Source organism: Panulirus ornatus, chromosome 39 (assembly GCF_036320965.1).
Source record: "Panulirus ornatus isolate Po-2019 chromosome 39, ASM3632096v1, whole genome shotgun sequence".
NCBI classification, from domain to species: Eukaryota; Metazoa; Arthropoda; class Malacostraca; order Decapoda; family Palinuridae; genus Panulirus; species Panulirus ornatus.
The window spans coordinates 13,559,284-13,703,462 of NC_092262.1; the positions used below are offsets into that span (position 1 = coordinate 13,559,284).

Sequence of the window (144,179 nt, forward strand, 5' to 3'; positions counted from 1 at the left end):
ACGCTGACTGACCTGGGGCTGGGTCACGCTGACTGACCTGGGGCTGGGTCACGTTACAGCAGATAATCATTGTGACCAGTTTGCAGTAAGGGTAATCATTGACCTCACTAGAATGCCTCGTTACCATGTAGTTAAACATGTTAGTTGCATATCGCTCAGTCTTTTTTTTCCTATATTTTTCAAAGTCTACGTATAACCATTAGTCACTATGAAATAGATTATAACAGTTGCATTTCCTTCAGGAATAAACATAGGTGGTGATATAAATCAATAATTGGTAACGGGGATAAGTACTTAACCATATAGTAAATCACTAGATACATTATGATATTTTATCGACAAGGAAACAGATGTCTTCTACTTTTTTCCTGTTTTTTAAGCTAAGAAAGAAACTATAGTTATTGAAAATTTAGTGCCCAGATACGCATTTCTTGGCTTAGCAACTGATCAGAAGCATCCAGGTCTGTGTTGATCGGTTGTATAATAAGATGGTTCGCATTACATATGTTCATAATGTAGATCATTTCATTCATCTTCCTGTGCTAAACAGCCATCTTGCAAGATGCATTGCTAGCGTCTCCCTCTGTGTTCACCACTGACGTAGAAACAGACGTAAAAGGAGGATATTCGTCCCCCTCCCTTCCTTCCTCAACACCTGCACAGAAAGATATGTAAAGCAGAGCCCCTTGTGGTGGTGAAACACCTGCCTTCATACGTCGGGTGTATGCTAGCACACCTGCAGGAACCAGAGGCGTGGGGTGGACGCGTGTGGTGTGGGTCAAGGGCTTTGCCTTGCATTAAGCAGCCAGCCCCACGCCCCACACAGGGGCTTCCCTTGGTGTGAACGTCCCCGTGAGCGTATTAGCTTTTTGTTGGCTACTGTGGCACATGAGCACCTCCCCGTCTTGCCTTCTTCCACACGTCTGGGATGTCATGTCCACGGCCATGGTAGCCTACGTTAAACCTACATTTATTTATCTTTGACCTACATGCACAGGATATCCTTGCGCTCATATGGTGATAACGTAATGTACATTAAACGACGCCTGGTTATCGCTTCGTTGAAAGACCAATTTCGTAATGTGAGATGAAAATGTGGGTAGGTTGGCTATGACGCATGGAAACCTCCGCGTCAAACCATGTTAGAGAGGGAACGAGGACATGACTGGCCAACAACCTTGCAAGTATGATGGGAGGGAGGAAGATGGAGCAACGATTGCTCACTCATCACCACAGTAAACTTCTTGCCACGACCAATAACCCTAACCTAACCTACCTTGACTCACCCTTGAGCTCACAATGCTGTGCCTGGCTTCCATCCTTGAATATGATGGCCTGCCATTTTACCTCTAACTGTAGAGTACGAGTTAAATGTAGGCCAGCATCACCCACCCAGGGTTCATGTTCTTATGATGAGGGCAGCAGCTACTGTAGTATGTGTGTGAGAGAACGCATATTCTCAACATGCAAACTTAGTGACGTAAGACCATGCAATGCCTCCGCAGTCATTATGTAAATCAGAAAACGGAGGATTCTTATAGTATTTATGTTGACTGGCAGAAGACGTGCAGAGCCTGGATGTAGAGGGAAACAACGTAATTTCAAGAGTGGTTAAGGATGTAAGGATGTGTTTGTTCTGCAGAATGTATGAGAAATACGCCGTCAAACAATGATTTTTATGAAGCATCTTTGTACTTGGATCAAGGGATGATGTGTGGAGGGTCATACGAATATATCGTGTTGGAGGAAAGCTAATAGAAGCTAGATAGAATGTTAACCAAAGGAGTAAGGCTAGTAGGAAGAGAGGAGGGTGAGTGGTTCCAGGTGAAGGATAGGTCTGTGTGTCATTGCCACCATGGTGATGTGAGGCGTCAGCCTTGCATGACCATAGTACGGAGGAAGGCGATTATGTTGGAAATGAAATGTTTGACGACAACTATAAATGATAGAGACAGGTGCGGGAATAAGAGGAGTGAGTGCTGAAGTGGAAGGAACAAGAAAAAATGGGGAACTAAGAAGGTGGAAGGGTGGAGTGAAAGACCTTTTTAGTCGGGGCCTAAACATGCAGAAGAGGCTGAAGCATACAAGCGATACATCGAGCTGGGGCAATGTGGTATATGGGGGGCGACAAGCTATCAGTTAGCGGAACCAGGACATATGCAGCTCTTCAATCGCTGAAAGGCCTCTGGATTCTGGTCGTGGATAGGAAGTTTGGTTCCGCTGCGTTATTCGTAAGTGCTGGAGAGTGGGTACAGGAAAATGAAGTAATTTCTTTGTACGTTCCTGGCGACACCTCGCTAATTTGGGGAAAGAATACTTCCCACGTATTCCCTGCGTGTCGTAGAAGGTGACTAAAAGGGGAGGGAGCGGGGGGCTGGAAATCCTCCCCTCTCGTTTTTAATTTTCTAAAAGAAGGAACAGAGAAGGTGGCCAAGTGAGGATATTCTCTCAAAGTCTCAGTCCTCTGTTCTTAACGCTACCTCGCTATCGCGGGAAATGAAGAATATGTATGATATATATATATATATATATATATATATATATATATATATATATATATGTGTGTGTGTGTGTGTGTGTGTGTGTGTGTGTGTGTGTGTATTACCGAGTTTCGACTGTAAGAGGTTACACCATGAGTGAAAAGTCACTTTGACGAAGCTGGTACAGTCAGTCTCGTTATACAACTGTTCACACCCAAAGTGTCCGCTTTCCCTCCTACTGTAAGTAGCGCACCCTAGGAATGCACAAACCTTGAGAGAACTCGTGGGTGACAGGAGGATATATATATATATGTGTGTGTGTGTGTGTGTGTGTGTAGTTTATTATTTATATGTTAGCCTACAGTTTTAAACAATTTAAAACCCTTATCCTCTTCATCATAGTGGATCATAGGGTGGGGAAGGGGGCGAAAATCCTGGGAGCCTTGAGGAATGTGTGAAAGTCGAGAACATTATCTCGGAAAGCAAAAATGGGTATGTTTGAAGGAATAGTGGTTCCAACAATGTTGTATGGTTGCGAGGCGTGGGCTATGGATAGAGTTGTGCGCAGGAGGATGGATGTGCTGGAAATGAGATGTTTGAGGACAATGTGTGGTGTGAGGTGGTTTGATCGAGTAAGTAATGTAAGGGTAAGAGAGATGTGTGGAAATAAAAAGAGCGTGGTTGAGAGAGCAGAAGAGGGTGTTTTGAAATGGTTTGGGCACATGGAGAGAATGAGTGAGGAAAGATTGACCAAGAGGATATATGTGTCGGAGGTGGAGGGAACAAGGAGAAGAGGGAGACCAAATTGGAGGTGGAAAGATGGAGTGAAAAAGATTTTGTGTGATCGGGGCCTGAACATGCAGGAGGGTGAAAGGAGGGCAAGGAATAGAGTGAATTGGAGCGATGTGGTATACCGGGGTTGACGTGCTGTCAGTGGATTGAATCAAGGCATGTGAAGCGTCTGGGGTAAACCATGGAAAGCTGTGTAGGTATGTATATTTGCGTGTGTGGACGTATGTATATATATACGTATGTATGTATATACGTGGGTTGGGCCATTTCTTTCGTCTGTTTCCTTGCGCTACCTCGCAAACGCGGGAGACAGCGACAAAGCAAAAAAAAAAAAAAAAAAAAAAATATATATATATATATATATATATATATATATATATATATATATATATATATATATATATATGTATATATATATATATATATATATATATATATATATATATATATATATATATATATATATATATATATTCCTTGTCTGTTTTCCATTTTTGGAAGCAATTGTCATTATGATCATAGTCATAATTATTAATTATATTTATTACGATAGATAACCTTGAAACAACATCAGATTGATATACTTTCCCCCAGATAATCCACTCGATAAATCAATAAACCTAAGCATATAGTCACAGATATTTCACCTAGAATATCTTAAATATATCACAATCATCTATAAATCGTGGGTGTGAGACTATGTTACGTCTGATAATAACTTGAATGGACTGCCTGGTCTGTGGTAGACACAGCCTTTCTACTCAGATGTTTGACCCCCTTGTTTTTCTTGTGTCTAGATATAAATATTTCTCAATATCTGTGAAATAATGTATGTGAAATAGACATAACGTAAGTATGTGTAGTTTATAGAGACAGAGTGTCTTGGTATTTTCGACTATCATTTATTCATTAATAAGGAATTTAACAGAAACGTTTTGAAATGAGGGAGGATGTCCCGGTGTGGGAATAGCTGCTGAGATCACGTGTACCCGTACGTGACTTCTCTGTTGTACGAAAATCAAGGCATAAAAGCATTGTTTTTGTGGTGATCCAAGTAACTTGTATAGGATAATGATGTTCAGTGATGAGTATACTAAATTTGTGTGCGATTTTGTTTGCATTGCAAAAATTGATCACGTTGGTTGGTGCGTGAATCATGCGCACAGATATATAACTATAGGTGAGTGTACGATAACAAACACCTTGTACGGTTTGGGTTTCTCTGAAGTGAGATGATTTTAAGTTCATTTTTTGTGTGTAATGAAAGTATTATACAACGAATTACTGGTTATTTATCATGTAACAGCCTATAATCGTAAAATCAAACTACATCTCCGTTATTGCTAAAACTTAATTCTTCTATATACTATGTTGTATGCAGTTGAAAATCGGTAGCTGAAATATTTTAAATCCATCAGATAACAAGTCATATAGAAAATGTCTTTATTTTGATATGCATCTGACAAATAAGATACTTTATCTTAACCAATGATCGCTAGGTACTTACCAGTAAATTTGAAAGCAAAATAATGACTTTACAGCAATGTCTTTTCCGTAAAAAACAAATAATTGATATTCATCAGAGTAGTTGAAAGAAAATAAATATTACAAATGTTATTAAGTCATTATAGGCCATAGAACACTGTTGCTTAGGGTGGCGAGTTACGGTACGACAATGGCGAGTGGAAGTACGATGTCTCGGCAGTGAGTCATGAGGTGCCTGCCTCACCTTACCCTGGCAGTGTAGTGAAGGAGCTAAGTGCGCAAGTACTTGATGTGAACATACCTCGGTGTTTGGTGGTGTGACAAAGATTGTAATGGTTTTTTCAAATATTAGAATGAAAGACCGCACATGTATATCCCTGTGAGTTCCGAGTGTCATGACGGTGATAAGTGATCAGGAAAAGGGTTAATATGAGTGTAGTGGTAAGATAAAAGGACAAAATTCCCTGAAGTATGGCGGAGACAGACAGTCATGGTAAGTCTTAATGCCTTTCGTTGTATTGTGTTCATGAACTAATGGTTTGCTAGGAATTAATTCATCATGTAAGTCATTGTGAGTTATTACAAGAGGTGATGATACGCGAGTCATGGCAGGATACATCAGCGCCAAGCCTCTGTGTGTACTGCATGTTCAGGTGATTGTTAAAATACCATTGGGGTCAGGTTAGGTCATATATGTAATGGTTGGAAGTACATGCTGATGACTGCGATGAGAAAAGACGGTAGTGAAGATAAGGTCAGGTCAACCAATGGGCGCTCACATGACCACTGCACTCAAAAACATCATTATGTTCCTGTCATAGTCAGGCTCATATATAAACATATATATATATATATATATATATATATATATATATATATATATATATATTTTTTTTTTTTTATTTTGCTTTGTCGCTGTCTCCCGCGTTTGCGAGGTAGCGCAAGGAAACAGACGAAGGAAATGGCACAACCCACCCCCGTACACAATGTACACACACACACGCCCACACACGCAAATATTCATACCTATACATCTCAATGTACACATATATATACATACTCAGACACATACATATATACCCATGCACACAATTCACACTGCCTGCCCCTATTCATTCCCATCGCCACCTCGCTACACATGGAATACCATCCCCCTCCCCCCTCATGTGTGCGAGGTAGCACTAGGAAAAGACAACAAAGGCCCCATTCGTTCACACTCAGTATCCAGCTGTCACGCAATAATGCCCGAAACCACAGCTCCCTTTCCACATCCAGGCCCCACACAACTTTCCATGGTTTACCCCAGACGCTTCACATGCCCTGATTCAAATCACTGACAGCACGTCAACCCCGGTATACCACATCTATTCAATTCACTCTATTCCTTGCCCGCCTTTCACCCTCCTGCATGTTCAGGCCCCGATCACTCAAAATCTTTTTCACTCCATCTTTCCACCTCCAATTTGGTCTCCCACTTCTCCTCGTTCCCTCCACCTCCGACACATATATCCTCTTGGTCAATCTTTCCTCACTCATTCTCTCCATGTGCCCAAACCATTTCAAAACACCCTCTTCTGCTCTCTCAACCACGCTCTTTTTATTTCCACACATCTCTCTTACCCTTACATTACTTACTCGATCAAACCACCTCACACCACACATCGTCCTCAAACATCTCATTTCCAGCACATCCACCCTCCTGCGCACAACTCTATCCATAGCCCACGCCTCGCAACCATACAACTTTGTTGGAACCACTATTCCTTCAAACATACCCATTTTTGCTTTCCGAGATAATGTTCTCGACTTCCACACATTCTTCAAGGCTCCCAGGATTTTTGCCCCCTCCCCCACCCTATGATTCACTTCCGCTTCCATGGTTCCATCCGCTGCCAGATCCACTCCCAGATATCTAAAACACTTTCCTTCCTCCAGTTTTTCTCCATTCAAACTTACCTCCCAATTGACTTGACCCTCAACCCTACTGTACCTAATAACCTTGCTCTTATTCACATTTACTCTTAACTTTCTTCTTTCACACACTTTACCAAACTCAGTCACCAGCTTATGCAGTTTCTCACATGAATCAGCCACCAGCGCTGTATCATCAGCGAACAACAACTGACTCACTTCCCAAGCTCTCTCATCCACAACAGACTTCATACTTGCCCCTCTTTCCAAAACTCTTGCATTCACCTCCCTAACAACGCCATCCATAAACAAATTAAACAACCATGGAGACATCACACACCCCTGCCGCAAACCTATATTCACTGAGAACTAATCACTTTCATCTCTTCCTACACGTACACATGCCTTACATCCTCGATAAAAACTTTTCACTGCTTCTAACAACTTGCCTCCCACACCATATATTCTTAATACCTTCCACAGAGCATCTTTATCAACTCTATCATATGCCTTCTCCAGATCCATAAATGCTACATACAAATCCATTTGCTTTTCTAAGTATTTCTCACATACATTCTTCAAAGAAAACACCTGATCCACACATCCTCTACCACTTCTGAAACCACACTGCTCTTCCCCAATCTGATGCTCTGTACATGCCTTCACCCTCTCAATCAATACCCTCCCATATAGTTTATCAGGAATACTCAACAAACTTATACCTCTGTAATTTGAGCACTCACTCTTATCCCCTTTGCCTTTGTACAATGGCACTATGCACGCATTCCGCCAATCCTCAGGCACCTCACCATGAATCATACATACATTAAATAACCTTACCAACCAGTCAACAGTACAGTCACCCCCTTTTTTAATAAATTCCACTGCAATACCATCCAAACCTGCTGCCTTGCCGGCTTTCATCTTCCGCAAAGCTTTTACTACCTCTTCTCTGTTTACCAAATCATTTTCCGTAACCCTCTCACTTTGCACACCACCTCAACCAAAACACCCTATATCTGCCACTCTATCATCAAACACATTCAACAAACCTTCAAAACACTCACTCCATCTCCTTCTCACATCACCACTACTTGTTATCACCTCCCCATTTGCGCCCTTCACTGAAGTTCCCATTTGCTCCCTTGTCTTACGCACTTTATTTACCTCCTTCCAGAACATCTTTTTATTCTCCCTAAAATTGAATGATACTCTCTCACCCCAACTCTCATTTGCCCTCTTTTTCACCTCTTGCACCTTTCTCTTGACCTCCTGTCTCTTTCTTTTATACATCTCCCACTCAATTGCATTTTTTTCCTGCAAAAATCGTCCAAATGCCTCTCTCCTCTCTTTCACTAATAATCTTACTTCTTCATCCCACCACTCACTACCCTTTCTAATTAACCCACCTCCCACTCTTCTCATGCCACAAGCATCTTTTGCACAATCCATCACTGATTCCCTAAATACATCCCATTCCTCCCCCACTCCCCTTACTTCTATTGTTCTCACCTTTTTCCATTCTGTACTCAGTCTCTCCAGGTACTTCCTCACACAAGTCTCCTTCCCAAGCTCACTTACTCTCACCACCCTCTTCACCCCAACATTCACTCTTCTTTTCTGAAAACCCATACAAATCTTCACCTTAGCCTCCACAAGATAATGATCAGACATCCCTCCAGTTGCACCTCTCAGCACATTAACATCCAAAAGTCTCTCTTTCGCGCGCCTGTCAATTAACACATAATCCAATAACGCTCTCTGGCCATCTCTCCTACTTACATACGTATACTTATGTATATCTCGCTTTTTAAACCAGGTATTCCCAATCACCAGTCCTTTTTCAGCACATAAATCTACAGGCTCTTCACCATTTCCATTTACAACACTGAACACCCCATGTATACCAATTATTCCCTCAACTGCCACATTATTCACCTTTGCATTCAAATCACCCATCACTATAACCCGGTCTCGTGCATCAAAACCACTAACACACTCATTCAGCTGCTCCCAAAACACTTGCCTCTCATGATCTTTCTTCTTATGCCCAGGTGCATATGCACCAATAATCACCCATCTCTCTCCATCAACTTTCAGTTTTACCCATATTAATCGAGAATTTACTTTCTTACATTCTATCACATACTCCCACAACTCCTGTTTCAGGAGTAGTGCTACTCCTTCCCTTGCTCTTGTCCTCTCACTAACCCCTGACTTTACTCCCAAGACATTCCCAAACCACTCTTCCCCTTTACCCTTGAGCTTCGTTTCACTCAGAGCCAAAACATCCAGGCTCCTTTCCTCAAACATACTACCTATCTCTCCTTTTTTCACATCTTGGTTACATCCACATTTCACATCTTGGTTACATCCATACAAATCCATTTGCTTTTCTAAGTATTTCTCAGTATTTCTAAGTATTTCGAAGTATTACATCCACATTTCACATCTTGGTTACATCCATACAAATCCATTTGCTTTTCTAAGTATTTCTCACATACATTCTTCAAAGAAAACACCTGATCCACACATCCTCTACCACTTCTGAAACCACACTGCTCTTCCCCAATCTGATGCTCTGTACATGCCTTCACCCTCTCAATCAATACCCTCCCATATAGTTTATCAGGAATACTCAACAAACTTATACCTCTGTAATTTGAGCACTCACTCTTATCCCCATTCTGAGCCTTCGAGGAGGATGAGCACTCCCTGCGTGATTCCTTCTTCTGTTTCCCATTTTAGAAAGTTAAAAATACATATATATATAATCAATTACCTGTGGTTACCTGTGGTGAGGGTGGCGCGCAGTGGATGGATAATGACATTAATAAGGTTACCTGTGTCATCAGGTACTCCAGGTGTATTACTGGAGTACCTGTGTACACTCACAAGGTGTATTACTGGAGTACCTGTGTACACTCACCAGGTGTATTACTGGATGTCGTAGGTTGGAATAACTCTATATCTTGCAGTAGTTATGACGTTGTTTGGGTTTGAGGTTGTTAAGGTGTCCGTGTAGTGTTGTAATCACATGATACTTAATGATGTATATTGATATGTCTGATGATGGCTGTGTTGTATATTATCTACTAGATAGATTGGAACCAGTTTCATGCAAGGAATAACTTGAATTTAGGTTCATTGTGATGTCATTTGGGTCATTCCATGTGTAGTTTGTGTAGTACACCTGTATCACCTAACACTTGACCATGATGCAGTCATGGTTTGCACGCACAATTGGACTCCTGGTTGCAGTAGTTGGTTAGCTGTCAGTCCACCTCTTCACTGTAGTTACTGGTTCATCAATTAGGTATGGCTGAGGCCCTTCTACACAGATGTGCATTTTGTAAACATTGATGTGAAGACCTTGCTAAGTCTCTCAGTTCCCTCCGCCATTTCAGCTAACCGAAACATATTATTATATGACAATGTACATAGAGTACTTCTGACACACTGTGTAGTTAGTGTACACCTATATCTTATGACACGGAACTTTTGATAGAGTATTGATATCACCATAAACATTTACACCATTAGGAAAGGATATTTGTATTTGATGGCAGATACTATACAGGGTATCATAGGAGTGCCTCTGTATTATATGATATAGGGAAGTACCACAGTTGAGTGAACCTGTATCATATGAATGATTACCTTAATAGAGTATACATGGATTAGATGACACGTAGGTAGGTATATATCCAGGATTTAGTCAAGGGTTGGGATGGTAGGAATGATGGAATGAAGACTATGATGAAACACTCGAAACAAGAGTGCATGTACACATTGAATCCTAGAGAACTTAATGGTTTTAAATTATTTACATGTTGAATTTAATCATACACAGAAGGCAGATTCCCATAGAATTCAAAACATGTCATCAGGATGTAAATTTGCATCTGGCGGCTAGTTTTCATGAAATAGGTTTGTGGTATAAACAACATAATACACCTGGTAGCAGTAATCACAGTTTTGTTTGATATGTTTAAGCATCAGTACGCTTTTATAGGAATAGAAAAATCATGTTATTATGAACATGTGTCATTGTTTTGGGAAAGTGTTGAATTTGTCAAAAGTGTTCCATATGCCTTTTTTGTAAATTTCTGAAACATTTAAACTTACATATATATATTTATTTATTTCTTTTACAAGGCTACAGTTGGTAGAATAAGGTTAAGAATATATTATTTGTTACTATTAAGTTTAATGTATATTGCTTACTCAAGGGTAAGGAGTGAGTGCTTCCTCCATCATCCATCCCCAGTCCCCTTGGGTATGCTCCTGTATAGAGGCTGCCTATCTATCTATAACTTTTGATGCTCATTCCCCTTGGAACTCTGTCTTGGGGTTGACGAAAGCAAAATAATCTCCATAACTGTTGACCTATAGTGTCGCTTCTTAGCCTTTAGTGCCTCACCCTTAACAGGCCACTGGTAGAAGCTGATTCTAGCACAGTTTTCAGAGGCTTCTATCTAAATGTTCCTACCCATTACTTCTATCCAAATTGTCTACTTAGGTTCCTACCTCATGTTCCAACAAACTTCTGCTTAATGCTACCAGCTGATACTCCTACCATATACTTCTACGTAATGTTTTTACTAAATGCTCATCCTGTCTCATCGAAATGACCACTGCCTGGCTGGTCTGGAGCACTGTTTAGATAGTTATTCAAGGTCTCTTTAGATCTCTACTTTTCAACCCTTAGCGTTTATGATGGTTGCAAGTAGCGTGTCATATAGTCATGGGCCCAAGACCTTTGGCAATAACAGTGATGTGGGGAGCTACTGGTGTTTTTGTAGCTCTTGCTTTTCATGGATGTAAGGCTGATAAGGTAGGTCTCAGGTATCTGGGAGCAGCCATCAGTCACTCCCAGAGATCTCTTGTGAAAGTTTTGTTGAAGGTTTATATTTATAGGGCATATAGGGAGAAGTGACGTGTGTGTGTGTACAATGGTATTGTGATGTGGACAGAGAAGGCTGATGTCTACTTTGTTGTTTAGCAATTTATACTCTCCTTTAACTGAGAAGGGTAAGTTCTGAAGTATGAATAACTGATGAAAATAGGTTCAGTGCATCATGTTGCTTAAGGTAAGGAATTGTGTATGTTTTTTAATGATTGTACCAGGTGAAGGTTGTTTGACATTAATTGTGAAGATGAGTGGGAACAATATGAACATTGTGCCCACATTATGAACCTTGCTGCTACATCTTTTGATATATGGGATCACTTTTATTGAGAATGGATATGGCAAAAAAATTGTGGATTTTTTCATCTTTTTATTATTCTAAAGGTTTTATTTTGAAGTTTCTAGGTGTCCAAGGCTGTCGTTGGTGGAGCCCACACAGTGCTTATAAATGTGCATGTGTAGCATTGTCTTGCGTATATCTGTACTACATTTTAAAATGAGAACTTAGCTGAGGTAAACTTTTCCAACCATAATTCTTTTACAACAGTACAATAAATTCTTAACTGGAAGTATATGTATGTCAGTTTTCTGTTTGAGACATAGCTGGATCTTCTGAATTGCTTTGCTTTGAAAAGCTAGCTTGTGAGATGTATTGCTTTTCCTGTTTATCTTATCATGCTAACTCTAATAAAGCTTAACAAGGATCTAAACTTGTGTGATACCATGGTATCATATCTTTATATCTTTTTTGTGTGTTTCCTCTTATGTCCTTTGTGGGCCATATCTCTGTGTTTCCTTGTCTGTCTTTTGTGTGCCAGTATCTGTTACAGGAGGTCCTTGCATTGGACTTAGCTGCACTTTTTTTTGACTGGCTTATTTTTCTTTAAGCCTGACTAGATTTTGACCTTAAAAGTAAATGTTCTCATTTTCATTTCTTTGAAGAGTATGACATGCTGCTGTCATTTGAGTCAAAGCCTTTTGTTTTATCTTTACTGATGCAATATGGTTCTTTTTTGGTACTTCTTGAAATTGCTTCTTCGTTAACCAGTCTATGATCTGTAGGTGGGTGACTGCTCTCTTGTGATTCATTCTTTTTATAGTTCATAATTGGCATGTAATTGTTTATATATTCCCACTGTACTTTACATATTTGTCATTAGATTTATTTGATTCACTCAAGGGGAAGTTCAGGGTTTACATTGATTATCTATGTAATGAATACCCTGTACCAGTAAGTGAAATGAGGCATTTTATGATATCTAAGTAAAGGTTTAATTGGACTGAATATTAGGGTAAATGGGGAAGCCATTTATTCCTTAGAGTTATTTACATCCTGCTGACTTATACTAGATAGGTTTTGGAAGGGGCACAGTACAGTATTTCCAGAAGACAAAAATTAGATAATACTTAATTCTGCAGTGTAGCATACAAGCTCACATGCAGAGCATATGGTAAGTAGGAATGTGAACTGTAACCTCCAAAAAGCCTGGTGTACTTGAGTGCATATGAATACCCCAGAACCATTGTAAATAATATAAAAGGAAGTTATCCATTTGTCATATCATGTCGTTGGAAGATTTGTCTTTGTGTCTTGCTTTTGATAATTATAAAATGCTTTAGTGTGAGTGAATACTGTACTGATTTGAAAAGATCCAGTTGCATGATTTCCAGTGGCAAGTTCATAAGGTGCCAGGTGCATACATGCCATTTTGCAACTGTGTTTATTATGTCTCTGATGGTTATTACTGTTGCAATTATATTGTCAGTGAACGAAAGGAGTGGCTGTTATCTCATGAAAGAACTTCCTACTCCAAAAGAGTCCCTCATTTCCCTGCTACTGACTGTAGTGCAGCCTTGGAGCTGCTGGAGCCCCATTATTGGGATTCTAAGTCATGCAATTAAACAGGCTTTGCAGGTTGTCAGGATTCGCCTGGTTTATAGTGCCTCACATCAGTGGATGGAGTTTAGGGATTGTTGTAATCCAATTAATTGACTGAGACCCCAAGTTGTGTTTCACCAGCAGTGGATCTCAGAGGTTCATGCTGCAGAGAATGCCACCAATACTTCCTCTGGAACTTATAGCCTCAATATAAACATTGTTTTAGCTGAAAGGGGCTTCTCTGTTGTTATCCTTATTAGACAGAGAAAGCTGGTAGATCGAGTCCTAAAGTTGCATAGAATAATCCATTGCATGCACCACAGACTAACTTGATAATAGAAATGAAGTGATATACACTGGAAAGGACAAATTGCATTGACATCAGGAGTTTTTGAGGTCTTGTACATGAAAGAAGGTGAAAAATTATTCTAAAGAAAAAATAATTAGGTACGTGAAGATGATTTATTGTGCCCTAAAGGTTTGGGAAGTGTATTGAGAAAGAATGCCGGAGAATATATTTAAACAAACAACCAGTAGAAGTTGAAAGATCTAGTATTACAATCAGAATATTCTAGGTTTTGACAGGAATTCAACCATAATGATTTTTAAGTCTGCTGAGGAGAAAAATACTGATGTAATTTGCACACACACGAAGGCCTGGGACTCTGCCTGTTTTTGGTTACACCACAAGTGAAAAGTCACATTTAGTGTGGCTGTATCATCGTCTGTTGATGAAAGGCAGTACAGGTCTCACTGAGGAACTTTTTTACTTTAAAGGAATCCACCATCTCCCCTTTACTTGAAGTAGCACAGCTTTGAAGTTTCAGGAGCCCAGTCAAAGGGGTCGTGGGGTTTCATAATTATTAAGCACTGTGAAGGTCTTTGAGAAAAGATGGCTCTGAATTGATGGTGAATTAGCATATTTGACGTTGTTAGAAGAGCTTGAATCAGAGGCAGGTGGAAGTGCTCGAGTCCATGAAGATGCCTTTAAGATGGGTTTAGTGAAAGGTGTTGATGTTGCAGGTTAGGAGGAAGGTTGAGTACAGCAAGGCTTGGTGTATACCTGACATCATCTTCATAGACAATTTTTGTAAGGAGTCCCAACTTCCTGGTGGTTTTACTTGTTTGCTGTTGTTTCCTTCCCTTATAGAAGCAAAAGCAACTGATCCCATTTTTTTCACTTTTGTTTATGATCGTATTCACTTCTCACAACTTTTGCCCTTTGATTTTATTCTCCTTGTGGAACTGTGATATGTGATCACTGGTAGTCCTGTAAAAGTTTCCCCAACATTTTCCAGGATAGTTCTGACAGTTTTGAAGGTAATACTGTGGGGATTAAGGTGACATAGTTTAATTGTTCTGTAATGCAGGTCTTACCCATGTATCTTGGAAGGAATCTTTGAGGTTTATTTAGTTTAGAGTGAGGGTTTGCAAACTTTTGAATATGTTGACCCCATCACAGACTTATTGAGGTGTCATCGACACCCAATCACATAATGAATGATAATCATATATATATATATATGATTGGGGAAGAGCAGTGTGGTTTCAGAAGTGGTAGAGGATGTGTGGATCAGGTGTTTGCTTTGAAGAGTGTATGTGAGAAATACTTAGAAAAGCAAATGGATTTGTATGTAGCATTTATGGATCTGGAGAAGGCATATGATAGAGTTGATAGAGATGCTCTGTGGAAGGTATTAAGAATATATGGTGTGGGAGGAAAGTTGTTAGAAGCAGTGAAAAGTTTTTATCGAGGATGTAAGGCATGTGTACGTGTAGGAAGAGAGGAAAGTGATTGGTTCTCAGTGAATGTAGGTTTGCGGCAGGGGTGTGTGATGTCTCCATGGTTGTTTAATTTGTTTATGGATGGGGTTGTTAGGGAGGTAAATGCAAGAGTTTTGGAAAGAGGGGCAAGTATGAAGTCTGTTGGGGATGAGAGAGCTTGGGAAGTGAGTCAGTTGTTGTTCGCTGATGATACAGCGCTGGTGGCTGATTCATGTGAGAAACTGCAGAAGCTGGTGACTGAGTTTGGTAAAGTGTGTGGAAGAAGAAAGTTAAGACTAAATGTGAATAAGAGCAAGGTTATTAGGTACAGTAGGGTTGAGGGTCAAGTCAATTGGGAGGTGAGTTTGAATGGAGAAAAACTGGAGGAAGTGAAGTGTTTTAGATATCTGGGAGTGGATCTGGCAGCGGATGGAACCATGGAAGCGGAAGTGGATCATAGGGTGGGGGAGGGGGCGAAAATTCTGGGGGCCTTGAAGAATGTGTGGAAGTCGAGAACATTATCTCGGAAAGCAAAAATGGGTATGTTTGAAGGAATAGTGGTTCCAACAATGTTGTATGGTTGCGAGGCGTGGGCTATGGATAGAGTTGTGCGCAGGAGGATGGAGGTGCTGGAAATGAGATGTTTGAGGACAATGTGTGGTGTGAGGTGGTTTGATCGAGTGAGTAACGTAAGGGTAAGAGAGATGTGTGGAAATAAAAAGAGCGTGGTTGAGAGAGCAGAAGAGGGTGTTTTGAAGTGGTTTGGACACATGGAGAGAATGAGTGAGGAAAGATTGACCAAGAGGATATATGTGTCGGAGGTGGAGGGAACGAGGAGAAGAGGGAGACCAAATTGGAGGTGGAAAGATGGAGTGAAAAAGATTTTGTGTGATCGGGGCCTGAACATGCAGGAGGGTGAAAGGAGGGCAAGGAATAGAGTGAATTGGAGCGATGTGGTATACCGGGGTTGACGTGCTGTCAGTGGATTGAATCAAGGCATGTAAAGCGTCTGGGGTAAACCATGGAAAGCTGTGTAGGTATGTATATTTGCGTGTGTGGACATATGTATATACATGTGTATGGGGGGGGGGGTTGGGCCATTTCTTTCGTCTGTTTCCTTGCGCTACCTCGCAAACGCGGGAGACAGCGACAAAGTATAATAAAAAAAAAATAAAAATATATATATATATATATATATATATATATATATATATATATATATATATATATATATATATATATATATATATGTATCTTTTTCTTTCATACTATTCGCCATTTCCCGCGTTAGCGAGGTAGCGTTAAGAACAAAGGACTGGGCCTTTGAGGGAAAATCCTCACCTGGCCCTCTTCTCTGTTCCTTCTTTTGGAAAATTAAAAAAAAAAAAAAGAGAGGGGAGGATTTCCAGCCACCCGCTCCCTCCCCTTTTAGTCGCCTTCTACGACACGCAGGGAATACGTGGGAAGTATTCTTTCTCCCCTATCCCCAGGGATATATATATATATATATATATATATATATATATATATATATATATATATATATATATATATAGATAGATAGATAGAATAGAGAGAGAGAGAGAGAGAGAGAGAGAGAGAGAGAGAGAGAGAGAGAGAGAGAGAGAGAGTGATTTTGCTGCAGATGGAACCATGGAAACAGAAGTGAGTCACAGGGTGGGGGAGGGGGCGAAAGTCCTGGGAGCATTGAAAAATGTGTGGAAGGCGAGAACATTATCCCGGAAAGCAAAAATGGGTATGTTTGAAGGAATAGTGGTTCCAACAGTGTTATATGGTTGCAAGACTTGGCCTATAGATAGGGTTGTGCGGAAGAGGGTGGATGTGCTGGAAATGAGATGTTTGAGGACAATATGTGGTGTGAGGTGGTTTGATCGAGTAAGTAATGAAAACGTAAGAGAGATGTGTGGTAATGTAAAAAGTGTGGTTGAGAGAGCAGAAGAGGGTGTATTGAAATAGTTTGGTCACATGGAGAGAATGAGTGAGGAAAGATTGACAAATAGGATATATGTCAGAGGTGGAGGGAATGAGGAGAAGTGGGAGACCAAATTGGAGGTGGAAGGATGGAGTGAAAAAGATTTTGAGCAATCAGGGCCTGAACACATAGAAGGGTGAAAGGCGTGCAAGGAATAGAGTGAATTGGAATGATGTGGTATACCGCAGTCGACGTGCTGTTAATGGATTGAACCAGGGCATGTGAAGCGTCTGGGGTAAACCATGGAAAGTTTTGTGGGGCCTGGATGTGGAAAGGGAGCTGTGCTTTCCACATCCAGGCCCCACAAAACTTTCCATGGTTTACCCCAGACGCTTCACATGCCCTGGTTCAATCCATTAACAGCACGTCGACCCTGGTATACCACATCGTTCCAATTCACTCCATTTCTTACACGCCTTTCACCCTCCTGCATGTTTAGGCCCCGATCACTCAAAATCTTTTTCACTCCATCTTTCCACCTCCAATTTGGTCTCCCACTTCTCCTCGTTCCCTCCACCTCTGACACATGTATCCTCTTTGTCAATCTATTTATTAAAAAATTAAATTAAAACTCCAAACAATACAGAAAAAAATAATCTGAATTGTAACAGGATATGCTGGAATCATCAGAGCTTCAAAGTGCAGAGGCCCTAATCCTTCCTTTAAAGATGTTACAGGGACTCATTCTTTCACCTACCATGACCTTTTACATCCCTGCCAGATCCTCCACAAACCACCTATCCCCACCCAGAAGTAAGAAGTACATCCATGCCTCATTTTTCTGTCACCCAGATCCCTCCCTACTGGTAACCCAAACAGTCACCTCAATGCTCTTGGTAGCATGTTCCCTTCCAAGATAAACCATTCAGAATCTGCACTACCTTGAGAGACGTATCATGCTTTCTTGCCTCAGTTTCAATTCGTTTACCCAGCTTGTTCTCATTATCAGTCTGATCTTTTCCACTACCATACGTAGTGGTCATCACTCAGAAATATCAGAACCCATTAACAGTTTCTGGTTCACAAAGCAAACTGATAATACACTGTAACTGCCCATAACTTTCAAAAAGAAAAATCTTACTTGCTTGTACCTTCATCCTCCTCCTCTTAACACACACTCTAACACACAACATTAGAGTTACCAGCCTTAATGTATAACTTTTTATGTTGCTGCTAAATAGCATCATCCCAACATAATGTTCTGTTGTATTTTTTCCCCATAGTTCAGCAGTATAGTTCAGTGTAATTACTCCTAATTGCTAAGAAGTTTGTACATTCCTTTTTACCTATTTACCTTAACACAGTGCTACAGTGATTGCTGTATCTAATAAGTAGGTACATGACTATTTTTCTGTGATGTTATGCAGTGTTTACATTCATCATGCCATCAGTGTTCAGGTTTTCAGCTTTTTAGATTCACTGCAGCTCTTCATTCCACTCCAGACAGTCTACACTCAATATTTATAACAGTATTGAATAATGGTTTCACCCTCAACTTTTATCCTGTCATTACGAGTGACTTTTTTGTTTTTATATATTCCATATACCACTTACAAACTTCATCTTTTGTCATATGTAACCTCTTGTACTGTATTTCTCAGCCATGTTCCAAAACAAGTTGATATTCTCCCAAAGATTTTTCTGAGATCACCATTTGCTTTTACTTTATTCACATGCATCAACTCTTTTGCTTGTCATTATTAGGGATTTTAATTTTCTACAGTTTTTCCCCTGTTAATTGGTGTATTCTGTAAGATCAAGCTTCTCTGTCTTGACAACTGTCCTCCGTACATTTTCATTCCACCATACTGCTACTTTCTTTCCATAAGTTGTTCTTACAGTGCTACACTTTTCTGTGGCAATATCTAGTATAACCTGATGAATATCACATAAAGATCTTTAGAAAATTTGGGTTTGCTCTGGTTAGTTATTGATAGTGTTTAAATTGATTACCATTTAATCAGTTACTGATGTTTCTCAAAATTATCTCTATCCACAGTGGTGACCATGGAAGAGCAAGCCATGGATGATGCTAAGAATCCTGGGCAACAGGAGTCTGCATACGGTTCATTGGAATCCTCTTCTCAAGGTCCATCACAGAAAAGGTAAGGAAATCGGTTCTTGTTGTAAGAGGAGCATTTAGATGTGAGATGGAACTGTATTCTGTTCCTGTTTGTTTTGCAGCTTTGTCTTATGCAGTTCTTGATACCTTGGGTTATGTGCATGTTGTACCAATTCCTCTGCTGCCCAGATGTATTATGAATCCTGTCTTACCTGATAGATATATCACAGTGTATTAGGAGAATTTCTTCATTCTTCACATTGTTGTCGTAACTGATGCATGTATGAAGTCATGAAAAATGAGATATTCAGAACCATTTTTATGACCAAATCACAAGTTTTTTGCTTCTTGCAAAATTCATAAATACTTCCCATCTCTTCTTTCTCCCATTCATTAACCTCTCAATATTTCAGTTAAGGCCCAACTGTGACTTGAGCCTTTAACTCAAAAAGAAAAAAAAGATGAAAATTGATATTTTTAAAGAAGTTGAAATACAGTACCTGACCAGTTAAAGGAAGAAACAAAACATTTGACATTTTTAGTGGCTAAAAAGAGTAATATGAGGTATAACTTTTTTTATGTAGCAGATTGGCAGTACAAGGGTTAAGAGAACTTTCTTGCCAGTTCACTAAGTTCTTATACTTTTGATGTATTGAATGAGATAACTGTCTTACATCCCAGCTCGTGTATTTACCTTTGTTATTTTTTCTTAAGGCTCACTTATGTAATAGGTTGATAAAGTCGTAGTCTGGTCATAACCCTTAAAGTTTAGATGGCTGACAGAATTTTGCTCACCAGGTGGACAGAAAACTAGTTTCATATTTCCTTTTTGTTGTGTTCAATTATGCGATGAAAGAAATACTCATAAAAGTAAAGGAAATGTTCGAGTAAGGAAGATATAAAAAGCCCTACATGGCTACAGTATGGCACTGAAGTTAACATGAAGATTGTGTAAGTTATATTGGGGTGGCAGGAGGAGGGGGTGAGCCACATGATGCAAATTCAGTGAATGAGGCATCATATTTATAGTTACTGTTTACATATTTACGTGTTTATTTACACATATTTACTTATTATTACGGGTCAGTTGGATTGAGGGAAGGTGGTGAGCTTTGTGATGTAAATTTTCTTAATTACTTATCATTGTTTATTGTTACTCTTTATATATTTGCAAATATATTTGGACATATATGCATATATTTACATAAGTGTGTACACTTCAAAGTTGCTTCCAGAGATTGGTAGTCTCTGCAGAAAGTATCTCTAATAACCAAGGCAGCATTTAGCAAGCCATACAGATTTCAGAATATTGATGGTGGATTTAAACAAAGCATGTGCATGTTTGCACTCCTATGATCATTCTTGGATATGATCATCCTCAGGCTCACCTGTATAAGTCTTTGATTTGATGACAATTAGAGTTTAAGGGTTAAAGCACTAACCTTCGTATTGCAGAGAGGCATTTCTTTGCATTCTGTTATGATATGACTGAATATAGTAAGTAATAGGGTATGTCTCTCTCTTTAAGCAGATATGGAGTTGCCCTCTGAGGTTATTCACAGTCTGTATGATATTTTGCCTGACAGGGTTGTATAGATAGAACAACAGAGATGCTCCATTTTCTACTCTTATAAATTTCTCTTCCCTATGTAGTTTGTCACTAGTTATCGTAACCAGTTTTGCTGGATGTATACTGTTTGTAATGGAGGACAGTCAGAGCTATTTAAGTCTCCATATTGATGTGAAGTTACTGCATTGGTAAGGCTATTCATAAGTTGAAAATTATCAGTTTTTTGGAGTATTTCTTTAGTCCAGTAGTGATCCATTGAAACTGGCAAGGATTAAGGAATAGAGCTTGAGCGTTATAGAAATTCATAATTTAGGACGAGTCTTTGTTAAAAGATGGCTGGGTTGGACAGCCCTCGCTAACCTTTTAAAGTATGTTTACAGGTAAAATTTAACTTTACCAACATGCAGACCTTTTTTTTTTTTTATCAAAACCCTAAAAGAAAATTACCTCATAGTTTGGGTGATTTTGGATATATCCTTGTTCATAGTAGTCAGCACAAAGGTGTCTGTTGAATGGAGTGTCCTTTATCCCATATGGTCAAGCAGTTAAGGGCATAGATCTTAACTTTCTCAGGGCATTTTTTTCCTACCCCACATCAAAAACAACAAAACATATTTTTTTTGATATCTTTTGTAACTTTAGGAATCAGGTCTCTGAACATTTATGAAGCTCTGATTAAAATCATTCTTTTCTCATTTGCACCAGCGATGGTTTAGGTTTTTTTCAGTGCCATGTCGATCATTATGAAATGTTTTTCTTTTAAAATAGGATCTGTAGTCACTATTGCCAAGCAGATGTAGATTGAGCTGATAATCACTGTCTTTAAATCTCATAAACACATAAGATCTCATGTTGAATTCTCCTGGTCATCCAACACTCTCCTTATATTTGAAGAGATAAGAATGCTTATATGGGCATGGCTCACCCTGAGACAAATGGGGATGCATCAAACAGTATGGAAATGACTCGGATCTGGCAAGTCCCAAGAGGCTTAACTGACATGACTGTTCACCGTGGTTACTGAAAGGATACTTGGCATCAGTGGCTAGTCAGTAGTTTACAGTGCATTTAGATTTGATTGTTGCAGGATTTTAGATATGTAGTTGCAATAGCAGTAGCTAACCACTTTTTGTCATTTATGTGGAGGATAATGGAAGAGTGAAAAACTGCAGAGGTTGATGACTGAGTTTGGAATGATGTGTGAAAGGAGTACATGTGAATAACAGCAAGTATATTAGGTTCAGCAGGGTAGAGGAACAGAGTAGATGGGATGTGAGTTTGAATGGAAGGAAATTGGAGGAAGTGAGATGTTTTAGGTATATGGGAGTGGACATGGCAGCTGATGGAACCATGGAAGTGGAAGTGAGTCACAGAGTGGATGAGGGGGTGAAGGTTCTAGGAGCATTGAAAGTGTGGAGTGAGATCATTATCAGGGAGGGCAAAAATGACTTTTGTTGAAAGGTATAGTAGTTTCAAAAATTTTATAGGGATGCAAGACATGGGCTGTAGATGCAGATCTATAAGGAGGGTGAATGTATTGGAAATGAAATGTTTGAGAACATGTGGTGTGAGGGTTATTTGATCAAGATGGTAGGAGAGAGAGCATGTGGTAATAAAAAGAACTTGGTTGAAAGAGCTGAAGAGGGTGTGCTTAAGTGGTTTAGACATGCGGAGTGAATGTGTGAGGAGTGGTTGAGAAGATGATTATATGCGTAAGAAGTGGAGGGAACACAGAGAAGGAGACCAAATTGGATATGGAAGGATGAAGCGAAATATATATATATGTATGTTCATGTGCTGAGAGTGTAGGGCAGATGAATAGTAAGTACTCAGTGTTTTCGTTGTGGTAGTTGCATCATGGACATTAAGGGTCTTTGGAATACATCGAAATGGTGTCTGTAGTATTGTAGGGATGGGTCATGTTCGGAGCATAGGTTGGATAGTATGACTCACATTTGTTTGGGGATTGTAACTTCCAAGGTGTAACGTCTGGTGGGATGGGGTTCAATATTGAGTTGGAAATGTGCTTATTTAATGCTTGTTAGGTTATTTCAGTATGTATTTGTTTATTGGTGTTATGGTTTTTGGGGTTAGGGGGATCTGTGAGTAGACTTTTTGTGTAATGTCATAACAGTCTTGAGTTTTTTTTTCAGCAGCAGCATTTTATAGCAGTGTTCATGGCGGTGACAGCTTGTTCTTAAGGTTACCATTTACTTACAGCTTCAATTTAGATTTTTTTTTTACTGATTTTTTTGTGTTTGTGTGTCTGAAATCTCTGAATTTTGTAAACATATATTTAAGGATAATGTTATTTATATTTATGATTTATCTCCGGCAAAGAGACGCACACACTTCTTTTTACAGCTTAATGTTGTAAAGGGTTCCAATATTTTAAACATGCTTTTTATGTGTATTTTTTTTAGATAACCTCATATTCTTTTTGCATATCTTTCTTGCTTTGTTTAGAGCTTTTTCAGTTATCCTCTTTTTTGTCATTTTTTGTACAGGATGTATAGTATATATACCACCACCATTTCTTGCTCCTCTCCTTGCTTCCACTCAAACCTGAGATTGGCAAAACCGTCACTCTGTATAACATTTACGAGGCTGTGAGTGGACTATGGAGAATGAGGAACAAGTTCCCTCCCTGGAATTCTCCTGAGAATATGTTGATATTCGTAAGATCAGCCTACCGAAAAAAAATGCACACCTGCATGACTAGAACAATAGTGAGGTCTCAGGTAACGACAGTACAAAAACAGAATAGCTTACAGGAATCCTATACAGAAGCAGATGGGAACAATGGAATCAGAACTGGTGCTGATGACAAGATAGGCATTTTTGACCATTTTTTATGCTACCCATAAGCCAGTAACCTGTTGGTCACCTGCTGTATGTTGCATGGTGTTATTTGCACACTGCAGGTTGGCTCAGGAGTCTAGAATATGAGCATTATTAGCTTGCATAGTCATGTTCTGGAAGCCACTGTAGAAATGTGTTTCAAATTAATCATTCTTTCAGATATTGGTTACTTTATGTTGTATGAAATACATACATGATGACCTAATTATCATCTTGTGTTTGCGAAACGATCTCTAGTTGTTGAAAGCTTGATATTAACATCATTAGGTATTTCTGTATGAAGAAAATATTAAATGTTTTCAGTTTGATCAGTGTTTATTTTCTTATCTTTATATGGGATGAGGATGAAACCTTTCATTTTGTTAGAGAGCAGCTATTGTTCTTTGCCAATAGATATGTAAGCTGTCTTAGCCCAGTGAACATTGGAAAACATCTTAAAGAGAAATAAAAGAGATACACATGACACAAAAAACAGTATGAATAAGTGTATGGTAAGTAAGCACTCATCATCAAGGAAGATGATCCAAATTATTTATATGTAAAATCTAATCTTACCAAATTATGCATTTTTCTTGTGTCTAGGATACATATCATTAAGATGTGAAGCAGGAACTGCATATAGTTGACTTTTTATATCTAATCAAACATTTGACAGTTATGTCTGGGTTTGAGGTACATCTCAGGTTTGGGGAGAAAGATTGTGCATTATTAATTGCATCATTTGGATAGAATGTGCACTGCTTGGAATGGTGTCATTCTGTCTTTGCTATAACCCATACAAAACCCAGACACTGGCAGGTCCTCAAATGAAAGGTTATAGAGACTTTCAGTTTAGGAAGATATACTTGTGTAAGTTATTTTTATTTTACTTCCCAGTGAGTTGAATTGTATTATAGCATATCATTTAGTGTTCAGAAATACCTGATGATTTGTATTTTCTTGCAGCAGTTACAGTGGTGGTAAAAGTGTGAACAGTTACAGTGGCAGCAAAAGTGTGAACAGTGGCTCTAGTCACAGCAGTGGTTTCGGTGATAATGCAGATTTTAGGTGAGTTAAGTGTTGTGTGTTTGTGTACTTACTTTTTTGTAATTATTTGTGATTGTCTGTTTGGGGAGGTGGGTTTTAAACTCGTGGAGTTTCATCTTGTGAACATTCTCTACTAACTTATAACCTTTCAAATTTATATATGTTTACCACATCCTTGTTTTGTTTATTCCATTTATTCAGCACTCTTATCCTATAAAAGTATTTCTTTAATATCTTTTTAAACAAGTTTCATGCTTAATTTATTAAGTCCTTTGGTTTTCCTGTCCTTACATTTTTCAAAGAACTGTTCACTGTCTACATCATCAGTTTGGTTTAAAGTTACAGATTGCAGTTAGGTCACGTGTTATTCTTAACTCTCATTATGGGTAGATTTAAGGCTTCAGACCTTTCTCTTTAACTCAGCTTTCTTTGGTAATTGCCATCTTTGTTGCCCTCCTTTGGTCCTTTTGTATTAAATCTTTGTGCTTCTTTAGATCTGGTGACCAAACATGTGAGGAATATTCTAGTTTTGGTTGTATGTACAATGTGAAGAACTTGTTGAATGAATCAATGAAAGCTTTTGAAATCTGCGAGGAGACAGTTTTCTCTTCACTATTCCTGTAATGTAGGACTGTGGTGAATGGTGTCATCAGATATCAGCCCCAAGACCCTCTCACGCAAGATTCTTGAAGCTTAAATCCTGTTAGAAAGTGCTTGTAATAAGGCATGCTATCCATGTGCTTCATCCACATTACTTTATATATATACTCAGTTTGAATTTCATCAACCACGTATCAGAAATGACTATGGAGACCATATAGATCCCTTCATACGTTAATGTAATTATCTCAGCTCTTCACTTCCCTACTGATTTTTGCATTATCGGGCATCATATTCAGGTAAGAGTCCATACCCTCTGGCAAGTCATTCATGAAGGTCAAGAGTAATGATCTCAGAACAAACCCACTGGCACTCCATTGCTAACCTCCACCCATTTCAAAAGGGCCAGATTTACTCAACAGACTTGCATCTCTGATTTGAAGATTGACTTTTGTTCCCCCTTCTTATTATACAGTAGCATTTTACAGCCATTTTACCAATCCAAAGGGACTTCATTTTGAGCCATACATTCATTTAAGATCCTAACTAACCTGTCAGTGTCAGTGTGAAATTCAAGTACAATCTCATCCACTCCAGTTGCTTTGCCACACTTCATCTTATGGTGCAAGGTTTTCATCACCTCTTCTTTTTCCAATACATAACTTGTCATGGCTCAATCTCGCTTTGCTTACTTCCATGTCCCAGTACTCACTTCATCTCTTCACCCCATCTGCTTCCATCACTGGTACTCCCAAGTGACCTCTTGTTTTCCTTACATTATTCACCTCCTTCCAAATGTTTTCCTATTTTTCCTGAAGTTTGCCAATTCTCTCAATCCAATGTTCATTTGCCCCCTTTTTTTCTGTCCCTACACTTCCTCTTCACCTGTCAATCCCTCTTGTACATTTTCAAATCACACACACTCCTTTGTAGGTAATGTCCATACAACTGTCTTTTCCTTCTCACTAACAACTTAATTTCCTCATTTTACCACTACACTACCCTTTCTCACATGCTCACATCCCACCTTATGCATATTACACACTTATCTCACACATGGAAACATTGATTTCCTAAATACCTCTCATTTCTCATCCACTCTCCTTAGTTTGTTTACTTTCACCTTTTGCCATTCCTGTCTTGGTATTCCTTTTCACAAAGGGGCCCTGGGGCTATAACCTCAGGAACCCCATCCAGTGACTTTTATTGCATCAAAGTTGCATTATACTCAGTAGTAGGGACAGAATAGACTCCTTTGACATGAGTTCTTTGATGAGACTAATCTTTTTCGTATGATGATGATGATACAGTTTTACTAAAGGTGAATTTTTACTCACTGTATAACCTCAAGCAGGCAGAGTCCATTAACATATATGTATAAACATATTTATCCATGATTGCCACAGTACCTCTTTTGAGGGGATTGATGTGTTACTCAGGATCCCTTTTTCAGAGGCTTTTGCATCTAGATGCCTCTTCTACATTAAGTATAGTATGTATATGATAGCATGGCACTGTTTTGATGTGTAGAAAGTAACTGATAGTAGATATCTTTATATTCTTCTTCTTACAGTAGTGAAAATAGATTAAAGGAGGTAAAACATAAAGACCATAAAAGAAAGAAGCCAAAGGAGAAGACTGATAAACTGCTGCTGAAGGAGAAAGCAGAAAAGTTCAAGGAAGAAATCAAAGATAAAGAGAAGGAGAAGACAAGAACTGAGGAACATGACCCTAGACTGGCTAGTGAGACTGCTAATAGTAAGTTGGAAAAAATGAACATAATGATAATTTGTATAAATGTCGGAGAAAAAGAGTATGTTAGAATGATGTAATCAGAAAGTAAATTATTGATATGAAGTGCCTGAGGAAATTTTTTTATTAAGAAGTGTGTGATAAGAAATTTTTGGTATAAATTGTTTTAGAAAAAATGTTTGGTATAAAGTGTTTTAGAAAAAACGTTTGGCATAAAGTTTTTAATTAACATGAAGAGTTTAAGAGAAAATTGCAGTAGTGTAGTGACTGAGAATTATTTTTTGTATGTGAAGTATTTGATAAGATTAGATATGAGATATCTTGTGAGGGATTCAAAGGAAAGTAAATAGATTTTAAGTGGCAGTGTATTTCTGCCTTAGCTATCTTGTACCCATTTGTTTTAGGTGGTGATAGGAAGGAGAGACTATGCTAGACATATTTATAGAAATGAATTCTTAAGATCTTAGTGTACAGTATATGAATATCAATGTGATAAGTATTTAATTCCTCCCATTTTTCCACTACAGGTATAGTGACTGGAATTGATGAGAGTGCTTCATCGTTCAGTTGCCATACCAATGACAGAGATGATCGGACTGACCAGCCAACCCTTGTTTATACTCAGGCACTTAATTATATCAGAAAGATCAAGGAACGTTCTGCAGAGCAAGGTAATGAACTTGATAATTTTGATATGCTTTCACTCTTTTAAGAGGGTTTTGAGTGAATGAATTTATACATGTTACCAAAACTGTGAATTTACCAAGCTTATACTTAGTTTGCCTAGGATTGTCTGTATGAGTGATAATTGGTAGCAGAATATTCATTTAGATATCTGGAAGGTAGATTTTGGCATCTGTGAGGACTTTAGTTCATAACTGGACCCTTTGTCTCGTGATTTTCTAGAGTAGATAGTTCAGGTTGTAGGTTTCATCTTAAATGTGTATAGCAACTTTATTAGTGTATGTTTGTAGTTTGTTAAAAGCATTATAGTTCTCCTTAAATGGCAGTACTGTGATTCTGTTACCTCGAATTTACATGCCACATAGAAATTCATTAGTCTTAAGATATTTTAGATCATGTTAAAATTTTTACATTCTCTGTTTTGATGATTGGTATTCTGTCGTATATTTTACACTCATGGAAGGTTATAACATAGCACCTGTAGCACTACAGGCTGATGATTTTCTGTGATGCTTTCAATCCAGTTTCATCCCTGAGCCATATAGAATTGTGTGTCATTTTGTAAGTAAAGCTAGATATAGAGACATAAAGCTTTGGCTGATGATGCAAGTTTTGTCTTGTAAGATTTTACTTGCTCACTAATTTTTTTTTCTTTTTTCTCTGGGGATAGCACAGAAATAATACAGCCTATTTAATCTCCTGCTTGGCCTAGAAGGCAGTTAAGAAAGGCAGAATCAAGGGTACTGGAAATTCTTCCTACTTGTATTACTTACCAAAAGAAAGAACAGAAGAAGGAGTCAGGCGAGGATTTTTTCCTCTAGGGTTTAATTGTCTTCATGATGCAACCCATTTATATGGAAAATGTTAAGCATTAAGAGAAATATATATATATATATATATATATATATATATATATATATATATATATATATATATATATATATATATATATATATATATATATATATATATATCTTTCTTTCTTTCTTTCAAACTATTCACCATTTCCCGCGTTAGCGAGGTAGCGTTAAGAACAGAGAACTGGGCCTTTGAGGGAATATCCTCACCTGGCCCCCTTCTCTGTTCCCTCTTTTGGAAAATTAACAAAAAACCGAGAGGGGAGGATTTCCAGCCCCCCGCTCCCTTCCCTTTTAGTCGCCTTCTACGACATGCAGGGAATACGTGGGAAGTATTCTTTCTCCCCTATCCCCAGTGAGGAAGTACCAGGAGAGACTGAGTACAGAATGGAAAAAGGTGAGAACAATGGAAGTAAGGGGAGTGGGGGAGGAATGGGATGTATTTAGGGAATCAGTGATGGATTGCGCAAAAGATGCTTGTGGCATGAGAAGAGTGGGAGGTGGGTTGATTAGAAAGGGTAGTGAGTGGTGGGATGAAGAAGTAAGAGTATTAGTGAAAGAGAGGAGAGAGGCATTTGGACGATTTTTGCAGGGAAAAAATGCAATTGAGTGGGAGATGTATAAAAGAAAGAGACAGGAGGTCAAGAGAAAGGTGCAAGAGGTGAGAAAAAGGGCAAATGAGAGTTGGGGTGAGAGAGTATCATTAAATTTTAGAGAGAATAAAAAGATGTTCTGGAAGGAGGTAAATAAAGTGCGTAAGACAAGGGAGCAAATGGGAACTTCAGTGAAGGGCGCAAATGGGGAGGTGATAACATGTAGTGGTGATGTGAGAAGGAGATGGAGTGAGTATTTTGAAGGTTTGTTGAATGTGTTTGATGATAGAGTGGCAGATATAGGGTGTTTTGGTCGAGGTGGTGTGCAAAGTGAGAGGGTTAGGGAAAATGATTTGGTAAACAGAGAAGAGGTAGTAAAAGCTTTGCGGAAGATGAAAGCCGGCAAGGCAGCAGGTTTGGATGGTATTGCAGTGGAATTTATTAAAAAAAGGGGGTAACTGTATTATTGACTGGTTGGTAAGGTTATTTAATGTATGTATGACTCATGGTGAGGTGCCTGAGGATTGGCGGAATGTGTGCATAGTGCCATTGTACAAAGGCAAAGGGGATAAGAGTGAGTGCTCAAATTACAGAGGTATAAGTTTGTTGAGTATTCCTGGTAAATTATATGGGAGGGTATTGATTGAGAGGGTGAAGGCATGTACAGAGCATCAGATTGGGGAAGAGCAGTGTGGTTTCAGAAGTGGTAGAGGATGTGTGGATCAGGTGTTTGCTTTGAAGAATGTATGTGAGAAATACTTAGAAAAGCAAATGGATTTGTATGTAGCATTTATGGATCTGGAGAAGGCATATGATAGAGTTGATAGAGATGCTCTGTGGAAGGTATTAAGAATATATGGTGTGGGAGGCAAGTTGTTAGAAGCAGTGAAAAGTTTTAATCGAGGATGTAAGGCATGTGTACGTGTAGGAAGAGAGGAAAGTGATTGGTTCTCAGTGAATGTAGGTTTGCGGCAGGGGTATGTGATGTCTCCATGGTTGTTTAATTTGTTTATGGATGGGGTTGTTAGGGAGGTGAATGCAAGAGTTTTGGAAAGAGGGGCAAGTATGAAGTCTGTTGTGGATGAGAGAGCTTGGGAAGTGAGTCAGTTGTTGTTTGCTAATGATACAGCACTGGTGGCTGATTCATGTGAGAAACTGCAGAAGCTGGTGACTGAGTTTGGTAAAGTGTGTGAAAGAAGAAAGTTATGAGTAAATGTGAATAAGAGCGAGGTTATTAGGTACAGTAGGGTTGAGGGTCAAGTCAATTGGGAGGTAAGTTTGAATGGAGAAAAACTTGAGGAAGTAAAGTGTTTTAGATATCTGGGAGTGGATCTGGCAGTGGATGGAACCATGGAAGCGGAAGTGGATCATAGGGTGGGGGAGGGGGCGAAAATTCTGGGAGCCTTGAAGAATGTGTGGAAGTCGAGAACATTATCTCGGAAAGCAAAAATGGGTATGTTTGAAGGAATAGTGGTTCCAACAATGTTGTATGGTTGCGAGGCGTGGGCTATGGATAGAGTTGTGCGCAGGAGGATGGATGTGCTGGAAATGAGATGTTTGAGGACAATATGTGGTGTGAGGTGGTTTGATCGAGTAAGTAACGTAAGGGTAAGAGAGATGTGTGGAAATAAAAAGAGCGTGGTTGAGAGAGCAGAAGAGGGTGTTTTGAAATGGTTTGGGCACATGGAGAGAATGAGTGAGGAAAGATTGACCAAGAGGATATATGTGTCGGAGGTGGAGGGAACGAGGAGAAGAGGGAGACCAAATTGGAGGTGGAAAGATGGAGTGAAAAAGATTTTGTGTGATCGGGGCCTGAACATGCAGGAGGGTGAAAGGAGGGCAAGGAATAGAGTGAATTGGAGCGATGTGGTATACCGGGGTTGACATGCTGTCAGTGGATTGAATCAAGGCATGTGAAGCGACTGGGGTAAACCATGGAAAGCTGTGTAGGTATGTATATTTGCGTGTGTGGACGTATGTATATACATGTGTATGGGGGTGGGTTGGGCCATTTCTTTCGTCTGTTTCCTTGCGCTACCTCGCAAACGCGGGAGACAGCGACAAAGCAAAAAAAAAAAAAAATAACTTTTAGACTACTTTTATGAGGCTTCTGCATTTTCATTTTCATTTATTCCTTTACACATTTTCTTCATTGTTTTTTCCCCTTGCAGGTGTTCCCTTTGCTAGTCCAGATCTAATACAATTGCCACGAGACACTCATGATGTGGCTGCATTCCTCAAGAGCTTCAAGAGTGCTGTAAGTAATGATGCTTTTGTTTTATCTTTCATTTGTGTAAATTTGCATTTTTATTCTGATTGACTTTTTTTCTTTTTAGGGATATTAAGTAGATTAAGTTTTCCATCTGAGCAGCTTTTTAAAGGTAGATATTTATGTGTGGTAATGAAATTTTGAAAATAGGAAAATTTCATTTCAGATACTTGGTTTCAGCATCTGAAAAAACCCACACTTGTTATATTTGGAAGTGATGCTTATTGCATTCCAGAGAAAGAAGCTTTTTATCAAAACAGCTGACATTACATATCTCCTGATTTCACTCGCGGTTTTCTTATTGGATGTGAAAGATTCTTTTGATTAAAAGGTGACAAAGTCAAAGCTACTCTGATATTGAGAAAACTCATTTATGCTTTTGAGTGTTAAAGAATAATGTGTCTTATCCAGCTAATTGGTTACCCAGAGATGTTGCATAGGTCCGATGTAGGAGAGATGTGTTCAGTATGAGAAAGAGTTTGAGTTTCAGAAAGGAATGGAGAAGAAATGAGTTTATGTATTCAGGAAATGTCAGCATAAGGATGAATAGGTTTTGATGTTAAAGAGGAGACAAAGAAGCTTTGATTTAATGGGAAAAAGAATGAAACTTCTTGGTTTAATGTTGTAGTGATGAGGGCTGCTACTCTTGTGGTTGTGGCAGGTTGCCCAAGTGTCGTATGAGATCATTTGTGGAGAGAAGGAGGGTAGGCAAAGGTTAGCTGTGTTAAGTCAGGTAACAAGTTTGACTGTGGAGCTAAAGTGATTTTATGATAATTGTGTAACAATGAAGTTTGGGATAATGTTAACCTGCTCAGGTGGTAAGCCACATAGCATCTTTGCTTTGTGACAGTGCGATACTGATCTAAATAGGTGCTAGTATACATCATAGTTTTGATAGTTTAGGTTGGATATGGTATGAAATAGGGCTATTCTTAGTTTTTAGGACTTCAAAGACTTATCAAGAGGTAAGTAAAATATCTCAATCCTGTGGCCACTTTTTGCAATTATTGATAGTAGGGTCACTTTTGGTTTAGATTAATCATCTCCAAAACTATAAATGTCTTTTGTTTTCAGCGTGGTTTCACAGTGGCGATAAGTGTCCAAGATGGAACAGTGCTCCAAGTCTCTCCAGCCATTACTGATGTCCTCGGTTTCCCTAAAGATATGCTCATTGGGCAGTCTTTTATTGACTTTGTCTACCCAAAGGATTCCATAAACCTATCATCCAAGATTATTCATGGATTGAATATGCCATTTAGAAGTGATTCAATCAAAGGTAAAATGTTGATTTAGTCTATAACATTGCTTTTAGAAATTAGTTATTTTGCCAAAGATTTCATATATATGGATATATACTTTTTCATCTAATCCAGTAGTCAGAACTCTGGAACTTCTATTAACTTGATAGAAACATATGAAAATCTTTTGCTTTTACGTTATTGATATAATGGATTCTGCATATCATTTTGTATAGATTTTTCCTGTAAAATGATATTATATCTATGCCATGATATTGCTCTTGTAACGCATAGAAATTCTGATGTAAGTTTGTATATTTTGGATTTTTGCAACATCTGATTTTGGGAAGGATTTTATTGACACATTAATTTTTAGATTTCATAACCAAAATTACGCACATGGTATGGAAAAAATATATTATTTGTGGTGTCATTGATAAGTAATTAAGCATCCCTGCAACAGTTTAGTTTCAGCAATTTGCCATATATCAAACCCATATCTGTTTACTTCGTATCATTATTAGAATTGTTACCAGTTCCATTGGTAGATCAGATTTGGAGTTATTAGCAGTGAACAGAAAGAAGACGGACTAAGGTAAATTTGGAATATGGCTGGAACCATTAAGTTCCCAGGATGTTAGCCTAATCTATATAGATATACTGATAAATGTAATTTCCTATTTGTACTGTACTGGGAGGGAGTTTTACACTAACTGGGCCCCATCTTCTTGAACATTCTTTTCACTGTCACACAACTTATTAAGTTTGTGTTTGTTCCTTGTATGTTTCCATGTTTCTTGATCAGTCATTACCAAACTTGACAGCGTGATGCAGGAAGTCATGAGGAAGGTGTTCTAATTTTATGGTGTGGGAGGGGTGTTTTGCTTCCTCAGAAAATTTTCCGCACATTTTGATAATCAGCACCAGATTTGACATGTATTTTTCGATCTGTCATCAGCAGACTTAACACATTGAAAGTAGATGACATGAGGGAGATTAATAGGGAGACAGTCACCTGAGAGAGATGAACCCTCCCTATCTAATGGATATCTGTTCTGAATGATTCAATATTTTTTGATCAGTCAGCACTGAGCATTATACAGTGATACAGGAGGCTATGAGGAATTATTGATACAAAAGGATATGAGGAATTTCATGAAGGGTTAGGGTTTTGGATCCTCCATCAAATTTTATAAGAGGGGCTGGTTTCCACCTGTAATCCCTTCCTGATATGTTCTACATTTGTCACCCAGCACCTTACTTAACACAGTGATATGGGATGGCATGAAGAAGGTCAGGGGTTGGAAGTGGACCCCTGAGGTGGGGCTGAATCCCCCATCTAATGTGTATTCATTTCTTATATGTTTCTACATTTCTTGACCGTCATCACCTAATTTGACTCATTGGTATAGGATGACATGAAGAAGAACAAGAGGGGATTGGATCTCCAGATGCGTTTAACCCCCTCACTTAATGTGTATCTCCTCCCAACACATTTCCACATATGCTTATCAATTGGAGTGTCATGTAGGAAGGGTTATGACATGAAAATGGTCATGGGAGTTTAATTTTTTTTAAATTTAAATTTAAATTTACTTGTGCAGTGGACTGTTTGGTAGTTCTTAATGTTCTTGTAAATTGAATAGAATAGGTTTTTAGCCACATTGTAATTGTAGATATTGTATACACTTAACACCCAACAGTCCAAATTTAATGTTTACTATTTTTTCCATATGTTAGTATTTTCAAATATTTTTCCATAATTTGAAGTATACGTGTGCAATTATGTCAGTGCAGAGTTTGATGTAACATTTGCATTGGTAAGGATTGTATGCTTTTCACACACAGGGTTCTTCAGGGTTTTATATTGATTCTCTTGAATTTGATTTAGATTAGTATTTATTCCTGAAAACTTGCAACATAGTCATATTCTTCATGAGTGCTTTTGTTCCAGGTAGATGATTTAAGCTCATAAAACTTTCGTTTTGAGTCACTTTAGTTTTCTTGTACATGTTATCAATAGCAGGACTGAAGTTCGCCTGTTATAGAGACTTATTGCATTGACCACCCCCTTCAGGGAGTTCACAAAAGTAATGAGAGTCTGAGATATAGATTGATAGATGAATAGTTATCAACAGTTCTGATGAAGCTTTTAAGCAAGGTCAGCAATTTAATACCATTACCTCACAGTATATCAGATAATTAGCAATGTAATACATGAAATGTACTTTACATATATATTGTTGTGATAATGTGATTTGAAGAAGATATTTGGTTTTACAGATAATTATGGTAAATCATTTTTTTGTCGGATGAGAGTATACCACGGCCTGAAGACATCAGGGTATGGAGTTCGCAATAAGCGCACTCACTATAAGCCATGCAAGATGAATTTGAAATTCCATGATGCCACATGTACAGATGAGACTGCATCAACTTATGGACCCAACTCCTCTCTTCTGCTAATAGAAGTCATTCCCATAAAGAGCGTTTACACAGGTAAGTCGCCTTAGAATCTGACTTAGAGATTTTTGGACTTTCTAAGCTTGGTTACTGTTCTTTAAGGCCATTGTATTTTTAGCTAACATATTTTTAACCATATCTTTTGATGACTCTGATAATTTATGTTACCACTTACGATTTATTAATAATGCATTGATATATGCCTTATAGTTAGTCCTTCAATTCTTCATGTAAGACAAAATGCAACAGCATGTTAACTAATGCAAGCTGGCAGGTTGTAGGTGAGGATCCCTTTATGCAAGCTGCAAGGTTATAGTTGAGGATCCTTGTTCTTTAAAATTGATTCCCACAAAAGTTGTATTTTTGCATGCATTTGATCCATTATATTATTTGAATGAATATCGTAACTTACCTTCCTGCCCTGGATCCCCATCTTTAGAGCTTTTGCAACACTCAGAAAGCTAGGCCATGTTCATGGGATAAAACCATAGATCAAAATGTATGGTGACATTTAGTTCCTAATTGTGGGGTGAGTGCAGGATACTTGATGATTAAGTGTTTTCTTCAGCATTGAAGTTGCGTCTTGTGCATGAAGGGTTTTATGATGTAATGAGCATGTGTTTGCATTGATTGAGGGATGCATGATGTGTAGAACACAGACAAGAGATATATCTTTTACATAACTGAGAGATGATTGTTTCAAATGTGTGAATGTTTGGTTAAAGATTAGAGTTTAAGAGGGGTTGGAAGGGTGGTTGGTTTATGCTGATTGAATCTTTACTGTGTGTATGTGTTTTGTGGGGAAGTACCAGGAGAGACTGTGTACAGAATGGAAAAAGGTGAGAACAATGGAAGTAAGGGGAGTGGGGGAGGAATGGGATGTATTTAGGGAATCAGTGATGGATTGCGCAAAAGATGCTTGTGGCATGAGAAGAGTGGGAGGTGGGCTGTTTAGAAAGGGTAGTGAGTGGTGGGATGAAGAAGTAAGAGTATTAGTGAAAGAGAAGAGAGAGGCATTTGGACGATTTTTGCAGGGAAAAAATGCAATTGAGTGGGAGAAGTATAAAAGAAAGAGACAGGAGGTCAAGAGAAAGGTGCAAGAGGTGAAAAAAAGGGCAAATGAGAGTTGGGGTGAGAGACTATCAGTAAATTTTAGGGAGAATAAAAAGATGTTCTGGAAGGAGGTAAATAGGGTGCGTAAGACAAGGGAGCAAATGGGAACTTCAGTGAAGGGCGTAAATGGGGAGGTGATAACAAGTAGTGGTGATGTGAGAAGGAGATGGAATGAGTATTTTGAAGGTTTGTTGAATGTGTCTGATGACAGAGTGGCAGATATAGGGTGTTTTGGACGAGGTGGTGTGCAAAGTGAGAGGGTTAGGGAAAATGATTTGGTAAACAGAGAAGAGGTAGTAAAAGCTTTGCGGAAGATGAAAGCCGGCAAGGCAGCAGGTTTGGATGGTATTGCAGTGGAATTTATAAAAAAAGGGGGTGACTGTATTGTTGACTGGTTGGTAAGGTTATTTAATGTATGTATGACTCATGGTGAGGTGCCTGAGGATTGGCGGAATGCGTGCATAGTGCCATTGTACAAAGGCAAAGGGGATAAGAGTGAGTGCTCAAATTACAGGGGTATAAGTTTGTTGAGTATTCCTGGTAAATTATATGGGAGGGTATTGATTGAGAGGGTGAAGGCATGTACAGAGCATCAGATTGGGGAAGAGCAGTGCGGTTTCAGAAGTGGTAGAGGATGTGTGGATCAGGTGTTTGCCTTGAAGAATGTATGTGAGAAATACTTAGAAAAGCAAATGGATTTGTATGTAGCATTTATGGATCTGGAGAAGGCATATGATAGAGTTGATAGAGATGCTCTGTGGAAGGTATTAAGAATATATGGTGTGGGAGGCAAGTTGTTAGAAGCAGTGAAAAGTTTTTATCGAGGATGTAAGGCATGTGTACGTGTAGGAAGAGAGGAAAGTGATTGGTTCTCAGTGAATGTAGGTTTGCGGCAGGGGTGTGTGATGTCTCCATGGTTGTTTAATTTGTTTATGGATGGGGTTGTTAGGGAGGTAAATGCAAAAGAGTCCTGGAAAGAGGGGCAAGTATGAAGTCTGTTGGGGATGAGAGAGCTTGGGAAGTGAGTCAGTTGTTGTTCGCTGATGATACAGCGCTGGTGTCTGATTCATGTGAGAAACTGCAGAAGCTGGTGACTGAGTTTGGTAAAGTGTGTGGAAGAAGAAAGTTAAGAGTAAATGTGAATAAGAGCAAGGTTATTAGGTACAGTAGGGTTGAGGGTCAAGTCAATTGGGAGGTGAGTTTGAATGGAGAAAAACTGGAGGAAGTGAAGTGTTTTAGATATCTGGGAGTGGATCTGTCAGCGGATGGAACCATGGAAGCGGAAGTGGATCATAGGGTGGGGGAGGGGGCGAAAATTTTGGGAGCCTTGAAAAATGTGTGGAAGTCGAGAACATTATCTCGGAAAGCAAAAATGGGTATGTTTGAAGGAATAGTGGTTCCAACAATGTTGTATGGTTGCGAGGCGTGGGCTATGGATAGAGTTGTGCGCAGGAGGATGGATGTGCTGGAAATGAGATGTTTGAGGACAATGTGTGGTGTGAGGTGGTTTGATCGAGTAAGTAACGTAAGGGTAAGAGAGATGTGTGGAAATAAAAAGAGCGTGGTTGAGAGAGCAGAAGAGGGTGTTTTGAAATGGTTTGGGCACATGGAGAGAATGAGTGAGGAAAGATTGACCAAGAGGATATATGTGTCGGAGGTGGAGGGAACGAGGAGAAGAGGGAGACCAAATTGGAGGTGGAAAGATGGAGTGAAAAAGATTTTGTGTGATCGGGGCCTGAACATGCAGGAGGGTGAAAGGAGGGCAAGGAATAGAGTGAATTGGAGCGATGTGGTATACAGGGGTTGACGTGCTGTCAGTGGATTGAATCAAGGCATGTGAAGCGTCTGGGGTAAACCATGGAAAGCTGTGTAGGTATGTATATTTGCGTGTGTGGACGTGTGTATGTACATGTGTATGGGGGGGGGGTTGGGCCATTTCTTTCGTCTGTTTCCTTGCGCTACCTCGCAAACGCGGGAGACAGCGACAAAGTATAAAAAAAAAAAAAAAAAAAAAAAAAAAAAAAAAAAAAAAAAAATGTGTTTTGTCAGTCATTTTAACACACCGTGATTTTATAGCATACAATTTACTTTGAATTATTGTGTTGACTTTCTGGATGATTTATTTAGAGTGAATTATTGTGTTGACTTCCTGGATGATTTATTTAGAAAGGCATTGGTGACATTTTCGTAATGTAACAAAACATAGATAGTTAGTCACTTATGCAACCTCAGAACCTTTTTGGGAGCTCTTACTGCTTCAGGGCTCCACCCTATTTGGGAGCAGGGTGAGATGGGCTCCTTTGAGATATAAGGGCCATACTCCTTTCTGTCCTATGATGGCAATACTGCCTTGTTGAAGGTGACTAATGATGCTACCACTTGCAAGTGGAGTCTAGGAACACTCAGGGTATGGATATATGTCCATAAGTAGGGAGCCAGTTATTGGTTTCACATTGTACAGATGTCAAAAAAAGAAAAAGATATGTAGTGGTTAGTTGCTGCGGATGGAAATGTGAATGGGAAGCCACCCATCGAAAAAAATCCTTGTTGTCCTAGGTGTGGTTTGGGTGACATAAGTTGTGAGGGCTACTGAATTTGTTAAAAGTATCATAATTTTCTGAGATGCTGAATTTTATCAATTTCACAGTAATTTGAAAAGACTGATTTTTTTTTCATCAAAATCAGTTGCCATAGTTTATTCAGGGTTGAAATTGATTGCACGGAGTTCCTTGTTTCTTGTAGATTTGTGTCATAAAACTATAATTGAACAACTTTAACTTGGATAATTCTTTACTTGCCAGTACCTGAAGAGACACCAGCAATGGGTAGCTTTAGCATTCGACACTCTGCATCATGCAACTTCTCAGAGTATGATCCTGAGGCCATCCCCTACCTGGGTCATTTACCACAGGACCTCACAGGAAATTCTGTCTTTGAATGTTACCACCCAGAGGACCTACCACTTCTGAAATCTGTTTATGAAGAGGGTAATTATACATTTGTTATTTTGGAATGTGATATTTACTTTCTTTTTCCTTTCATACTATTCGCCATTTCCCGCGTCAGTGAGGTAGCATTAAGAACAAAGGACTGGGCCTTTGAGGGAATATCCTCATCTGGCCCCCTTCTCTGTTCCTTCTTTTGGAAAATCAAAAAAAAAAGAGAGTTAGATCAAATAATTTTCCTTTTGCACTCTGAAGTTGATTTGCTGGTACACAAAATGGTTCCCTATTTAAAAAAAAAAACCAAAATATGTTATATCCCAATTTTCTTCCCTTTATTCTCATATTTTTTAAATGGTTTTTGTATATTTGGGTTACCTCATTTCATGAATCATTATTTTCATTATTTCAAAAATTAGTAATTCAATGATTGATGTACTGTTTTTACTTGTGAGTAGTTTTGTCCATGTAGAACATCCTTGAAGCATCTCAGTCATCGAAATTTCTTTATGTACTTATTCAACTGGTCCCTTGTGAAGTATTTCACTCTGATCATCCATCACATATTTATTTGGTGCTGACTTTATCAATTTTCTCTTCATTCATTCACATATTCTTCTGTCCTTTTCTCCAGTATGCCACATGAGTGTAGTGTCCTTTACTTTATATACTTAGGCAACCTTGAGGGACATAAACTAGGCTTGATTGTGTATTGGAGATGACAGGTTAATCAGAGTTTTTGTCTTTCATGGAAGGACCTTGCCCATAGAATACCAGTAAAATTTCTTCTTAGTTAGATTTGAGGATTTTTTGTTTATTTGTTGGGACATTTATGAATTACTTCTGTTTGTAACCAAAATTTAACTTGAGTACATTTAAAGCACCAGAGAATTTTATGTGTCTTTAGCTGGTTTTGAGTCATTTGAAATCATTTGTCTCTGGACAAGGATTGAGTAATGTATTTGGTTGATGCTTGTGAGTACTTCCTATTCCAAGGTGAATGGGCTTTTTGAATATCTTCATAAAACTTAAAGTTTAAAAAGAAAAAAAGATGAACCCTTGTTTTTATATAATGTTGGGCTTACATAATCATGTTATATTGTTTTGTAATCACACCATCTAGTTGCTTTGATTTTTTGTGGATTTTCTTTGATATCTTGAATGAATGAGTTAAATAACTTAATCCTGTTATTTGGTGATAGTTCATTTAATATTTAATGCTCATTTTGAGACTATGTGGGAGAACTTTTGTAATTAGGACTTGATTAAAGGTAGTGGCAACCCTCCTGTGATGGATACTTTTACCATTTGATATCAGCAATTGTCTTAGCTTCTTGTTAGGGAGAGAATTTTGTTTACGTTTTGTTTAGCTTTAATAGAGCTGTCAAGTTTTCATATCTTATTTCAGTTAACTGAAGCCCATCATAAAGAATGTAGTCACCAGAACATTTTATCTCCATTCCAATTTTCCTGGAGATTGGTTAGATGCATTTTCAACCAACAGTCTCTCTCATGCTCAAATGCCTGTAGCTTGTTTCCTGCTAGATTATGTTTGCTTTCAGATTTCTTTTTCACTGTCCCGCATTGATGAGTTTGCCTTTAATTGAATTGGGTTTCATATATCAGACCAATTTTGGAACGTGTCCAAGCTTTTATTTAAGTTGGTGCAATTCTGATCATCCTTTACTTCTTGGAACCTGTACATCATCCACAAACAGATTCAGTTATGAGACCAGTCCTTTTGGCAGGTCATTCATGTGTGTAGGTAACGAAGAGTAGTGTCCTCAAAGTAAAGGGAAGTATGCATAATCTTATATATTTATTTATTTTTTATTTCTGACATTGACATTCTTTGGGTTACCCATGAGAAATTTTAGCTGAAAATCATTTATTGACCAGTTTAATCTCCAAATGTGTAATCAGTTACAGAAATTGATTAGTTGTGTGGGGGACTTTTTCATTTATTTAAATGATTTCTGTAATGTGTGGAGGTAAAGTTGCTAGTGAACTTAATGAACTTAATATTTTTTTCTATATAATACTTTGGTTGACATCAAATCTAAGAGCAGTGAGTGGAATTATGTAGGCTTAAAATGCCTTCATGTGGAGGGTCGGAGTAAATTCTAATAATTTTACATGGCACGTGGAAATCTGTTTAGTTATTTTTTAATATTCTGCGCCTGAATTGAGAAGTCCTAGTAACCAGTAAGTCAGGGAATGATGATCTCTTTTGTTTAGATTTTATGTAATGGTCGTTTATGTAAGAATAATGACAGGTTTGCTAATGTCATAATATATTAGCGAAGACCTTAATTAAGAATACAAATGACTTACATATTTTATAGTATTGATTATTTTCATGAGTGTTACAAAACTTGTTTTCACATAACGATTACATTATGAAAGGATCAGAATTTCAGCATAAAGAAATCCATCCTAGACCCTTTAAGCAGGCTGCATCATTTATGTAACAATCCTGTATAAGTAGATTTTATACCATTAACTAGGGTGATTTTTTCATTTGGTGATGAATATTTAGTCAGTAATCAATTAGATTGCAAAATTTATTTATGAATATATGTTATAGCACAGTTTTTGTTTGATTTTGATTTTTGACAGAGTGTTGTCTATTTCAGTTGTGAGGGAACAGGGAAAACCTCACAGGAGTAAACCTTATAGATTTCGTACCTTCAATGGCAGTTATGTTACTCTACAGACAGAATGGTTATGTTTTGTCAATCCATGGACAAAAAGAGTTGATTCCATTATTGGCCAACATAGAGTGTTAAAGGTGAGTTAATAGTAGCTTATTTCATATTTATTATAAAGTAATTATTGCTGGCTATCACTTTGAGATTTAGGATATAATTTGTATATACTGGAGAAAATGTTTTCATTCTCCTAGTAGATTTTAATGAAAGATACAGTTTTATTTAAGTGAATTGAATGCAGATAATGGTTTTAGAAGAGACTTTGTTTAGAGTGAAGAGATCTTCATGTCTCAAGATACATATACTTTTGGGTTTTTGACATATGTAATGATTTCTCATGCTCAGTCCAATTAAAAAATTTTTTTATTACAGGGTCCCAGTGACATTGCAATATTCTTAGATCCAGCTGATAAGGTTGTTCCTCCATTTTCAGAAGAAGTCTTAAAGGAAGCACAGAAAGTGCAAAATGAAATAATAGAATTATTGGCTGAGGTAAGATAGATTGTATGGTTAATTGAAAATTATTTAATGTCAATAGCAACCTTATAAGTTTTTTAGATATTTTAAACTTAAAAACTTTTTAACCTGAATGGGAACTGGTAATTATGTACATGTGTTGTGTATATCTAAAGCCAGCATTAACTTTCCATTTTTCTTTTGGTATTAGCCATGTTTTTATTTATGCTTCCTATTTCTGGTTGGTTCTAGCTTCATGTTCTTTCTTTACAGCCAGTTGCCATATACAAGGATCCAAGTAAAGAGCCTCAAGAAATGAGGAGGAGAACACTGGCTCATATGATGAGCTCTATTGTAGACCAACTAGACAGCATGGAAAAGAATGAGAACGGTCCTGCAGTGCGAACAGCATCACAGCAGAAAATGAGAAGCCATCATCCTGTTAATGTGTTGTTAGGACCCACTCATCCCAACTCTGTAAGTATATTAAGTGTTACTAAAAGAGTGTTGTTATTAAGGTTTAATTTTTTGTTTTTTCATACCTGTTCACTTTTGCATGGCAGTAGTGTCAGGAACAGATGATTGAGAGTTGAGAGGAAAAATCTTTTCTTGGCACTTTCCTCTATTTCTCCTCTTGTAAATTGAGAATACTGAACAGATGGGGAGGATTTGCTGCACCTTGTCCCTCCCCTGTAGTCATTTTCCAAGTAGAATATATGTTAGCAATTATCTTCTCTGTCCCCAGGGATTTTGCTTTAAAGAATAGGTGTAAGAAATATTTGGAGAAAAGGGTGATTGTTTGTGTAAATTATGAATCCGTAGAAGCATATGACAGGGTTGACAGAGACACCAAGTTGAATTTATATGAATATGTTATGTAAATAGGAAGTTATTGAATGCAGTGAGGAATTTTTACTTTGACAGTAAGGCATGTGTCCGACTATGAAGGGAGGAGGATGAATATTTCTTTGTAAAATTGGGCCTTTGTCAAGGATGTGTGATGTCATCATGGTGACGTGAGAGGTGAATGCAAGTGTCTTAGAGTGAGGGGCAAGTCCTCAGCATACTTGGGTTAAGGTCATGAGAGTTTAATCACTTGTTTACAGGTGTAGTGGCTTTGATGGCAGACTCAAGGGAGAAATTCCAGATGTGGGTGACAAAGTTAAGTGGAATTAGTGAAAGTTTAGAGTGAATGCAAACAAAAGTTAGGTAATTTAGTGTTGCCAGATGAGACAGGATGGTATAAAAGTGAGCCTAAATGGTCAAGACTTGTAGGAAGTGGAGAGTTTTAAATATCTGGGTATGCATTTAGTATTGCATTGAACCATGGAGCTGTAATAAGCCATAGGGCAGGAAGTTGGCTAAGATCCTGATTGCAGTGAAGAATGTGTGGATGAAGTGGTTAAAGTATAGTAGGTATAGTTGCCCCGGCAGTGTTGTATGAATGCAAGTCTTAGGTTATGAAAGCAAAAGAAGAGAAGAGGGTGGATACAGAGAGTGATGGGTAGAAGTGTATTATGTTTGAGAGAGCTAATATGGATATTCTGGAGTGGTGTGGCAAGGATGAGCGATGACTTTGAATTGGAGGGAGAAAGAGGGAGGGAAAGACTGAGGAGATGGGAGGTTGAAATGAAAGAGGCTTTAGGGTATTGGGGTTTGGACATTCAAGAGGATAAGATATATGAATTAGATAGAATTCATTAGACTGATGTGGTATACAAGGGGTGACATGCTGTTAGTGGGTTGAGCCAGGGCATATGAAGTGGTTAGGGGAAACCGTGGATTGGGCCGTGGAGCTTGGTTGTGTATGTTGGGCTATGATTTCAATACATTCTACGTAACAGGTAGAGAGTGGATGCAAGTAAGTGAGGCCATTGTATTTGTCTGTTTTTGGCATAGCATCATTACAGTGAGAAATGGTAAACAGGTATGGAAAAGAATTGTCCCTTAGGATTGGGGAGAAAGAATTCTAACTATGTATCTCCTGGATGTTGCACAAGGTAACTAAGAGAGGTAGGAGTAGAGAATTGGAAGTCCAGCTCCCCAGTATTTATAATCTCCAAAAGAATGAATAAAGGAAGGGGCTAAGTGTTTTTTTTCATACAGCTCAGTTATCTTTCCTCTGCACTACCTTACTAAGATGGGAAATGGCAAACAAGTTTAAAGGAAATATTATTGATACAAGAGAGAGTGTCAGCAAGTTAAGGAAAGTACAAGAACAGAAGAAAAAGGCAATTAAGAGATGGGGTGAGATATTATTGATGAACTCAAGAGAGAATAAGAAAACGCTTTTGAAGAAGGTAAATATAGTGAGGAGAATAAGAGAACAAATGGGAGCAACAATATGGGGAGCAAATGGGGATTTGGTAGCAAAGAAAGAAATGAAAAAGGGATGGAGTAAGTATTTTGAGGGTCAGTAATATGGTAGATGATATGATGGAAGAATGATTTGTTTAAGGGTCAGTAATATGTTAGATGATATGGTGGAAGAATTATTTGTTTGGGTCATGGTGACTTACAAAGTGAGAGAGTTCTAGCAAATGGTATGGCCAAAAGAAAGTAATGAAAACCATGCATAAGATGAATTATGGCAGGAGTGGTTGGGGTTGTTGCTAAGTTTCTCAGAAAGAGGTTGATGTTATTGGTTAGTTAGTCAGGCTCATGAATGTTTGTATTGTTCAAGGTTAGGTGGCTAAGAAGAGGCAGAATTCATTAATAGTGCCCTAATACGAATGTCTGAATTACAAAGGAATAAGACTGATGAGTATTCCTGGGAAGGTATATGGATGAGTGGTGATTGAGAGGATGGTGATATGTAAACAAAATTTAATTAAGGAGGAGCATTGTGACTTTAGGAGTGGATGTGAAGATCAGCTTGTTGTCATGAAGAATATATGAGAAGACTACTAAGAGAAAGAGAATGAATTATGTGTGCACATATGGAGGGTGTGAGGGATGTAGGGGATAGAGCACATTGAAGCAATGCAGTGTATGATTGATGGTGTAGTAGAGGATGAAAGACTGGCAGAGAGAAGACAAATGATTAATTATATAAGTTTAATTAGGTGCCCGAACAGTGAACTTCAGTCACTTTATGAAAGGAAAATTTTATATCAAGGATGGAAAACAGGTATTTGAAGGTGTAAAATACAAATCCTGGTGTATTAGATACCAGAACCACCCAGTTTGACATGTACTGCATTGTAATTCTCTGCAATTTTGAGTTGCCTGCATAGCAATGCAGACACTTAAAAGACTGCTTTGTCCATTGCCATCATTATTTTTCCATTGGTCACCTTTCATACTGTCATCCATCATTTGCCCATATTTCATCTTTCAGTCCGTCATCCATTATCTAGCCATTAGTGATCTGTCTGTGCCTCTGTTATTGGGAGTTGCATTCTGTTTTGGTGAAGATTCATGAAACCTAACCCAGAAGGATCGGGTCAGACACATCACGCTGTATTTTTAATTTTTAAGTAATTGTTTTCCAGTATTTCAAGTTATAAGACCCATAACTATAGCTTTGATTTTTTTGTGAGTTATGTCCCATATGAAACTTTACAAGGCTTATAACTTGAATGAATTTCCACCTTTGGCTCTGGAACTAAGTAGAGATGTTTTTGATATTTTCTTGAAAATTTATATAACTTATTTGACTCCCAGTAACAATGCTGCACTGCAGGCAATTGCATGGAACACTTTTCTAGTGTTCCAATCTGTTGCAGTTGTAAGGCAAAATTTTGATTTTTTTTGTGCTATACAGTCACTAAAGTGGGTAATCAAAATTTGACAATATTTACTGTAACATATTTATAGTTTATATTTTCTTTCAGTGAGAAATACCCTTGTTTCTCACAGTACTGCTCCACAAACAAACTTGCAAAGCCTCATATCAGTACTCATAACATATGTCAAAGAGTTCTCCATATTGAATTTGTTCTCTCATAAGTGGAGTAGTTGATGAGTGCTTGCATTGCATGAAGGATGAAAGCAAAAAATATTGAAGTTCTCAGCTTGGGAAGCATCCAGTAATTGTTTGAAAAAGTATGAAGTCAAAGAAAAGGAATGGAAAACAAAAAAGAATGAGTTGTTGTCTGAATTTAAGGAAAACAATCTTCACTTTGAGGAGTAAGGATGCAGAGACATATCATTGTTACTAATCTTTTTACTTCTCTTACTCTGTGTTTTGTGTGGTTGATATCATTTAATATGTGACACACTATTCCAACTTTAGTATTTTGTTATGTGCCAGGTAGAAATCTCTTCACCTTGTTGTTGTTGCAGCATTACAGTTTGATATTTGATTTATCATTTGGCCTGATTTTATGCATTTATTTGATTGTTTATATTTGTCTAGGAACTGCTGTAATTTTTGGCTGCTGTTTTTATGTCAAGTGCCAAACTGAAGAAATTTGATTGAAAAAGGTTTACACGTGTCATGTGAAACAAATTGATTTGATAAGGTAGACTTTTCTTACAGTTCATCAGAAAGAATAAGAGTGCAGTAAATGATGCTGCAATAATATTAGTTGTGTTGTATTGTAGCGTGTCACAGAAGCAAAATGTGGATGAATTTGTTATTCATTGTTCTTTATTATGGTAAACAGTGATCACTTTTTGTCCGTATTATCTGTAGGCACATACTGGTAGAACTCCAGTTTTTTATTTTTTTTTCAAGGATCATATATTACATATAAGAAATATATCACTTTAGTGTATGACCAGAAATGTCATATAATGTATTTTTTGTTACGTTTGCATTGGACTAGTTTATGAAAGTTATGGGTACTGTTTGAGTTTATTGATAATTTAGTAGAATTCATCATAAATTGTTGATGATTGCTCTTAAATAGATTTTAAGGTTAGGAATATATCATGGGTTTTCATTAAGATGTGGAAACTTGCAGATTCATCAAACACAATGAGTTTTAGATTATAACTTGAGCCCAAAATAACTTAATGCTCTTACCTACAAAATATGCATTTGTGGCACGTAACAGATTAACTTAGTTTGATGATTTGTTATTAGTGTTTATATCTGGGCTGACACAAGCCTGGTATAATGAAGTTACTATTTAAGCTTTGTGTTAGAAGCTATCAAATTGCTGGGCTTAAATAGTGGGATATTTTAGAGATATCTGACGTGGCCATAGTTTCCCACCAATCAGGACCAAGGCTCAGTCGTTATGGGAGAGATTTCCCCTCATCAGGATGACCGTTGCTATGAATCCAACCCCTCCACTTCCACTCCATCCAGCTACAGCAAGCTGAACTACAATGAAACCATGCAGAGGTACTGTGACAGTATAAAGGGGCTGGGAAGGGATCACTCATAGATTTTGCACCAGACAGATTTGTTCTAAAGAATTTTACCTACTGCATTTGGAGGAAAATTTCTAAATGCTCCAAGATTGCAACTAAATGCATCAATGCGTGAACCCTTCCTGTGACTAGTGTGAAGTCTTCTCTTTAAATACCAAGCATGTTAAGTAGGTTTATAGTGGCCTTGACTCTTTTAGGTCCAGAAAGGTCAAGAGAGTGTCAAATCTTCCCCTGAGGCCCCATCCACTTATGGCCAACTCAACTACTCAGAAACGCTTCATAGGTAAGGATCATCACAGTCTTAGCTCTGGCTCATGGATGACACACCCAATATGCCTTTGTTCTTTCATTAGATAAGAAGTTCAGTTATTCATGATTTTTAATACTTTAATGCATCAATATGATGCAGTGTTCAAATGTTTTTCATAGAGTAAAATGTACAGTTGTCTATAAGGATATGATGTATTAGATTGAATTCTGAGTGGACTAAACTAAATGTTGACCTTATTAATAGTATGACGGTTTCTTATAAAAGAGAATTAGTTTCCAAAATAATGAAAAGTGATTTAGGTAAAGTATGTAATTACACTAGCAATAGAAGAATATTTTGAAAGTGAAATGGAATAAGTGTCTTCGAAATTAATATGTGCTAGACAAAAATCATTTTGTACTGAATTAATTCTCAAATATCAGGAATGATACAATATACAAAAGTTTTTATGAAAGAAACTGAGTTATCAGACAAATTCAGTGAATAGAAACTGATTTTATGAAGTATTCCATAATGCTATTGACAGTTGAAAGATGCATTCTTAGTATCTTTAAGAATTTTTAGAGGGAAAACTTGATTTTCTTAATAAATTTCACTTAGTTTTTGCAATTGATATACATTACAAAAAGCTTTTTTTTTTTTTTCAAATTTGCTTGTAATTCTTGTATTCATTTGCAAAAATACTTTCTGTTTTTGATATTATTTATGGTAAAAAGGTTTTATGTGATAAGTTCTCAGCAGGAAACATTTCTGCAAGTATTAACTTGAGTTTTGAAAAATTTATTATTTATTTTATTTTGCTTTGTCGCTGTCTCCCGCGTTAGCGAGGTAGCGCAAGGAAACAGACGAAAGAATGGCCCAACCCGCCCACGTACACATGTATATACATATATGTCCACACACGCACAATATACATACCTATACATCTCAATGTATGTGAGAAATACTTAGAAAAGCAAATGGATTTGTATGTAGCATTTATGGATCTGGAGAAGGCATATGATAGAGTTGATAGAGATGCTCTGTGGAAGGTATTAAGAATATATGGTGTGGGAGGCAAGTTGTTAGAAGCAGTGAAAAGTTTTTATCGAGGATGTAAGGCATGTGTACGTGTAGGAAGAGAGGAAAGTGATTGGTTCTCAGTGAATGTAGGTTTGCGGCAGGGGTGTGTGATGTCTCCATGGTTGTTTAATTTGTTTATGGATGGGGTTGTTAGGGAGGTAAATGCAAGAGTCCTGGAAAGAGGGGCAAGTATGAAGTCTGTTGGGGATGAGAGAGCTTGGGAAGTGAGTCAGTTGTTGTTCGCTGATGATACAGCGCTGGTGGCTGATTCATGTGAGAAACTGCAGAAGCTGGTGACTGAGTTTGGTAAAGTGTGTGGAAGAAGAAAGTTAAGAGTAAATGTGAATAAGAGCAAGGTTATTAGGTACAGTAGGGTTGAGGGTCAAGTCAATTGGGAGGTGAGTTTGAATGGAGAAAAACTGGAGGAAGTGAAGTGTTTTAGATATCTGGGAGTGGATCTGTCAGCGGATGGAACCATGGAAGCGGAAGTGGATCATAGGGTGGGGGAGGGGGCGAAAATTTTGGGAGCCTTGAAAAATGTGTGGAAGTCGAGAACATTATCTCGGAAAGCAAAAATGGGTATGTTTGAAGGAATAGTGGTTCCAACAATGTTGTATGGTTGCGAGGCGTGGGCTATGGATAGAGTTGTGCGCAGGAGGATGGATGTGCTGGAAATGAGATGTTTGAGGACAATGTGTGGTGTGAGGTGGTTTGATCGAGTAAGTAACGTAAGGGTAAGAGAGATGTGTGGAAATAAAAAGAGCGTGGTTGAGAGAGCAGAAGAGGGTGTTTTGAAATGGTTTGGGCACATGGAGAGAATGAGTGAGGAAAGATTGACCAAGAGGATATATGTGTCGGAGGTGGAGGGAACGAGGAGAAGAGGGAGACCAAATTGGAGGTGGAAAGATGGAGTGAAAAAGATTTTGTGTGATCGGGGCCTGAACATGCAGGAGGGTGAAAGGAGGGCAAGGAATAGAGTGAATTGGAGCGATGTGGTATACCGGGGTTGACGTGCTGTCAGTGGATTGAATCAAGGCATGTGAAGCGTCTGGGGTAAACCATGGAAAGTTGTGTAGGTATGTATATTTGCGTGTGTGGACGTATGTATATACATGTGTATGGGGGTGGGTTGGGCCATTTCTTTCGTCTGTTTCCTTGCGCTACCTCGCAAACGCGGGAGACAGCGACAAAGCAAAAAAAAAAAAAAAAAAAATATACACACACAGACATATACATATATACACATGTACATAATTCATACTGTCCGCCTTTATTTGTTCCCATCGCCACCTCGCCACATATGGAATAACAACCCCTCCCCCTCATGTGTGCGAGGCAGCACTAGGAAAAACACCAAAGGCCCCATTCGTTCACACTCAGTCTCTAGCTGTCATGTAATAATGCACCGAAACCACAGCTCCCTTTCCACATCCAGGCCCCACACACTTTGCATGGTTTACCTCAGACGCTTCACATGCCCTGGTTCAATCCATTGACAGCACGTCGACCCCAGTATGCCACATCGTTCCAATTCACTCTATTCCTTGCACACCTTTCACCCTCCTGCATGTTCAGGCCCCTATCACTCAAAATCTTTTTCACTCCATCCTTCCACCTCCAATTTGGTCTCCCACTTCTCCTCGTTCCCTCCACCTCTGACACATATATCCTCTTGGTCAATCTTTCCCCACTCATTCTCTCCATGTGACCGAACCATTTCAAAACACCCTCTTCTGCTCTCTCAGCCGCACTCTTTTTATTTCCACACATCTCTCTCACCCTTACATTACTTACTCGATCAAACCAAATTCCTAATAATTCTGAATTTTCAGTTTTATAAATGAAAATTACTTTTAGAATTAGTAGAAAAAGTCTGATGATTAACATAGTTGGCACATTGCACCATTGATATGTGACTGTTATTGTTTTAGAGAATTAGTGTCCCTATTGCTGGAAAAGAGCAGGGTAGATTTGTATGGGATTCTTGTGAAGGGTAGAGAATGGGATTTGATGATTCATGACTGTTATTTACTGGAGAACAGTGATAATATCATGACCAATTTTAGATGGTGACAGGATGGTAAAGCTAAGGGCATCTGCCTAGCCATCTTTCCTTTCTTGTGCAACAGCTGGTAGGAAGAATGCTAAGAAGATGCAGCGCGTAGAATACAGAATATACTGACATGATAATTTTACATGCATGTAAGAATGAAAATGATGAGCTAATCAGTTTTAAAGCTGGATCCTATTTGGGAGGTGGCTCAAATCTTATAAAAAAGATAGATATGAGGTTTTGATTAGAAAGACTTTATTGATATTTATTATCCTTTGTCGCTGTCTCCTGTGTTAGCGAGGTAGCACAAGGAAACAGACGAAAGAATGGCCCAACCCACCCACTCACACATGTATATACATACACCTCCATACACACACATGTACATACCTATACATTTCAACATATACCTATATTTATTATTTATTTTTATTATCTTATTTTGCTTTGTCACTGTCTCCCGCATTAGCGAGGTAGCACAAGGAAACAGACAGAAGAATGGCCCAACCCACCCACATATGCATGCATATACATACATGTCCACACACGCCAGTGTACATACCTGTACATCTCAACGTATACATATATATACACACACAGACATATACATATATACACATGTACATAATTCATACTGTCTGCCTTTATTCATTCCCAACGCCACCCCGCCACACATGAAATAAAAACCCCCTCCCCCCTCATGTGTGCGAGGTAGTGCTAGGAAAGGACAACAAAGGCCACATTCGTTCACACTCAGTCTCTAGCTGTCATGTAATAATGCACCGAAACCGCAGCTCCCTTTCCACATCCAGGCCCCACAGAACTTTTCATGGTTTACCCCAAACGCTTCCCATGCCCTGGTTCAATCCATTGACAGCACATCGACAACACCCTCTTCTGCTCTCTCAACCACACTCTTTTTATTACCACACATCTCTCTTACCCTATTATTACTTACTCGATCAAACCACCTCACACCACATATTGTCCTCAAACATCTCATTTCCAGCACATCCACCCTCCTCCTCACAACTCTATGTATAGCCCACACCTCGCAACCATATAACATTGTTGGAACCACTATTCCTTCAAACATACCCATTTTTGCTTTCCGAGATAATGTTCTCGACTTCCACATATTCTTCAACGATCCCAGAACTTTTGCTCCCTCCCCCACCCTATGATTCACTTCCACTTCCATGGTTCCATTCACTGCCAAATCCACTCATAGATATCTAAAACACTTCACTTCCTCCAGTTTTTCTCCATTCAAACCTACCTCCCAATTGACTTGTCCCTCAACCCTACTGTACCTAATAACCCTGCTCTTATTCACATTTACTCTCAGCTTTCTTCTTTCACACACTTTACCAAACTCAGTCACCAGCTTCTGCAGTTTCTCACACGAATCAGCCACCAGCGCTGTATCATCAGCGAACAACAACTGACACTTCCCAAGCTCTCTCATCCCCAACAGACTTCATACTTGCCCCTCTTTCCAAAACTCTTGCCTTTACCTCCCTAACAACCCCATCCATAAACAAATTAAACAACCATGGAGACATCACACACCCCTGCCGCAAACCTACATTCACTGAGTATCAATCACTTTCCTCTCTTCCTACACGTACACATGCCTTACATCCCCGATGAAAACTTTTCACTGCTTCTAATAACTTGCCTCCCACACCATATATTCTTAATACCTTCCACAGAGCATCTCTATCAACTCTATCATATTCCTTCTCCAGATCCATAAATGCTACATACAAATCCATTTGCTTTTCTAAGTATTTCTCACATACATTCTTCAAAGCAAACACCTGATCCACACATCCTCTACCACTTCTGAAACCACACTGCTCCTCCCCAATCTGATGCTCTGTACATGCCTTCACCCTCTCAATCAATACCCTCCTATATAATTTCCCAAGAATACTCAACAAACTTATACCTCTGTAATTTAAGCACTCACTTTTATCCCCTTTGCCTTTGTACAGTGGCACTATGCAAGCATTCTGCCAATCCTCAGGCACCTCACCATGAATCATACATACATTGAATGACCTTACCAACCAGTCAACAATACAGTCACCCCCTTTTTTAATAAATTCCACTGCAATACCATCCAAACCCGCTGCCTTGTCAGCTTTCATCTTCCGCAAAGCTTTTACTACCTCTTCTGTGTTTACGAAATCATTTTCCCTAACCCTCTCACTTAGCACACCGCCTTGACCAAAACACCCTATATCTGCCACTCTATCATCAAACACATTCAACAAACCTTCAAAATACTCACTTTATCTCCTTCTCACATCACCACTACTTATCACCTCCCCATTTCCCCCCTTCACTGAAGTTCCCATTGATTCCCTTGTCTTATGCACTTTATTTACCTCCTTCCAAAACATCTTTTTTTATTTATTTATTTATTTTGCTTTGTTGCTGTCTCCCGCGTTTGCGAGGTAGCACAAGGAAACAGACGAAAGAAATGGCCCAACCCACCCCCATACACATGTATATACACACACGTCCACACACGCAAATATACATACCTATACATCTCAATGTACACATATATATACACACACACAGACACATACATATATACCCATGCACACAATTCACACTGTCTGCCTTTATTCATTCCCATCGCCACCTCGCCACACATGGAATACCATCCCCCTCCCCCCTCATGTGTGCGGGTTAGCACTAGGAAAAGACAACAAAGGCCTCATTCGTTCACACTCAGTCTCTAGCTGTCATGCAATAATGCCCGAAACCACAGCTCCCTTTCCACATCCAGGCCCCACACAGCTTTCCATGGTTTACCCCAGACGCTTCACATGCCCTGATTCAATCCACTGACAGCACGTCAACCCCGGTATACCACATCGATCCAATTCACTCTTTTCCTTGCCCGCCTTTCACCCTCTTGCATGTTCAGGCCCCGATCACTCAAAATCTTTTTCACTCCATCTTTCCACCTCCAATTTGGTCTCCCACTTCTCCTCGTTCCCTCCACCTCCGACACATATATCCTCTTGGTCAATCTTTCCTCACTCATTCTCTCCATGTGCCCAAACCATTTCAAAACACCCTCTTCTGCTCTCTCAACCATGCTCTTTTTATTTCCACACATCTCTTACCCTTACATTACTTACTTGATCAAACCACCTCACACCACACATTGTCCTCAAACATCTCATTTCCAGCACATCCACCCTCCTGCGCACAACTCTATCCATAGCCCATGCCTCGCAACCATACAACATTGTTGGAACCACTATTCCTTCAAACATACCCATTTTTGCTTTCCGAGATAATGTTCTCGACTTCCACACATTCTTCAAGGCTCCCAGGATTTTCGCCCCCTCCCCCACCCTATGATTCACTTCCGCTTCCATGGTTCCATCCGCTGCCAGATCAACTCCCAGATATCTAAAACACTTTACTTCCTCCAGTTTTTCTCCATTCAAACTTACCTCCCAATTGACTTGACCCTCAACCCTACTGTACCTAATAACCTTGCTCTTATTCACATTTACTCTTAACTTTCTTCTTTCACAATTTTTACCAAACTCAGTGACCAGCTTCTGCAGTTTCTCACATGAATCAGCCACCAGCGCTGTATCATCAGCGAACAACAACTGACTCACTTCCCAAGCTCTCTCATCCACAACAGACTTCATTCTTGCCCCTCTTTCCAAAACTCTTGCATTCACCTCCCTAACAACCCCATCCATAAACAAATTAAACAACATCTTTTTATTCTCCCTAAAATTTAATGATACTCTCTCATCCCAACTCTCATTTGCCCTCTTTTTCACCTCTTGTACCTTTCTCTTGACCTCTTGCCTCTTTCTTTTATACATCTCCTTTTCATTTGCATTATTTCCCTGCAAAAATCGTCCAAATGCCTCTCTCTTCTCTTTCACTAACAATCTTACTTCTTCATCACACCACTCACTACCCTTCCTAATCTGCCCTCCTCCCACGCTTCTCATGCCACAAGCATCTTTTGTGCAAGCCATCACTGCTTCCCTAAATACATCCCATTCCTCCCCCACTCCCCTTATCTCCTTTGTTCTCACGTTTTTCCATTCTGTACTCATTCTCTCCTGGTATTTCCTCACACAAGTCTCCTTCCCAAGCTCACTTACACTTACCACTCTCTTCACCCCAACATTCTCTCTTCTTTTCTGAAAACCTCTGCAAATCTTCACTTTCACCTCCACAAGGTAATGATCAGACATCCCTCCAGTTGCACCTCTCAGCACATTAACATCCAAAAGTCTCTCTTTCATTGCCATATATGCATGGACTTATCAAAACACATAAACAGAATTTTCCAGCAAGACCTATAGTGAGTTCAGTAGGCTCCATCACATATAAATTGTCAAATTGGTTAGTTTCTTTATCAAGCCCTATAGTGGATAAGGTAACAAATTCTAATATCATGAACAATGTAGATTTAGTCAACAAGCTAAACAATATCAATGTTGATTTTGATTTCAAACTAGTTAGCTTTGATGTTTCCTCAATTTTCACTAAAGTTCCAGTTGATGACCTTTTAGAATATTTATATGATGTCTTGGATGATATTCATTTACCTGTTTCAAAGTCTGTTTTCATTGAACTGACAGAATATATACACATGTACATGATTCATACTTGCTGAATTATTCAATCCCGTTGCCACCCCGCCAGGTAGCACTAGGAAAAGACAACAAAGGCCACACTCGTTCACACTTAGTCTCTAGCTGTCATGTATATTGAGGTAGAATGGAAAGAGGTGAGAGCAAATGACATAAGGGGAGTGGGGGAGGAATGGGATGTATCTAGGGAAGCAGTGATGGCTTGTGCAAAAGATGCTTGTGGCATGAGAAAGGTGGGAGGTGGGCAGATTAGAAAGGGTAGTGAGTGGTGGGATGAGGAAGTAAGATTGTTGGTGAAAGAGAAGAGAGAGGCGTTTGGACGATCTTTGCAGGGGAGTAGTGCGAATGAGTGGGAGATGTATAAAAGAAAGAGGCAGGAGGTCAAGAGAAAGGTGCAAGAGGTGAAAAAGAGGGCAGAGGAGAGTTGGGGTGAGAGCATCATTGAATTTTAAGAGGATAAAAAGATGTTTTGGAAGGAGGTAAATAAAGTGCGTAAGACAAGAGAACAAATGGGAACATTGGTGAAGGGGGCAAATGGGGAGGTAATATCAAGTATTGGTGAAGTGAGAAGGAGATGGAGTGAGTATTTTGAAGGTTTGTTGAATGTGTTTGATGATAGAGTGGCAAATATAAGGTGTTTTGGTTGAGGTGGTGTGTGAAGTGAGAGAGTCAGGGGTATTGGTTTGGTGAACAGAGAAGAGATAGTGAAAGCATTGCGTAAGATGAAAGCCGGCAAGGCGGCAGGATTGGATGGTATTGCAGTGGAATTTATTAAAGAAGGGGGTGACTGTGTTGTTGACTAGTTCGTAAGGATATTCAATGTATGTATGGTTCATGGTAAAGTGCCTGAGGATTGGTGGAATTCATGGAAAGGGGATAAAGGTGAGTGTTCAAATTATAGAGGTATAAGTTTGCTGAGTATTCTTGGGAAATTATATGGGAGGGTATTGATTGAGAGGGTGAAGGCATGTACAGAGCATCAGATTTGGGAAGAGCAGTGTGGTTTCAGAAGTGGTAGAGGATGTGTGGATCAGGTGTTTGCTTTGAAGAATGTGTGTGAGAAATACTTAGAAAAACAGATGGATTTGTATGAAGCATTTATGGATCTGGAGAACGCATATGATAGAGTTGATAGAAATGCTTTGTGGAAAGTATTACGAGTATATGGTGTGGGAGGTAAGTTGCTAGAAGCAGTGAAAAGCTTTTATCAAGGATGTAAGGCATGTGTACGAGTAGGAAGAGAGGAATGTGATTGGTTTCCAGTGAATGTAGGTTTGCGGCAGGGGTGTGTGATGTCTCTATGGTTGTTTAATTTGTTTATGGATGGGGTTGTTAGGGAGGTGAATGCAAGTTTTGGAGAGAAGGGCAGATATGCAGTCTGTTGTGGATGAGAGGGCTTGGGAAGTGAGTCAGTTGTTATTTGCTCATGATACAGTGCTGGTGGATGATTCGGTTGAGAAACTGCAGAAGCTGGTGACTAAGTTTGGTAAAGTGTGTGAAAGAAGAAAGCTGAGAGTAAATGTTGAATAAGAGCAAGGTTATTGGGTTCAATAGGGTTGAGGGACAAGTTAATTGGGAGGTAAGTTTGAATGGAGAAAAACTGGAGGAAGTGAATTGTTTTAGATATCTAGGAGTGGATTTGGCAGTAGATGGAACCATGGCAGTGGAAGTGAGTCACGGGGTGGGGGAGGGGGCGAAGGTTCTGGGAGCGTTGAAGAATGTGTGGAAGGGAAGAATGTTATCTTGGAGAGCAGAAATGAATATGGTTGAAGGAATAGTGGTTCCAACAATGTTATATGGTTGCGAGGCATGGGCTATAGATAGGGTTTTGGGAAGGAGGGTGGATGTGTTAGAAATGAGATGTTTGAGGACAATATGTGGTGTGAGGTGGTTTGATTATCTAAGTAATGAAAGGGGTAAGAGAGATGTGTGGTAATAAAAAGAGTGTGGTTGAGTGAGCAGAAGAGGTTGTATTGAAATGGTTTGGTCACATGGAGAGAACGAGTGAGGATAGATTGATAAAGAGGATATATGTGTCGGAGGTGGAGGGAACAAGAAGTGGGAGACCAAATTAGAGGTGGAAGGATGGAGTGAAAAAGATTTTGAGTGATCGGGGCCTGAACATGCAGGAGGGTGAAAGGTGTGCAAGGAATAGAGTGAATTGGAAGGAACAATGTAGTATACCGGGGTTGACGTGCTGTCAATGGATTGAACCAGGGGATGTGAAGCGTCCGGGGTAAACCATGAAAAGTTTTGTGTGGCCTGGATGTGGAAAGGGAGCTATGGTTTCGGTGCATTATACATGACAACCAGAGATTGAGTGTGAACGAATGTGGCCTTTGTTGTCTTTTCCTAGTGCTACCTCGCGCATATGCGGGGGTAGGGGGTTGTCATTTCATGTGTGGTGGGGTGGCGATGGGAATGAATAAAAGCAGACAGTATGAATTATGTGCATGTATATATATATTTATATATATTTATTTATATATATATATTTATTTTTATATATATATATATATATATATATATATATATATATATATATATATATATATATATATATATTTGTTTATGGATGGGGTTGTTAGGGAGGTAAATGCAAGAGTTTTGGAAAGAGGGGCAAGTATGAAGTCTGTTGTGGATGAGAGAGCTTGGGAAGTGAGTCAGTTGTTGTTCGCTGATGATACAGCGCTGGTGGCTGATTCATGTGAGAAACTGCAGAAGCTGGTGACTGAGTTTGGTAAAGTGTGTGAAAGAAGAAAGTTAAGAGTAAATGTGAATAAGAGCAAGGTTATTAGGTACAGTAGGGTTGAGGGTCAAGTCAATTGGGAGGTAAGTTTGAATGGAGAAAAACTGGAGGAAGTAAAGTGTTTTAGATATCTGGGAGTGGATCTGGCAGTGGATGGAACCATGGAAGCGGAAGTGTATCATAGGGTGGGGGAGGGGGCGAAAATCCTGGGAGCCTTGAAGAATGTGTGAAAGTCGAGAACATTATCTCGGAAAGCAAAAATGGGTATGTTTGAAGGAATAGTGGTTCCAACAATGTTGTATGGTTGCGAGGCGTGGGCTATGGATGGAGTTGTGCGCAGGAGGATGGATGTGCTGGAAATGAGATGTTTGAGGACAATGTGTGGTGTGAGGTGGTTTGATCGAGTAAGTAACGTAAGGGTAAGAGAGATGTGTGGCAATAAAAAGAGCGTGGTTGAGAAAGCAGAAGAGGGTGTTTTGAAATGGTTTGGGCACATGGAGAGAATGAGTGAGGAAAGATTGACCAAGAGGATATATGTGTCGGAGGTGGAGGGAACGAGGAGAAGTGGGAGACCAAATTGGAGGTGGAAAGATGGAGTGAAAAAGATTTTGTGTGATCGGGGCCTGAACATGCAGGAGGGTGAAAGGAGGGCAAGGAATAGAGTGAATTGGATCGATGTGGTATACTGAGGTTGACGTGCTGTCAGTGGATTGAATCAGGGCATGTGAAGCGTCTGGGGTAAACCATGGAAAGCTGTGTAGGTATGTATATTTGCGTGTGTGGACATATGTATATACATGTGTATGGGGGTGGGTTGGGCCATTTCTTTCGTCTGTTTCCTTGCGCTACCTCGCAAACGCGGGAGACAGCGACAAAGCAAAAATATATATATATTCTTTTTCTTTCTTTCAAACTGTTCGCCATTTCCCGCATTAGCGAGGTAGCGTTAAGAACAGAGGACTGGGCCTTTGAGGGAATACCCTCACCTGGCCCAATTCTCTGTTCCTTCTTTTGGGAAAAAAAAAAAAAAAAAAAAAAAAAAAAAAAAACGAGAGGGGAGGATTTCCAGCCCCCCGCTCCCTCCCCTTTTAGTCGCCTTTTACGACACGCAGGGAATACGTGGGAAGTATTCTTTGTCCCACTCAAATACACACACACACACATATATATATATATATATATATATATATATATATATATATATATATATATATATATATATATATATATGTGTGTGTGTGTGTATTTGAGTGGATGTGTGTTTCTTTATCTGTTTCCTTGTGCTATCTGTCTAATGCAGGAGATGGTGATCAAGTATAAAAAAAAGTACCTTAGGACTTCTTTCTGAGAGAGTTGTGGTGTTACTCAGAACCCCCTTCTAAAGGCTCCTGCAGCCAAAGAAGGTTTTTACCATTTCTAGTGGCAGGGTATTGTGGGCTCCTTTAGTGTGAGAAATTTTATGATGAGACGGGACTCCCAATGATACAACCTTACCAAAGAGGACTTTACACTTTTGGTGGAATCTTGAACAGGTCGAGTGTGGTAATGCCTGATAAATGGATAGAAAATATTATAGATACAGATCAGTGTGACTTGGAAAAAAGAAAAGGTTTTCTTGGAATAACTAACTCTACAACAGTTCAATTATGTGCCTTTTCTGGTATCTTTATGATGAAGTCTTTTATTAGATTTTTAAAGATAAGTATTTAAGAGGATGAAGAACTCAGGTAGTAGACAAAATCTTCACACATTGTCTGTAACTTAATCTATTTTACAAGATATCTTTGTAAATACAGCATAGCCTGACGCACAGTTGTTTAAGTACATATTGCATAAGGTATAAGACAGTTTGGGAATTTATGTAATGAGGCTTAATATATGGTGGATTTTTGCTGTAAACTCCTTTTGTATTTTATATTGGAGCCATATAGTGGTACAAAATGTATATACTGTGGATACTTTTGATATTCTTGATTTGTCTTGAAGCTCTTCTTTCAGTGCCCCTTACCCAGAGGCAAAGGAAGCAGAGGTATTGAAAATATTATTGGGTACATTGGTGATTAACAGTAAACCTTAATATAGTTTTCAGGATCATTCAGATTTGATATTTGTTTATAAACTCTTCAATCACCCAGAGTATCTGTGTTGTTCTGCTAAGATTTTATTTTCTTATTTGGTTGTATTAGTTATTCTCATTTATTTAATAAAGACAGAAGACATATGGTAAAATTTTATTCTCACTCCACAAACTTGCTCTTTACTGAGACTCTAGTTTTTGTCAGAGATTATAGAGGGTTGAATGTCATTTACATATCCTGTTGTCCAAAGCCACACCTTCAGTATATCACCTTGGTAGCATGTTGTAGAAGTTTGGATTAGTGACTACTTATGGGAAAGCCCAAGCCTTTTTATAGTATACAGTATCACAGGACTACATATGTTATATATCTCGATTCAGATGCTTGTAGAAAATATCTTATGCTGAGAGTCCGTCAGTATCTTTTGATGGGATTCCATCAAGAGAATTTTATTAAAGACTTAATGTTATTGAATTCCTGAGTAAAACTAGTGGTGGAATTTTCTAGCTAGAGTTGAAGAAGTTGTAAACTCTACTTAAACACATCAGTTATAGATGTAGGGGCTGTCTCATATGCTAGGCCAAGGGGAAGCAGCTATTTTGTGTTTTATGACAAATAGAAGAACATAGCCTCTATCAGTGCTTGGGAAAACCAGTGTCGGAAAATTATTAAACAGTTCAGGAGAGCTACCCTCATTGAAAATAGGTAACTGCATGTATGAAGAGGTGGCATTGATCAAAGGTTTATTATGGCTATCTAGTTTGTTCATATGGAGCCTCAGGAAACTCAGGCTGCTAGGTCTAGGAACAACATTTCCAGTGGATTTAGGGGAAAGGATTGAACATGCATTATTTGGTGATGTAAACAGATTCGTTAAAAGTCCTTTGGTAAGCCGACTAGTAGCATCAAAACTGGCTATAATATGATGGTTAATTTTAGTCTTATTCATCTTTTTGTCTTGAGATAACTGTTAGCAGTATTTTTATTTTTTTTTGTGTAAACATTTACATGAACAGGTGAAACCAAAACCATTTAGAAAATTTGGTGATACTACTAAAGTTGTATTCTTTTATTTTAATGGTAGATTGTACAAGAAAGTAGATGTATCTTTCATAAGTGTTGTTGTGCCTACCCTAGTCAGTATCTATGTGTGTTACCAAGAACAGCCCTCGTAATGTACCAGGTTATGGATTTTGCTCTTTTATTATTCAGATCCAAGGATTGAATTGAATAATTCTTGTGTTTTATGAATGCACAGCATCAAAATACCAGATATATTTGTGGTAATGGAAATCAGACAATACTACCTATCACTGCTATTTGTATTTATCACTACTGTAATATTTTAATGTTGAATAATGACTGTTAATAAGTTGTAATAGCTTCACAGTATTAGTGTACAGGCGGTTACCTCCGAGGGTGGTGTAGTGTAACCATTTGGGTGTTGGAAGGGGTAGGAATTGCAGTGCAGTAAGCCAGCACTGCAGTGGCAGCATGTTCCCCTCCCTCTCATAAGCTTTGTTTTTTCTTTGTGCTTCACCTACTCTTGGGTCATCGTTATTTAGTCTACAAACACATTATGCTATCTCCATCTTATTTATAACACTTGACAGCACCTAACATACATATTTTCATTCTAGTTTCCAGATTTTCTTAACTTAAAACTATTGTTGGTATTACAAAATATCTCTATTGCACTGGGTTGAAACTGAGCTTCAAGTTGAAGAAGGTTTAATGGTTCCCAGGGCCCCTTTGACTGCTGTCAAGGGACTATGACTTATTCCACCTCTACTGATACTGCTCCTGGTGCTGGCTCATTATTTTTCCACTTCTACAATACATGAAGCGTCAGATGTAACCTCCCCTCTATTGAACACAATCTCCCAACTTCCTAACCTGATCTCTCCTCTGAAATCTGGCTGTCCAAGGCTGCTTCTCTTCTCCACTTTCAAATCTTTAACTGCTGGCCCGTGTTATTTGTTCGGGGTGCATTCCTAGAAAATGCTACTGGTAGTGAAACAGTGAAAAGCACAACCAGCTGTACTGTTGGATTGATGTTTTGAGTAATGGTTGCATTCCTGGAGGCAAGTTTTGGTCATTGTAATATACTTCTCTACTTTCTGTCTCTAGTTTGCATTATTATTATTATTATTATTATTATTATTATTATTATTATTATTATTATTATTATTATTATTTTATCGAGGATGTAAGGCATGTGTACGTGTAGGAAGAGAGGAAAGTGATTGGTTCTCAGTGAATGTAGGTTTGCGGCAGGGGTGTGTGATGTCTCCATGGTTGTTTAATTTGTTTATGGATGGGGTTGTAAAGGAGGTAAATGCAAGAGTCCTGGAAAGAGGGGCAAGTATGAAGTCTGTTGGGGATGAGAGAGCTTGGGAAGTGAGTCAATTGTTGTTCGCTGATGATACAGCGCTGGTGGCTGATTCATGTGAGAAACTGCAGAAGCTGGTGACTGAGTTTGGTAAAGTGTGTGGAAGAAGAAAGTTGAGAGTAAATGTGAATAAGAGCAAGGTTATTAGGTACAGTAGGGGTGAGGGTCAAGTCAATTGGGAGGTGAGTTTGAATGGAGAAAAACTGGAGGAAGTGAAGTGCTTTAGATATCTGGGAGTGGATCTGTCAGCGGATGGAACCATGGAAGCGGAAGTGGATCATAGGGTGGGGGAGGGGGCGAAAATTTTGGGAGCCTTGAAAAATGTGTGGAAGTCGAGAACATTATCTCGGAAAGCAAAAATGGGTATGTTTGAGGGAATAGTGGTTCCAACAATGCTGTATGGTTGCGAGGCGTGGGCTATGGATAGAGATGTGCGCAGGAGGATGGATGTGCTGGAAATGAGATGTTTGAGGACAATGTGTGGTGTGAGGTGGTTTGATCGAGTAAGTAACGTAAGGGTAAGAGAGATGTGTGGAAATAAAAAGAGCGTGGTTGAGAGAGCAGAAGAGGGTGTTTTGAAATGGTTTGGGCACATGGAGAGAATGAGTGAGGAGAGATTGACCAAGAGGATATATGTGTCGGAGGTGGAGGGAACGAGGAGAAGAGGGAGACCAAATTGGAGGTGGAAAGATGGAGTGAAAAAGATTTTGTGTGATCGGGGCCTGAACATGCAGGAGGGTGAAAGGAGGGCAAGAAATAGAGTGAAACGCGGGAGACAGCGACAAAGTATAAAAAAAAAAAAAAAAAAAAAAAAAATTATTATTATTATTGTTATTATTATTATTATTATTATTATTATTATTATTATTATTGTTATTATTATAGTTATTATTTATTTATTTATTTATTTTTTTTTTTGCTTTGTCGCTGTCTCCCGCGTTTGCGAGGTAGTGCAAGGAAACAGACGAAAGAAATGGCCCAACCCACCCCCATACACATGTATATACATACGTCCACACACGCAAATATACATACCTACACAGCTTTCCATGGTTTACCCCAGACGCTTCACATGCCCTGATTCAATCCACTAACAGCACGTCGACCCCGGTATACCACATCGTTCCAATTCACTCTATTCCTTGCATGCCTTTCACCCTTCTGCATATTCAGGCCCCGATCACTCAAAATCTTTTTCATTCCATCTTTCCACCTCCAATTTAGTCTTCCACTTCTCCTCGTTCCCTCCACCTCTGACACATATATCCTCTTGGTCAATCTTTCCTCACTCATTCTCTCCATGTGACCAAACCATTTCAAAACACCTTCTTCTGTTGTCTCAACCACACTCTTTTTATTACCACACATCTCTCCTACCCTATTATTACTTACTCGATCAAACCACCTCACACCACATATTGTCCTCAAACATCTCATTTCTAGCACATCCACCCTCCTGCGCACAACTCTATCCATAGCCTATGCCTCGCAACCATATAACATTGTTGGAACCACTATTCCTTCAAACATACCCATTTTTGCTTTCCGAGATAATGTTCTCAACTTCCACACATTCTTCAACGCTCCCAGAACTTTCGCCCCCTCCCCCACCCTCTGAATCACTTCTGCTTCCATGGTTCCATCTGCTACCAAAACCTTTCCCAGATATCTAAAACACTTCACTTCCTCCAGTTTTTCTCCTTTCAAACTTACCTCCCAGTTGACTTGTCCCTCAACCCTACTGTACCTAATAACCTTGCTGTTATTCACATTTACTCTCATTATTATTATTATTACTATTATTATTATTATTATTATTATTATTATTATTATTATTATTATTATTATTATTAAGAGTAAATGTGAATAAGAGCAAGGTTATTAGGTACAGTAGGGTTGAGGGTCAAGTCAGTTGGGAGGTACGTTTGAATGGAGAAAAACTGGAGGAAGTAAAGTGTTTTAGATATCTGGGAGTGGATCTGGCAGCGGATGGAACCATGGCAGCGGAAGTGAATCATAGGGTGGGGGAGGGGGCGAAAATCCTGGGAGCCTTGAAGAATGTGTGGAAGTCTAGAACATTATCTCGGAAAGCAAAAATGGGTATGTTTGAAGGAATAGTGGTTCCAACAATGTTGTATGATTGCGAGGCGTGGGCTATGGATAGAGTTGTGCGCAGGAGGGTGGATGTGCTGGAAATGAGATGTTTGAGGACAATGTGTGGTGTGAGGTGGTTTGATCGAGTAAGTAATGTAAGGGTAAGAGAGATGTGTGGAAATAAAAAAAGCATGGTTGAGAAAGCAGAAGAGGGTGTTTTGAAATGGTTTGGACACATGGAGAGAATGAGTGAGGAAAGATTGACCAAGAGGATATATGTGTCAGAGGTGGAGGGAATGAGAAGTGGGAGACCAAATTGGAGGTGGAAAGATGGATAGAAAAAGATTTTATGTGATCGGGGCCTGAACATGCAGGAGGGTGAAAGGAGGGCAAGGAATAGAGTGAATTGGATCGATGTGGTATACCGGGGTTGACGTGCTGTCAGTGGATTGAATCAGGGCATGTGAAGCGTCTGGGGTAAACCATGGGAAGTTGTGTGGGGCCTGGATGTGGAAAGGGAGCTGTGGTTTCGGGCATTATTGCATGACAGCTAGAGACTGAGTGTGAACGAATGGGGCCTTTGTTGTCTTTTCCTAGTGCTACCTTGCACACATGAGGGGGGAGGGGGATGGTATTCCATGTGTGGCGAGGTGGCGATAGGAATGAATAAAGGCAGACAGTGTGAATTGTGTGCATGGGTATATATGTATGTGTCTGTGTGTGTATATATATGTGTACATTGAGATGTATAGGTATGTATATTTGCGTGTGTGGACGTGTATGTATATACATTGTGTATGGGGGTGGGTTGGGCCATTTCTTTTGTCTGTTTCCTTGCGCTACCTCGCAAACGCGGGAGACAGCGACAAAGCAAAATAAAAAAGAATAATAAAAAATCATTATGGATGTGCTGGAAATGAGATGTTTGAGGACAATGTGTGGTGTGAGGTGGTTTGATCGAGTGAGTAACGTAAGGGTAAGAGAGATGTGTGGAAATAAAAAGAGCGTGGTTGAGAGAGCAGAAGAGGGTGTTTTGAAGTGGTTTGGGCACATGGAGAGGATGAGTGAGGAAAGATTGACCAAGAGGATATATGTGTCGGAGGTGGAGGGAGCAAGGAGAAGAGGGAGACCAAATTGGAGGTGGAAAGATGGAGTGAAAAAGATTTTGTGTGATCGGGGCCTGAACATGCAGGAGGGTGAAAGGAGGGCAAGGAATAGAGTGAATTGGAGCGATGTGGTATACAGGGGTTGACGTGCTGTCAGTGGATTGAATCAAGGCATGTGAAGTGTCTGGGGTAAACCATGGAAAGCTGTGTAGGTATGTATATTTGCGTGTGTGGACGTATGTATATACATGTGTATGGGGGGGGGGTTGGGCCATTTCTTTCGTCTGTTTCCTTGCGCTACCTCGCAAACGTGGGAGACAGCGACAAAGTATTAAAAAAAAAAAAAAAAAAAAAAATTATTATTATTATTATTATTATTATTATTATTATTATTATTATACTTAATCACTGTTTCCTGTGTCAGCGAGGTAGCACAAGGAAACAGACGAAGAATGGCCCAACCACTCTTATACGCATATATATACATAAATGCCCGTACATGCTCGTATACATACATATACATTTCAATGTATACACACACATATACATAAATATACATTTCAATGTATACACACATATACATACACAGACATATATACATACACACTTGTACATATTCATACTTGCTGCCTACTTTCATTCCCGTCGCCACCCCGCCACACAGGAAACAGCATCCCCCTCTCCAGCAAGGTAGCGCATTATTATTATTATTATTATTATTATTATTCACTTCCAGGACCCCTTTTATATGGCACTTGCAGCTGCAGCAAGGTTGCACACCCAGCAGGAGTAGGGAAATGATGGACTCCTTTGTTGTAAGGGGGTCCTCTATGAGACTATACTCTCTTCTGTCCTTTCACAGTGATGCAGTCATACAGGAAGTGATTTCTCATTCATATTGTAACCACTTGCAGGTGGAGTCTCGTAGCACCTCAAAAATTGATGATTGTTGAAAACATTTACTTGCTGGCAGTTATATGCATTTTGATAAACTCACTGTAACGGGGATGTGTTCTAAGATTTACTACACGATGTTTATTTTAAAGCAGTCATTTACGAACAGATACATGAAAAGATGTAAGACCACATGCAGCATTGCAAATTAATAATTATTATAAACATTTACGTGCCTGCTGTAGTGATGGCACACACCTTAACTAAAAGGTTTTGTAATATTGATTTATTCTTTGGTGTTTATATTATTATCATTTACAAGCAGAGGCATGTAAGATACTAATATGATACCTAAAACCTCTCAGACTGATAAGTATCTTAAGCATTTACATGCTAGCTGTGGTATGCACCTCAGCGAACTTGCTGTAATGGTGATGATGTTAAGATTTACTGTTTGGTGAATATGATATTGTAGAGCATTCGTTCATAAACCTGTGCATGAAAAATAAGTAAAACCAAAATTGCCATCACAAATTGATAATTATTGTGAACAATTATAGCATGCACCTCAAAAAAGCTTTGTAATCATGCTATTATTTCAGTATTTACTTTTTCATTTATATATTATTATAGAGTAATCTTTTATGAACAAATCCATGGTAAAAACCATGTCAGACCTAAAACAGGGTCACAAAATGATTATTCCTGGAAATATTTATATGAAAGCTGTGGTACACATCCCAGCAAACTTGCTGTTATAGTGATGATGTCATAATGATATTATTTATGTATATACATGTGTATGTGGGTGGGTTGGGCCATTCTTTTGTCTGTTTCCTTGCGCTACCTCGCTAACGCGGGAGACAGCGACTAAGTATAATAGATAAAAGATATTTACTGATCATTACATATGATATCATAGGACAATCATTTATGAACAGATACACAAATAAAAATGTACAAACAAAATCAGTATCACAAATTGATGAAGACGGTAAACATTCATGTGCTAACGGTAGTGTGCATCTCAACAAAGCCATTGTTGTGGTGATATGGTATAAGAATTACTTTTTTGGTGTATATATTATAGGACATTTATTTACAAACAGAAACATATGTAGAATGCATGACCAAAAATAGTATCATGAACTATGTTTATCATAAACATTTATTCATTTCTAACAGCTGGCTGTATATGCTTTGTTTATCTTAGGGTGCCAGAGGGCTCATTGCCTCGCATTCCAGAGTGTGCAGTTTTATGTATTAATATGACTTGAACTTTATTATACTCTATTAACTACATTTGTTAATGAAGAAAGAGTGAAACAGAAAAAAAAAGGGTACAAAAAAGTGAGAAGGGCCTGTAAAATCCTGACCATCATTTCTGTTGCAATGATGGTGTGTTTATGCTTTCTGTTGCTTACATCATGAATCTTGAGTCCTTGCTTTGATGCCATCTGGCTCAAAATATTTAAGCCCTCCAAAACTTTGCTTTTACATTTCATTTACTTTCTCCAAATTCCTGCAATTATGTACACCTCTTCATCATTTGACTTCCTGCCATGAAGCATGGCCCTCTTCACATCTGGGCTGAAATCCTCTGTGGAAGGGATTTTAATATGTACCGGAAAAATTGAATTGGTTCTACTTCAGGATGATCATGGTGGAGTTAAGGCTGTCTTTTTCCTTCCATAGCCTTCTAACATTCATGTACTGTTTTTTTTCCTTCAATAAGTATTCAAGGTTTTGTATTTACTGAAGCAGGTTAAGTCTTGTTTATCCAAAGAAGGGTTATAGTTCCACTGCTTGCAGAAATGAGAAAGGACAGTGTTGCTTTTATGTGTCTTTGAAGTTTATAAGTCCTATGTAACATATTGCTGTTATCATTATCAGATAGCTTTTATTCCTTTATAAACATTATGATTCATAGGTATATGTTATTGTCAACTTTATCTGTTATATTTATGCAGATTAGTTATTCTAACAGAAATTGACAGAAATTGGCAAATTTGGTGACATCAACACAAACTATACATTTCCCTCACTTGTTGTATCTGCAGTATAACTGGGAGAATTGTCCTGTGGAAGCATGCAGCACCCACATGCATCCCTCTTCATATTCTGACTCATAAAATATCAATTAAATTATGGTGGGAATTTTTAAAACAAAGATGGATATCTGTAATGTACATGATGTTGATATTAGAGTGGCATTGGCCTTTAACAAGTAATGAAACACCTGACATGAGCTTCTATCATCATAAGCTTTCTTTATTATACTTAGCTTCTTTTTTACATCTGAATCCTCTCACCATAGATACACATAGTTGACTTCTTATGGTCTTTCAGTCGCAATCGTATTTCTATTATTTCTGGTTGGATACATCCACTTGCAGCCCCTCTCAGATTGTAAACTATGGGATGGCTCACTTGTTTACCATCCCACACCATCAAACTGATGGGGCTTTTGTGTCATACAATGTGAAAACACTTTTGAACTCGTTATTCAGTTCCTCACATATCCTTACATCATCCTTTACTTCTATTCTCACTAAATCCCATAGCCTGATTAGCTATGCTTTATTTGAATGATAATTTCTGATGAATTTATGGAAAAATTTTGGATTTTTTCCTGCCTTGTTCATAACATTCTTTTCAAACTTTCTTTGTTTCTTATTTCATATACTGCTTTTCTTGTTCCCAAACATGTAACTTTGTTTTTTTTTTTTTTTTTTTTTTTTTTATACTTTGTCGCTGTCTCCCGCGTTTGCGAGGTAGCGCAAGGAAACAGACGAAAGAAATGGCCCAACCCCCCCCCCCCATACACATGTACATACACACGTCCACACACGCAAATATACATACCTACACAGCTTTCCATGGTTTACCCCAGACGCTTCACATGCCTTGATTCAATCCACTGACAGCACGTCAACCCCTGTATACCACATGACTCCAATTCACTCTATTCCTTGCCCTCCTTTCACCCTCCTGCATGTTCAGGCCCCGATCACACAAAATCTTTTTCACTCCATCTTTCCACCTCCAATTTGGTCTCCCTCTTCTCCTCGTTCCCTCCACCTCCGACACATATATCCTCTTGGTCAATCTCTCCTCACTCATTCTCTCCATGTGCCCAAACCATTTCAAAACACCCTCTTCTGCTCTCTCAACCACGCTCTTTTTATTTCCACACATCACTCTTACCCTTACGTTACTTACTCGATCAAACCACCTCACACCACACATTGTCCTCAAACATCTCATTTCCAGCACATCCATCCTCCTGCGCACATCTCTATCCATAGCCCACGCCTCGCAACCATACAACATTGTTGGAACCACTATTCCCTCAAACATACCCATTTTCGCTTTCCGAGATAATGTTCTCGACTTCCACACATTTTTCAAGGCTCCCAAAATTTTCGCCCCCTCCCCCACCCTATGATCCACTTCCGCTTCCATGGTTCCATCCGCTGACAGATCCACTCCCAGATATCTAAAACACTTCACTTCCTCCAGTTTTTCTCCATTCAAACTCACCTCCCAATTGACTTGACCCTCACCCCTACTGTACCTAATAACTTTGTGAATGACATAAAATAAGCAAAATGATAGAATTTAAAGGTAATGTGGAAGAGGCCCAGAAAGACTGGGATACATTCAACAAATGTACAGACATGAACACCATAGAATTTTATGATGATAGATTTGAACAATAAGTTTTGGCAAAGTTGATAGTACACTGATAGCACCATATATATAGGCATAACAGGGAAAGTTGAACAAACGTTAAGAGCTAGGAGTCATTATAAAAGAGAAACTAGAATTCAAAGAACATGATAAGGCTACATGAGGACTGACCATTATATTACCACCTCCTTTCCTTGAACAGTGAAGCTGTGCACTGCTCTTCCCTCAGTAATCTCTCCCCCTTCCTGTAACCTTTCTGCTTTCAAGAGTCAGGTCTACAAACACTTGCAGAGCCCTGATCAATGTCTTCATTCTTTTTCTCTTATTTTTCCTGTAAAACCCAAGATGATGTTGATTAGGGCATATTTTGCCCATACCTTGTCAGTCACTGAAAATAAAGTAACATTGTTGAGCCAAGTATAGACCATTATGATTGTGATAACTTTTCCTACACTGTAAGAGTTGAAAATAGTTGATTAAGATGTTTAATGGGTTATAAGAAGCAAGGTGCTTATGTATTGTATGGTCATCAACTAAAACAAATGGAAATAAATGAGTTAGACAGAACTCAGAAGCACATCACAAACAAAACAGGAAGCTTTTGAGCTGAGAGAGAATAGAAACATATGTGAACATCAAAGCATGGCAACAGTTTGAAGGGATAAAGGATTTAAAAACCCCACAGCAAGGAAGCACTGATTCCCAAAATACCTTCCATTTCTCTGCTTCTCCACTGGTTTCACTTACTCTCATCACGTCAGTCTTAACTCAGTTCATGTTGTCCCTACATACAGGCCTCTTTTCCAGGCTCACTTACTTTCTTTACTTCTTTCAGTTACTCATGGTTATATTTGTATGTTTACATTGATTTATATTTTCTAATATGCAGCTTTTGCTAAGCTTTTGTTCCTGATCCTTAGCACAGGCATAAAGGAAAAGCACCATTACACAGAAGTATGTGTGTTCATACCTATTTTTTGAAGTTTGGTGTCTGGTCACATTTTGGATGGAACTTGATGAATTTCTATTTGTATTCATCTGTGGGTGAAGTATGAATTTAGAGTGGACATTCATACATCTCATATATATGATCATTTGCATACTTTAGTTTCTTTTTTTTTTTCATACTGTTCGCCATTTCCCGCGTTCGCGAGGTAGCGTTAAGAACAGAGGACTGAGCCTTTGAGGGAATATCCTCACTTGGCCCCCTTCTCTGTTCCTTCTTTTAGAAAATTAAAAACGAGAGGGGAGGATTTCCAGCTCCCCGCTCCCTTCCCTCTTAGTCGCCTTCTACGACAGGCAGGGAATACGTGAGAAGTATTCTTTCTCCCTATCCCCAGGGATAACTTTAGTTTCTAAAAGTAATTATTCTTTGAACAAACTTATTAGGATTACAAATTTTATCGATATTCAAGTTTAAAGATGGAGCCAAATTGTGCATTTTTAGAAATCCATATCTATATTCTGAACCATAGTTTCTAACCTTAAGTGATTTTCCATTCTTATTAAACTAGGCAATACCAGGGATTTTATTGATCTTAAACTCAGAGTTAAAGAAGCATCATCATTACACTACAGCAAGAATGCTACAGAATGCATTTCCAGTTGTTGAATTTGTTAGTTCATGTTAAATTTTGATCAAACTTGGCATATGTCATCAATGCATTGATCAAGCGTAGTAGAAGCAGAGAGATTACATACACTTTGATTTGAAGTTGTTGATCGATAGTTTCCCGTCACTTTTTCAAATTAATTATATTTGATTTATGGGAACTATTTATTTATTCTATCTATCTATCTGGATAGTTTGATAGGAAACTTTATTTCTCAAATAGATGATATTGGCTTTCAACTAAACATTGTTTGTACCCTTTCAGTTGCAGCATGAGTTAAGGTGGAGCAGCATTTTATGTTAAGGATATATGCTTAGCATGTTTGAAAATGTTTCTGTTTGGGAGGTTTGAGAAACACTGAATTTTATTTTAATGCTTAAGGTTTCTTATTATATGTACATTTATATGTCATGAGCTTTAGTTCCTGGTAAAACTCTTATCTTCTTCCCTTTTCGGAGGGTATGAATTAGGTGGAGGCATTTTGTTGCTCAGATATCGGTTGATCTTTCTTGAACAAGAATACTATGTAAAACAATATTGTTGTTTTTATAATTGCAGTATGTCATGTATCTGCTGCAAATATATCACATCTACATGACACTCTGGATTACTTTTTACATTTGCACATAGTTAGGTGTATCAAAATGTGATATAAGCGTACATTACTTAACATCTAATTTCTTTACTTTCAGATTTTTCAGAAGCCACCCTAAGACTGTTTCTTCCGATGAAAGTGGTGACAGTAAGATGGAAGTGTCACATTTGGGAAGTTTAGGTAAGTGTAGAACACTTGTAGGTGTGTGGAATGACTTGTGAAAAAAAAATTTACGAGAAAGAAATGTTCCTATTATGTTTATCATTCTTAGATGTTTAGTTTGTATCACTGCTTGTTCATTTATATGATGCTTTGAATATGGAGGAATAATTTATATGGAGATGTAGCATAAGCTGCTCATATTCCATTCTGGCAGAAAACCTGGTGTATGCAGTTAGTTCAGTTTTGAATATATAAACAAATACACTATATGGTAGAGTGGAATCTTAGAATTTTTTTTTCACTAATATTGAATTAAACTACATCACTAGTGACAGATGCTGCTTTACAGCAAAGGCTTGTTATTTTCCCAGAATTTATCTTTTCTGAGGCATGTATTGTATTATTGATATTTGTGTTCAGCATTTATGAAGATGAAATATTTGCCTTATTCATTAGTTAATATTGCATGTTAAATATTTAGATTAATGCTAACTATGGTCAGGCATCAAGGATTAATATACTCTTGCTTTTTTTTTTTCTTTTTTTTTCATTCTTTGGGTTTGCCTGCAAGGTTAGTATTAATTTATCTTTCTCCTAAGATATCAAGAGTATCTCCCATCCTGCCTTTTCTTTGTGTGATGGTTCAGGAAATCACAAGCAGTCGCAGACACTTTCGCATTCACAGACTCACTCTCAGTCCCAGTCTGGTTCGGGTTCCGGTGATAACTGTGATCACACCAGGTAAAGAAGGTTTTCCTTCATTTTAGTTTAGTTTCATTCACTTGTTTTGTTTTTGTATGTTGGACTGAATTTTTTGTTTATTCATTCTTTATCTTTCATTTTACTGATGGGTTAGCCTCGATTGTCTTTGGAAACACTCCTAATGGAAAAAATTTCTTTCCTAATTTTGATTCCCTTCTATGGCCACTTTCATGCAAGAATCCAGAAGATAGTCAGGCAAAGATCCCTTCTATGGCCACTTTCATGCAAGAATCCAGAAGATAGTCAGGCAAAGACTGTACTACCTTTCAAGAATTACCAGTGTCCATTTTTATCTTTATTTTTTCTCCTTTTTTTCTGTCTTCTCATGCCCCTCAAGTTTTTCTTCACTGTTTGAATCTTTTCCCCTATTTCTTTCTCATAGTGCAGGCAGGTTATGACTGCTTCTTTGATTTTATAGACAATTGAACATGAATTTTTTCTGCAAAAGTTTTGCATGTTGTTGGTGAATCTGTTGACTGGAAGATTTTGAAATGGTTAGTTGTCAGAATATTTGAGGGAGGTTTTGCATCTGCTGCTTTACCTTAAAGGCAAGGAATGATGTAATGATATATGGAGAGAGAGAGAGAGAGAGAGAGAGAGAGAGAGAGAGAGAGAGAGAGAGAGAGAGAGAGAGAGAGAGATTCTATAAAAGTTCACTGAAAATTTTGCTTTGAGTCATGTTGTGCATGTTGAAAATGGCATACTGAATAGACATATGTACCAAAGAAAGAGTTATCTTTAGGTAAGTAGAGAGATTGATTGAAGAAAGACAGGGTATATCTGTACTTTCCCATTCTGTTTTGGACACTGAACACTTGAGTGAAAGATCTGTTCTCTGATCATATGCTAGGAAGTGTATGTAGATGTCAGATGTCTTGGATTTAAAGAGTTACATGGAATGTTCTAATGGGAAAGTTGGCTATGTGTGAATGATTAAAATATCACTCTAAGGAGTGTATTTCATAAAGATGAAGGATTTTTGTAAGGATCGTACAAGATTCAGATACAAGAGTTTAAGTTTCTTATAGGTAGGTGGAGGGCTTGAAGGGTTAACAATTGTAATGAGTGGACCATCTGAGGTTATGAAGTTATCTTTGAGATAAGTGTTAGTTACATATGGTTAGTTGATAAAGTTTAAGTAGGGTTCAGGGCTTTGTTGTCTTTAGTTTTGTAGTTTATAAGTTGAATTGGCACTGAAAAAACACAGCATGGTCTTGTATGGTTTTTGCTCTTGATCCACCCTTGTAAACATGAATAGATTGAGGATAATAGATTAATAGATTTAAAATGACTAGTTGACATCAATACTGATGTATTACAGGGATACATTTCCAGCAGATGAAGTAAAAAAAAGTTTGGATTAATTCATTCACACCTACAAATGTAACCAGATCTTGTTGATTGTTATCTTCACTTATGCAGAATTAATGTCATTAAACTCCAGTTTTATATATATATATATTTATATTCATGAAAGAGTCAATGTCGGTGGCTCTGTTAAACCTGCTACCTTGCTAATTCAGGAAATGGCGAATAGTATGAAAAAAAAAAAGATTTTGAGTGATCGGGGCCTGAACATGCAGGAGGGTGAAAGTCAGGCAAGGAATAGAGTGAATTGGATCGATGTGGTATACCGGGGTCGACGTGCTGTCAATGGATTGAATCAGGGCATGTGAAGTGTCTGGGGTAAACCATGGAAAGTTCTGTGGGGCCTGGATGTGGAAAGGGAGCTGTGGTTTCAGGCATTATTGCATGACAGCTAGAGACTGAGTGTGAACGAATGGGGCCTTTGTTGTCTTTTCCTAGCGCTACCTCGCACACATGAGGGGGAGGGGGATGTTATTCCATGTGTGGGGAGGTGGCGATGGGAATGAATAAAGGCAGACAGTGTGAATTGTGTGCATGTGTATATATGTATGTGTCTGTGTGTGTATATATATGTGTACATTGAGATGTATGGGTATGTATATTTGCGTGTGTAGATGTGTATGTATATACATGTGTATGGGGGTGGGTTGGGCCATTTCTTTCATCTGTTTCCTTGCGCTACCTCGCAAACGCGGGAGACAGTGACAAAGCAAAAAAAAATATATATATATATATATTAGGTTATTAGGTACAGTAAGATTGAGGGTCAAGTCAATTGGGAAGTAAGTTTGAATGGAGAAAAACTGGAGGAAGTAAAGTGTTTTAGATATCTGGGAGTGGATCTGGCAGCGGATGGAACCATGGAAGCAGAAGTGGATCATAGGGTGGGGGAGGGGGTGAAAATTCTGGGAGCCTTGAAGAATGTGTGGAAGTCGAGAACATTATCTCGGAAAGCAAAAATGGGTATGTTTGAAGGAATAGGGGTTCCAACAATGTTGTATGGTTGCGAGGCGTGGGCTATGGATAGAGTTGTGCGCAGGAGGATGGATGTGCTGGAAATGAGATGTTTGAGGACAATGTGTGGTGTGAGGTGGTTTGATCGAGTAAGTAACGTAAGGGTAAGAGAGATGTGTGGAAATAAAAAGAGCGTGGTTGAGAGAGCAGAAGAGGGTGCTTTGAAATGGTTTGGGCACATGGAGAGAATGAGTGAGGAAAGATTGACCAAGAGGATATATGTGGTGGAGGTTGAGGGAACGAGGAGAAGTGGGAGACCAAATTGGAGGTGGAAAGATGGAGTGAAAAAGATTTTGAGTGATCGGGGCCTGAACATGCAGGAGGGTGAAAGGCGGGCAAGGAATAGAGTGAATTGGATCTATGTGGTATACCGGGGTTGACGTGCTGTCAGTGGATTGAATCAGGGCATGTGAAGCGTCTGGGGTAAACCATGGAAAGCTGTGTGGGGCCTGGATGTGGAAAGGGAGCTGTGGTTTCGGGCATTATTGCATGACAGCTAGAGACTGAGTGTGAACGAATGGGGCCTTTGTTGTCTTTTCCTAGTGCTACCCTGCACACATGAGGGGGGAGGGGGATGGTATTCCATGTGTGGCGAGGTGGCGATGGGAATGAATAAAGGCAGACATTGTGAATTGTGTGCATGGGTATATATGTATGTGTCTGTGTGTGTATATATATGTGTACATTGAGATGTATAGGTATGTATATTTGCATGTGTGGACGTGTGGGATAGGGGAGAAAGAACACTTCCCACGTATTCCCTGCGTGTCGTAGAAGGCGACTAAAAGGGGAGGGAGCGGGGGCTGGAAATCCTCCCCTCATTTTTTTTTTCCAAAAGAAGGAACAGAGAAGGGGGCCAGGTGAGGATATTCCCCCAAAGGCCCAGTTCTCTGTTCTTAACGCTACCTCGCTAATGCGGGAAATGGTGAATAGTTTGAAAGAAATGGCCCAACCCACCCCCATACACATGTATATACATACGTCCACACACGCAAATATACATACCTACACAGCTTTCCATGGTTTACCCCAAACGCCCCACACGCCCTGTCCCAATCCACTGACAGCGCGTCAAGCCCGGTACACCACATCGATCCAATTCACTCTGTTCCTTGCCCTCCTTTCACCCTCCTGCATGTTCAGGCCCCAATCACACAAAATCTTTTTCACTCCATCTTTCCACCTCCAATTTGGTCTCCCACTTCTCCTCGTTCCCTCCACCTCCAACACATATATCCTCTTGGTCAATCTTTCCTCACTCATTCTCTCCATGTGCCCAAACCATTTCAAAACACCCTCTTCTGCTCTCTCAACCACGCTCTTTTTATTTCCACACATCTCTCTTACCCTTACGTTACTTACTCGATCAAACCACCTCACTCCACACATTGTCCTCAAACATCTCATTTGCAGCACATCCACCCTCCTGCGCACAACTCCATCCATAGCCCACGCCTTGCAACCACACATCATTGTTGGAACCACTATTCCTTCAAACATACCCATTTTTGCTTTCTGAGGCAATGTTCTCGACTTCCACACATTCTTCAAGGCTCCCAGGATTTTCGCCCCATCCCCCACCCTATGATCCACTTCCGCTTCCATGGTTCCATCCGCTGCCAGATCCACTCCCAGATATCTAAAACACTTTACTTCCTCCAGTTTTTCTCCATTCAAACTTACCTCCCAATTGACTTGACCCTCAACCCTACTGTACCTAATGACCTTGCTCTTATTCACATTTACTCTTAACTTTCTTCTTTCACACACTATACCAAACTCAGTCACCAGCTTCTGCAGTTTCTCACATGAATCAGCCACCAGCGCTGTATCATCAGCGAACAACAACTGACTCACTTCCCAAGCTCTCTCATCCCCAACAGACTTCATACTTGCCCCTCTTTCCAAAACTGTTGCATTCACCTCCCTAACAACACCATCCATAAACAAATTAAACAACCATGGAGACATCACACACCCCTGCCGCAAACCTACATTCACTGAGAACCAATCACTCTCCTCTCTTCCTACACGTACACATGCCTTACATCCTCGATAAAAACTTTTCACTGCTTCTAACAACTTGCCTCCCACACCATATATTCTTAATACCTTCCACAGAGCATCTCTATCAACTCTATCATATGCCTTCTCCAGATCCATGAATGCTACATACAAATCCATTTGCTTTTCTAAGTATTCCTCACATACATTCTTCAAAGCAAACACCTGATCCACACATCCTCTACCACTTCTGAAACCACACTGCTCTTCCCCAATCTGATGCTCTGTACATGCCTTCACCCTCTCAATCAATACCCTCCCATATAATTTACCAAATATATATATATATATATATATATATATATATATATATATATATATTTTTTTTTTTTTTTTTTTTTTTTTTTTTTTTTATACTTTGTCGCTGTCTCCCGCGTTTGCGAGGTAGCGCAAGGAAACAGACGAAAGAAATGGCCCAACCCCCCCCCCCCATACACATGTACATACACACGTCCACACACGCAAATATACATACCTACACAGCTTTCCATGGTTTACCCCAGACGCTTCACATGCCTTGCTTCAATCCACTGACAGCACGTCAACCCCTGTATACCACATGACTCCAATTCACTCTATTTCTTGCCCTCCTTTCACCCTCCTGCATGTTCAGGCCCCGATCACACAAAATCTTTTTCACTCCATCTTTCCACCTCCAATTTGGTCTCCCTCTTCTCCTCGTTCCCTCCACCTCCGACACATATATCCTCTTGGTCAATCTCTCCTCACTCATTCTCTCCATGTGCCCAAACCATTTCAAAACACCCTCTTCTGCTCTCTCAACCACGCTCTTTTTATTTCCACACATCTCTCTTACCCTTACGTTACTTACTCGATCAAACCACCTCACACCACACATTGTCCTCAAACATCTCATTTCCAGCACATCCATCCTCCTGCGCACATCTCTATCCATAGCCCACGCCTCGCAACCATACAGCATTGTTGGAACCACTATTCCCTCAAACATACCCATTTTTGCTTTCCGAGATAATGTTCTCGACTTCCACACATTTTTCAAGGCTCCCAAAATTTTCGCCCCCTCCCCCACCCTATGATCCACTTCCGCTTCCATGGTTCCATCCGCTGACAGATCCACTCCCAGATATCTAAAACACTTCACTTCCTCCAGTTTTTCTCCATTCAAACTCACCTCCCAATTGACTTGACCCTCACCCCTACTGTACCTAATAACCTTGCTCTTATTCACATTTACTCTCAACTTTCTTCTTCCACACACTTTACCAAACTCAGTCACCAGCTTCTGCAGTTTCTCACATGAATCAGCCACCAGCGCTGTATCATCAGCGAACAACAATTGACTCACTTCCCAAGCTCTCTCATCCCCAACAGACTTCATACTTGCCCCTCTTTCCAGGACTCTTGCATTTACCTCCCTTACAACCCCATCCATAAACAAATTAAACAACCATGGAGACATCACACACCCCTGCCGCAAACCTACATTCACTGAGAACCAATCACTTTCCTCTCTTCCTACACGTACACATGCCTTACATCCTCGATAAAAACTTTTCACTGCTTCTAACAACTTGCCTCCCACACCATATATTCTTAATACCTTCCACAGAGCATCTCTATCAACTCTATCATATGCCTTCTCCAGATCCATAAATGCTACATACAAATCCATTTGCTTTTCTAAGTATTTCTCACATACATTCTTCAAAGCAAACACCTGATCCACACATCCTCTACCACTTCTGAAACCGCACTGCTCTTCCCCAATCTGATGCTCTGTACATGCCTTCACCCTCTCAATCAATACCCTCCCATATAATTTACCAGGAATACTCAACAAACTTATACCTCTGTAATTTGAGCACTCACTCTTATCCCCTTTGCCTTTGTACAATGGCACTATGCACGCATTCCGCCAATCCTCAGGCACCTCACCATGAGTCATACATACATTAAATAACCTTACCAACCAGTCAACAATACAGTCACCCCCTTTCTTAATAAATTCCACTGCAATACCATCCAAACCTGCTGCCTTGCCGGCTTTCATCTTCCGCAAAGCTTTTACTACCTCTTCTCTGTTTACCAAATCATTTTCCCTAACCCTCTCACTTTGCACACCACCTCGACCAAAACACCCTATATCTGCCACTCTGTCATCAGACACATTCAACAAACCTTCAAAATACTCATTCCATCTCCTTCTCACATCACCGCTACTTGTTATCACCTCCCCATTTACGCCCTTCACTGAAGTTCCCATTTGCTCCCTTGTCTTACGCACCCTATTTACCTCCTTCCAGAACATCTTTTTATTCTCCCTAAAATTTACTGATAGTCTCTCACCCCAACTCTCATTTGCCCTTTTTTTCACCTCTTGCACCTTTCTCTTGACCTCCTGTCTCTTTCTTTTATACTTCTCCCACTCAATTGCATTTTTTCCCTGCAAAAATCGTCCAAATGCCTCTCTCTTCTCTTTCACTAATACTCTTACTTCTTCATCCCACCACTCACTACCCTTTCTAAACAGCCCACCTCCCACTCTTCTCATGCCACAAGCATCTTTTGCGCAATCCATCACTGATTCCCTAAATACATCCCATTCCTCCCCGACTCCCCTTACTTCCATTGTTCTCACCTTTTTCCATTCTGTACACAGTCTCTCCTGGTACTTCCCCACACAGGTCTCCTTCCCAAGCTCACTTACTCTCACCACCTTCTTCACCCCAACATTCACTCCTCTTTTCTGAAAACCCATACTAATCTTCACCTTAGCCTCCACAAGATAATGATCAGACATCCCTCCAGTTGCACCTCTCAGCACATTAACATCCAAAAGTCTCTCTTTCGCACGCCTGTCAATTAACACGTAATCCAATAACGCTCTCTGGCCATCTCTAAATTGTTCTTACATTTTTCATATGTATATATATGTATGTGTGTGTGTGTGTGTGTATGTGCATATGTGTGTGTGTGTGTGTGTGTGTGTATGTGTATATATATATGTATATTATCCCTGGGGATAGGGGTGAAAGAATACTTCCCACGTATTCCTCGCGTGTCGTAGAAAGCGACTAGAGGGGACGGGAGCGGGGGGCCGGAAATCCTCCCCTCCTTGTATTAACTTTCTAAAATGGGAAACAGAAGAAGGAGTCACGCGGGGAGTGATCATCCTCCTCGAAGGCTCAGAGTGGGGTGCCTAAATGTGTGTGGATGTAACCAAGATGTGAAAAAAGGAGAGATAGGTAGTATGTTTGAGGAAAGGAACCTGGATGTTTTGGCTCTGAGTGAAACGAAGCTCAAGGGTAAAGGGGAAGAGTGGTTTGGAAATGTCTGGGGAGTGAAGTCAGGGGTTAGTGAGAGGACAAGAGCAAGGGAAGGAGTAGCAATACTCCTGAAACAGGAGTTGTGGGAGTATGTGATAGAATGTAAGAAAGTAAATTCTCGATTAATATGGGTAAAATTGAAAGTTGATGGAGAGAGGTGGGTGATTATTGGTGCATATGCACCTGGGCATGAGAAGAAAGATCATGAGAGGCAAGTGTTTTGGGAGCAGCTAAATGAGTGTGTTAGCGGTTTTGATGCACGAGACCGGGTTATAGTGATGGGTGATTTGAATGCAAAGGTGAGTAATGTGGCAGTTGAGGGAATAATTGGTATGCATGGGGTGTTCAGTGTTGTAAATGGAAATGGTGAAGAGCTTGTAGATTTATGTGCTGAAAAAGGACTGATGATTGGGAATACCTGGTTTAAAAAGCGAGATATACATAAGTATACTTATGTAAGTAGGAGAGATATATATATATATGTATATATATATATATATATATATATATATATATATATATATATATTTTTTTTTTTTTTTCATACTATCCGCCATTTCCCGCGACAGCGAGGTAGCGTTAAGAACAGAGGACTGGGCCTTTGAGGAAATATCCTCGCCTGGCCCTCTTCTCTGTTCCTTCTTTTGGAAAAAAAAAAAAAACGAGAGGGGAGGATTTCCAGCCCCCCGCTCCCTTCCCTTTTAGTCGCCTTCTACGACACGCAGGGAATACTTGGGAAGTATATATATATATATATATATATTTTTTTTTTTATTATAATAATAATAATAATAAAATATATATATATATATATATTTGCCAATTAAACAACTGAACACAGCAGATTCAAAATGCAGCTGTTATCGGGACAGTGAATGGGTTAAATGCTTTATTCCACACTACCTCTTCCCAGCTTTATACTGTTTCTGTCAGAACCTTTAGCCCTCTCGTTTGGCTTTTCTGAGAAATAAGTTTTACATTTTTATTTGTCAGACTCAAATTTTTTCCTGTCATGTGTCTACCCTGTATCATCATAGATGAAAGGCTGACTTACTGATTATTTACTTGACCTGGCTAGTCCCTACTCATCCCTCTTACAGACTGTAGAGCATACTCGCTACCTGTCACATTCTTTCTTCCCAGAAAAATGTCAGTTATGATCATGTCCACCTTGTCTTCTGTTTGCTTGCGTATCACAGGTATTTGTGAATATCTTTACTTTGAAGTTCTAAACAATATTTGCATCATGCACACTCACTGATGCTTGTACTCTACATAATCTTCCATTGTTGTCATTCTCTGCAACTAGAAGTTGCTATTCACATTACAGTGAGTTTCTCTTATAAGACCTATTTATTTTTCTCACCAATATCAGAAAATCAGAAAGCACTGGGAATGGAAGCGGAAGTGGAGACACAGGCAGAACATCAAGTAATGGACGTTCATACCGCCATGTCCAGTTGACAGAGGAAGTATTATGCAGACACAATGCTGACATGCAGAAGATATTCATGCTGCGACAGCAGACTGGAGGCAAGTCATACAAGGACAAGTGTAAAATGAAAACAGTGAAGAAACCTGTGAAGAAACCAGTTGAACGTGTAAGCTATTGTTTTTTTCCTCATTTGTTGTTACTGTGATTTTAACTTTCATATTATTTGTTTAGTGACAAGGTTCACATTCTATTGTAAGAAGTTGCAAAGTCTACAACTATTAGTAGAGCTCTTGAGTGGCCAGCAACAGCCTGAATGACCATTACACCTCTCCTAGTGGGTGAATATTAGTGCTAATGTACCTTGTAGCTAGAAGAGTAAAGAGAAGCAGGAACGTGGATGTAAGGGACTGAATATTAGTGACAAATGTCCTGAATACAAGAATGGATGATGTGGCTGTTGAAAGTCTAATTGTTGGGCATGAATACCTGGTGTAAATGAAAATGGTGAGCAGTTAATGGTGGTCTTTTTTGAAATATGTCTTTCGATTGGGAATACCGGTTTGAAAAAGAGAGAACTGTGTAAGTATCATAAGTATATGTGGGTTAATGAGGTTGATGCTGAGAAGGCATTATTAGATTCTACACTTATTTATAGGGATGATAAAGAGAGTCTAGGATGTGAGTGTGCTAAGAGGGGCTGCTCGTGGGATATCTGATGACTCCTTGGTGAAGGCAAGTGTGAAAATTTGTGGAGACTGTAGAAATAGAGGGAATGATAGGGGTGGGAAGAGTTTGGTAAAAGTGAGTAAGCTCAGAGAATAGGCTTGTGTTTGGTGATACAAGGACTTGACTTCATGTCCTTGGATATTTCTCTTGTTTTTTTTTAGACTCCAGAGGTATGTATGTTTTTTTTCTTTTTTATTTTGCTTTGTCGCTGTCTCCCGCGTTTGCGAGGTAGCGCAAGGAAACAGACGAAAGAAATGGCACAACCCACCCCCATACACAATGTACACACTCACACGCCCACACACGCAAATATACATACCTATGCATCTCAATGTACACATATATATACACACACAGACATACATATATACCCATGCACACAATTCACACTGCCTGCCCCTATTCATTCCCATCGCCACCTCGCCACACATGGAATACCAACCCCCTCCCCCCTCATGTGTGCGAGGTATCACTAGGAAAAGACAACAAAGGCCCCATTCGTTCACACTCAGTCTCCAGCTGTCACGCAATAATGCCCGAAACCACAGCTCCCTTTCCACATCCAGGCCCCACACAACTTTCCATGGTTTACCCCAGACGCTTCACATGCCCTGATTCAATCCACTGACAGCACGTCAACCCCGGTATACCACATCGATCCAATTCACTCTATTCCTTGCCCTCCTTTCACCCTCCTGCATGTTCAGGCCCCGATCACTCAAAATCTTTTTCACTCCATCTTTCCACCTCCAATTTGGTCTCCCACTTCTCGTTCCCTCCACCTCCGACACATATATCCTCTTGGTCAATCTTTCCTCACTCATTCTCTCCATGTGCCCAAACCATTTCAAAATCAAAACACCCTCTTCTGCTCTCTCAACCACGCTCTTTTTATTTCCACACATCTCTCTTACCCTTACATTACTTACTCGATCAAACCACCTCACACCACACATTGTCCTCAAACATCTCATTTCCAGCACATCCACCCTCCTGCGCACAGCTCTATCCATAGCCCACGCCTCGCAACCATACAACATTGTTGGAACCACTATTCCTTCAAACATACCCATTTTTGCTTTCCGAGATAATGTTCTCGACTTCCACACATTCTTCAAGGCTCCTAGGATTTTCGTCCCCTCCCCCAGCCTATGATTCACTTCCACTTCCATGGTTCCATCCGCTGCCAGATCCACTCCCAGATATCTAAAACACTTTACTTCCTTCCTTCTGCTTTTTGATAAGAGAGGTAGAATTCAAGGAGACTCAAGGAGGAACTAGCAGGTTGCTTGCAACTCATGATGGTCAGTTAACGGTGATCATTAGACTCAAAATAAAGGCCAGCACACTTGTATTTCAGAACACTCCTTACAGGTAGCACATGTAGACAGAAGACAGCAGATTGAAACAGAGGCATGAGAATCAATATATTCATGGAGAGTGGAAACCAGTAAAGTCACATCGTAGTTGGTGCTCACTGCATGAACACAAGCGCAGCAGATTGAAAAGTAGTCTGGCACATTTGGCACTGGCTGTTGGGCAGGCTAAAGTATACATCTGAAAGTAGTTTGAGTGATAAATTTGAATGATTATCTGCGTGCATAACTGAATTTTTGCTATTTGCATAAGTTGATACTTTTAATTTTATCACTGGTATAGTGCGGACTCGGTGTATAAGGGTGTTAACCAGACTCCACCCGAAAGTGGTTACACTGTGATTGAGAAGACACTTTCAGTGAGGTTTAGTTATCATCAGTACATTGACAATCTTGCCAAGGACCTTCTTGCTCCAAGGTAGTTAGTTCTTCATTTCCTTGACCTTGTGTGGTGTGTATCCTTGAAGCTGGAGGAGCTCTGTAAAAGAGGTCTTGGGGTTGAATGATGAGGATAGGAATATCTGTTTATATACACATGTATATACATACACGTCCACACACGCACATATACATACCTATACATTTCAATGTATACATATATATACATACAGATACATATATGCACATGTACATAATTCATACTTGCTGCCTTTATCCATTCCCGTCACCTCCCTGCCACACATGAAATGACAACCCCTCTCCCCGCATGCGCACGAGGTAGCATTGGGAAAGGACAACAAAGGCCACATTCATTCACACTCAGTCCCTAGCTGTCATGTATAATGCACCGAAACCACAGCTCCCTTTCCACATCCAGGCCCCACAAAACTTTCCATGGCTTACCCCAGACGCTTCACGTATCCTGGTTCAGTCCATTGACACCACGTTGACCCCTGTATATGTCTTACTATGTATGTATGTATGTATGTATGTTTTGCTAGTATATTAGAGGAGACATATGATCTTTTACAGAAAGTTAAGACACATTTTGCTCATTTTGATTATAGAGTGGGGGCATAAAGCGGTCTGGTGCTGTTTTGGACCATGAGGCATCTGCAAACAAGCAACCATTTCTTGCATCATCTGCTGCTGGTTCAGGTTCTTCTCTCAAACCATCATCAGCTGATATGTGGATGCAGGCAGAAAATAAAAGTTACATTCCACCTTGTGGGTAAGTTACAATATTTTTTTCTTATGGAGGTTCCAGTCATTGACAGAAGTCCACATCAAGGTTGACCTTAATTGGAATATAAAGAGTTAATGAAAGGGAAAAAGAAAGGGCAAGGAAGATTATTTATGAATTTCTAAGAAAGTGAAAAGCCAGTGTTTTAGAAAGTAACATGGGAAAGATGTGAGATGGTAGAGAGTTCCAAGGCTTTAAGGTGTATGCAAAGAAACAGTTATCAGAATGGCCCATCCTTAAGTTTCCAATGACCTCAAAGTCATTTGATTCATAGTTTCATTATTATTTATTGTGTGTTTTTATATTTATGTATTATATCTGTATACTGCATCATTCCAGTTCATTCTATCTGGTGCACACCTTTCATCCTCCTGCACGTCCAGGCCTTGATCACTCAAAATCTTTTTCGCTCCATCCTTCCGTCTCCAGTTTGGTCCGACCATTCTCCCTGTTCTCCCCATTTCTAACACATATATCTTCTTTGTCAACAACTTTCTTTTCTCATTCTCTCCATATGTCCAAACTATTGCAGCACACCCTCTTCAGGTCTCTCAACCACACAATTTTTATTACCACACCTTTCTCTTTCCCTTTCATTGCTTACATGATCAAACCAACTCACACCACATATTGTCCTCAAACATTTAATTTCTAACACATCTACCTCTATCAGCTCAGTTTTACTTATAGCTCATGTCTTGCATCCATATGATAATGTTGAGACTGCTATGATATGCTGTTAGTAGACTGAACCAGTCCATTGATAAGGTGGATGTGGTTGGGGAGTATGAGTTGGAATGTGAGTATGATATGTGATGTGGTCCTAGAAATCCCCAGAATTTTGCAAGATAAACCCAGAAATGTTCTGAAGGGACCATTAGATTCACTAGATTTCCTAGATTTACCACTAATTTGACTGCGAAAAGGTAAGTGTAGCCAAGTGTGTCATTTGATGGTGATTCTGCTTCATCTCTAACTAATACTGATACTCTCACATATGTTGTGAACATTAATTTAAGGAAAGATGGGATGTACTTGACCAATCAAAACCAAAAGCTGTGAAGGGTAGTGATAATGAGTAGGCCAAACTAATGAATATGTGATTTTGGAAAAGAAAGGTTTTCCTTGTCACTCTTCTTTATTGATAATCAAAGAAACTTTGATTTTTTCACTGCTAATGCATTATTCAAACTATGTAACTATGCTATAGAAATTAGCATCATGTGATAATTGTCGTAGACAGCCTTAAGGCCATTCCACACAGGTATATTAGATATTTTTTCAACATGTGATAAAGTAATATAAACCTGTTTTTATTATGCTCCACGCTTTAGAAATAAGCACAAAGTGATAATTGTGTCAAAAGCTGCTTTAAGGCCATATATTACAAGTACAGTAGATTTTTTCCATGTGGTAACTTAATGTAAACCTAATTTTACATTGTCTTTCATCACTTTTAAACAAACACAGAATAAATGTTTGATTTTGAAGTTGATGTTAATGTCATTTTTAAAAAGTTGCAGTTATCATCCCCTTATATTGGAAAATAACAAAGATGTAAAGGTGTTATACTTTTATTCTTAGACTGCCAAGACAATTTTCAATTTCTGTATTTCTTTAAGATGTCTAACAGTCTTTCATGCTGTAACTTTGTAGCATCAAGAACTAACAAACAATGGCCACACTTACACTCGTTTTCCCCATTTATACCCTCAGTTGCCATATCCTCTGCCCTTACCACAGACTTATGAAGACAAAAGATTAAGTGTGCCATATTTGTGAGCATTACTTAGTAGATTTATTCTTTTGGTAAGATAACTATGTACTTAGCTTTATGGTCATCTCTGTTCCTATCAGTATTCAAAACAATATATGAGCTTAGCAATGCTTGTTTTGTTATCCATTATAGGCCCATTGGAGCAGCTGTTGGACCAAGCACTTCCAGTGGGGGAAGTTTAGCAGCTCCACCATATCCGGGCATCATGCCAGGTTTCTACTTCCCCAGCAGTGCATCAAGCGTGTCCCCTCTGCCTCAGATTGACAAGCTATCTGTCCCTCGAGTACCTGGACCCACTTTTGTCATGCCACCTCAGCCGCCAACATTCATACAACCTCAAGGTGGTTACTTCAGTTGTTGATGCACTGATAAAAATTTTTTGTTTTAGAATAATTGAACCTAGCCTGTCCATTTTTGAACACTAAGACAGAGAGTAGGAGTATGTAAAACATCAAAATGTAATGAATGTTAGAAATACTACAGTGTTAGGATGTAAGAGTGTAGACATTTTAGAAATGAAATGTCTGATGACAATATGTGGAATGAGGCAGATTGAAAATGTGAGGAATGATATTGTAAGAAAGAGAGATGTGGTAGTAAGTGCAGTTTGATTGAAAAAGATCTGACCAGGGTTTGCTGAAATGATATGGACATGTGGAGAGGAAGAGCCAAAAAGACTGACCAAGAAGATCTCTGTATCAGAGATGGAGGGGGAGGCCAAGATGTCATGACTGAATTAAGAAGGCTTTAGGATCTGAGCAGTCAGGAGGGTGAGGCATGCATAGGATGATTTGCATTGGTTTGATGAGGAATTATGTGCTGTCAGTGGGCTGAATTAGGGCATATAAAGTATCAAAATAGACCTTAGAATTGCCTTTCAGGCTTGGCTCTGGTTAATATTCCTCGGTATCCTCTGTAAATAATGCCTTAGTTTACCTTCCTACTCAAGGATCCTCTTCTGTAGAGCTCCCACAGTGCTCAGGAAAGTGGATACATCCACTGGATGGAACGATATGGCAAGAAGAGTGGAGATGTTGTGTGTATGTCTTTGTGAAGTAAATGTAGGATAGTTAAGTAAGTGTTCATTTTCACAGTTCTTACAGAGGCAAACATAACAAGACTACAAACCACCTAAAACAGAGCACTCAGTACAATCACTTAGTGATTAGGAACCATAAACATTTAGTACCACCAAGATAAAACAAGAATATTTCTTGTTTAATCCCATGTCTGACACCCAGTTCTGTGCTCTTCCAGTGCAATATATGAGTGCCATTCCTGGAGTGATGTACCAAACTGTTGGACCTCCACTCTTTAATGCTCCTCCACTCATGCTGCCTAATGTTGTATACCAACACACTGCTGTTCAGTCACCCATAGGACAAATTCCAGTACCTTTCTCTGATGGTGAAAAGCGTTCGGGTGCTGAAAGTGAACATGAGCTCTTGGATCCACACATTCACTCTGGAAAGGTTAGTAATTGACTTGTAAAATTGATGATGACTGGTATGAAGATAAGAAAGAGCACAACTCATAATTTTTATAGTTTTATGATCTCTCCTGATTATATCATAAAAAATTAGTAAATTTAAAAGTGGTATCTATACTTTTTGTTCAATTAAAAAGTATTGTTTTATCATCTGACAGAACTTAAGCATCAAGCGTTCTGCTACACACTTACGTCGGCCTGACTCACAAGCTACATCAGTAAAAGCAGAACCAGGGTCAGCACGTGGCAGTACTGCCTCGGCTTCAGGAAAGATTATCAGCTCACACTCTCATGTTGAAGAAAGTTTACGCTCCTATGTAGAGGATACCACAATGTTGTCACCAGGTTGCATGCCAAAGGTAAGTTTTCATTGTAGAGATTTTTGGATTACCATGATTTTGTACAAAATGTGTATAATTAAAGGTAAGTAATTGGATTATTGAGACAGTAGATTTTTCAGCACTAGTTGCACTGTGTCTAAGCGAGTTACTTATATGTGAATTCATAATGTGAGGAACTATATCCTGTATTTTTTTCTTCATTGCTGTGAAACCTGTCAGAATTTCTACGTGAATAGAGACATGTTTATCCCCCTCCACCCACCTTTTTTTTTTAACAAATTTCCACAATTGAACTGCTTGGTCTTAGTTTATTAGCTTCATTGATTATGTGATTGGTAATTCCAACATTTTTCTACCCTTATGACACATCAACAGCTCAGTGTATCCCATATTTTGTCTTCATGTTTTCGTAAAAATTTTTGTATGTGTCAATCTGTACAATTGTTTGACTTTAGCTTGCAATCCCACAGGATACTGAGAAGAACCGTGACTCATCACAGGTTTCGCAGTTCTCACAGTCAACCAGTGTCCAAGCAGAAGCAGAGAGCATAGGCTCACCTGGGAAGCAGGATAGGATGGCAATTGATGATCGTGAACAGCAGCAAGAAGATTCAAGGTAGCTCATATGCATCCATAAGATTTATTGTTTTTTTATTTTAATTGCATTACGTATGACAGCTAGAGAATGGATGTGAGTGGATGTGGTCTTTCTTCATTTGTTCCTGGTGCTGCCCTGTTAATTTGGGAAATGACAATCAGGTATGAAAAAATATATGTAAAGTGAGCCTTTTTTTGCTTTGCTTTCTTCTTTCCCCTAGTGAATTATTTGAGATGTATCAAGACAGACAAACATTAGTGACGGAAAGGCAGTGTTCACTGTTTTACTTTGGTGTAGATCATTGGTAGGAACATTAGGTAGGAGCCTCTGAAAACATTGCACAAGAATTGCCCTCTGCTTGTAACCTGTTAAGGGTGAGGCATTAAAGGCTGAGAAGCAGAACTAGAAATATAGAGGCTTTTACTGTGGCTGCTCCCTTGTGGGAGTTTCCGAAGGGAACAGGCATAGAGATGTAGATAGTAAGGTTGGAGATACTTCCTTTGTATTTTTTCTTGTGAATAGATATATTTTTAGAATTATGTATAACTGAAATAATTCTACAATGTTGCTAGAAAGAAATTGTTATGTAAACACGTTTATTTTTTAGTTAATAGTCGAAACACATTTGTGTTCATTCATTTAGGGAAATAGGTAAACTAATTTACAAGATTTTTAAGCACATAATAATCCTGAACCTTTTGTGGGAAGAAACAAATTTAGTGTTTTTAGCTGCATGCCAGGGTTCCAACTGTGTGGGTTCGCAGTGACCATGAGAGATTTCGTAGGTCAGAGGATCATAATGAAAGGGTTAATGGTCTGAATCAGGACATATGAATCAGTCAAGGTAAACCTTGACTGATTCATATGTGGGACCATGGATGGAGTGTGTGGTATGGTTAGATTGTATACGACAGAGAAGGCGTGGATATGTGTGAATGAGGGTTTGGTTAGATTGTATATGACAGAGAAGGCATGGATATTTGTGAATGAGAGTTTGGTTAGATTGTATATGACAGAGAAGGCATGTATATTTGTGAATGAGGCCTTTGTATATTTGTTCCTTATGTAACCTCGCAAAAGTGGGAAAGGTAGTTAGGTATGAAGATATATACATACATGCAGAACTTTTGTTGTACCTAGAATTTCTGTCACAAATATATACAAGTAGTCAGATGAATTTTTACACTATGGAAGCTATAGATTGATGGGTTTAAAAAAAGATAGGTATATATATGTGTATAGATTTGATGGCAGTGTATAAATTAGTTTTTCATTTTCCAGTGATATAGTGTTGTCTGTCAGTGGCTCAACTTCACCTGCAGAAAGTAAATCTGATGAAAGCTCACAAAATATATATGAAAATTCTGAAAACAGTGAGGTAGGTAATGTTTATTTTCTATTTTTGTTCTGAAAATTTAGTTTAATGCCATGGGAGCGATTTATAACCCTTTCAAAAGTGTCTAGACAGATTCTAACCATTTCTTCTTGAGATGATTGGTAAGCTTCAAGGCACTGTTTAAAGAGAAATATTGTACTCTGTATACTTGTCATTTTTGTTTGAGCAAGCATTTAAGAGCTCAAAATTGGCCATAAAGAATACATGGTAGATGATGGGGCAATCAGGAATAATTTTTCATGTGTGAAAAGAGTCATTTTTGGATGGAAAAGAAGAAGTTGAAAATAGACTTTAGTCCCATTTGATGAATGGACTTTGTTTGCAGTGTGGAAAAGGATTGCTTTTTTTTTTTTTTTTTTTTTTAGCATGGAAGCTCATGTTTCTCTTGTGCACAAGGAGCATGGGTTTTGAATGTGTCCAAGTTCTCTGACAGTACAGACTTGATCCATCATATGTAAATAGGAATGAAATAGAAGATGATAGATAAATAATCTTTACCTGTGCTTTATTATCAATTGAATTTAATCTTTTCATTTGCTTTATTGTTAGGTGAATTGATTTGTGTACATTTGTGGATCTGGAGAAGGCATATGATGGAGTTGATAGAGATGCTTTGTGGAAGGTATTAAGAATATATGGTGTGAGGGGTAAGTTGTTAGAAGCAGTGAAAAGTTTTTATTGAGGATGTAAGGCATGTGTACGTGTAGGAAGAGAGGAAAGTGATAGGTTCTCAGTGAATGTTGGTTTGCGGCAGGGGTGCTTGATGTCTCCATGGTTGTTTAATTTGTTTATGGATGGGGTTGTTGGGGAGGTGAATGCAAGAGTTTTGGAAAGAGAGGCAAGTATGCAGTCTGTTGTGGATGAGAGAGCTTGGGAAATGAGTCAGTTGTTGTTCGCTGATGATAAAGTGCTTGTGGCTGATTTGGGTGAGAAACTGCAGAAGCTGGTGACTGAGTTTGGTAAAGTGTGTGAAAGAAGAAAGCTGAGAGTAAATGTGAATAAGAGCAAGGTTATTAGGTACAGTAGGGTTTAGGGACAAGTCAACTGTGAGGTAAGTTTGAATGGAGAAAAACTGGAGGAAGTGAAGTGTTTTAAATATATGGGAGTGGATTTGGCAGCGGATGGAACCATGGAAGTGGAAGTGAATCATAGGGTGGGGGAGGGGGTGAAAGTTCTGGGAGCATTAAAAAATGTGTAGAAGTCGAGAACATTATCTTGGAAAGCAAAAATGGGTATGTTTGAAGGAATAGTGGTTCCAACAGTGTTATATGGTTGCGAGGCTTGGGCTATAGATAGAGTTGTGTGGATGAGGGTGGATGTGCTGGAAATGAGATGTTTGAGGACAATATGTGGTGTGAGGTGGTTTGATCGAGTAAGTAATAATAGGGTAAGAGAGATGTGTGGTAATAAAAAGAGTGTGGTTGAGAGAGCAGAAGAGGGTGTTCTGAAATGGTTTGGTCACATTGAGAGAATGAGTGAGGAAAGATTGGCAAAGAGGATTTATGTGTCAGAGGTGGAGGGAATGAGGAGAAGTGGGAGACCAAATTGGACGTGGAAAGATGGAGTGAAAAAGATTTTGAGAGATTGGGGCCTAAACATGCAAGAGGGTGAAAGGCATGTAAGGAATAGAGTGAATTGGAACGATGTGGTATACCTGGGTCGACTTGCTGTCAGTGGATTGAACCAGGGCATGTGAAGCGTCTGGGGCAAACCATGGAAAGTTTTGTGGGGCCTGGATGTGGAAAGGGAGCTGTGGTTTCGGTGCATTATACATGACAGCTAGAGACTGAGTGTGAACGAATGTGGCCTTTGTTGTCTTTTCCTTGCGCTACCTCACGCACATGCAGGGGGAGGGGGTTTTTAGATATTTCATGTGTGGCTTTTCTTTCTCCTTTTATAAAATCTACTTTTTTATTTTTAATCTCTGCTTGTACCCAAAGGCCTCTCGAGTAGGAATGAAATGGAACATGCCGCGATCTAAGTGTGAGCGTCCAGTGCTGAATGATCCACCATGGTTAGAGGACGTTAAAGTGACTCCAGAACTCCTCTATAGGTACCAACTTGAAACCAAGGAACTAGTTGATGTTCTCAGGCATGATATGGATACGCTGAAGAGATTACAACAGGTACTGTGTGCAATAGTTTTTACTTAAAAAAATAAACTTTTCATGATATTTATAAACTTTAATTGTATTTGATAATCATTTTAATGACAACTTATTATCATGATAATTACATCTGCTGTCGGGTAAGGCATCAGAAAACTACATTATTTGTATGTGATAAGTGTGTGAATGGCAATTTATTATTGTGACATTTACACCTGATTTTAGATAAGATCTGAAAGCTACATTAGTTTATGCAATTTGTGAAAAAATTAAAGTGCACTAAGTTCAAACACCTTAGAAAGACATTGGTAATCACATAGGTATAAGAACCAAATTCATTTAAGTGAGATGAGTAGGATTAAGTGAAAGATATAGTTAAGATATGATTGAAAGATATAAGGTAAAGAAGTTTGAATAAATGAGTATCTATCTACAAGTACCTATGATGATATTTTGCTTTAGAAGCAGGACTGGCATGTGGTGCTCAGTGCATGTCGTGCTTGTTGAATGCTGCTTTTTCTCTTGGTAACTACTCCCTTGATAAGTTCATCCAGGGCTGTCTTCAGCCTATGTCTAGTCTTTTAGTAAATGTTTCTGTAGTCCATTAGTGTTTCATGATTCATCTGGAATTGCATTGAATAGTCTTTCAAGTTTCTTTGTTGGACATTCATGTATTTTTGCTTAATGTCTTATTTGTGTGTTCCCAGTAATAACTCCCAGTATGATAGTTGTGTATCCTCATGAAGAGAGGCTTTCAGATTTAAGACCATTTTTATGCCTTCTTTGTGTTGCCAGGCATATATAATCAAGTAATGTGTTACATTAAGAAATGGAGGAAGTTTTAGACTTTAAGCTTGTAAACTGTATGATTGAGTGTGAAATCAGAATTTCTGAATAATGATATGCATACTATGTTGTTTTATTTGCCTTATAGTGAATGAATAAACTTAAAATTTGATGTATTAGAATTTTTTGTGAAATATTACTAGAATATCATCTAGGTATGTATGAATATGAATATGACATTTCTTGTGGTATTAGAATATCCTCTAGTTATGTATGATTTTTTTTTTTGTATTATCTACTTTCTTTTTTCGTTTTAGCCTGCATGGGTAGATGATCAGCTATCATCGCTGTATAATGAGCTGGAGCTGGAGGGTTCCAGCCCAGATCTCCACTTAGAAGAAGGCATCACCTCTTCATCAGGAGAAGACCAGGCTGGCACCTCAATGCAGGTAAGCCTCTGTTTCCATGAATAGTCATTTCAGATGGATTTGATCTTATTAATGATTATCATTCAGTCATATGTTGGTGTGCATAGCTCCTTTGTAGATTTTTTTTATTTATTTTATTTATACTTTTTTTTTTTTTTTTTCATACTATTCGCCATTTCCCGCGATAGCGAGGTAGCGTTAAGAACAGAGGACTGGGCCTTTGAGGGAATATCCTCACCTGGCCCCCTTCTCTGTTCCTTCTTTTGGAAAATTAAAAAAAAAAAAAACGAGAGGGGAGGATTTCCAGCCCCCAACTCCCTTCCCTTTTAGTCGCCTTCTACGACACGCAGGGAATACGTGGGAGATATTCTTTCTCCCCTATCCCAGGATTTATTTATACTTATTTATATAAATATTTATTTTGCTATGTCGCTGTCTCCCGCGTTAGCAAGGTAGGGCAAGGAAACAGAAGAAAGAATGGCCCAACCCACCCACATACACAAGTATATACATACACGTCCACACATGCAAATATACATACCTATACATCTCAACGTATACATTTATATACACACAGACATATACATATATACACATGTACATAATTCATACTGTTTGCCTTTATTCATTCCCATTGCCACCCCACCACACATGAAATAACAACCCCCTCCCCCCTCATGTGTGCGAGGTAGCACTAGGAAAAGACAACAAAGGCCACATTCATTCACACTCATTCTCTAGCTGTCATGTAATAATGCACCGAAACCACAGCTCCCTTTCCACATCCAGGCCCCACACAACTTTCCATGATTTACCCCAGATGCTTCACATGCCCTGGTTCAATCCATTGACAGCACATCAACCCCGGTATATCACATCGTTCCAATTCACTCTATTCCTTGTACGCCTTTCACCCTCCTGCATGTTCAGGCCCCGATCACTCAAAATCTTTTTCAATCCATCTTTCCACCTCCACTTTGGTCTCCCACTTCTCGTTCCCTCCACCTCTAACACATATATCCTCTTTGTCAATCTTTCCTCACTCATTCTCTCCATGTGACCAAACCATTTCAAAACACTCTCTTCTGCTCTCTCAACCACACTCTTTTTATTACCACACATCTCTCTTACCCTATTATTACGTACTCGATCAAACCACTTCACACCACATATTGTCCTCAAACATCTCATTTCCAGCACATCCACCCTCCTCCGCACAACTCTATCTGTAGCCCATGCCTCGCAACCATATAACATTGTTGGAACCCCTATTCCCTCAAACATACCCATTTTTGCTTTCGGAGATAATGTTCTCAACTTCCACAAATTCTTCAACGCTCCCAAAATTTTCGCCCCCTCCCCCACTCTATATATGAAAATGAATATATATATATATATATCATTATGATACAGTGTGATACAGTGGTTAAATTGATGAAAACTACTATTGACGTTTGTGTAAATAAATTATACATTTCCCTTTTCCATAGCCAGAGGTTGAACCATTATGTGACATTAATTTTTCATTTCATTTCAAGCTAGAAGTTTCAGTTTTCTAAATTATTTCTTACATTTTTCATATATATATATATATATATATATATATATATATATATATATATATATATATATGTATGTGTGTATATATATATATATATATATATTTTTTTTTTTTTTTTCTTTGTCGCTGTCTCCCATGTTTGCGAGGTAGCGCAAGGAAACAGATGAAAGAAATGGCCGAACCCACCCCCATACACATGTATATACATACACGTCCACACACGCAAATATACATACCTACACAGCTTTCCATGGTTAACCCCAGACGCTTCACATGCCCTGATTCAATCCACTGACAGCACGTCAACCGCGGTATACCACATCGCTCCAATTCACTCTATTCCTTGCCCTCCTTTCACCCTCCTGCATGTTCAGGCCCCGATCACACAAAATCTTTTTCACTCCATCTTTCCACCTCCAATTTGGTCTCCCTCTTCTCCTCGTTCCCTCCACCTCCGACACATATATCCTCTTGGTCAATCTTTCCTCACTCATTCTCTCCATGTGCCCAAACCATTTCATAACACCCTCGTCTGCTCTCTCAACCACGCTCTTTTTATTTCCACACATCTCTCTTACCCTTACGTTACTTACTCGATCAAACCACCTCACACCACACATTGTCCTCAAACATCTCATTTCCAGCACATCCATCCTCCTGCGCACAACTCTATCCATAGCCCACGCCTCGCAACCATACAACATTGTTGGAACCACTATTCCTTCAAACATACCCATTTTTGCTTTCCGAGATAATGTTCTCAACTTCCACACATTCTTCAAGGCTCCCAGAATTTTCGCCCCCTCCCCCACCCTATATGTATATATATATATATATATATTATCCCTGGGGATAGGGGTGAAATAATACTTCCCACGCATTCCTCGCGTGTCATGGAAGGCGACTAGAGGGGACGGGAGCGGGGGCCAGAAATCCTCCCCTCCTTGTATTCTTTTAACTTTCTAAAATGGGAAACAGAAGAAGGACTCACGCGGGGAGTGCTCATCCTCCTCGAAGGCTCAGACTGGGGTGTCTAAATGTGTGTGGATGTAACCAAGATGTGAAAAAAGGAGAGATAGGTAGTATGTTTGAGGAAAGGAGCCTGTATGTTTTGGCTCTGAGTGAAACGAAGCTCAAGGGTAAAGGGGAAGAGTGGTTTAGGAATGTCTTGGGAGTAAAGTCTGGGGTTAGTGAGAGGACAAGAGCAAGGGAAGGAGTAGCACTACTCCTGAAACAGGAGTTGTGGGAGTATGTGATAGAATGTAAGAAAGTAAATTCTCGATTAATATGGGTAAAACTGGAAGTTGATGGAGGGAGATGGGTGATTATTGGTGCATATGCACCTGGGCATGAGAAGAAAGATCATGAGAGGCAAGTGTTTTGGGAGCAGCTGAATGAGTGTGTTAGTGGTTTTGATGCACGAGACCGGGTTATAGTGATGGGTGATTTGAATGCAAAGGTGAGTAATGTGGCAGTTGAGGGAATAATTGGTATACATGGGGTCTTCAGTGTTGTAAATGGAAATGGTGAAGAGCTTGTAGATTTATGTGCTGAAAAAGGACTGGTGATTGGGAATACTTGGTTTAAAAAGCGAGATATACATAAGTATACGTATGTAAGTAGGAGAGATGGCCAGAGAGCGTTATTGGGTTACGTGTTAATTGACAGGCACGCGAGAGAGAGACTTTTGGATGTTAATGTGCTGAGAGGTGCAACTGGAGGGATGTCTGATCATTATCTTGTGGAGGCTAAGGTGAAGATTTGTATGGGTTTTCAGAAAAGAAGAGTGAATGTTGGGGTGAAGAGGGTGGTGAGAGTAAGTGAGCTTGGGAAGGAGACTTGTGTGAGGAAGTACCAGGAGAGACTGAGTACAGAATGGAAAAAGGTGAGAACAATGGAAGAAAGGGGAGTGGGGGAGGAATGGGATGTATTTAGGGAATCAGTGATGGAGTGCGCAAAAGATGCTTGTGGCATGAGAAGAGTGGGAGGTGGGTTGATTAGAAAGGGTAGTGAGTGGTGGGATGAAGAAGTAAGATTATTAGTGAAAGAGAGGAGAGAGGCATTTGGACGATTTTTGCAGGGAAAAAATGCAATTGAGTGGGAGATGTATAAAAGAAAGAGACAGGAGGTCAAGAGAAAGGTGCAAGAGGTGAAAAAGAGGGCAAATGAGAGTTGGGGTGAGAGAGTATCATTAAATTTTAGGGAGAATAAAAAGATGTTCTGGAAGGAGGTAAATAAAGTGCGTAAGACAAGGGAGCAAATGGGAACTTCAGTGAAGGGCGCTAATGGGGAGGTGATAACAAGTAGTGGTGATGTGAGGAGATGGAGTGAGTATTTTGAAGGTTTGTTGAATGTGTTTGATGATAGAGTGGCAGATATAGGGTGTTTTGGTCGAGGTGGTGTGCAAAGTGAGAGGGTTAGGGAAAATGATTTGGTAAACAGAGAAGAGGTAGTAAAAGCTTTGCGGAAGATGAAAGCCAGCAAGGCAGCAGGTTTGGATGGTATTGCAGTGGAATTTATTAAAAAAGGGGGTGACTGCATTGGTGACTGGTTGGTAAGGTTATTTAATGTATGTATGACTCATGGTGAGGTGCCTGAGGATTGGCGGAATGCGTGCATAGTGCCATTGTACAAAGGCAAAGGGGATAAGAGTGAGTGCTCAAATTACAGAGGTATAAGTTTGTTGAGTATTCCTGGTAAATTATATGGGAGGGTATTGATTGAGAGGGTGAAGGCAGGTACAGAGCATCAGATTGGGGAAGAGCAGTGTGGTTTCAGAAGTGGTAGAGGATGTGTGGATCAGGTGTTTGCTTTGAAGAATGTATGTGAGAAATACTTAGAAAAGCAAATGGATTTGTATGTAGCATTTATGGATCTGGAGAAGGCATATGATAGTCTTGATAGAGATGCTCTGTGGAAGGTATTAAGAATATATGGTGTGGGAGGCAAGTTGTTAGAAGCGGTGAAAAGTTTTTATCGAGGATGAAAGGCATGTGTATGTGTAGGAAGAGAGGAAAGTGATTGGTTCTCAGTGAATGTAGGTTTGCGGCAGGGGTGTGTGATGTCTCCATGGTTGTTTAATTTGTTTATGGATGGGGTTGTTAGGGAGGTGAATGCAAGAGTTTTAGAAAGAGGGGCAAGTATGAAGTCTGTTGTGGATGAGAGAGCTTGGGAAGTGAGTCAGTTGTTGTTCGCTGATGATACAGCGCTTGTGGCTGATTCATGTGAGAAACTGCAGAAGCTGGTGACTGAGTTTGGTAAAGTGTGTGAAAGAAGAAAGTTAAGAGTAAATGTGAATAAGAGCAAGGTTATTAGGTACAGTAGGGTTGAGGGTCAAGTCAATTGGGAGGTAAGTTTGAATGGAGAAAAACTGGAGGAAGTAAAGTGTTTTAGATATCTGGGAGTGGATCTGGCAGCGGATGGAACCATGGAAGCGGAAGTGGATCATAGGGTGGGGGAGGGGGCGAAAATCCTGGGAGCCTTGAAGAATGTGTGGAAGTCGAGAACATTATCTCGGAAAGCAAAAATGGGTATGTTTGAAGGAATAGTGGTTCCAACAAAGTTGTATGGTTGCGAGGCGTGGGCTATGGATAGAGTTGTGCGCAGGAGGATGGATGTGCTGGAAATGAGATGTTTGAGGACAGTGTGTGGTGTGAGGTGGTTTGATCGAGTAAGTAACGTAAGGGTAAGAGATGTGTGGAAATAAAAAGAGCGTGGTTGAGAGAGCAGAAGAGGGTGTTTTGAAATGGTTTGGGCACATGGAGAGAATGAGTGAGGAAAGATTGACCAAGAGGATATATGTGTCGGAGGTGGAGGGAACGAGGAGAAGTGGGAGACCAAATTGGAGGTGGAAAGATGGAGTGAAAAAGATTTTGTGTGATCGGGGCCTGAACATGCAGGAGGGTGAAAGGAGGGCAAGGAATAGAGTGAATTGGATCGATGTGGTATACCTGGGTTGACGTGCTGTCAGTGGATTGAATCAGGGCATGTGAAGCGTCTGGGGTAAACCATGGAAAGCTGTGTAGGTATGTATATTTGCATGTGTGGACGTGTATGTATATACATGTGTATGGGGGTGGGTTGGGCCATTTCTTTCGTCTGTTTCCTTGCGCTACCTCGCAAACGCGGGAGACCGGGAAAAAAAAACTATTTATTTATTATACTTTGTCGCTGTCTCCCACGTTAGCGAGGTAACACAAGGAAACAGACAAAAGAATGGCCCAACCCACCCACATACTTGTGTATATACATACACATCCACTCACTCACATATACATACCTATACCTTATAACATGTACATATATATACATACACAGACATAATATATATACACATGCTTATAATTCATACTTGCTGCCTTTATTCATTCCCGTCGCCACCCTGCTACACATGAAATAGCATCCCCCTCCCTCCACGAGGTAGGGCTAGGAAAGGACAAAAGGCCACATTCGTTCACACTCAAGTCTTTAGCTGTCATTTGTAATGCACTGAAAACCACAGCTCCCTTTCTACATCCAGGCCCCACAAAACTTTCCTTGGTTTACCTGAGATGCCCCGGTTCAATCCATGGACAGCAGTCAACCCCAGTATACCACATCATTTCAATTCACTCTATTCCTTGCACGCCTTTCACCCTCCTGTATATTCAGGCCCCAGTCGTTCAAAATCTTTATCACTCCATCCTTCCACTTCCAATTTGGTCTCCCCCTTCTCCTCGTTCCCTCCACCTCTGACACATAAATCCTCTGTCAATCTTTCCTCACTCATTCTCTCCATGTGACCAAACCATTTCAATACACCCTCTGCTCTCTCAACTACACTCATTTCATTATCACACATTGCTTCCTGCATTTAGTGAGGTAGCATGAGGAACAGATGAAGAAAAGGCTTTAACATGTCATTAGTATAATGTCACACACGTCAAAAATTATTTTTCTGGTTAACAGACCTCCCAGCGAAGAAAAAAGTCCTCCAAGTACTTCAGCAAGATGGCCATGCTTCATGAAGAGGATGCCCCAATGCCAACTCCAGAGCTCTCGGCTGTAAGACAGCACTTTGCACCAGAGACATCTAGCTCATCGTCTTAAAGACCAGCCCAGAAAGAACCACAGAATCTTTCAGCCTTACTAAGAGGTCTTGAAACCTCAGCCATTGTTACAAAAAGAATGGTTGCCACTCAGGATATTATGTAAAGTAACAGTAAAGACCACAAATATTCATATTTGTGTCAGTTCTTTGATACACTTATAGTCTACCATAGGAATTTGGGTATACTGTTAGCTTCTAAATATGGTATTGACAGACAGATAGTACCTTTTATATACTGTAATTAATTTTGAGTTGATCTCAAAAAAATTAGATTATATTTTTGGGGCAACAAGTAAGGTTACCACCTACAGGCAGATCTCATTGTGATTAGGAGTCATATCCATTATCATTTTTATTTTTATCAGTTCTTCACTTACCATTAATTTTATATGATACAATAGGCACTTCATTTGTCAGTGTTTCAGTTTACCGCATTATCAAATCATCTTTCATTTATCACCTCAGTTTTCATGCATCATCATGACATCCCCAGATTATATATCAGTACTAGTCAGCAGTTTGCATTAATTGCAACATATGCCATTAAAACGAAACTGTAGTTTCTGCTATATAACTTACTACTGGAGTTCTTTTTATACCCACATTCAACATGAACTTTTTTGAATTAGTAGACTAGAGCAGAGTGCATTGAAGTAAAATGGTATATTTTGCTATAGAAGACCCACATTATGTTTGTAGACTAACTTTATGAAGATATTACTACAGAGGAGCCACTTGTTCATGTTAAATCTTTTGTTTTTATTTGTGTGCATTTTATGTCACAGTTTGTTTAAAGAAAATTACTTCTTATTCCGGATTTTGAATGCAAGTATGGTGCAGATTCAGCAGTAGATCCTAATAACCCTTATGCCAGCTAATCTCATCCCATTTTTATTTTTTCTAGCCATCTTGAGTCATAGATTCTTATTTTCTTTTTCATCACACATACCTAGCAATCCCATACTGCCTACCTTCCTTTCCTTGCAAACAGTTGTCTTGAGTCTGTAAGAAATTGAAGGTGTTGACATTTATATCTTTGCTACAGTAAATGTAACACAGATGTTTTGAAATTAAATTTTGTTGGTGACGTTGTGGCCATTTGCTGTCTAGATGCTTGATTAATGAAGAAGCAAGTTTGGTAACCACTGTCTCACATTCTAGTTGTATTTGTTTTCTGTGTTTCTTGAAGTACTGTGTGGCACATGTAGAGTATAGAAAAATGAAACCTCCACATTCAAAAGGGACAGAACTAAATTGAATGTCCATTCGAGCCATGAGGATGTGAAGGTCGTAATTGCCAGGCAGTGACTCCTCTGTTGCATCATATACCTAGTGACCTTTCACAAGTATCCCTTTGCTTTGTGGCCCATTATTAAAGTAAATGCTATTCTTTATGAAATTACTGAATGTCAGATATGGAAAATGGTAAGCAGTATTTATGGTTTACTGTACATTAATACAGTAATGCGATATAAAAATGTTGCCCTTTTTCATTTTCGGTGGTCTTTTTCTTTTCCTAGTTGAATGTGGGTACTGTGCTGCTGGAAATTTGATGTGCACAAAGACAGCCAATGGTGACAAAGCTGAGTGCACCATCTTTTGATAGAACCTTGTCAAGCCAGGGATGAAGTGTATTTTGAGTTTTATTTTTCATGTGTTTGGAAACTATTGCATGAAAATTATAGCATAAAGTCTGTGCCTGTATAATTTCTATATGATGTTTCTGAATACTGTAGAGTTTTGATTTTGTTATCATATGAGTAAAGAAGCTTTGTTTATACTTGAGAGGCTGTTGGGTTCTTTAGATGCTGTGATATATTAGTGTGCAGTGTATCAAGGCTCCTCTGAATATTTGATGTTGATACTGATATGTCTATCATGTGGAACTTAAAATAAGTTATGCTCATGCCTTTTAACTTGTTTTTGTTTTAGATGGTTCCAAGAAAAGGGTATATTACACTCATATTCGTTCAGAAGAGCAAGCATGACACTTGCTTTCCTTTATGACTGGCTGCAACAAAATTTGTTTCAAGATAATCAGTACGTAAAGATTTCATACAACTGATTAATGATTTAAGATGTTAAGGGTTAGATAAATTAAGTAGCTTTACAGAAAGTACAGTCACTGAAGTGGACTATGGAAATTGAGGAGGGTTGTGAAAAAGATCAGGGTTGTTCAACTAGTGGACAGTGAATACTCAAGCTTTTTGATATATGAGTTTTGTTTTTATTAAGATTGTTTTAGTGTATGCGGTTTGTACTTGATTTAATGAATTTTTTATTTTTTTAATTGTTGATCATCGTTTCCTGCATTTGCAAGGCAGTGCTAGGAACAGGTGAAGAAAGGCCACATTTGCTAATCCGTATCATTATTTTAATGTAAATGGAAATCAGTGCAAGAATATTAGGTTTGCAGTGGAAAGAGACATGGTAGTTGAAATGTAAGTTTGAACAGAGAGAACCTGGAAGAATTGAGGTGTTTTAGATAACTGGGAATGGACATGGAAACCGAAGTGAGACACAGGGTTGGTGAAGTGGGTAAAGGTCCTGGACACGCTGATTTTTGTTTTTCCAGTCATGGACAAAAGTCCGCATCAGTGCCAGGCCCTAATTTTAATATAGAGAGCATTATGAAAAGGAAAAATAAGAGATGAGGGAAAGTATGTAAGATTTTGGAGAAAACGCTGTCCTTGAAAATATGCCAGGTCATAGTTATTAGGAAAGATATGAAAGGGTAGAGAGCTCCAAAGCTTCAAGGTATGGTTATTGAAACAGCTCCCCCTTGAGTTGCCAATGTTCACACAATAATTGATGCAGTAGCTTGCCAAGTATTGCATGGTCTAGCTAGTTGTAGGGGAATGCCAGCAGACAGTTCTTGGGAACAAAAACCAAAGTAATACCTATGAAAGAGGGAAGGTGGATAAACAAATTGTTGGGTAGGGCAAGTGCGTCAAGTTTTGAGGTTAGCCTGGCAGAGTTTATTAGTTGGACCGCTTTCAACTCAACTTTGTCAAATAAGGATGCAGAGTTAGAACTGCCATCCAAGGAGAGAGAAAAGTTGAGAATTTTCGAAAGAGAGATGGGAAGAAACTGGGTCTTGGAGGCATTAAACTTCAACAAGATTTCTTCTACCCGACTGAGATATCTTGTGCAAGTCTGAGTTTATAGAGGAAGTTGTGTTGAGATGAGATGCAGATCTACTGAAAGAAAAAGGAGCAAAATTAAAGGACACAGAGGAATGCATGTATGAGTGCCTTTGGTTATTTGTGGAAAACAGAAAATTGGCAATAAAAAGGAGAAAACGTGAAGGGGACAGGACAGGACCTTGAGTGACACTGCTGTGGTGAGGTTGGGGGCTGATCCATCAACAACCCTGGAGATAGATTGGCCAGAGAGGAAGCAAGATATGAGGGAGCAAAGTGTGGAAAGGGAGCTTAGAGATGAGACCCTGATGCCATACCCTGTCAAAAGCTTTGGATATGTGAAGAGCAACTACATAGGATTTCCCAAAAGCTTTCGTTGATGATGATCAGACATTAGTAAGACAGGGAAGAATATCACCAGTGGAACTTACCTTATGGAAACCATGCTGGTGATCAGAGTGAAGACTGAGATTCAAGATGCAAAAGATGTTCTCAGTGGGTTGAATGACAATAGATATGTTAGGAGAAAGTGTCTGTGGGACCTGGTTGTGGTTGAGGGGCTCTAGTTTTTGTGCATTATATATGACACTAAAGAGCTGGTGTGAGTAAATAAGGCTTTTTTTTTTTTCATACCTCATCCTCACAGGCAATAGCAATCAGGTATGAATGAATAGAAAATATAGCTTTTCATCCCTGGGGACAGGAGAGAAAGAATATGGCCCACTGCATGTTGCTGAAGGCAAGTAAGAGGACTAGGAGTAGGGACTTGAAATCATCCCCTCCTGTGTTACATGCCAAAAGAAGGAACAGAGGAAGAAGCCAAGGGAAGATTTTTCCGGTAAGGGTCAGTCATCTTTTGTATATGCTACCTAACTCAGGTGGGAAACGGCAAATACACTTCAAAGAAAATTGTGTTTGTGTACAAGAGAACTAAATAGAAATGTTGGTTTGTAGTGGTTAGAATTTGGACAACCCCGATCTATATTATGTTGTTAAAATTGGCTAATTAATTATCTAAGAGTTAATTAGGTGTCATTCCAATAACAAAACTATGCAGCTGTTATAATTAAAGAAAGTGAGAATACCATGATAATGCCTGTGCAGATTGAAAAAGGCTTTATCTGCAAGTAGGCATTTTTTTTCTTAAGAAGTCTGAATAGGGCCAAAGCCGAGATAAGTGGATATAAATTTATGGCAAGGAAAACCTTTAGTTGTATTCTTCAGCATAATACTTCATGTATCAACTTCCATTTATTTATTATTTTATTTTTTTATTATACTTTGTCGCTGTCTCCCGCGTTTGCGAGGTAGCGCAAGGAAACAGACGAAAGAAATGGCCCAACCCCCCCCCATACACATGTATATACATACGTCCACACACGCAAATATACATACCTACACAGCTTTCCATGGTTTACCCCAGACGCTTCACATGCCTTGATTCAATCCACTGACAGCACGTCAACCCCGGTATACCACATCGCTCCAATTCACTCTATTCCTTGCCCTCCTTTCACCCTCCTGCATGTTCAGGCCCCAATCACACAAAATCTTTTTCACTCCATCTTTCCACCTCCAATTTGGTCTCCCTCTTCTCCTCGTTCCCTCCACCTCCGACACATATATCCTCTTGGTCAATCTTTCCTCACTCATTCTCTCCATGTGCCCAAACCACTTCAAAACACCCTCTTCTGCTCTCTCAACCACGCTCTTTTTATTTCCACACATCTCTCTTACCCTTACGTTACTCACTCGATCAAACCACCTCACACCACACATTGTCCTCAAACATCTCATTTCCAGCACATCCATCCTCCTGCGCACAACTCTATCCATAGCCCACGCCTCGCAACCATACAACATTGTTGGAACCACTATTCCTTCAAACATACCCATTTTTGCTTTCCGAGATAATGTTCTCAACTTCCACACATTCTTCAAGGCCCCCAGAATTTTCGCCCCCTCCCCCACCCTATGACCCACTTCCGCTTCCATGGTTCCATCCGCTGCCAGATCCACTCCCAGATATCTAAAACACTTCACTTCCTCCAGTTTTTCTCCATTCAAACTCACCTCCCAATTGACTTGACCCTCAACCCTACTGTACCTAATAACCTTGCTCTTATTCACATTTACTCTTAACTTTCTTCTTCCACACACTTTACCAAACTCAGTCACCAGCTTCTGCAGTTTCTCACATGAATCAGCCACCAGCGCTGTATCATCAGTGAACAACAACTGACTCACTTCCCAAGCTCTCTCATCCCCAACAGACTTCATACTTGCCCCTCTTTCCAAAACTCTTGCCTTTACCTCCCTAACAACCCCATCCATAAACAAATTAAACAACCATGGAGACATCACACACCCCTGCCGCAAACCTACATTCACTGAGAACCAATCACTTTCCTCTCTTCCTACACGTACACATGCCTTACATCCTCGATAAAAACTTTTCACTGCTTCTAACAACTTGCCTCCCACACCATATATTCTTAATACCTTCCACAGAGCATCTCTATCAACTCTATCATATGCCTTCTCCAGATCCATAAATGCTACATACAAATCCATTTGCTTTTCTAAGTATTTCTCACATACATTCTTCAAAGCAAACACCTGATCCACACATCCTCTACCACTTCTGAAACCACACTGCTCTTCCCCAATCTGATGCTCTGTACATGCCTTCACCCTCTCAATCAATACCCTCCCATATAATTTACCAGGAATACTCAACAAACTTATACCTCTGTAACTTGAGCACTCACTCTTATCCCCTTTGCCTTTGTACAATGGCACTATGCACGCATTCCGCCAATCCTCAGGCACCTCACCATGAGTCATACATACATTAAATAACCTTACCAACCAGTCAACAATACAGTCACCCCCTTTTTTAATAAATTCCACTGCAATACCATCCAAACCTGCTGCCTTGCCGGCTTTCATCTTCCGCAAAGCTTTCACTACCTCTTCTCTGTTTACCAAATCATTTTCCCTAACCCTCTCACTTTGCACACCGCCTCGACCAAAACACCCTATATCTGCCACTCTATCATCAAACACATTCAGCAAACCTTCAAAATACTCACTCCATCTCCTTCTCACATCACCACTACTTGTTATCACCTCCCCATTTGCACCCTTCACTGAAGTTCCCATTTGCTCCCTTGTCTTACGCACTTTATTTACCTCCTTCCAGAACATCTTTTTATTCTCCCTAAAATTTAATGATACTCTCTCACCCCAACTCTCATTTGCCCTTTTTTTCACCTCTTGCACCTTTCTCTTGACCTCCTGTCTCTTTCTTTTATACATCTCCCACTCACTTGCATTTTTCCCCTGCAAAAATCGTCCAAATGCCTCTCTCTTCTCTTTCACTAATAATCTTACTTCTTCATCCCACCACTCACTACCCTTTCTAATCAACCCACCTCCCACTCTTCTCATGCCACAAGCATCTTTTGTGCAATCCATCACTGATTCCCTAAATACATCTCATTCCTCCCCCACTCCCCTTACTTCCATTGTTCTCACCTTTTTCCATTCTGTACTCAGTCTCTCCTGGTACTTCCTCACACAGGTCTCCTTCCCAAGTTCACTTACTCTCACCACCCTCTTCACCCCAACATTCACTCTTCTTTTCTGAAAACCCATACAAATCTTCACCTTAGCCTCCACAAGATAATGATCAGACATCCCTCCAGTTGCACCTCTCAGCACATTAACATCCAAAAGTCTCTCTTTCGCACGCCTGTCAATTAACACGGAATCCAATAACACTCTCTGGCCATATATATATATATATATATATATATATATATATATATATATATATATATATATATGCCCTGTGGATGCTCTGTGGAAGGTATTAAGAATATATGGTGTGGGTGGCAAATTGTTAGAAGCAGTGAAAAGTTTTTATCGAGGATGTAAGGCATGTGTACGTGTAGGAAGAGAGGAAAGTGATTGGTTCTCAGTGAATGTAGGTTTGTGGCAGGGGTGTGTGATGTCTCCATGGTTGTTTAATTTGTTTATGGATGGGGTTGTTAGGGAGGTGAATGCAAGAGTTTTGGAAAGAGGGGCAAGAATGAAGTCTGTTGTGGATGAGAGAGCTTGGGAAGTGAGTCAGTTGTTGTATGCTGATGATACAGCGCTGGTGGCTGATTCATGTGAGAAACTGCAGAAGCTGGTCACTGAGTTTGGTAAAGTGTGTGAAAGAAGAAAGTTGAGAGTAAATGTGAATAAGAGCAAGGTTATTAGGTACAGTAGGGTTGAAGGTCAAGTCAATTGGGAGGTAAGTTTGAATGGAGAAAAACTGGAGGAAGTAAAGTGTTTTAGATATCTGGGAGTGGATCTGGCAGCGGATGGAACCATGGAAGTGGAAGTGAATCATAGGGTGGGGGAGGGGGCGAAAATCCTGGGAGCCTTGAAGAATGTGTGGAAGTCGAGAACATTATCTCGGAAAGCAAAAATGGGTATGTTTGAAGGAATAGTGGTTCCAACAATGTTGTATGGTTGCGAGGCGTGGGCTATGGATAGAGTTGTGCGCAGGAGGGTGGATGTGTTGGAAATGAGATGTTTGAGGACAATATGTGGTGTGAGGTGGTTTGATCGAGTAAGTAATGTAAGGGTAAGAGAGATGTGTGGAAATAAAAAGAGTGTGGTTGAGAGAGCAGAAGAGGGTGTTCTGAAATGGTTTGGTCACATGGAGAGAATGAGTGAGGGATAAAAAGAGTGTGGTTGAGAGAGCAGAAGAGGGTGTTCTGAAATGGTTTGGTTACATGGAGAGAATGAGTGAGGAAAGATTGACAAAGAGGATATATGTGTCAGAGGTGGAGAGAACAAGAAGTGGGAGACCAAATTGGAGGTGGAAAGATGGAGTGAAAAAGATTTTGAGTGATTGCGGCCTGAACATGCAGGAGGGTGAAAAGCATACAAGGAATAGAGTGAATTGGAACGATGTGGTGTGCTGGGGTCGATGTGCTGTCAATGGATTGAACCAGGGCATGTGAAGCGTCTAGGGTAAACCATGGAAAGTTCTGTGGGGCCTGGATGTGGAAAGAGAGCTGTGGTTTTGGTGCATTATTACATGGCAGCTAGAGACTGAGTGTGAACGAATGGGGCCTTTGTTGACTTTTCCTAGCGCTACCTTGCACACGTGAGGGGGGAGGGGGTTGTTATTCCATGTGTGGCGAGGTGGCGATGGGAATGAATAAAGGCAGACAGTATGAATTATGTACATGTGTATACATGTATATGTCTGTGTGTGTATATATATGTATACGTTGAGATGTATAGGTATGTATATTTGCATGTGTAGACGTGTATGTATATACATGTGTATGTGGGTGGGTTGGGCCATTCTTTCTTCTGTTTCCTTGCGCTACCTCGCTAACGCGGGAGACAGCGACAAAGCAAAATAAATAAATATATATATATATATATATATATATATATGTATATATATATATATATATATATATATATATATATATATATATATATATATATATATATTGGAGTGCTGGTGCTCTTTTGCAAGTAGATGTAGCTTGTACTTTTATGACAGACTGATATCGAGTATATTTAACTGACTTAAATGCATATGTTGTACATTGCATTGTAGGTGTACACTTGAGGGAGTTAATCTGTTCTTTTCACCCAGTCAGAAGTACTTTTATTTTTTCCTGTGAATCATATATTTTCTATGAGAATGATAAAATGGGAACATTGTAGAAAAGCTGATGTAGGTGTATTCCTTTCATAAAAGAATGCAGAGATATGATGGAAAATGCAATAGCATGAGTGAAGAGTGATGGAAAGCCAAGTTAAATACATTAGCAAGAGTGAAGTGATGGAAGCCTAGCATTAAAGGAATCAAAAGTATTATTGAAGAAAGGCATATCAGAATTGAGAATGACTGACTGGATACATAAAGATTGTTATGGTATATGACAATGATGTTATGGTTAGTGATTGGTGTATGACAATGGTGATGTCATGGTTAGTGATTGGTGTATGACAATGATGCTATGATGTCATGGCTAGTGATTGGTGCATGTCAGTGATGCTGTAATGTCATGACTAGTTTGATCAGTAAGATTGAGTCTATGGTGTTATGGGGAGAACAGAGGACACATCATTTTAGAATTCTGACAAGTAAATACATGGCTGACTTAAAATGGCTAGGCAGTTGTGATTTAAAGTTATACATTCCATGTTAGTGACACATGCACCTTTGCATCTTCCATACTCATGAACATTTACCCGTTTTGCTTGTAAATTTTCATATTTTACCCCTGGCAACACCGTGGGACCACACATCCCCCAGATTTTAGTTGGGATAAAGCCATGGTATGAATTAATTGCACCATACTGACATAACTAGTAAACCAAGAGGATTAGTTTTACAGTTTGTTTTAAGGACCTTTAGTGCTGCCATAAAACTACATGTGATAAAAGACGACAGTGAAAGTTTGTGCAAATAAGTGTTGACTGGGATATGCAGAGATACGTTGGAGAAGATTTTGCTATGGTCTTCTGCTATTCCTCCCAAAAATTAAACACGCTTTTGCTTCACTTTTACGCAAAACATACATAACACATATGTGTTATTGTATAATGGTTTATGTGTATTTTTCAGTAAAACTGTAAGGATTGGCTTATATAAAACAAAATCGATCTGTGTAAAGTGAAAATTAGGAAACCAAAGAATTGCAACCTAACTATCAGGAGACTGGATGATTGAACAGCATTACAATCTATGGTAATTTAAATATTTAATTCCCTCATAAACCTGCTTAACATTTATGTTTATGTGTACAAATGGAAAACTATGATGTGTTATAACAACTCAGAATGATATGCCTTTGTCCCTTTTGTTGCTGAATTGCTATAGTTAAACCTTAAAATACATCAGTACACAAGTCACCCATGTCCTATACTGTGGTGTTCCCCAAGTGTTTGCTGCGGAGGCAAGATTAATATTTAAAGAGGCCTGTAAATTCTTGTTGAAGTGCAGATTTTTATAGAGCTATTGGCATGCACCATACAATTCTTTCTGTAGCATGCTTGCTTCAAAGTATCTTTCTTTACATATTTGAAATTTTGCCCTCAAATAAATCTTGAACTTGGAGATTGTGTTATTGATGTTATCATTGAAGTCTGAATCAGAAGACTGTGAACTGATTCAGTAAATGACAAGGAATTTTGCTGGCAGCCAGTTCTTGGGGCAAACATGCTGAATTGTAAGTGGTTGATAACACACACACCCACCTTATCTGTGATAGTACAATACTATCCATTGCTGGACATTAGGCAGTGATTCTTTGATGTTTATGTTGTGCATTTCCAAAGTTTATCTTGGTATACATACCTCTGAGAAGATCATGTATTTTCAGTAAAAATGAAAGATGCATTATAAGCAACAACTTTTCATTTAATGTGCATAGAATGGATATATATATATATTATGTACAAATACTCCTGTTAATTTGATCATGTCCCCATTTTGCCATCTGCTGCAGGCAGGCAGTTGTATTTCCCTTATATTTTAAGTATGAAATAGTAACAGGTTTCCTGTGTCTAGTATGCTGTGCCCCATAAATACATTTTCTACAAAATTCTTTGTATAATTTCATACCACACAGGAGAATGTCTGTATGAATATGTATGTATGCGTTGAAATGTATAGGTATGTATATGTGTGTGTGTGGGCATTTATGGATATACATGTGTATGTGGGTGGATTAGGCCATTCTTTCGTCTGTTTCCTTGCGCTACCTTGTTAACATGGAAGACGGCAATTAGCAATTAAGTATAATATAAATGAATAAAAAGGAGAATAAATGTACATGGTGGTTATGCTGTAAGGTCTTGGGTGTTTTACCAATATGTTTTCTGTCGACTTATTAATATCCAAAATGTCACCTCGCACTATCTGGCTCCAGAAGGCACATGTATTCTTTTCCATGCAGCTTGTTCCTTTCTTAGTTCAGTGCACTCCATGCTACTATCCTTCTCAATCACAACCTTCAACTCACTCTTGGTTTTCTGATTTCAAATGCTTTTTCAAGTGTACCATGATCTTGAGAGATTTTAACTGTATTAACAGTCCATCCGATAACAACTCGTTTGTTGTTTCCTGCTTAGAGAGAGTGCTGGGAACAGATGAGAAATGACCTTATTTGCTCGCATTCACTCTCAAGCTCTCATGTGTGATGTACCAAAACCAGAAAATCCTATTCACAGTCAATGTCCATATACCTTTTATGTGGTTTCTCCAGACCACATCATATGCCTTGGTTCAGCCTATTGACATCACATCACTCCTGTATACCACATGGCTCTATCCTATACACACCTCATATCCTTCCTCTTCAGGTCATGATTACTTAAAGTATCTTTAACTTCACCTTTCTGTATCCAATTTGGTTTCCCTCTTCTCTTTGCAACCCTCTACTACTGGAACATAAACCCTCTGAGTCAGCCTTTCCTTATTCATACGACTAACCATTTCTGTAGCCCGTCTTTAACTCTTAACCATGCCCTTCTTACTACCACACCTCTCCTAACGTATAATTTCTTACTCATTTAACTCTATGCACATCCTTGAAAATGTAACTTCCAACACATCTATCCTCTTTTGTAACTTTTTATCTGAAGCCCATAACTTGTATCTACAAACACCATCAAGACTGCTGTACCCATCCTTTGCCCTTGCAGACAGTGATCATCTTTTCCACACACTCCTCAATGCTTCCTGGACCTTAGCACCTTTACCAAACCCACGGGTAACTTCAGCTTTCATATTTCCATCTTTTGCTATGTCGACTTTGAAGTGTCTAAAACACTGCACTTCCTCCAGGTTGTCTCCCCTGAGATTTACAATACAACCAACCTTTGTCTCATTTCCCCGCCAAACATAATGCCCTTACTTGTATTGTCATAAACCAACTTACTCCTCTCGCACAATATCCCAGACTCAGCCACCAGCTTCTACAGTTTCTCACTAGAATCTGTCATACAAACTCTTCTACAACTCTGGACCATAACCAAATAGTAACTGGTGTATCTTGACTACACTTATGGTTGGCTCAAGGCATTCAATCACAGTCATGGCATTACAATCCAAAGAATTTGCACTGAGCAAGCATCTGACAATGATGGTGCAGGAAAAGCAAACACAGGTAACCATCAAGATCACTGTTAAACATAACCTTAACCCAGGAAAAGGGTATGACCAAGAAAATTGGGCTGTTTTCCTTGTGTTTGCCCTTTGAAGCATAGCTGGCAGTACAAATATCAGAATACCTGACTTTTAAGGTAATGAGAGGCAATTTAATAATCAGTGCTTATGTGTCTATGCTGCAAGCACTGTGCTCATGTGTCTGTCTGTATGCTGAAAGCACTAATCACCTTCACTTAACAGTTGTTTGAAGGGCAGCCAAACCTTCAATACTATAGGATACAAAAATGGTGTTCATTCATAATCACTGTAACAAGTTAAAATATCTGATGTTATTTATGTACCCTCTTTTTTTACACAGACAAATAATCCCTCTGAAAAAGATTAATTGTGTTAGCATAACATTGGTATGATTAAAACTCTGGACTGCACTAGTATCTGCCATATATCATTACGTGCACAAACTGTTGTTTTTTGTCACCGAGAAGTGTGTTCCTTTACTTAGTTCCCACCTACATATACATTAATTAGTCACACAAATTTATCTGTTCTTCGACCTGTACACTAATTTCCTCATTCATTATCATTACCCTCAGCCAAACACACGTATACAAACAAATGATATGACATTAAAATAATCAGTTTTTAAATTCCAATTTTCCATCACAAATACTAGTGCAATATTACTGAGGTCATGGAAGCTGTAACAGAAGGAAATGACAGTTCTGAATCAGAAGAAAAGAGCTGTACGATATAACAAGAAGGAAAGATAAAAAGGTGGATACCATTATTAATGCCATAAAAGCTGTGTATTTACAAATACATACATTTTACAACCAAAACCTAAATCTATATGCTTTGTGCCAAGCATATATGATCAATATTGTCTTGCACCATCACAGAATGAGAATTATACTGTGATGAGTAAGACTGGCTATGAGAACAAAGAGAAATCTTGAGAGCATTAACTATTCTCTTCACCATTTTGAAAAACATAATCTTTGTCAATGATGATGGTGGCAGTGTTACTGCTACAAAGCTTATTAATCCTATATCTGTTGGAATTCTGCAGTCTCGTGCACTTCAATATCTATCTAGGGAGGCACATCATCAAAGGCTAGTTATTACATACAGTACATTGTACACATCTGAAATGAAATATTCAATGGCCATCTAGATATTTCACGATGTCTTAGTGTTGAAGATTGTATTTCCACAGTTTCAACGATCAGGTTCATAATTAGCAATTGAAAAAATTTATAAGGTCAATAATGCGAATAATTATCTCAGGATTCCAAGTAAATGAAGCCATAATTTCAAACATTTAATTGCTTTAATAGTTCATACTTAATGAACAACACTCTGTGTAAAGGACATCAGCTGTCATTACAGGAATCCAAGTAAATAATGGCATAATTTCATGCAAAACTATCATTGAGGCCAAAAAATTTCAAATTTCTAAGTACTTCGCATACTTTAAGTACTAAGCATTTCAGACTTTTTATCAATTAAAATGTATCAATTAGATTAAAATGTAATATCAAACCAACATCCAGCAATACTACTTAAACAACAGTATAGCTGTCTTTCGTTATGGTGAATAATAACATTAACATGACATTGCCCGTGACAATGTTGATAAAAAAAAAGTCAAATCCTCAATGTTAAACAATATTTTGACATTTCATCACATCTACAATCCACCTCAGTTTTACATGAGGCAGTTGGAAAACAAAAATAGCAAACTATCAGATAATAAAACAAAATATTATTTTACATATTTGGAGAACTTTGCAATGTAACTGTAAATCACTATTTCTCTTTGTGGAACGCAGATCTATTATCTAATATCAACAGTTACCATTAATCCATAAAAACTAGTGACAATTTTTTTAATAATTTTTAACTTTCTTAAGCCTAATTTCTAGCATATGTCATTCACAACCAAGCTGCAATGTTTTTTGTGGGAACTATCATAGATAATGCCACTGTACTGTAACATTCTTACTAACACATTTACACCATATTTGCAACATTCTGACTATTATGGTTAATGCCACATATCTGAAACTTCCGTGAGGCTCAAAAGATGGTGCAGTTTAACCTTGCACTGACTGGAGTCCTCTAACTGTAGAGCCTGGGCTGAGTCCAATTGCTGAGTTTGGGTTGTTGATTGACCCTAAGCCTGGCTGGTCAAGTAAATTCTGTAAATACTTATCCAAGGCCTTAAATTTCTCCACTGTGCACTACAGTGTTTCTCATGGTTGCAGGCGATATTTTGAATAGTCCGATGCCCTGAATGTTCATGGTGCTTACTCTTTTTGTGCTTATTGGTATTTATCTGATAGTCTTCCATGCCTATCATGTCATTAGGGAACTACTTTTGACTGTAGGATGGGAACCATTCCTTCTGGAATTTATCAGGTGTAAATTATGATAAACCTCTCCAGACCCCACACACTGGAGAGTACAGTCTCAGTAATTTCAGTTATTCCCAGTGGGTTCAAAGTATGATAAAAAAGTCTTTGCATACTTTCTAAGTGTACAAATATGAAGATCCTAAACAGAGATGCTAGCACATGGCAGTAATCTATTTATGAGAACATTAATGCTCTTAAGAGTGCCGTCACTCGCTTATCCTCTCGTCTTCAAGTCCACAATATCCAGCCTACTGGATATTGGAAAAGGTAACTGTTGCCTCGTGTTCGACATAGTAAGGTCTTCAGACAGTACTCAGAGGTCTTTCACATTGTTCAACCATGATATAAGGGTGTCTTGTCTGTCAAGTATTCTGTATTGTCTTTATTACTTCACCATCTCCATACTAGAAAAGTTAAAAGATATTCTCCACAGAAAAGCAAACTCTGTTTGGTGACCCAGAGGAAGAGTCTCCTTTAAGAGCCTGTTTATAACTTTTTGATATCATACTCAAGTATGATCTGCAAAGGGGGATAGGAAACTAAGACATGTATGTGCATTAATGTCAGATATGAGAGTGAAGAACAGAATGGGTGTGAGCTCCATTACTTAAGGAACTGAACTTTGTCTGTACAGGCACTGGTAACAGCCTGTAGTATGCAATGAATAGTTGACAAAATTGTGAAACTGATATAAATTGTTTTGCAGTTTCATGAAAGAAATGTTGCTGGAATATTCCTGCAAGTGCTAACAATGCAAGTGAAAAGTCATCTTCAGCAAAGCCTTATCCTTAACAGTGGACAGAATGGGGTACAATATCATCGAGGACCTCTCATTCCTAAAACATCCATTATTTTCTTGCTCCGATGGGGAAGTGTAGCCTTAAAGTGGCAGAAGCCCCATAAAACAGGTACTGGGGTTCTATAATAATCTAAAATGATGATTAAAGCACAGAGAAAACGTGCAGCAATTCAACTTACCAGGCCTCTTGACCATCTAAGTTGTTTTTCTAACGAACCATTCTTTAAGAAAATATGAGTGTCAATATCAGGCAACTTAATAGCAGCACTACAAGAAAATCAAATAAGCTGAATGGTTACAATAGGCTACTCCAGATCAATTTCAATTGTCTGATGCAGTGCCTTGAGTAAAAGCCCTCTGACCTTACAATGAGTGGTATTTACTGTCCTAAGCTAAAGTACAGGACCATGGAACTTCTCTTTACTGAAATTCCTCACTTTACCAAGGACTCCCTATCACAAGAGAGGAAAAGAGCTTAATTGACTGAAGAAGCCAGCTTCAAAAAATTCGAAGATTTGTGGATGTTGCATAATTATGGCAATTGTAATCATTTATGTTGCAGGTCAGTGGCACTATCGACACTAGTACTTATGATTCATGAAAACAACAAGTAGGCTAATCCTAGCTTTATACAACAAATAAATGCATCCCTGCAAATTTTTTTACCTGTTTCATGTGACATGAAGCTAATACAGTACACACAATGTAGATAAGACTCCATCAGATGCCTACCTATCAGTGAGGGTCGTGGTAAGGATTGATAAAGAATCTATATCTCAATGGGGCCTGAAAGACCTATGTCATACAACAAAAGATAAAAACCTTACAAAACCATTACTTCAAATATCATATACAATATCTTTACATTCCCTTCACCTTTGATGAGTTTGCATGAACTAATTTTTCATATTTAAAAACTGTTACTCAGTATTTCCATTACAAAGGTATAGGTATTAAATCAACTGAAAAAGTCATTAGTTTAATATTGCCTAAGTTATATTAATACTATAAAAATATAATAAATAACAAAGTTCAGGACCACAGACAATCTATCACGCGTAAAAAATTTTCTCCACTCAAGATAAAAAAAATTATACCAGATAACTACAAAAGTCAAAGCCACCTCCTTTACAAAATCAAAGGATATAAGGCAGTTTTGCTGGATCTGAGAGAGCACATCCTAAAACATAAAGAAAGCCAAGGTAGGCATTTAGCTTAGCAGTCCTCTTTGGTATCGGGCCTTTGCTAACTGTTCTGAAATGCTTCTCTAACCTAAATGCCTCAGGGATGGTAATGAGAGGAAGGAAAAGCATAGCAGAATACTTCATACCCCAAACAGCAAATATTGTATATGGTGCAAAGAGAAAAATGGCATACAAAAGTTCAGAGGCTGTTAAGCCAATAAGAATAGCTAATGTGACAATCCCAGCACGACTGTCAGACTCCAAGTCTCGTGTATTATTTGAGTGGAGGATTGCTTCGGTGTTCAAAGCAAGTGGTACAGCATATAATATGGTGGCCCACTGGACATGTCCTGCCTGAACCATGTAAGAGAAAAGAACAGTCATAGGACCAAATAAAATAAGAATCAAAACATCACCTAGTGCAATATATTTGAATCCTACCCCACCAGTGTATAAAAAGGAACTAGAAAGTCCTCCAAAATATACAAGTGCCAAGTGTTCAAGACGTGCAGTTGTTACCATTGTCAATATAACAAATCCTGCACACCCAACTAAATACAAGATGACGCCAAGTGTTACAATCTCATCCTTGGAAAGTAGTTGGTCTACTAAGGTTCGATCATCACTCTTCTTGCTATCTATTCCTTTCACATAATCAAAGTAAGTGTTAACAACATTACCAGCAGCATGTACTGACAGTGCTGTAAGTGCTGTTGTAACAAGTGCAACAATATTAAATTCTCCTGTGGCCTTATGAGCTAAAATGCATCCTAACAGGACCGGCATTAAGGAAGCACTGAAGGACCATGGTCTTAAGGCAAGTACGTATGCTGATAACTTCATGAGAGGGGAGCCCCTTCGCTTCTCTACTGGTGCTGAACTCTTGCCGTTCATCATCTTGTCCTAGAAGCCTGAAAGTAAATCAATGATTTTACACAAAACCCAGTGCTCTTCTGGCAATGCAGTATATCATTATATTAATTCAAAAATTTAATGTGATCAGAATGATCTATTAGCAGAATTGTATACCGGTACCCTTACTTTCATCTCCCATGTATAATGGAGCAATATCTGCACATTTCCAATCGTTCAGGATTGCCTAAGTTATGACTTTCATTATGATCTGTAATGGTTAAAAGCTGGGTAACCTTGCCAAGAGGTTTCCCATAAATTGTACAAAAATATAGTCTTTAAATTTTCTGTATCTCAAAATGAAATGACAAAAATACACTTATGTAATGGATATGTACACATAAATCAACTAAAACTTCTATATGACCGTGGCATAGTCATGAGGTACAGTATATAATGTACATCTTCCAGAAGAGTGTGGAGACAGGTGGGCATTATTCACATCTTCCATTTCCCATAACAAAATATAAGAAATACATGTAAAAGTATAGAACATACACCAATAAATTGGCTAATAATTCTCTTACAGCTAAAGTATAGATATAGATCACTGGAAGTGGGTAGGTGATGGAGTAAGGATGAACAAGGGTGTGCATCAGCCGTTAGTATTGCTCGAGTGAGAACCTAAACTGCCCACATATTTTTATGGCTACTTGGCTCAGTGATGACAAGTAGTCATAAAAATGTCAAAATACCAGCAGAAAGGTTTTAACATTAGTGCTAACATGAAGCCTTCCGTTGTCATTTCATTGCATTATGCATGTCAGTCTGAGAATGGGGGTCAGTGAATGAGGCCATTTCATCGTCTGTAAGAGACGCTACCTCACTTACATGAAAAAATGACAAAGAAATAATAGAAAAAAAATAAAGGAACCTCCTCAACCTAATGTAGGTCAGGTTAGGTTTGACTTCATCTAAATATGTCGTTAAATTTGAATCAGTTTTGATAAGATAACCCAAAACTGTTTCTGTCATCTTCGTTAGTTTCAGAAATAAGCTTAATATATTTATTTTTTATCTTTTAAGCCTTGTCCTTGTTAGTCGACCTTCTATATCTATTTTAACTAAGACGTGACCTTAACTGACTCTGATATATAGAAACATATATTTTTTCTACATTTATTTGATGTGATCTTTATCGAAACCTTTACGTATTTCCATATGCCACATTGTCATGTCATCTTCACTACAGTTTCAGGAGGGATCCACCTTCAGACATACAGAGTTAATCATGAAGCTTCTGCAAGTGTACGTGACAACCAAGCAAATCTCTCTGGGATGTTAGCCGCATCTCTCCATCCTATTTTGGCTAGAGTGCCACCATCTAGTCTCATACATTAAATCAACTGGAACACAGCATGTCGTACCTGACACTCCACCTTGATTCAGAGTCCTGCCCACTTTATTGGGCACTACACCATGTGGGAGTGACGTGTACAACCTCACACTATCAATCCTACATAGTGTGAGGAATGGAGATGTATCACTCTCCTCACAATCTACCACCCTCACACATTAGCCACTATCCTCATAAATTACCGGTACAAAATAAATTCAGACGACCATTACCAGGGACTGGACTGGAATATTTCCCTTCCCACAGATCTCAGTCCTAATCTTAACCTGTGCACATTTCCCTACTTCATGACCAGTGAAGGATATGTCGTAAACTACTCTCCAATCTCACCCTTAGTCATTATATAAGACGGAATGAGCATTTAAGTTGGTATGGGTTAGACTGATGGGGACTGGGCGTCTTCCTCAACCACACATGTAAACATAACAGGCCAACATGTACACATTATATCCTACATTAACCAATGTCTATATCACATTGATTATAATTTATTATTTTAGTGTAAAATATAAATTTTACTTTTTTAGTAGAGAATATACTATAGCTTTGGGATTTTATTTTAAGATAATGGTGAAAAAATGAGTGTTGGTAAAAGGAAAATATTTGATAGATGTCTCTTGATGGCAGGTTATATTATAAGGAATTTTGATCTTTTTTACTGATTTGTATTATCTAAATCCTTGAATTTGGAGGAAAAATGTAAACTACGAATGATATCGGACAAGCGTAGATATCTCGGCAACGTTCGATCGCAAACACGTCCAACAAACAGTTCAGTTAACGAACAAATTTTACATGGTAAGACACACATGACTTCCTTATCTATTTCTCTTTATTTTTAAGGGGGATGCCAATGGATTATAAGCTATTCAGCAGAGTACAAGATTTACCAGTGGCCAAAGCTTCATCGCTTCACGTGGTTTGCTATTTCAAGCACTTCCCTTTGAAGCTATAGGTCGAGATATTCATAGGAGCAAGCACAGTATATGTGTCTAATTTCTACATCATTCTCCTGTATGTCTATTCTCATGGACATTAACCTTTCTCTTCTATCTCCTCATCCTCAACAAACATCTCGTTAGAGCCTTCCAGACGCGGCCTGTTGTACAACTCCCTGGGAGTCTCAAGTGTTTATTTATATTTCCTAGAAACTCTTGTGTTCTTATATTCTCTAGTTTAATACACAGGTATCTATCTATCAAACCATCCCCAGCCAAGGGGATGAACAGCTAGGTTGCCTATGAGTCGACTGCGTTTTCTATTACCGGCGTATTGAGACTCAGGCAGCAGGTGCTTCCCATTCTCAAGTTCATGTAAAATACCTGAAAGTTTTTCATTTCAGGTAATTGTGAATAATGAGAGACATGAAGATTGATGATAGGGTGTGTTCAGGGAAGGTCGCATCGTTGTGGTCAAGGGAGTACAAGGTATATCATATGTGGAACCTCTTCATCCCTAAATCAAACTGCTTTCCCTCCATCAAGCCTGTTCTCAGTTATAATAATTATTTGCTTATGAATCCTCTCTGAGACGGTGGAGCCTCATTTCATAAAGATGTCATACCATCGGATTTGCATTTTAAACTTTTTTTTTTTTTTTTTTGCAAGTGCCGTTATGCACAGTTTACATGCACAGTCCAAGCTAACCATCCATCAGCCTTACATTAATGTACATCATTATTAATGGGCTTCCCATGGTGTCTGGTTACCTGGTAATTACAAGTTAAGAAGGGTCGATTTGCTGGATACACAAGCTGATGTACCCATGAGCCACCACTCATGACGTCATCACCCGGGATGCTCAACCCTCCCTACATCATTATCATGACGTCATCACCCGGGATGCTCAACCCTCCCTACATCATTATCATGACGTCATCGCCTCCTCCACTCACACGGACCTTTCCCTCGCTTCACCTTGATAACGACTTTTCCCCTATTTTTCGTTACGTACATTTACTTTGTAACCTAATGTAAACGGTTATTTATTTATGCTAACCAATTGCAATAGATATCCATTAAACAGGGTAGATAGAGACACTTTTCTCACACTGTTATGTTGTGCTGTTTGACGCCTGGTCAGCTCACGGAGGCCTTACCTCACTCTGCACGGGTTTATACACTGAAAGTTCACGCATTTTCTTTATTCTTCTGCTTAAATCATTCCTGCTTTTCATATATATATATATATATATATATATATATATATATATATATATATATATATATATATATATATATATTTTTTTTTTTTTTTTTTTTTTTTTTTTTTGCTGAGTCAGTTGGGAAGTGAGTCAGTTGTTGTTCGCTGATGATACACCGCTGGTGGCTGATTCATGTGAGAAACTGCAGAAGCTGGTGACTGAGTTTGGTAAAGTGTGTGAAAGAGGAAAGTTAAGAGTAAATGTGAATAAGAGCAAGGTTATTAGATACAGTAGGGTTGAGGGTCAAGTCAATTGGGAGGTAAGTTTGAATGGAGAAAAACTGGAGGAAGTAAAGTGTTTTAGATATCTGGGAGTGGATCTGGCAGCGGATGGAACCATGGAAGCGGAAGTGGATCATAGGGTGGGGGAGGGGGCGAAAATCCTGGGAGCCTTGAAGAATGTGTGGAAGTCGAGAACATTATCTCGGAAAGCAAAAATGGGTATGTTTGAAGGAATAGTGGTTCCAACAATGTTGTATGGTTGCGAGGCGTGGGCTATGGATAGAGTTGTGCGCAGGAGGATGGATGTGCTGGAAATGAGATGTTTGAGGACAATGTGTGGTGTGAGGTGGTTTGATCGAGTAAGTAACGTAAGGGTAAGAGAGATGTGTGGAAATAAAAAGAGCGTGGTTGAGAGAGCAGAAGAGGGTGTTTTGAAATGGTTTGGGCACATGGAGAGAATGAGTGAGGAAAGATTGACCAAGAGGATATATGTGTCGGAGGTGGAGGGAGCGAGAAGTGGGAGACCAAATTGGAGGAGGAAAGATGGGGTGAAAAAGATTTTGAGTGATCGGGGCCTGAACATGCAGGAGGGTGAAAGGAGGGCAAGGAATAGAGTGAATTGGATCGATGTGGTATACCGGGGTTGACGTGCTGTCAGTGGATTGAATCAGGGCATGTGAAGCGTCTGGGGTAAACCATGGAAAGTTGTGTGGGGCCTGGATGTGGAAAGGGAGCTGTGGTTTCGGGCATTATTACATGACAGCTAGACTCTGAGTGTGAACGAATGGGGCCTTTGTTGTCTTTTCCTAGTGCTACCTCGCACACATGAGGGGGGGAGGGGGATGGTATTCCATGTGTGACGAGGTGGCGATGGGAATGAATAAAGGCAGACTGTGAATTGTGTGCATGGGTATATATGTATGTGTCTGTGTTTGTATATATATGTGTACATTGAGATGTATAGGTATGTATATTTGCGTGTGTGGACGTATGTATATACATGTGTATGGGGGTGGGTTGGGCCATTTCTTTCGTCTGTTTCCTTGCGCTACCTCGCAAACGCGGGAGACAGCGACAAAGCAAAATAAATAAATAAATGAATATATATATATATATATATATATATATATATATATATATATATATATATATATATATATATATATATATATAATAAAATCTAGCTAAAAATAAAAAGCCTCCGCGATCGTAAGAGGCGAAAATAAACGTAACAGAAGATGGGTTGCTACTCTGAGCTGCTCGGATGACGTCATGAGAAGGGCGGGGCTTTTGTAACCAGCAAAATATGTGACGCGTCCAGGCCCCGCCTTACTCATGACGTCAGCAGGGTATCTTAGAGTAGCAACCCTACCTTATGTTTCATCCGGTATTTATCGCCTCTTACGCTCACGGAGGCTTTTTATTTTTAGCTAGATTTTATTATCTGATGCTCTGTACATGCCTTCACCCTCTCAATCAATACCCTCCCATATAATTTACCAGGAATACTCAACAAACTTATACCTCTGTAATTTGAGCACTCACTCTTATCCCCTTTGCCTTTGTACAATGGCACTATGCACGCATTCCGCCAATCCTCAGGCACCTCACCATGAGTCATACATACATTAAATAACCTTACCAACCAGTCAACAATACAGTCACCCCCTTTCTTAATAAAATTCCACTGCAATACCATCCAAACCTGCTGCCTTGCCGGCTTTCATCTTCCGCAAAGCTTTTACTACCTCCTCTCTGTTTACCAAATCATTTTCCCTAACCCTCTCACTTTGCACACCACCTCGACCAAAACACCCTATATCTGCCACTCTGTCATCAGACACATTCAACAAACCTTCAAAATACTCATTCCATCTCCTTCTCACATCACCGCTACTTGTTATCACCTCCCCATTTACGCCCTTCACTGAAGTTCCCATTTGCTCCCTTGTCTTACGCACCCTATTTACCTCCTTCCAGAACATCTTTTTATTCTCCCTAAAATTTACTGATAGTCTCTCACCCCAACTCTCATTTGCCCTTTTTTTCACCTCTTGCACCTTTCTCTTGACCTCCTGTCTCTTTCTTTTATACTTCTCCCACTCAATTGCATTTTTTCCCTGCAAAAATCGTCCAAATGCCTCTCTCTTCTCTTTCACTAATACTCTTACTTCTTCATCCCACCACTCACTAGAAGTGGTAGAGGATGTGTGGATCAGGTGTTTGCTTTGAAGAATGTATGTGAGAAATACTTAGAAAAGCAAATGGATTTGTATGTAGCATTTATGGATCTGGAGAAGGCATATGATAGAGTTGATAGAGATGCTCTGTGGAAGGTATTAAGAATATATGGTGTGGGAGGCAAGTTGTTAGAAGCAGTGAAAAGTTTTTATCGAGGATGTAAGGCATGTGTACGTGTAGGAAGAGAGGAAGGTGATTGGTTCTCGGTGAATGTAGGTTTGCGGCAGGGGTGTGTGATGTCTCCATGGTTGTTTAATTTGTTTATGGATGGGGTTGTAAAGGAGGTAAATGCAAGAGTCCTGGAAAGAGGGGCAAGTATGAAGTCTGTTGGGGATGAGAGAGCTTGGGAAGTGAGTCAATTGTTGTTCGCTGATGATACAGCGCTGGTGGCTGATTCATGTGAGAAACTGCAGAAGCTGGTGACTGAGTTTGGTAAAGTGTGTGGAAGAAGAAAGTTGAGAGTAAATGTGAATAAGAGCAAGGTTATTAGGTACAGTAGGGGTGAGGGTCAAGTCAATTGGGAGGTGAGTTTGAATGGAGAAAAACTGGAGGAAGTGAAGTGTTTTAGATATCTGGGAGTGGATCTGTCAGCGGATGGAACCATGGAAGCGGAAGTGGATCATAGAGTGGGGGAGGGGGCGAAAATTTTGGGAGCCTTGAAAAATGTGTGGAAGTCGAGAACATTATCTCGGAAAGCAAAAATGGGTATGTTTGAGGGAATAGTGGTTCCAACAATGCTGTATGGTTGCGAGGCGTGGGCTATGGATAGAGATGTGCGCAGGAGGATGGATGTGCTGGAAATGAGATGTTTGAGGACAATGTGTGGTGTGAGGTGGTTTGATCGAGTAAGTAACGTAAGGGTAAGAGAGATGTGTGGAAATAAAAAGAGCGTGGTCGAGAGAGCAGAAGAGGGTGTTTTGAAATGGTTTGGGCACATGGAGAGAATGAGTGAGGAGAGATTGACCAAGAGGATATATGTGTCGGAGGTGGAGGGAACGAGGAGAAGAGGGAGACCAAATTGGAGGTGGAAAGATGGAGTGAAAAAGATTTTGTGTGATCGGGGCCTGAACATGCAGGAGGGTGAAAGGAGGGCAAGAAATAGAGTGAATTGGAGTCATGTGGTATACAGGGGTTGACGTGCTGTCAGTGGATTGAAGCAAGGCATGTGAAGCGTCTGGGGTAAACCATGGAAAGCTGTGTAGGTATGTATATTTGCGTGTCTGGACGTGTGTATGTACATGTGTATGGGGGGGGGGGTTGGGCCATTTCTTTCGTCTGTTTCCTTGCGCTACCTCGCAAACGCGGGAGACAGCGACAAAGTATAAAAAAAAAAAAAAAAAAAAAAAAAGATTTTATTATATATATATATATATATATATATATATATATATATATATATATATATATATATATATATAGGAACAAAGTGCAAATGAACACGCACCTTCATAGAACATAAAAAGCTCCAACTGCCAGGATGGAAGGAACATAGGACCTGTGTGCAAGCATTTGAATCGTTAACCTTCCATTGCCTATCGGTTATCGTTCTTTTACTCTTGCTTTACTTGTTTATTTGTATTTTGATTGTATTTTGGTTTCAAACAAATTATTGTGCTCTTAACGTGTTTTTTTTTTTTTAATTTTCCAAAAGAAGGAACAGAGAAGAGGGCCACGTGAGGATATTCCCTCAAAGGCCCAGTCCTCTATAATCTATACGAAAAGCAGGAATGATTTAAGCAGAATTAAGAAAATACGAGAAATTTCAGTGTATAAACCCGTCCAGAGCGAGGAAAGGCCTGCGTGAGCTGACCAGGCGCCAAACAGCACAACATAAGGTAGGGTTGCTACTCCAAGATACCCAAGTGACGTCATGAGAAGGGCGGGGCCTTGACGCGTCACATAGTTTGCTGGTTACAAAGCCCCGCCCTCTTTATGACGTCACCCGGGTAGCTCAACTGAAATTTCATGCATTTTTTCCCCGCCTGAACTATTCCGGTTTTCCAAATATATATATATATATATATATATATATATATATATATATATATATATATATATATATATATATATATATATATATTGTAAGTTATTATGCTGGTAAATGAAAGATGTGGTGAAACATTGCGATAGTTAGTAATACTAAATGGCTTTAGTAGATTGCAAACCTCGAGAAAAATATGAAAACCGTGATTATTAGAAAATTTGTAGAGTGAGTAATGACGCGACCTGCACCCTCCAGCAGACGGAAGGTAACAACATTATTACTATTTATCATCTGTTTGGCCATTATGTTTTAACGGATTTTTGTGATATGTTCAGTGATGATCATGATATTTGATCGGATTTTTGTGATATGTTCAATGATGATTGACCGTGAAGTTTCAATGGATTATGAGAGAGTAATCGAATGCTATGTAGGTGTCGGGAGCTGTCGTGTGTGTACGATCGTTGAGAATTGGTTCAATAAATAACGGTAATGAATATCATGAACCAGATGGTATAATCTGAGTATTATCATTACCATTTAAGTTGTACAAAATCACAGTCAATCAAAGCAGGTTGGTTTTTATGCATAGCAGCATGATCTAGTGAAACTATCGAATTGGTGGCAGATGGGCTTGTTATATATACCCTTGTGTGGTGCAACCCGGCCTCAGGGATCAGTTCTTGCCCAGCCATGCTGGAGGCAAGACATATATATAGAGTGTGTGATAATAATGACATTAATCGTACCAGACAAATGTACTCGCTTCTGGGTAATGTATCAGTTATTGGTCGGTCGGACACATTACCCATTCCTACTACACGGGGAAAATCTCTCTGTAAGTGATTTAATTTGAAAAGAAACATTAAATCAAGTGTGTTGAAACATCAGACATATTCAGATGTAACGAAACTATAACATTTTTCTGGTTCGATAATCAAGTGATTATATAGGTGAGCTCATTTGACGGTATTAGGAAAAGGTTGATTTTGAGTGATTAGTAAATGATATAATGGAAGTGTTAGTACATTATGATAATATATCAAGACTAATGATCAGTACGTGGGAAACTAACAACACATAACGATAATACTGACTGCAATGTGCTGAAATAGTGCAATATATAATATGATAATATATAGCTTGAGTATAATGCATAAAGAACTCATATGCATATTCTGAAGATAGTATGATGATTTGGAAAATATGTAAAGTGATTAATATCCTGAGAATCACGTCAGTGATGGCCGACCGTGGAAAGGTAAGTAAGTAGCAAGTTGATCATCATCGTGTTTGACCATGGCTTATCAAGTGATTGTTGGTGATATGTTAAGTGGTGTTTAGCCATAATGTTTTTGCTAATCATAGATAGTATGTCCATTGGTGTTTCGGTTGATTATAGGCGATATATCCAGTGTTGCTGACTATAAAGTTTCATTTGAATATAAGTAATATTTCTCATGTCATGTGGTCATGATATTTCTATTTACCAACGTGTTTGACCATGATGTTTACATGTGTTGTACATCTCGTGTTGTTTGACCATGATGTTTACATGTGTTGTATATCTCATGTTGTTTGACCATGATGTTTACATGTGTTGTATATCTCATGTTGTTTGACCATGATGTTTACATGTGTTGTATATCTCATGTTGTTTGACCATGATGTTTACATGTGTTGTACATCTCGTGTTGTTTGACCATGATGTTTACATGTGTTGTATATCTCATGTTGTTTGACCATGATGTTTACATGTGTTGTATATCTCATGTTGTTTGACCATGATGTTTACATGTGTTGTATATCTCATGTTGTTTGACCATGATGTTTACATGTGTTGTATATCTCATGTTGTTTGACCATGATGTTTACATGTGTTGTATATCTCATGTTGTTTGACCATGATGTTTACACTAACTGCAGATCATTTTTCCAATGTTATCTGGTCATATTTCGATTCATCAACATGTCTTGCCATGATGTTTCAACTGAGTATAGGCGATCAATCCACTGTAGTTTGACCATAATGTTTCAATGACTTATAGGTGATATGTCAAGATATGTTTGGCTATGAGGTTGAGGGATACTTTACGATCATATTTCAGCTGTTTGTAGATAATATAGGATGAAAAGACTGAAGGAAAGTTCATATGATGTGTTGGCTCGTGCGAGACAAGTCCTTCGTACACTCAACCGTAACTACATATTGTAAAACTGATACCAGACATAGAGCAACCATTACCTGTTGACATAACACGACCAGTACCCAGTCAGGCTACGTAATGGTGGACACCACTGTTAAAAGTTCAGTGAAAGGTTGAGTGAATTTCTCGATATTATTTTCGTAACATGACTTACGATTTGCTCTAATACAATTCCGTAAAGAATTGGACTTAATTAGTAATGCATAATTAAAGTGTCATTTGTTCTGTAACCTGAGCTAAAGTTTGGTGGAACATATATATATATATATATATATATATATATATATATATATATATATATATATATATATATATATATATGTGTGTGTGTGTGTGTGTGTGTGTGGTTTCGGGCATTATTACATGACAGCTAGAGACTGAGTGTGAACGAATGGGGCCTTTGTTGTCTTTTCCTAGTGCTACCTCGCACACATGAGGGGGGAGGGGGATGGTATTCCATGTGTGGCGAGGTGGCGATGGGAATGAATAAAGGCAGACAGTGTGAATTGTGTGCATGGGTATATATGTATGTGTCTGTGTGTGTATATATATGTGTACATTGAGATGTATAGGTATGTATATTTGCGTGTGTGGACGTATGTATATACATGTGTATGGGGGTGGGTTGGGCCATTTCTTTCGTCTGTTTCCTTGCGCTACCTCGCAAACGCGGGAGACAGCGGCAAAAAAATATATATATATATATATATATATATATATATATATATATATATATATATATATATATATATATATATAATTGAATATCATCCGTTCCTAAGAAAGTGGTAAAATGTCGTCAATGCAGCAGCATAAATCAATTCGAGGACGAGTGAGTGAGCCAGCCAGCCAGGAAAGGCCTTCGTGAGCGGAAGAGGCGCCAAACTGCAGATCATAAGGATGGGTTGCTACGCTGAGCAACCCGTGTGACGTCATGACAAGGGCGGGGCCTGGACACGTCAGCTAGTTTGCTGGTTAAACTACGTGACGTAACCAGGCCCCGCCCTTCTCATGACGTCACTTGGGTATCTTGGAGTAGCAACCCTACCTTATGTTGTGCTGTTTGGTCAGCTCACGCAGGCCTTTCCTCGCTCTGGACGGGTTTTATACACTGAAATTTCTCGTATTTTCTTAATTCTGTTTAAATCATTCCTGCTTTTCATAAATATATATATATATATATATATATATATATATATGTATATATATATATATATATATATATATATATATATATATATATCAAACATCTTGAGAACGCAATTATTATTTTTTTGAAACTCATAAATGGAAACAAAATATTGTAGAGAAGGTAAATGACAGAATGGATACAAAGATAAAGATAAAAGAAGGAAATAAATGTGATCATGAGAGAATAACATAAATATAACTACTCGAAATGACATAGAAATTTTGAACACTTAAGTGTTTCAAGATGAATAGATAATTGAGGTAGATAGAGATACAGACAGAAGCAAAATAGAAATTGAGTCTTGTGAAAGGATTTTAATGAGACAAATGAAGCAAAACAAGAAAAAATCAATAGTTTTATATATACGTAAGATTATGATATTTATTCATTATGTTTATAGATTTTGATTATATCTGTTGATTGATTTTTCTTTATGTATATTTGATATCAATATAGTCCGTTTTAATAGATATATGAATAATTTCCCTTATATCTATTTCCATATCCTTATCTCTTTTATGCATATACTCATCATATAGAGAAGGAGAAGGCATATGATAGAGTTGATGGAGATGCTCTGTGGAAGGTATTAAGAATATATGGTGTGGGAGGCAAGTTGTTAAAGCAGTGAAAAGTTTTCATCGGGGATGTAAGGCATGTGTACGTGTAGGAAGAGAGGAAAGTGATTGGTTCTCAGTGAATGTAGGTTTGCGGCAGGGGTGTGTGATGTCTCCATGGTTGTTTAATTTGTTTATGGATGGGGTTGTTAGGGAGGTAAATGCAAGAGTTTTGGAAAGAGGGGCAAGTATGAAGTCTGTTGGGGATGAGAGAGCTTGGGAAGTGAGTCAGTTGTTCGCTGATGATACAGCGCTGGTGGCTGATTCATGTGAGAAAATGCAGAAGCTGGTGACTGAGTTTGGTAAAGTGTGTGGAAGAAGAAAGTTAAGAGTAAATGTGAATAAGAGCAAGGTTATTAGGTACAGTAGGGTTGAGGGTCAAGTCAATTGGGAGGTGAGTTTGAATGGAGAAAAACTGGAGGAAGTGAAGTGTTTTAGATATCTGGGAGTGGATCTGTCAGCGGATGGAACCATGGAAGCGGAAGTGGATCATAGGGTGGGGGAGGGGGCGAAAATTCTGGGGGCCTTGAAGAATGTGTGGAAGTCGAGAACATTATCTCGGAAAGCAAAAATGGGTATGTTTGAAGGAATAGTGGTTCCAACAATGTTGTATGGTTGCGAGGCGTGGGCTATGGATAGAGTTGTGCGCAGGAGGATGGATGTGCTGGAAATGAGATGTTTGAGGACAATGTGTGGTGTGAGGTGGTTTGATCGAGTGAGTAACGTAAGGGTAAGAGAGATGTGTGGAAATAAAAAGAGCGTGGTTGAGAGAGCAGAAGAGGGTGTCTTGAAATGGTTTGGGCACATGGAGAGAATGAGTGAGGAAAGATTGACCAAGAGGATATATGTGTCGGAGGTGGAGGGAACGAGGAGAAGAGGGAGACCAAATTGGAGGTGGAAAGATGGAGTGAAAAAGATTTTGTGTGATCGGGGCCTGAACATGCAGGAGGGTGAAAGGAGGGCAAGGAATAGAGTGAATTGGAGCGATGTGGTATACCGGGGTTGACGTGCTGTCAGTGGATTGAATCAAGGCATGTGAAGCGTCTGGGGTAAACCATGGAAGGCTGTGTAGGTATGTATATTTGCGTGTGTGGACGTATGTATATACATGTGTATGGGGGGGGGGGGGTTGGGCATTTCTTTCGTCTGTTTCCTTGCGCTACCTCGCAAACGCGGGAGACAGCGACAAAGTATAATAAAAAAAAAAAAAAATATATATATATATATATATATATATATATATATATATATATATATATATATATGGCAAAAAATCGCTCTGGGCGATGGCTTCAATCAATTTCATCAACATTGATTAATAACTCTACCTTTTTGGACGTGTTTTATTTATCATTCATTCATTGACAGTTTAAATGCATCTTTTGTTTGCCGTTGTCAGTTGCTATCAGTAGTTATGTGTCATCTCTTTATTGCTGGCTGACTTTCTTAATCTATTCATTTATTGTTTAGTCTTTTTAAATATCCATAGGCTTTTTTTTAATAAGGTGTATTTCGTTTCATCTCTAACATTTTTGACCAGTTTAATTGATTTTGTTTCCTGCTTCATTCATTTCTATTTATCTTCTCTTCCTGTTATCTAATCAAAGGAAAATGAAAGAACCATCATAATGTTCGTTTATTATGATCATAAATAATTATCATAATTTATCACCTGCAGATCACCCCCCCCCCCCCAAGAAAAAATAAACTTGTCAATAAATTATCAAATGTAACTGCAGGTGCCTCTGTTAGTAGTGCTGCTGCCTCTACGAGTATGGCTAATGCCTCTACCAGTACCACTACTGCCTCTACAAGTACTACTACTACTACTACTTTACCATTATGCTACCAGTCCTGTTGCTGCCTCTACCATTGTATTGCCTCTGAACAACAATGGTGCTGCCTCTACCAGGACTGCTACTCCTTCTACCAGTCTTGGTGGTCATGTCTCCTCCCAGGCTGCCTTCATCCTTTCGGGTGTGTGGTAGCTTGGCTGACGTCGTCCATATTGTGGTATGGCAGTCATCACCTGATCTGTCATGGCCTGGCCACAGAGTGACAGGTGTCCCCTTCCCCCCCGGAACATGTGTACACCTTCCGTAACACCTGTACAAGTGAACAGGTGCAGCCAGCTGCTGGCTCTGCTCGCTATTGTCCTCGTGGACGGCAGTTATCTTGGTGGCCATCAACTATGAGGCGTTGCTCTCACCTGCTTCTCTTGCTCCTCATGGTAAGATGTGTGTGTGTGTGTCTTAGTGAGTACGTGAGTGAGGCGTTTATTCATGCAGGAAAGTATATTGAGGGTTTGTGCTGACGCCAGAGGAGTGGGAAAGCTAAAATAATTCGTGACAGACATCGACCACCATTCATCATAATGTTTGCTCACTTTGTTCTATAGTTTACTTACCTTGTTCTGCTGTTATGTGTTCATGCACGTCCTATTCTACCTGCCCAGTATCCCGTGTGTCAGTCATATTCGTGTCCTTTTGAATGGAAAATGTAATTTTGTATCCTCTTTTCTCCTTGCTTTAAATGGGAGACTTTCCTCTTCCTTATTTCCAGTCATTCCTGTTCTCATGTCATATCTCTGCACCCTGACCCATGTCTCTCATACCTAAAGGTGAACGTGGATCGTAATTACTACATATGTAAACCTAACTAGACTTTTGAGGCAATAATGGCTAACGAATATACCTCGTTGCTCATGATCACAAGGCATGGCAATAGGTTAAGATCACATTACATAACATTAACCCATTACTTTACCGTTATGGTCGAACTTCACTGCCCAGCTTTAAGACGCCAATTGTAATCTATCAAGGTGTTTGAGGTAAATTTGCACGCTACCGTTGTTCACTGAATTCATAAGCATAGAATACGGTTCCAAAACATTTGGAAACGATTCCATTTCTGGCATTCCCTTGATGAACGTAAGAAATGATGGATCCATTTGTGAGCGTCAAGGGAATCCTTGTACCTTTGGCCTCACACGACATGGCTGCCTTCTCGGCAGTTGTTGTCATGCCCGTCAATATATTCCTGTCAAGATTGTGCCTGACAACAGGTATTTCTGGATGTTTGGACGGTCTCCATCTCGCTTCTGTTCTTCGCTGAAATGCAGCTATGGGGTTTTATTGCTTGGTAATAATCAGTTCAAATATTAAACTATAAATTTTTGAAGGGTATTACCAAAGACCTAATGGGTGTCTAAGAATATATTGGTCCCTACCCTCCTGTGACCTTACCTAGCCATTAATGCCTTTATGTGGCATCTGCCCCGAGGTAAACGAGTTGGAAGGGGGCAGAAACAACACTTGACACGTGTGTTCAGGGCCAGGTCAACGACCTTCAAAATGCCAACAGATATGAGCTCAAATGCTTGATCGTTGCCAAGTGCAACATAGTGTCAAGCCCGCCTTACCATAAAAGGGTGTCACACTGGATAGAGACGGGATTTCTACCTGGACTGGGGGAGAATAACGTCCTTATGTGCAAACATGCTGATGTAATCATTAGTTACCTTCCTGCATATATTTTCGTTATGGAGGAATGAAAGAAAAATATGAATAAACTTACAATATACATGACATCTAAGAACCATATGAGCTGAACTTCAGCATTTAATTACTAGTTCCTGTTGCTGCAACATTCATAATTTTATACATGAAAATATGGGATGTATAGTGACTTGCAGCAAAAATAATACAGTATTGTATACTCAAGCATTGCAACAATGTGATATTTATAGCAGTGGTCATATCAGTGCTTGCAGTAAAAGCTAGAAGCGCATTTATATGAACGAATGAAATTTTTAAAAGGCCAGCCTTTAATGTCAATGGTATTTACTGACAGACCATTAGCATCTGCTCTGAGACGTATAATATGTTACTTAAAGGTCAGACAAATATGGTTGCCTTATAAGACAGAGTACTACTGATATCAGCCATTTAGAATAAAGATTATAGGAAATGTAGATGACAGACATTATACCATACTAGACTACTGCCTTTGAGTGATGACCATGAAAAGTCATGGATGACATGATTCACCAAACATTACTCAGTACTTACATAAGTGTTTCCTCTCAACTGAAATGTAGAAAGACAGGATACATAGATCTGTACAACTGTTAAGGAACAGATTATCTACATCTACTTTACTACTGAACTGCTGTGGAGCACATTATCTACACCTACTGAACTGTTGAGGAGCAAACTATCTAAATCTACTCAATGACTAAGTACCATTATCTACATCTACGGAACTGGAAATTATCTACATCTACTGAACTGGAGGTTATCTACATCTATGGAACTGGAGATTATCTACATCTACTGAACTGAAGATTATCTACATCTACTGAAGTGGAGATTATCTAAATCTATTAAACTGTTGAGAAGCTTATCATCTACATCTGAACTACTAAGGAGTAAAGTGTCTACATTTGCTGAATTGTTGCACAAGAGATTAAGTACATCTATTCTCAGATTAGCAACGACTATTTTCAGTAGCTTGAATGCAAGTATCATAAACTTTTTTCAACTGGTGCAGGATGTTTTACTACTGTAGAGGTTAAGGTAAAGGGAAGGAGATTTACTTGTGTTCTTTAGTACCTATGACATGATTTCCATCGTTGGTACGGCAAGCACATCTTCCTTGCTGCTTGACAGTGTGTCCAGTTTCTTAGTATGTTCAGAAGTATATGAAAATCATTTATACAGCATGATTATCTAAGTATGTCCTACATATAATGTGTCACAATCTGCCCAAAAGTAATGACTGATACAGCCTGTCCTAGCTATTACATTGATTTTATTGCACACTTTGTCCTATAGTTTACTAAAGAATGGAATCACTCCACAGGTAAAATTATCATGGCAGTCAACTCATGAAGACAGGGACATTGCCATCCTAGCTCCACTGCTGAAGGTTGGTCTTCCGTATGTCCAAAGATAATATAATTAGAAGGCTGGGAAGAATGGGAAAAGGATAAGGTTGGAAGTGGAACAGATGGATCAGCAAGGATGGAGATAGGAATGAAAAGAACAGATGTAGATAAACGGGAAAGGAAAGAAAGGGAAAGTGGGACGAATACAGGCAAGGACCAAAGGATTAGTAAGGTGGGGCAAGTACAGTATAATGAAGAGGACAGGATTATCAGGAAGGTTCATCTATCTACTAAAACAGGGAGAGATGGGAACAGAACAATTAGACAGGACATGAATAGTATTTTAAAACTGGAAAAACTGAAATATGAGAGGGGAATATATGAAATTAAAAGGAAAAGATAGAAGAATAGCAATAGGGTTAAAAGAATAAAAATAAATACAGACAGAGGTAAGTAATGTTCCTGGGGACTCTTTACACTACAGTCAAGAATATGATCTGAATCTCTATGTCAACATGTGCCATACCTCTAACATTCTTTTTGGTCATCTGGATGTATGTCCAAGATGTCTAAAGCTTTAGATTTTTATCATAGCCATTGAAATTTTTTTTATTCTAATAAGACACGATTTCCTTATAATGGAGGTATTCCTGTTGCTCCAATTCTTTATTCTATTTCTACCATCCTTTCTTTATCTGCTTTACTGTTCCTATCAATCTCTACATCAAACCTCTTGGCAACTTTTGTTTTTCTTCTCTCTGGCTGTCTTTACTATGAGCAGAGTGTCTCAATTGTCTCCTCATTCTTTTTCCTACATCTTCCTTCTCCCTCTCCTCCTTTGTCTGACGCTTTTCCTTTACCAAAGCTAATCCAGCTCTCCCCTCTACCCCTAGAAACTGCTTTGGCCAAAACCTCATCCAATCATCCACATCAATCAACTCCTACAAATCCAAGTATCGGATTGCTGTGCACGACACCATTCAGAGGAATGCTGCTCTAACTTTGTCTGCTGCAGTCTTAACATGGAATGCTGTACAAAGTAAATGAAACAAACCACTCTAGCCTATCTAACAGGGTATTATAACAGTTGATGGCAAATCATAAAAGGAAAATCAGCATACAAGATGAAAAAGTTACAGTTGATGACAACGACATATGCTCAACCAACATCCATTTCCTTCATGACTATAAGCTTCTTCCATCTTTGTCTTTATCTACATGATGTGGATCATAAGCTCCTGGAATCAGGAAAATAGTATTAACACTAAAACATAGCATCTAGATGTAACTAAGATATAATGAAGAAACCTTGTACAATATATTCAAACTTTTGCCAAAAGTAACTAAGATGAAAAAAAGGAACATCCCCATGAAATATAAGAAATCATATACATCCTCATTTTGAATTAATCATTAATCTTGATACCATGGATGTTCTTGCTAAGTCTTATTCATCTTCATGCATGTTATCTGTCTGTTTTGCTTTAAAATAACTGATTATTTTCAAGAGGCTTCAAGCAATTGGTCCATGATTCCCAGTTTCTATAAGACAAATAAATGAAAATCAAGTGGACAGGAAATTGGTTGCAACTATAATGGAAGAAAAGAATTAAGAAAAGGAGGAAAGCAATAATTAATAGGAGTCATGTTGTTACTTAAGTTTCTCAACAATCATCTTTGCTGTAGTCTGTAATACTGAGCAATGCTTGTTCATATATTTCTGTATCCTTTTAGCGGCCTTTCTACATTAAAATATAACAGTTTGGTTCTATTTGATACCCATAATAATCAAAAATCACCTGTGAAAGTATGTCACTGAAGGCACCTACGAGTAGCAGTAAAATGGGACTGGAAACACTCCCCACCTGTATCATTGCTTTTTACATGTAGAAACAGTATAGGTAACCGGTAGTGGATTAAGTTCTGGGTTACTAACTAGTAGGAGTGAGAGAAGGGATGGCACTTTTGGTGTGGAAAGAGCTGTGGGAACTTGTTAAGAGTACAAGGAACTGAGCTCAAGGACACTTTTGGTTAGAATGAAAATGGACTATAAGGGGTGGGTGATTGTTAGTGCTTATGCACCACAAAGTATGAAGTGTGAAGAGGATTGCATTGTGGGAGGGGATGAATCTGTGGTTGGTAGTTTTGAGGCAAAGGACTGAAATGTGATGCAAGGGAACCTGAATGAAAGGATGGATGACATGAAAACTGCGGGTATAATTGGAAAGAAGTGAATGAATATAAAGAAAAGCTTTTCATACTGTGTGCAGAGAGAGGAATGATCAGGAATGCCTACACCAATAAAAGTTATATACATGAGAAAGTGAATGGGGCAGCTGGGATTCTGCAGATTAAATGTCAGTTAACAGACATATAAATGGAACTTTGTTAGACATAAATGAGTTAAAGGAAGAGAGATGTGTAAAATATCTGATCATTTCTTGTTGGAGGTAACAGTGAAATTGGTGGAAGTTTTAGGGAAAAAGAAATTATATACATGCAAAAGAAGTGGTGAAGAAGCCTCAACACTTTCACTGCAGAAATGCTGACATCCACTCATCCTGTGTGCAAGAGATTCTTCAATATCCTCAAAAAACATTACCCTAAAGATTATTATGAAAAATGTTTACGTAAAAGATTGCTTACAGGTGCTACAAGACCTTAAGTTATGCTGTCCTTTTGCCAAACATAGTAGCATGCCTGGTGTATCATCAGGCACAGGTAGCAAGAGTGTAGCAAGTTTCTGAATAAGTTTTTGTGAACAACAAATCCTATAACTAAGGGTATTCATCACTAGTACATATAATTCAGAAAGATTTTCACAGCTTCAAAAATCATTTCATTCAGGAAAATCTTGTATGGGACATCTATGACATTTTCAAAAGGTGACCAGAGTACGGTGAAACCTTAGTTGTGGGATCTGGTAACAAAGTGTGGGGAGTTTCACAGCTCTGAAAATAATTTCATTCAGGAAAATTTCGTATGGGACGTCTATGATATTTTCAAAAAGACTGACAGGGTATGGAGAAATCTTAGTGATAGCATCTTGTAACAATGAGTGGGATACAACTTCAAGCATTAATGGTGTACATTTCATGAGATAGAGGTGGCCTGTTCAATAATCTTGATCATATATGCCCAAGCCATAATAAGCAAAAAATGAAACAATTTTATGACACAACTGCAGTGAATGGGTTATGGATGATGGTAAGTATTTATGCGGTACGTGATAGGCTGCTAAATGCAATGAGTTTTTGTTTGGAGAATTGGGCATGCATGCGAGTGGGAAGGAAAATTGGTGTGTGGTACCCAGTGAAGGTGGGTCTTTGTCATGGTTGTGTGATGTTGCCAAGGATAATCTGTTAATGGATGGGATGGGAAGGAGGTAGATTAGAGGGTCCTGGAGCTAAAGTAAATCTACAAAATATGCTGCAAGTGGGGGAGGGGGTGCATAAAAGGTATATCAGTTGCTGCTGGCAGAGCAGACAAATAAACAAATGGGTAAGAAGAGAGTACAAAAGCAAAAAGGAAAAGGAATGGGAAATAATCAGAAAGTGGGGGTTAGGAGACATGTATGGAAAGAGAGGAATGAAATAGTAATAAAGACTAGGCAAATTTTAGTGATGAGGGTGGTCGAAGAATAATAAGATGTTCTGTTTAGTGTGGAGGTGATGATGATATAGATGAGCAGAGTATGTTGTAGAGGACATAATGCACAGACTGGGATGTAAGGAGATGAACTGAGGTTAAAAGCATAGCACTGATGGGAATAATGGGTTAGTGTGGGAAAGGAGTAAGAAAGCTATAAAAGGGAAAAAGTGATTAGGGTGTAGGGGATGTGGGGAATAAGGGTAAAAGAGGACAGTGTTGGGTGGGGGTTCAAACATAGCATGGTGATGGTTATGAGAATAAAAAGAAGAGCATGGGCAAAGGTATGAGTCGTTTTATGAAAGTGACAGCAGAAGAAGGAGCCTAAGGGAAGATGACAGATGAACTGACGTGGAGGGGAATATTCTTTCATTTTCTCGTGAAGTTTTACTTAATGCTTTGGGATTTAAGGTTAAGTAATGACCAGTTTATACAAACTTTAATGTTCACACATTATGCCAGATGTAAAGGTTATGGACTGATATGACTTCTTTCAGAAAAGCAATATCTTAGTCAAATAAAAATCACTGTGAAACTATGATTATCAAAACCAAACACAAGGTTGTATCAAAAACCTAAAATGAAGTTCAGAATAAGTGCCAAGCAGAATGACTACAAGTAATAGCACTGCATAAATACAGTGAATTATAGAATGATGTGGTATAAAGGGGACAACATGCTGTGATGTGCAATGCACCAAAACCACAGCCCCTTATCCACAATCATGCCCTACATACCTTTCTGTGATTTCCCCATCCACTATGCCCTAGCCCAGCCTACCATCAGCATGTTGACCCCTACACACTTTAACCTATAATAATTACAAAACTTGTTACTTTCATAATTGTTACAAAACCTGGTAAAGAAACATCAGTTGAGAAGTGAAGGCTTGAGCAAGCTGAGCAAATTAAACTGTACTTTGCAAATAGCAAAGATGTTAGAAAATAGTTTATTGTGCAAATTTCAACCTCCTATGAGTGTTGTTGCTAAAAGATGGGTTGGTAAACCTATGCCAACTGAGAGGCTGAAAATTCTGTTAAACTATATAATATCTAAAATCAAGAACTCTGAATAATCTTGTTGACTGATATGTGCATAGGCTGTGTTTTAATTTTCCTTATGTTACTCATGTTTCATTATATATGCTTCACACTGTTCATACTACTGGATGCAACTGATTGTACTGCAGCCTTAAATCTGCAGCAACACCCTAAATTGGGGTTCTGAGTTTAAATACAATAATATAATGATGAGAAAATATACGGTACTTGGGCAAGTGAACATGAATAAAATTTCACTGCTGTTACAAAATAACATTTCTGTAAATCTTCCCACTTACAATCCAAAGTAATCAATTTCATCATTTAACCTAAAAAAAAAGTTTTATATACTGCAGTCTACATAAATATATTGATCCTACATCAAATAAAGTCAACCTAATTAAGGAAAAACATAATGTAACCATTTGTTTCCTAAGTTACATGAAAGCACAATAAGGCAATCTCTAGGGCCAAGTGCACTCCAAAGGGCTTGAAGGAATTAGTAAAGTCCTCCGCCTCACAAGATAACATTATGATACCCTGTATTTCTCTAACTCTATATTTTGGGTTTACTGTTAGTGGACTGACTGCAAAAGAACAGTTTCAATCGCATCTAAAAAAAAAAGGCCATGATAGTTTTACACAAACACAGAACTAAAATCACTAAAATTAAGGGAGGTCTATTGAAGCTCTTTCACATGACCATATCGCTTTGAATTATAAAACATCACTTATGATCAGTATGGACATAGTTTGTTAGTTTTAAGAAAATCCTCATCATTATCATTCAGTAACATACACCATCACTATGAAAGAAATAGTAAAGAAAGACTTTTTTCATGGACATTTGCTTTATCTAAGTTGCATCCTTTCTCCAACTATGACTAGAGACATAAGGTTCAGGCTGCGAAACATTCAACTATTCACAGTAAGTATACCCATAAACATTGATATTGCAACAATCAAAGACATTCGACTATACAGACCTTTCTTACACAGCACAATGCTGTTTAAACATGTGAAAAACAGAAAAACCTATTTCTAACATTGACTGCATTTTTCATTGCATGATATCAATTGTTTACTATATCAGGAATGCCCACCCATCTTCCTTTCGGGTTCATATACTGACAGGACTTACAAAGATGTAATCTTCTCTTAACTCCTTCAAGATGTCAGCTTGGTTTGCCTGACTTCCTCATCTACTCACTCTTCTTGCTGGCTAATCTCTTTTGGTGCTCTTTCTCAACAACCCTCGCGAAGCTCCACAGGTAGAATGATGAGACAAAACGGAAAAGGCCAGACAAAAACACCTGAAATATGCTTCCTCTTAAGTACCAGCTAAATGCTTTAAGACAGCAGTAGCAAAACTTTAAAAGTTTCCATAGGAATTAAACAAAGTTTTAGAGTTTAAAAAACCATTTCACTACTGGCGGTAGGGCCCTGTGAGCATTAGATTAAATATACTGTTCAAAGGGATATCAAAGCTCCATTTTACCCTGTACATAGAGGGTGTATCCAACTGGATCTCAGCCTCTCTGATCACTACAGTATCTATGATACTCATTCACAGAGAACCAAAAATCATACAGCTACCCTCTCTTGACCCCCTTCTGAGTGCACATGGAACTTCTACTTATACAAGTGATATGATTTGAGTTACCTCCCCATCAGTAGTCTCGCCAGTGTCACTTTTCAGCCCCAAGCTTTTACATGTGTTTCTTAAGTCTTCTGGACACGTACAGAATTTTAGCAGCAGGTATGCATCAACAAGTAAATTAAACATTAAAAGCTGGGATGATCAGAAAATAAAGCTTAATATTTCCCCAATTTTTTGACTGAAGTTTATAACACTGATGGCTGCTTTGTGCGTAAAAGTCTGAAATAATGGAGCAACTTGTGAAAGTTATGTCACTGTTAAACAACCCCTTTTTAAGGGGTTCCTACAGCTCTCAGGTTGCACCCTATGCAGGAATAAAGAAATAATGGACTCCTTGGAGTGATAAGGTCCTTGATGAGACTCTACTCCTTTTCATCAACTGATAATGATATGGCTTTACTAATAATGATACTGCTTCTCAGTCACAGTATAACCACTTGCAGGTGGAGATTGTTAAAACCTTTCGGCAAAGTCTGACCCAAGTACATCAAACTTGCACACTAATTTCAATTGAGTTATACTGCAATGGACTTCACCATAAAATGTCCAAACAATCCCCTGCTTTGCTGATATGAAATACGAGGATAAAGTACTCATAATCTGAATAACTTTCCTGCAAAAGCTTACTGCCCTATAAAGTCCAGGACAGAGTACAACTATCTGCACCCTGTTCACACAAAATGGTTTATTAGAAGGTACATAAAAGGGTATAAGTTTGTCAAGCATTCCTGGTAAATTATATGGGAGGGTATTGACTGAGAGGGTAAAGGCATATACAGAGCATCAGATTGGGGAAGAGCAGTGTGGTTCCAGAAGTGGTAGAGGATGTGTAGATAAGATGTTTGCTTTGAAAAATGTATGTGAGAAATACTTAGAAAAACCAATGGATTTGTATGTAGCATTTATGGATCTGGAGTAGGCATATGATAGAGTTGATAGAAATGCTCTGTGGAAGGTATTAAGAATATATGGTGTGGGAGGTAAGTTGTTAGAAGCAGTGAAAAGTTTTTATCGAGGATGTAAGGCATGTGTATGTGTAAGAAGAGAGGAAAGTGATTGGTTCTCAGTGAATGTTGGTTTGAGACAGGGGTGCGTGATGTCTCCATGGTTGTTTAATTTGTTTATGGATGGGGTTGTTAGGGAGGTGAATGCAAGAGTTTTGGAAAGAGGGGCAAGTATGCAGTCTGTTGTGGATGAGAGAGCTTGGGAAGTGAGTCAGTTGTTTGCTGATGATACAGCGCTGGTGGCTGATTCGGGTGAGAAACTGCAGAAGTTGGTGACTGAGTTTGGTAAAGTGTG

General features: G+C 39.0%; 4 protein-coding genes across 12 annotated transcripts in view; 2 read left to right on the forward strand and 2 right to left on the reverse strand.

The window, feature by feature from the left end:
- Positions 1-5,009: 5,009 nt before the first annotated feature.
- per (period circadian regulator) lies at positions 5,010-104,612 on the forward strand. Of its 5 annotated transcripts, none has more exons than XM_071685208.1 (25): positions 5,010-5,250; positions 19,216-19,321; positions 24,656-24,757; positions 26,910-27,094; positions 27,616-27,759; positions 31,394-31,479; positions 32,566-32,767; positions 35,013-35,228; positions 39,107-39,292; positions 41,884-42,038; positions 42,331-42,450; positions 42,688-42,891; positions 47,571-47,710; positions 73,095-73,177; positions 73,807-73,900; positions 83,051-83,276; positions 86,220-86,383; positions 88,305-88,513; positions 89,430-89,644; positions 89,820-90,020; positions 90,473-90,618; positions 91,882-91,978; positions 93,937-94,122; positions 95,208-95,339; positions 101,827-104,612. In XM_071685208.1, the coding sequence occupies exons 1-25, from the start codon at positions 5,229-5,231 to the stop codon at positions 101,965-101,967; spliced, it is 3,762 nt and encodes a 1,253-aa protein (XP_071541309.1). In that variant the 5' UTR covers positions 5,010-5,228; the 3' UTR covers positions 101,968-104,612. The 5 variants fall into 5 exon arrangements, with proteins under 5 accessions (XP_071541309.1, XP_071541307.1, XP_071541308.1 ...); XM_071685206.1 differs by having other exon boundaries at positions 5,013-5,250; positions 73,759-73,900; XM_071685207.1 differs by having other exon boundaries at positions 5,013-5,250; positions 47,586-47,710; positions 73,759-73,900.
- A 13,880-nt stretch (positions 104,613-118,492) lies between these two features.
- Positions 118,493-121,406, reverse strand: heix (UbiA prenyltransferase domain-containing heix). Its single transcript, XM_071685212.1, has 2 exons — positions 121,310-121,406; positions 118,493-119,621 (listed from the first exon to the last, which is right to left on the reverse strand). Exon 2 carries the CDS (start codon positions 119,605-119,607, stop codon positions 118,663-118,665), a length of 945 nt encoding a protein of 314 aa, XP_071541313.1. The 5' UTR covers positions 119,608-119,621; positions 121,310-121,406; the 3' UTR covers positions 118,493-118,662.
- Positions 121,407-128,307: 6,901 nt separating this feature from the next.
- LOC139761191 (uncharacterized) overlaps positions 128,308-144,179 on the forward strand; it is a 52,589-nt gene continuing 36,717 nt past the window's right edge. The window contains exon 1 of the mRNA XM_071685215.1: positions 128,308-128,889. The gene's annotated coding sequence lies outside the window, so the exon portion shown is untranslated. The remainder of the gene's footprint in view (positions 128,890-144,179) is intronic.
- Positions 140,608-144,179, reverse strand: part of Kdsr (3-ketodihydrosphingosine reductase) — a 25,522-nt gene continuing 21,950 nt past the window's right edge. For all 5 annotated transcript variants that reach the window (XM_071685221.1, XM_071685217.1, XM_071685216.1 and 2 more), the window contains exon 8: positions 140,608-142,533. In XM_071685221.1, the coding sequence (XP_071541322.1) occupies positions 142,423-142,533 (111 nt within the window). In that variant the 3' untranslated portion in view covers positions 140,608-142,422. The remainder of the gene's footprint in view (positions 142,534-144,179) is intronic.

Excerpts from the sequence above, each read along its gene's own strand:
- heix (XM_071685212.1), bottom strand. The coding sequence starts at position 119,607 with ATGATGAACGGCAAGAGTTCAGCACCAGTAGAGAAGCGAAGGGGCTCC.
- per (XM_071685206.1), top strand. The coding sequence starts at position 5,229 with ATGGCGGAGACAGACAGTCATG. Across the intron at positions 31,480-32,565 it reads TCAAGAGCTTCAAGAGTGCT|CGTGGTTTCACAGTGGCGAT; the intron begins GTAAGTAATGAT and ends TTTTGTTTTCAG. Across the intron at positions 42,039-42,330 it reads GCCAACATAGAGTGTTAAAG|GGTCCCAGTGACATTGCAAT; the intron begins GTGAGTTAATAG and ends TTTTTATTACAG.